This window comes from Hippocampus guttulatus, chromosome 17, assembly GCF_054856545.1.
Source record: "Hippocampus guttulatus isolate MCC_2025c chromosome 17, RoL_Hgut_1.0, whole genome shotgun sequence".
Classification (NCBI taxonomy): domain Eukaryota; kingdom Metazoa; phylum Chordata; class Actinopteri; order Syngnathiformes; family Syngnathidae; genus Hippocampus; species Hippocampus guttulatus.
This window is the reverse complement of record NC_141277.1, coordinates 11,985,509-12,093,807: the sequence shown is the minus strand read 5'-3', so window position 1 is coordinate 12,093,807 and position 108,299 is coordinate 11,985,509. Positions and strand designations below refer to the sequence as shown.

Sequence of the window (108,299 nt, the reverse complement as noted above, 5' to 3'; positions counted from 1 at the left end):
TTGTATGCAGCGATGGCTGTTTGAAAGTGCTCTATAATTACAGTTGACTTGACTTGACAAACTCCCAACCAACCACAATGAAGTAGTCCCCCCCCCCCCCCCCAATGCTCTTTGCAGTTTAAAAATTGTATTCTATGACATTGCGATGCCGTTTTGAATGTAATTGTTCATCCCTGGTTGTGATAATTATTTCTTTTAATGCACTATAGTAACTGTTGTTGTGTCAGAATCTCTGCTATGATGAAGTTTGATCAACAAGTGAGTCATTTAAGAAGAATTTATTAAACATTCCATAGTTTGATGTACACAATGGTAAAGTAAGTGGAAAACAGCTTATAAAAATCATGCATCTGGCAGGGGGACAAAACATCAGGGTTAGCAATGTTCTATTAAAAAAAAAAATCAAACTAAAGAATATAAATTACAAATTGTGCAATGTGGTGTGAAAAACAATGTTAAAATCAGCCCAGTGAACAATAAGACATATGTGTGGAGGGGGGCAAAAAAAACAAAACCAAAAAATCTACGATTTCACGAGCCTGATTATCAATATTGGAAACTGTAAAATATAGCCTATCACAGAGTCAAAACACAATTTGTTCATTTGAAAAGAATACTCGTACACATCTTTTCATCATACATTCGTTGGCTCTATGGCTGTGGCCAATGTACAAGCACCACTGGACAATAACATCCATTAAAATATTAAATGATCTTCAAGAGGCGCAAAGGAATGCACAAGCAAATACTTCAAAGTCTTTCGCTATTAAACTGAGTTGCAGTTCTGTTATTTTTGAAACTGGCATATTCCCCTTTAGATTGAGTGAGGCTTTTAAAGATAGAAACAGCATCTTAGGTGGGAAGGTTATTTGTTTAGGATATGAACGCTGCCGGGACAGTCACCAAATAAGTATCCTGGCTCACAGAAGCCCATGTTTGTTCATCAAAAGACAGTGAGACTTGGTCAGTAAAACCTTCACAGAGTACATAAGGGTGAATAATTTGTTTGTCTATGTTGCACAGCAACATTGGAAAAAAACAAAACACGGACTAAAAGTGAGATTGGGAAACAAAAACGTGAGTCACTACTGAGAAAGTCTTTGTCAACATTCAGTCACTGTCACTGGAAATCGCTCCTTTTACTTCATGCTGCTTATGAAAGCAGGCAAACATAAGTTTTGGGAATATTTCACACAGAAGCCCACCTATGTGTCTGACAACTCGATCATCAGCTCATCAGTCTGTTGCTCGTTATCACCCAGTAATTCTGTTTCGGGCACTGCCAAGTGCTCATTTTGCTCGAGCTCCATCTGGGACGCCCTGTCAACCGAGTCCTCGTGGTTGGTCTTGGAGTCCTCATTGAGTAAGGCTGCTTGCTCCGCCATCGAGTTGTTAGAAGGAGCCGTGGTGACGTAGCCTGTTGATGTGGAGCCACTGCCGCTGTGGTGTGAACCAGCTTTTGGAACCATTTGTGCTGGGTGGTGGACCTGCTGATGGGGCATGGGCATGGGTATTTGCATGGGGTAAAAATTCTGCATGTATTGGTAGGCTGGCATAGGGTGATAGCCATTGACGGGGATGTACAGCTGCGGGGGAACCATCGGCCGATGCATTTGACTCTTCATTGGCAGAAACTGAGGCGGATGGAAGGGCACGGTCTTTTTTGGGCTCGTGTAACGCGACGCATTCGCCGTGCTCATGCTGATATTGCTTACGGGGCTGGTGCTGAGAGAGCTGGTCTGGGTAGTGTTGCTGGTACCCGACGTTTGAGCAGAGTTATTATAATTTGAAAGGCTTTCCCAGGAGCGCAGACGTGTGTGGATGTCTTTGAAGCGAGGCCGCCTTGCCTGGAATTCACTCCAGCACTCCAGCATAAGGGTGTATATCCAAACCGGGCAGTCATCGGGACATTGCAACACCTGGTGGCTACGCACCATCTCTATCACGTCGTGGTTGGAGTAGCCACAATAAGGCTGTAGACCATAACTGAAGGTCTCCCAAAGTAAAACGCCATAAGACCAGATATCCGAGTCTGTAGAGAACTTGCCATACATTAGCGCCTCCGGGGACATCCATCGAATAGGGAAAGGGCTTGTCCCCATCAGATTGTAGTAATCAGCTGAATAGACATCTCTGAAGAGGCCGAGATCCAGGATCTTGATGCTTAGCTTGTCAAAAACCAGAACGTTTCGGGCTGCGAGATCTTTATGAACAACCTGATGGCTAGAAAGGTACTCCATTCCGGCCGCGATCTGGGTAATGATATGAAGGAAATCAGCCTGTTCCAATGTGGATTTCACGGTCCGGTCATCATCTGAGCTGCCAACATCTGAGTTGGGAGAGCGCACCACAAGATACTCGTGCAAATCACCAATGCTTGAATACATGAATATGATACTTTGTGGCTGCTCTTTGGTGATGGTACCCAGAAGACAAACAATATTTTGATGCTGAAGGTGAGAGCGCAGCATGGCCTCGTGACGAAATTCCTCAATGAGAGCGGGATCAACCTTGTCCTTCAGTGTCTTGATGGCCACCACATGGGCCTGCTCACCAGGTGCGGTGCCGTATAGATGGCCTTTATAAACTTTGCCAAACCGATCCTCACCAAGCTCCTCCATAAATCTTACAGCTGACATGTTGAGTTCCCTCAGCTTCGCCTGCCATAAAACAAAAACAATCAAATTCAGGTCCTTGAATAATACGGCCAAAGATACAATTAGTCAGAAAAAGTTGAAGTGTTAGATATTTCTTCTGAATTTAACCCTTTCCTGCACCCTGTAACCGGATACTGTAACATGATAAGATGTCCACTGTTGTAACCGCTGTCCCTGAAAGGGTTGAAACAGTTCACGTGGGTCTAGATCAGTGGTTCTTAACCTTTTTAGAGGTACTGAACCCAACCAGTTAATATGCACATTCACCGAACCCTTCATGAGTGAAAAATAAATACATAAATATATATATACAGTATATATATATATTTTTTTATAAATTCAAGATATAAAAAAAACACATTTATTAAAAACAGAAAAAGCAACTAAAATTTCAAGAGATAAGTATACTTAAAAAAAAATTGTACGACGTACTATCTCGACAGTCACATGTTGACTACTAACTAAATTTCCTACGGCACTGATTGGACAAGCAATGTCATGTGATCATCTGCAGCCAGTGAAGGCCAAGCGGACGTGTCATAACTAATTAACATGTTGAGTCGCGTGTGTCTTACCCTCCATGGCAGAGGCTCTCTCGAACCCCTGAGACCGACTCACCGAACTCCTGGGGTTCGATCGAACCCAGGTTACGATCCACTGGTCTAGATAAACGGTCTCGGACATTACATCCATCCATCCATTTTCTCATCCGCTTACTGGAGCCTATCCCAGCTGTCCTTGGGCAGTAAAGCGGGGGACACCCTGAACTGGTTGCCAGCCAATGGCAGGGCACAGATCGACGAACAACCATTCATACACATACTCACACCTAGGGACAATTTAGAGCAGGGGTGGCCAAACTTTTTTGACCCAAGATCAACTTTTGAAGCGACCAACCTCCCATGTTCGACCTGATATACATACGCATGAATGCACGCACGCGGGCGCCCAACCATGCATACGCGCACGCCACGATGAGCAACAGCCAGAACGGCTCCTAACATGAATGTAATCAAAACACACAGACACACAAATCTTTTTTTTGCCCCTGGACAGGTAAGAGCCCAGACCTGAATTGAGAATCTATGCATACGTCACACATACTGAGACATGCACGTGGAAATTCAAACATTTCTCTGTGACAGTACACGCGACAACATGCTATGATTCATTCTGATTCTAATCCGAAAATCAAGATTCAACATTCATTTTTAACGGACACTTTGAGTCACCACCGATTCGTGCACAATGCCCCCACTGCACCTTTTAGCTTTTACATAATCTTCTTGTGACATCACAATCCGGCAAAATTCAGAAAGGCTTTCTTGGGATACATTTACAATAAATTTGCCTGAAACGCAGTGTGCTGTAGGAGTTTGGAAATATTTTGGTCCTTATTCAAGTTTTGCTCAAGCCTTTTCTCTCAAGCTTTTATAGTATCTTTGACAGGTTGTGGCGGGACGGGGCTACTGAGTCATGGAGGCTCAAAGGCACACTACGGTTCTGTCCACAGTTTACCACAGATGCCAGTACCTCCCCGCCCAGCATGTCACATTCTAGCATTATAAACACGTATGCCATGGCGAGCCATGAAAGTATATTAAACACACAACAAAGGTGACAGACCTTGATTGCCGTGAATGTCCAACTAGCTTCTTAAACCGACAAATGAAACAATGGCTGGTGGAGTTGCCAGGAGCATACTGTAATTGTAGCCTTACAAAATTGGAACAAATGAGAGGCTGAGCAGCTACTCTAACCAGAATTTGTACAACCTTCGAGTTTCCACTGTATTGGAAATGTTTTACTCTTCCGTACTATGAGTGTCCCACCTGGTGTTTGTGCTGGCTTAGGAGAGACATCTCCATGTCTTGGTTGGGTGAGCTGCTGAGCTGGCAGCGAGGAGGTGTGTCTGTTGGTGCTTTATGCTTGTTTCGACACATGCAAACCAAAAAGAAGAGGCAAGCGATGACCAAAGGGATGGCGATCGCAGGGATTAAAATGAACAGAATCTCCTTTCTGACGTTCTCTGGAGGCTCTGTAAATAGAAAGATGGTAGCAAGGTAAGTTATGCCGACATTAGATCTGGCCCTCTTCACCACCAATTATTAAATTAACATGAAAAAAAAAAAGCAATTCAACTATCGTTTAAGTTACTTTAATGAGGCGTTTGGTTACAAGAAAATGCTTACAATATGTCTCTTATTTCTTACATATGAGAATTTTAAATTATGCTAGAGATTTTAGCAAGCATCATGCAAGTTGACATGCTTGATCTGCTTCCGCGGGCCACATAAAATGACGTGGTGGGCCAGATCTGGCCCCCGGACCTTGAGTTTGACATCAGTATATTAGGTAATGTTACATGGCTAATACCACACAATTACTGGTACTCATTACAAAATATAATACACTGTATACTATACTTATCGTCATATACTTACGGACAATTAAAAAAAAAAGAAAACATGATGACCGATTGAGTCTTGTTTATGAATTAATTTTTATGCACAAAACATTTTGATTGAATCTTTGTCATGCTTTTTAAGAACACGACATTATTTCAACATTTTTGATCATGATGGTGGACAACCAGGTATGTATTTTTTTTTTTTGGTGGCTCTGCTTTGGATAAATGCTGACTGGACGGTACTTACTGCAGGCTTGAATATCACAAAGGTCCACTCTGACTCGAGGGTCCAAGGTGAAGCACCAGGGAGCTTGCATCTGGCCTCCCGGGTTCCGGCAGTAGTTGTGGCTCCCCCATAGTTCCGGGTAGTCTTGTGACAGATGGTGACTATGAGGGTACTGACTGCTCCATGGCTGGCAGGGGTGACCGGATTTTGTGATGCTAACAGTCCCCCTGTAGTCAGCCCCGCTTCCATTATAGCAGCTCTGGTCTGTCGGGGAATCTGGAAAACATATCGTAACTCACGATTGGTCTGACCCTATTTTGCGATCGTCTTTTATCTTCTTGTCTGTCGGTTAGCTGCTTACATGGTCCAAGTTTTTCCGGTGGCACTCCTATTCTCATACATGAAGCAGCATCGTGTGTTCCTGGACGTGGTAGGAGGTGACAGCTGGGAAGCTCTAACTGCATGAGGATCATGGGATTGGATCGGGCAATAGTGTACTCGGAACGGCACAGGTCGTTCTCCAGGGCCTCACACTCGTCTCGACAGAGCGGACGTCGCCGAGGACCCCGAGAGCTCTCGTCGCACAGAGGGAAGACGTAGTAGCAGAAGGAAGGGATGGCGAAATTGGAGCACTGATCTGACAGATGAGTAGAGGTGCCTATCATTGTGAAGGCAGCTGAGAAGAAAGAAACAGAGATGAGGTTAGATTGTTGTATGGACCATGGGATTGCCAAAATAGAACAATGCATGTTTAGAATTGTAATTCATTGCATTTAAAAAAAACAAACAAACATGATTTTCCTACCGGTGATGCGATTTTCACTCTCTCCCTGCATCTGGAGAGACTCCACATAAATGCTCTGGTTGCCAATGAAGCGAGCACAGGCAATGCCGCGATATGGTTGGCAAAACCCTTTTTCATGTGACCTTAAAAAAACAGCACAAACAATTTGTTACTTAGAGACCAATCAAATATTTTTTATTTTTTTGCTTCCTGCTCAAATCGTACAGCCTTAAATTGACTTTTGCGTACGGTGGCCACCATGCGGTGATGCGTGTTCCCAGGTGATCAAGTGGTTGCTATCTGTCTTGTTGTCACACTTCCATTAAAAAAAAAAAAAAAAGGATGACAGGTGTGTTCGAAGTCCATTATCGACAACCACCAAATACACAGAAAAAAAAAAACAACCTCTTTTAATGGAATCAGCATTTTTTTCATCCAGGAAAGAGTTGTCCAAACCAAATAGTATTGTTATTGTTGAATATATTTCTGAGTCCTTGGTTTCACTTTTAAACTCACTCATGTGGAAAAAGCGAAAACATTGACGGTCCCATCCTAATATGTTGGTTGAATGAATAAATGCAGTAGCAAATGTTTAAAAGAGGTTGAAGGAGTAATAGAACAATCAAACAAGAATATCGATTTTGATCATTACGTATCTGTAAAAAAAAGGAATATTAACGTGCACATTTTATGACAGTATTTGGATTGGATTGGATTGGATACAACTTTATTGTCAAATGTGCTGTATGTGTATTTCGTGTCATTTTGGAAATCTCAATTACATGAATCACCTTCATCACCACAAAAAAAAAAAGACCTATCACAAGGAAGCAATGGTTATCAATCTGATTCACAAATGAGAAGGGAGTGTTCACTTACGTATGATCTGGCCCATGTGTAGGCATTTGCCCTGTTGATTAAAACATGATAAAACATGAATTTCACATTTTACAAAACATGGATAAATTATTGACACAATCACGCAAGTTAACATATTTTCCACACAATAAGGTGCTTTGGAGTATAAGGCGCACTTTCAATGAATGACCTATTTCAAGGCTGTTTTCATATGTAGGGTGCATTATAAGGCACACAGAATAGAAGCTACAATAGTGTCTGCGGTTGCGTTATGCATCCACTAGATGGAGCTACGCTAAAGGGAATACAATACAATACAGCTTTATTGATATAGAGGCTTCACAACCGCTGCAGCTATAACAAAGCACTTTACAGAACATTTAAAATACTACATCCAAGAAATCCGAATATTGCTCCGTAAATAAAGTGCACCGGATTATAAGGTGCATTGCCGGCTTTTGTGAAAATGGAATGCTTTTGGGTGCGCCTTATAGTGCGGAAAATACAGTACTTAAACATCACAAAGATGAATGGAGAGACTGATTGACTGTGTAAACAAACCTTACCTAGCTTGACATAAAGGACACCTGTGGCATAGATCACTTTATATGCATTGGAGGCAACACACTGATAATAGCCTGTGTCCGTCGTGTCAAGGTCCGTGATCCGAAGCTTGGATCCAGCCTCAGTTTTACGGACAGTGATACGCCCTTGCTCCTGGACGACGGGGGCATCATTTTTAAGCCAGCGGATCGTCGGACGTGGGTTACCAGCCACCTTGCAGTGGAGCGTGGCTGTCTGGCCCTGGAAGTGTGTGATATTGTTGACTGGCTCCAGGAACTCAAGGAAGTAACCTTGGCAAAGTGAAATGCAAGAGATTATTTATTAAAGTCAACCCCCCCCCCCCCCCCAAGTGATTTTTTTCCTCTCACAGCCTCAATTAGCTCACAGGAAAATGACATACCCTGTATATAGAAAAGCACTCAAGGTAGAAGGGGAGACAGAATTGGGGGGAAAAAAGGGAAACTGTGACTCCTGCTAGCCCCAAACCCACACCACCCAAACCACCATTCCCACTCGCTCCCAACCTCATTGTGGTGAGTGGCTGTTTCTGCAATCAGCAAAAATGAGGCAATAGATGGAAATGAACAACCTTGAAGCTACACCAAAATGTAACAGGACCTACAGTATGTTCCGCTAACAGCGAGTTCAGCAAAAATGCAACATACAGGTTTGTCAACATAAACAAGCCTATAGCTAAGTAACACGAATTAGAATTTTACAAAATCAAAGGTTGACTGTGAATAAGGATCTTGACCATTCAATAGTTGGGGGATATATTTTAGCATAATTCAACTAGACTTCAGAGCGGCCCGGTGGACAGTGGTGAGCGCGTCGACCTCACAGTGCAGAGGTACCGGGTTCAATTCCAGCTCCGGCCTCCTGTGTGGAGTTTGCATGTTCTCCCCGGGCCTGCGTGGGTTTTCTCCGGGTACTCCGGTTTCCTCCCACATTCCAAAAACATGCATGGCAGGCTGATTGAACACTCCAAATTGTCCCTAGGTGTGAGTGTGAGCGCGGATGGTTGTTCGTCTCTGTGTGCCCTGCGGTTGGCTGGCAACCGGTTCAGGGTGTTCCCCGCCTACTGCCCGAAGACAGCTGGGATAGGCTCCAGCAGCCTCCGCAACCCTTGTGAGGATAAAGCGGATCGGAAAATGAATGAATGAATGAACGAGACTTCATGATAATAAAGGCGACTTTCTAAACCATTCATCAATGACATGCAAAGAGCACATCGACAACTATTAAGATCACGCCACCTCCATGCGAAGTGCATTCTTCCAACATATTTTCAGATGATTTTGTATAATCCTCGCCCAACCTGTGGATTACACAATGTGAAGTTGTAATGATATGGGTTTTAACAAATTTGATGCATGGTATTAATGTTCATCCATCCATCCATCCATTTTCCGAACCGCTTGATCCTCACGAGGGTCGCGGGGGGTGCTGGAGCCTATCCCAGCCGTCTTCGGGCAGTAGGCGGGGGACACCCTGAATCAGTTGCCAGCCAATCGCAGGGCACACAGAGACGAACAACCATCCACACCCACACTCACACCTAGGGACAATTTAGAGCGTCCAATCAGCCTGCCATGCATGTTTTTGGAATGTGGGAGGAAACCGGAGCACCCGGAGAAAACCCACGCAGGCCCGCGGAGAACATGCAAACTCCATACAGGGAGGCCGGAGCTGGAATCGAACCCGGTACCTCTGCACTGTGAAGCCGACGTGCTAACCACTGGACTACCGGGCCGCCCGTATTGATGTTTAACTTGCAAATATTACATTTGAGTGGATTCATAGTAGACTGTTAGACAAGTTAGATGCCAAATAACTCTAGCTAGCATAAATTAATTTAGAATGGATCGCAAGTGTCAGACTACAGAGCGAGATTAAATGTGGTGGCTGCCTGCAACAACAACAAAAAGGACAATGAATTGAAGTTGTCAAAACAACCAAATGGATTTGATCATTACATAAACCGCTAGTCTACAACCACCTGCCATAGAAAAACCCAACAGTCGAGATGATCGAAATGAATTTGGATGCCTTCATCAGCAACAACTGGAAACATGTGTCGTTACATTAAAAACAAACAAACAAAAACAAAAAAAAACCCTACCAAAAATAAAAAAACAGACACATCATAAACTGATCAGTACTAACGGATCGTCACTGACGAACTCCAGTTTCGCTGACAACTGATGGAAACACCTGAAAAAAAAATGACAGGCTGTCGATGACGAATGGGTACCGAGGACGCTGATGGATGACGAATGACAGACCTGTAAAATTTACTGACACGCCTGCCTACGATGATTTGTCTCAGTAGGTTGGTTGTTTTGCTTCGAACGCCATGACATCATCACATGGACAGACTTCATCCACCCAATCAGTTTATTGCCACTGGGAGACATTCTTCTCTTGGCAAGTTAAATTTGTGATTTTGTACACACAACATACAGTATATAATTCAAATCGTCTGTGTTTCGTTACCTATTTAAATAGTATCTTATATAGTGGAGGTTTATTGATCAATTTGACGAAAATTGTAGCTTGTCGTTTAGCCGTTATCATATACATACACACAGATACAGCTTTTGTTTTGTAGTGGTATTTTTGAGTCCCGGTATATTTTACCAACTTGATTTATGATGTGTTTTGTCTGCACAGTGGGTGAGGTTAGTTTTCCGTTCAGGGAGTGTTCATTCTCATCGTGTTTTGGAAATAGAAATTATGGTTGTAATATCTGGGTTAAAATGTAAGCATCATTAGATTACATGAACATCAATTCATTTAAAATATTAGGTTCTGACTCAATGTCAGGCCTAAGATTGACTCTGCAGCATTAACTGGAAAGGGAGTCAGAGTTTATTTCTAGAGCAGAGAATGGCTCCACAAGGGGGTGCAAAGTCCTCATATAATCGCCGATGATTTACACAATCCAAAAGCAATTCAAATGGCTTTTTTTTTTTTGGTTCAGAAAGGCGGTCGGCTGTTCTCGACCAATTCTACTGAGGCGGCATGGAGTTATGTCCGAGGGGCACATTCAAAACGTTTCTAATTTTGTTAACTTTACCACAAAACCAAACAATCCCACCAAAGTAGCCAATTATAAAAGATGTTAGTTGATGAAATGCTGCGTATTCCTCTCCATTAGTTTTTATCTTGAGTGCAAAATGAAGAAGAAAATAGGATATGATGTCCTATTTCTGCACCATAACAACGAGGCAGAAAGAGAGACAAAGACAGACGATGGTGTTGAGAGTGCTGAAGCGAGCCAAGTTGAGAGCGCCGAGAGAGATTGCACCACATTGTTTTTTTAGAAAGTGAGCACAGAGCAGGAAAGTAAGAAAGATAAAGATCATGAGAGGTAGGTTTTTCAGAGTGAGACCCGGAAAAATACGAGTTTGGGATGTTGGGGGGGGGGGGGGGGGGGTTGCTTGCTTCATGTGTGCATGTGTGTATACCCTTTTATATACATGACATTAACATAAACATCAAGGGCCCTATTTTCAAAAACAGGTGCCCATGGTGCATGTGGCAATTTCGCAACCGAAAGTAGACTGAGCTCGGCATTAAAATTCATTCGTCTTGATCTTCCTACCGGGACAAGTGCAGTGTAGCTTGCCTCTGATTTTGGTAGACGTGCTACGTGGTGCTGGCTGACGCGGTTACCACACATCAGGCATATCTCACATTTTGGTGGCAAAAAAGTAAGACTGGATTTCAGACTTGGAAAAAGCAGGTCTAAACGGTGGCGCGTTTGATGTTATTGAATTTGGTGGATTTGATTGAGGCATAGGCAGACAGATTCGACTCTCTGTGGAAATGTGTAGTGGATGTGATTGTATTTCATTCATCAATATGACAGCAGCGTGGGACACGTCCTCTGAATTATTGTAGAAATCAATTCAATGAACAAATTATTGTCATTTTCATCTTAAAAATATATGAATAGAATCCCCCTGACCATGCGGCACTGGTGTGTGTGTGTGTGTGTGAGATTTTAATGGGAATCAGGGGAGCTGCTTCAATTGTTTGGCAGTTGCCTGCCTCCATCCGGCAATGTGGATGCACCACAGCACAAACCCCTCCTTGCGCCCAATTCTACCTGAGTAAAGTCTACACAAATACCAAAAGAAAGAAAACTCCACCCATGCGCATAGTTAGACTGCGCTTTGCATTTGACTTGTCCTGGGCTGGAAAATATTGCCCTAAATGTTTATTTGACAAGGGATGATAAATACAACCTTGCTATCATATTTCATAAAGTTAACTCACACCATTTTTTGAGATCTGACCGGCTACCGGATTGTCTGTGTGTGAGCAAACTGGAAGGTCATTGTTGCCTTGGGCTGTCAATTAAAAACTTGCATTGTGAAATAGACTTTGCCATCCTTTGAACCAAAGTACAAAATACGACCATTTCCAATTTGAATGTTGAGCTGCGCATAGCAGTTCGCCCATTTGCAGGAGGAGCACTGGCCCCTGTTGCTCCCACTCCCTAACACTTGGAAACATTGTAGTGAAAATACAGTCAGCAGATGCATGAATGAAAAGAATGAGTAAAAGAACCCGAACTTACTAGTCAAAAAATTACTTGGAGTGTAAAGCATCATCTGTCTTACTCACTGTTTTGTGACTTGCCAAGGGCTTTTGTTGAGTCTCAAGTATCAAGGCTTAAGTGCTTGCTTGATTATTCTTATTCTCAAGAGACAGAAGTAATGAAAAGCAGCTTGGGGAGCTTTGGCAAGCTTCCTCAACTGCTTGGACGACCACTCCTTTGGTAGCGTTTATCTACAATGCTTCTACAACATGCAATATTCATTTACAATTTATTCATTTAGTGTCAAGAACATTTTTGCCTTGACTCCCCCTTTAATGCTGGTGTTTATGTTTCCTCGTAGTTGTTCATTGTGAGGTCGCCATTAGCTCTTGCTAGCTTCATCTAATAGCTTCTTTTACTAATCAAGTTGGAATGCACAGAATTGGCTTTTTATTTGTGCACTGTGCATAACAGGTGTAAGTAAATCTATGCAGGGGCAGGCTAGACTGTGTATTGGTATTTTCGCAGACTCGTTTAGGATGGTCCAGCGTAATGTATTTGAAAACGAATGTTTTGCTTTGATGTCGGTGTGAATGTGGCAGTGTTGGTTTGCCGCCAGTTGGAGCATCTCCTTTCATTCCCTTTAAATCCTGTGTACGAAAGACGAATCTGATAGTCCTTGGCAGAAGAAAACACAGGTTTACTTTAATCCCGTGGCAGGCCGGGGTGCGCACAGTACGTTTGTCAGGAACTGCAAGCGCACATCAATGACACATTTCAATCTCCCTGCACCTCAACCACATTCTCCCAAATCGTGTTACACTACCTGAGCCCACACATAGCCATGATTACAGCAGATGTAAAGTTTAGTCTACTTTTCAAATAGTAAAAGGAAATGCTCCTGGTAGCCCAGAAGGCCCAGACTCACGCAGCGAGATGAACCAAATTCCCAAACAAACACATAAAGGCTTGCGTTGGCACAAAAATTAGGTTAGCATGAGTAGTCTATGACAGAGCTCAATGTTTGTTTGTTTTTTAAGTGGAGTGTGACAAAATGTTGATCGTGTGCAGGATTTTTCAGGCTCTTGCTGGGTGAGCGTTTAAGGCAGGGGTGTCAAACTCATTTTTATCGAGGGCCATTTTGGAATTACCTTTTACTTTACAATACTTCCCTCGGAGGGCCGTTACGACAGTGAAACCGAATAAATGTTTAATCATCACATCGTATTATTACTTGTACACAACAACAAAATTGATGGATTACTAGTTTTGAAATCAGTCAACTCTTTGTTTGTTGTTTGTTCAATTATTGACCAAGTGAGTGTAAACAGGTTAAAAAAAAAATTCTTGCAAAATCTCAACGTCATTTATTACACACAACAATTACACATTCCGGTCCAGATGTGAGCAAGGCTCATGGAAGTTCACACACATGATTTGCTTTCGCGGCCACATAAAATGACATGGTGGGCCGGATATGGCCCCCGGCCCTTGAGTTTGACACCTGTGGTTTAAGGTGTTGGTTGCTAACAGCCAAAATAGTGGACTTGTGGAGTGCTTAAATCCGACTGGATTTACAATTTTGACTGGGGGAAAGGTGACAACAAACATCAACATCTGACCTCAGCTACCCAGTTCATCTTGCGTCATATGTTACTTATTGATTACAATTATCAAGTCATCTCTCCTTGTAATGCTAAAGGAGGTCGGCTCACAATTAGGCCTCACAATTAGGTCAGCTCACAATTAGGCTCACAGAGAGATGACAGGTAATCTTTGACCTAACTGCAACTTGCGCCACTTGGGTCAGATGAACTCACAAAGATCGTTGCTATCCTTGAGTAATTTGACCATTGTCCTCAGATGGTATGAACGAAAGGCAAAAAAGAGTAGAATGCACATTTTACCTTCAAGCGTCGGTGCAGCTCCACTCTGAGCTTCAGCCATAACCTCTGCATCCATTGAGAGCCGGGGGTCACCTGCACAACCAGTCAGAGACACACACTAGTTTGAGCTGGTGATTAAAAAAAAAAAAAAGAAAATCCATTCTATGAGAGCGCTTTGACTGATTCTTTTGTCATGGACATGTGACTTTGGTCATTTTTGTGAATATAGAGATCGTGAACATCGTGGCTATACTCACAGACACAGCACTGACATAATAGAATTTGAACCTTTATTTTAGATCTCGGATTTAATTGACAGAAAATACGGTCGTGTCCAGTCCACTCAAAAGGCGTGATTAACAGAAAGGGTCTGGTACACATATTTGCGGGTCGTGCCGCTGTTGTCACAGATAAACTGTACAATTTGAGGAGGCTAACAGATAGGGCGGCCATGTTGGCAGGGGCAATGTTCTCATCAAAGGCAAATCATGGACACACGTGGCGGCCATGTTAGCATGAGAAACAGGCCCAAGCTGCGGACATATATAATAACCCGGATTAGCCGTAACGAAAAGTGAATCTACTGGCAGCCATCTTGCGTTGCCACTCGCTCAGCATTCCTCACTCGAATACATAGATTTCACCACAGTGTTTTCACATTATTTTTGTCTCTATGGCGAAATGCCACAGCGTGTGGCATACGGTTGTACCAATAAGTATGGGAGAAGGTCTACATGCACATTTCATCGGTAAAAATGTGATTATGAATTTTCTCTCATAAGGTACAGTATATTTCTGAGTGCTACTCAAGGAGTCGTCTGCATCATGATGAATAATAAAATGAAAGCAAAGCCCATCAAGATAAAAAAAAAATCACGGTGAAATGTAAACCCAACCTCTGTAAGTCACGATACTGAGATAATATACTCTGAACGGTTGATGCAAACGGAGACCTTCATTGTTTGCAAGGCGAACAACCACACACATACACACATTCACATCATCACTGAGTAGGAAACGATCCCATGCTGCCCACACATAAGTGAGGCGAGTGTTCCACTACACCACTTGATCAACACCAGGGAATCGATACACCCACTGCTGGTGATTAATCCAGAGTGTAACATGCCTCTTGCCCAAGTCATCCGAGATGGGCTCCAGCTCACCTGGGACCATCAACAAAATAAGAAATAGAAAATGGATGGATGGAGGGTGGTATGTTTCCTATGACAGACAGGTTTAGCATACGGAATCTCAACCACCAGGCCATGGACTGGTACCAGATCGCAAGCCATTTGGTACCAGTTTTACAGACATGCTAAACAAACTTTTTTTTTTTTTTTAAATGAGACAGGGCTCAAGAAAGTCCATGCTTGCCAAACTGCCCACCACAGGCTCCATGGAAGGACGGCTTGGTCAGCTGAGACGTCTCGGTCTCTTCCCCACGCTCTCCTTGGCAGCAGAGGCGAAGCCACAGGCAAACCCGCAGGCTGAAACACTTGCGCTCAGCTGGTCGGTGGGGGCTGTCCGATTGATTGAGTTTGAAAGAAGTTTTGTTACATAAATCCGCATGTGCCTCTGTCAAAACGTTCATCTCTGTCACGTGACGCAAGGAAAAAGTCAGACCACAAGCTTGCAAAAATCAGTGAATAGCAAAAGTGTTTGGAGAGCTTCTTACAAAAAGGAAACAGGGCAAATAATAACGTGACAAATAAGCCTACAACTTTCAAGAAGAAAGCTTTATTTAAGACAATATTACTACTTGACTTGCACACACTAAACCCAATCTGTGTAATATGTTGCAAACAGCCTCCAAATGACGCATTAAATCCCAAACCACCCGCATGATGACAAGCCTTTTTTTTAATTACTTCATGATGGGACCAGTACGTTAAATAGAAACAAGTGTAGGAATCCCACTAATTATAGCATCTGAGCCATTGTCGACCAACTTTTTGGTGCTCGCAAAATGGCGACAATACTCCTCAGATTGCAGAAATCTGTTCAACTCGGATGACTCGTCAATTTGTGCCAGCTGAACTCATATTGACAATGTCATGAATTATTCTTTCTGTGTTCTGCTGGCATAACACTTTATCTTAGAGTTACGGTGGAGTGTAAAGACACAGAATAAGTATTTCTGGATGTTCAAAGTATTTTTGATGAACGCCAGTCCATCTAAATGTTGTTGACAAAGTGATTGATTGTTGATTCTTTTGTGACAGTGAAGTGTGAAGACACAGTGTCAATACTAGGGATCTAACAATAACGGCAATACTGTGATATTAAAATGTTCATGATACTGTATCATGACATGTTAGATCAGGATATGGAATACATGACAATAAAACGCCTGGCCAAGTCTATTTCTTTGTTACCACTGTTATGTACACAATCACAATAGTGTGCTTAAAAAAAAAAAAAAGAAAAATCTATATTTTAAGTTTTTTTTTTTTTTTTTAAATCGCCAACCTCCCCAAATATCGTGATAATATCGCATTGTGATATTTGGATATCGTCACATCCCGAGTAAGTACAGTGAATATATTTCTGAGAAAAGCTGATGTGGAAAGTGATTAATTGTTGTTTGTAATATGTAATATTTATATTGTTTCTGTTATGTCACTGTTTGTATTGTTTTCTATTGTATTGTCAGCTATGATTTTCTGTAATACTTTTGTATTACTGTCAATATTTTTGCCGTTCATAATATTGTATATTTTTGTCTGACTTAGTATTTGTTGAGCATATAGATATACAGTATATTTTTGTCTAATACTTTATATTCTTTTCCCCTAGTTCTTTAATTGTAATAATGAATACGTTTTTGCTTTGGCATCCATTAGATTGTGAAAGTGCACCAGAAAGTTTTTCGCATTACATCCAGTTTCACATTGCTTTGAATGTGTCCAGTTACAAAGACAAAAAAAATAGATATGTTGTTCGATATTGTGTGTTCAAATCCAGCCAAACGGTCGGAAATGCTGCAATAATGGGTGGATGGATGGAAGGTGTTGATTGTTGAATTTTTCCCTAAATTCAGCCTCAATCAAAATAGTATAGGTGTAAGAAATTATTATTTATGTCAACTTGCTACAAGTAGCAGTAAGCTAGCAAATTGCATTTCATATTTACACCAATTAATGCAAACTAAATAGGTTGACCTCACCGATTTATCGTGCATACTAACAACAACAATAATGTTCGTAGAATATACATTCAAGATAAAATAAACACAGCGGTCTCTTTGCGATACGAATGCTTGAGTTAAAGTGTCTTCAAGATGTCCTCCAGCTCAGCCGCACCGTTTCCAATGAAGCTCACAGGATCTGATTGTTTTGGATAGACGTCACTTTCTATGAACCTGATTGCAGGTGTCAAAACAGTCAACAACTGTGATTGATTACTTGTGTCCAAAGTTTTGGAAAACAGTGATTAGATCTCTCGGATCTTTTTTTCAAGGCTACATATGAGCTCGGCTGTCGCATTCCAACAACCTGCTGCCTCTGCCATGAAAGGGCCCTTTGAGAACTAAGAGGCCAAGACACGAGTCCATCTATTGGGGTTTTTACGGAGGGCCTTCTGGCACACTTCAACACTTTCCTTCTCTAGTTTAAACAGTTTGTGTGTGTGTGTATATATCTCCTGCTGCCACGAAAACCTCAAATGATTTGTTTCTGCCGGACATTCTTAACCCAGCTACAGCGTGTAAACTCTTTCTTTCTTTTTTTTTAACCAGGAATTGAATTGATGATAGAAAAGACTATTTCCACTTGACAAAGTCAAGATGGCGCCCGAGGAGGCAGCCGTCAGCAAGTGCTCTCATGAGCCTTGCTTTTTTTGTCATTTTTGTGTTTTTTTTGTCACTTTGTGTTTGTTGTTATGTCGTTTTCAGCATTTTTTGGCCACGACATTCATCAAGGAGGAGACTCTGTGCTCGGTGGTTGCGCCTTCTCGGCAGCATGGGTATACCAGCACTGTTTTTGACTGGGAGGAATGTCGGCGCCATTTGACTGTCGTTGCTGGACAGTACCGGGGCGCTTGTGTCTTGCGCCTGTAAGGGGCAGCATTTTTCACAGCCCCGCTTTGTTCAGCGGAGAGATCGGTGCTGTTGAACGGTCTGCGGCTGGATGGATGTAAGTCTTGAGGAGCCGACGATGAGAAGAAAGGAGCGTTAGCGCGTAGCGCCGATGCGGATTTGGAGCTGGGAGTCGCGGCTTGGAGTTTGAAGCGGATTACGTGGGACAGGAGAAGTGAACTCATCTCTTTTCGTCAATGGACGCTACAGCCTTGTGTTTGCTTTCAAAACTTAGCTTGTAGCAGACGTGTGCACATTTTCAGCATGATGTCTCTAAAGGACACTTTGATCCTCTCCTCTTTCATCTAGAACTGCTTCAGACAACAAAGTGTATGCAGAAAAGTGGTGAAGATTGCATGACTGTCTGTGTCCTATGTGTTGTGTTGTGTTATTTTTGTTTTTGACTTCAAAATGGCGCCGCGAGAGTGGCTGCCTTTCCAGCAGCTCCTACATTTTGTTGTTCTACTTCTTCCTTTCATAACTTTGCTGCTGTGAATTGGGAATTTCTCCATTGCGAGACTAATAAAGTTTTTCTTATCTTATCTTATTCTCCTCTGCTTTTTTTCTCTTTTTCTTCAGGACAAAACTATTCATTTCTTTGCATACGAGAATACACAGCATAGACTCAGAATTAAGATGAAGATTGTTGAGGATCTCGTCAAATAACATGAGTATAAATTTCATAAACAATGCTCAGGCGCGCCAGTCCCATCATTCTAAGTTGTTTCTGTTCCTATGAAAAAACAGACTGACATAACTTCTTTTGACGAGTTTGCTTGATCAAAAACTGCACAGATTTAATGTTACCTAATTAACACTGAATATGGCAAATCTCTAGAAGAGGGGTCTCAATTTTACCTGGTGTTTTGTTTGTCATACACTAGAGAAAAAAAAAATATAGATATCCACAGACACGCACGCACGCACGCACACACACACACATATATATATATATATGAATATATTTACATACATATACTGTACATATATATATAGTTTGAGATTTTATTTTGTTTAGGTTTTTATTAATTCAGTTGGGGAAAATGCTCCATTTTCAATTTTTATTAGTCTTAGTATTAGTTTTTATTTTTTAAATATAGAGAGGATTTGTTAAATTTAAAGGCCACTAAAGGCGCTTTTCCATGAGCCTTGCTCCACACCAAAACTTGGCACCCGATGTTCGCTTCTTAATTAGACATTTTGGGGCGGAGTGATTCATTTACATCCGATTTTCTGAACCATCTTCGAGCTGATTCTAAAGCGCCAACCATCTGGGACCGAACTGGGCCATGTTATGACTGTCATCTGATTGGACAACAGCGATGCAACAAGGAACGCTGCTAAAGTCACAAAAAATTGTATATACATTAAAAATACAGTAATAGTGTTTGAAAGACAACCATATTTACAATTCTATATGCTAATGGATGCATTTCTGATGACTAATGGTAAAATTTATGCTTCTCATTCACTTGAATGGGAGGTCTCCAGCAGCCAAGCAGAAGCTCACTGCTCCCACGGCCCGACCGATCAAGGCGCCGGTCTCGGGGATGGAGGCCTGCAGGCTTCAGGCGCCACTATGTGAGGACGACGAGCGGTTGACTGGGAGATGCTGACAAATGAATGAGAGTGAATTCTCCATTCTGAACGATTGAGCGCTGGCATTGAGATTTGCATCCTGCTCACGAAATCTGTGTCACTATCGCACTATTTCATACATGGTACATACTGTATGAAATTGTAAATATGGTTCAATATTGTTGTGAAACACAAAATATTTGTGCTTATGTACGGTATACACTGTATTTGTCTTGACAGCGGGTGGCTGTCTTCAACTCTGAAATAGTTTTTTTTATTATATGTGGAAGCTTCTGTGCATTGTGTGGGCTACACTTTGCGATGTTGACACATCATGCAATGGGAATTCATATTTCGAATCGCTCCAAAAACAATGGCCGCTACTCGCCAGTTGCGAATGTAAATATTGCAGCGCAAACACAGTGCATTTAATCCCTCCCCCACCCTGCCGCGCGCCCGTTGTAATGGAAAAGCAAAGGAGTGTGCTGTGGTGCCGGGCATAGCTGTGGGGCTGTTTGGGGGCGAATGGAAAAGCGCCTGCCGTAAGTATTGTGTGATAAACTAAAGCAAGGTACAATCCCCAAATGACGGTTTGACCTTCCTTCTTCTATACAGATGTACATCAATACGAATGCATTTTAAAGAACCCCGTAAGCTAAAACCGTATATGATTTTAATTGACAAAGAAAAACATGATTTTTTTCCCATAATTTAGGTTTGTTTTAGTTCGTTTTATAAATTTAAAATGTAGTTTCGGTCAGGCATTAGAATCGCTGCCCTAAAAAGCCTATCTTGATGAAAATCATAACATGTATTAACTTCATTTGACCAACTGCCTGAACTGCATTTTAATGATAATAGCTTTTGATTTGTTGGCCCTCAAGCAATTGGTGTGATCAACCTGTACACATAACAGTTGTCTTATTGTCAACAAAAGCTGACATTATCTCCCATGTCTTCATCAAATTCCGGTAAAGAAGGTCCTTTTGAGTTCTCCGGTTGAGACCAAATTGACCCTCTCTTTGTCTTTCACTGAGCTTAGAGTCTCAAGTTTTCCATCATGGGGTTTATGCAGTGCCTCTCAGTAACCCCTTTAAAGGCCGGTCTTAGGATCTCCAACAAGCTTTTGGGTGCAACTGAACAAGGAACAAATGCTTTTATTTAAAAACTGGTGATTGCATCCACCACTCAATTATTCCTCCTTTGTGTATGATACTCCTGTATTGCATACAATGGAGTCGGTTTAATTAACACCAGTCAAGGGGGAAAAAAATGTTTGCTTTGCTGCCAAAAACACTAAAACAACCGAGCAGTCTTATTTCTGGTTGTTCAGTGTGTGACAGATATAACATGCAAAGAAAATTTGTGGGCTTTAGAATATGCAACCTCCACACAGAGGAAGGGCCCGGAATCGAACCCACGACCTCTGCTCTGTGAGGCAGACATGCTAACCACTACCCACAGTCATAATGTGTCAAGCATATTTCTATACATTTCAATTTGTGGCCAAAAATTCAGGACTGGTGAAGGAAGAAGGCACTAGTAACAGAGTGGCATGTACAATTTCCCCCCGTCCCACTGAAGGGCAAAAGGTTTACAAAGGTGACGAATGTTCACGCCAGGGTTCATTCAAGGTCACAAACGTTCGCCAACCGTTCTCCAGACGGAAGCCATTAAAACTGTTGATGAATGTCTGGCGAATGTTTGGCAAACATTTGCGACTTTGAACGAAGCCCGACGATCCTTGACGTGAATGCGCATTTGCTACCTACACAAACACTCGCATACGGTCGCCCCACAGCGGGATAGGGGGTTGTCCTATGTTCACGTTGTTTTTTAACTCCCTTTTTTTTGTGCTATGCAGTTCTGTCATTTCCTTTCTGTATCACAATGAATTGTTTTTTTTTTTCAACAAATTACAGAGCAAATAGTAATAGTGAAATGGAAATCTTGCACAGTCTCTGGAAACCAATCTTAGACGTACACAAAAGTGGAGCTTTCATTTTAGAATAAATGTCATCAAAAGTGAAGTGGCCGTTTACCCCAGAACATGGCTCCGCAGTTGTATCGACAACGCAATGTGACTCTCTCATTCGTACACGATGACACAAAGACTTGCCGTTCTGATGAACCCTCATGACCTGCCTGCCAGTTTGATCCCCCGCACCTTTGGACCACTTGCCACCCCACCCCAAGACCAGTCATATAGAGACATTCAAATAAACCATTTGAACGCTAAACTGCCTATTCCTATTTTTTGCACTTCTTTTCGCCTGTAAGAAAGTTATGATTCTTTAAAAGCAGCGAACTGCACCCGTTGCCGGTCTTAATGCACGTAACATGATGAAAACAGATTGAAAAGAAAATTTGCTCAAATGGAACCAAGATAAAACCGTGTTCATTGAATCAATTATTTTAGGCTGAAAAGACTTGGAGCAGTAATGCTAGCCAGAGGGCATCAAGGCAAATTCTGTGGGGAGGACATGTGCTTTTTGGTTGATTATTTCTGCGGCTTTTTTTGGGTTATTTTGGGGGGGGGGGGGGGCTTGCACTGCCAGCTCATTGAACTTTTGTTGTCGTTTATTTCCAGTTAGTCCAGCGAAAAAATAAGCTTAAAAGGCTTTGATGGGAGAAAAAAAAACTATATAAAAAAACAGATGAATATGAGACATAAAATATTATGACAGATGGAAAAAGGAGTTGAGCTGCAATACATTTCCCTTTGATTTAGCTTCACGATATGTTACGCACTCGTCTTCAAGACAAACTTTCACAGAGAGTCAAACATATTACCAAAGTATTTGTACAATTGCAGCTGTGCTTTTTGGGAACGACGCTGGGTTTCAGTGGGGTTGTTTTAATTCTAAAATTCATGATTACCTTCTTGGTCTTTAGAATGTTGCGATTCAGAAAGTTATCATCACATCGATGGACAAAAGCAGCTCTTTGTCTTACGGCGCCTGTAAATTACTTCAGTCATGGCTTCTTTTTTTTTTTTTTTTTTTTAACAGTAAGTAGTAACTGACATTTGTAAATTAGTGAGACAAAGAAGTATCACCATAACGCTGACTAGGACTCCACTGTATTCCCATTTTAAAAAAGCGAGCAGCAGCAACATAACATTATTTTGCAATTTCTTTTTTATATTTATTTATTTCTTTTTGCAATAATTTTAGTTTTTGTCTCGACTGCTTGTACTACTATCAGTTAGGAATCAAAAGTGTTTTAGTGAAGGTCGTCATACAACAGTGCCCAAAGTGATGCAGAAATATTACGAAGGTCAATATTCACTTATTGGTTGAAAAAAAGAGTGGTGAGGTATTTGAATGATCGTGGGGCCAGGTCATGTAATTCGGACTGAAGGCCAGCAGATGAAAAGTGTGTGGAAACAACACCGCCAACATCCACAGAATGCCAGGCTAATTTTGTGGAGAACTCATTTATTCCATTATAATGAGCGAACTATCAGGAAAAGGGCCTGACATGATAATTTTGAGGAAATACAAAATACAAATTCAAGATTGCAATGGAAAAAGACGGTATTTAGTACTTGTATGGGTTCTTTGTGTTTGAAGAAATCACTTCTACTTTCCAAGTCCACCTCCTGTGTGAAAGACATCTCTGTGTCTGTGTGCAATTATGACCCCCACCATAAAACTTAAGTGCCAGTGTATCTGATGACCTCAAGGTGAAAAGAATCTTAACTGCCTTGAGGCCACATACCATGGGTACACTTTAAACCGGGCCTTCAAAATCTTTCTGTTCAGTTTAGTTACAACGACTGGAATGAACGGCCCAATTTACGGCTATTTAGCTGAACGCCCGATGCCATTTTGAGGTCGATGTTTTTCCAAATTTTTGGCAGAAACGTTCGAGGCAGATGTATGCTGCTCCTTCGGAACAGTGTCCAAAGGTAATGAAATGATGGTAATGAAATTTAGAAAATACCTCAAAGATATGTCTATATATCAGCTGATGCAAATTCGATCAAATTTAAAATTTGGAATTCAAATACAAGAAAAATCACCAGGGTTTACAGGCATTTTTGAAAATAGATTAAACTGGAATGGTTCGGAATTGGTTGCACACTATACAATGACAAAAAGAGGACACGCTCACTCGTTCCGCCTCAGTCCCTGACAAAGGTTAGTTAACACAAACCAACAAATTAACACAAACTAAAATTTAAAAAATCTTTTTCCTGAACAAAATAAAAGAAGAGTGTTTTTTAAAAAAAAAGTATAGTAGTCTACATTTTATGTTGATAATACTAACTATAATTACAGTACAGTGAAATTGTAGTTTGCTTTCGTCTTTGTCAATTAATATCATACATGAACTTTCAGCATTCATTTCAAATGCATTTATATTTTTATGGCCGTTTGGAAAAAGCAAGGTCGAACAGTCGTTATCAAATTGTTCATTTTACTGTATGACACAATATTTTGGGACCTTTTTTTTATTTATCTTACACTCGACAAATACTCCATATCTATTAAAAACAATACTAAAGCTAATAAAAACTCAACAAAAACGAAGCATTTTAAGATACAAACTTGTATGCGGCCCCGTTGTCATCTGGTTAGCATGTCGGCCTCACAGTACAGAGGTGCAGGGTTCAATTCCAGCTCCGGCCTCCCTGTGTGGAGTTTTTATGTTCTCCCGTGCCAGTGTGGGTTTTCTACGGGTACTCCGGTTTCCTCCCACATTCTAAAAAGATGCATGGTAGGCTAATGGAACGCTCTAAATTGTCCCAAGATGCGAGTGTGAGCACGGATGGCTGTTCGTCTATATGTGCCCTGCGATTGGCTGGCTACCTGTTCAGGGTGTACTCCGCCTACTGCCTGCAGACATCTGGGATAGGCTCCCCGCGACCCTTGTGAGGATGAGCGAGTCAGAAAATGGATGGATGGATAAAAACTAGTCAAATCTATCAACCCCTTTATAAACATTTATCAAAAGTGACTGGAAATAAACGACAACAAAAGTCAAACCTAAATATAAAGTTGAATGAAAAATCCCAAATTATAATAGCTGCCCCTGACTCGCCTCATCCCATCACAAATCTCGCAGCGGCCATGTTAAATTTGCAACTGACAGTCAGCTGAAATGGATGAATAAGACGGTGGCACTCATGTTTGCCGAGGCTGCTTTGGCTCAGGATAGAACTATACACACAAGCACATCAAAATGAGTGGGATCTATAAAAACAGCTTAGCGGAACATTGCTAAACCTACGAGCCCCAGCTCGTGTTTTCACTGTGTAGAAACAGCGGTTTGGGGTCAATAAACACCGAAGCCCAAACCGTTCTACGTAACCACGGCCTACGAAGCAGCCCCGCCATATATCATCAACCTGATGCTGTGCTCATCTGATGCCGACATGCTCTCCATTCCAAATAACGAACTCTGGATGTTTAGTGACAGAGACTTCAACGTTGCAGCCCTACACATCTGGAACACTTACTCTCTCTCTCTGTCTGTCTCTCTCTCTTTATATACAGGGTGTTCCAAAAATCTTGGGCACATTTTGACATTGAATATCTCGGAAACTATTAAGGATATAAAAACGCATCTGGTAAATTCAGAAAGCTTGTAATATCAATTTTTACATGGAATGTTCAAAGATGTTCAATGTGAGCACCATTGGTCACACGACAACATCAAGCGGATAGTCAAATTCTTGCCAAACACATCCCAGCATTGCATTGTCAATGGTTGCAACAGTTTCTGTTATTCGTGCCTTCAGCTCATCCACGTCTCTTGGAATAGGGGGCACATAGAACAATCCTTTCACAAATCCCCACAAAAGGAAATCGCATGGTTGTGAGATCTGGAGATCCCAACTGGCTCTTCTGATCGATTGACGAGGGCTCCGCTGGAAAGCAGTTCGAACTTGTTCAATCACATCTTCTGAAGTTGAGGTGCGTCCCGTTCTTTTATCTGGGCATAAGCGACCGTCCGTTATGAATTTCCCCAGTGTGGGACTAATAAAGGATATCTTATCTTATCTTATCTTAATTTACCGTGCCATCTCACTATGGACTTCCTCTCTGGTGGCTCCTTTCCGAATTTTTTGCGAAATGCACGTTGAACAACAGTCCATGATTCAGTTTTTCAAATTCAAGCACACAAAACGCCTTTTCTGGTTGCGTGAACGCCATTAATGGGTCTGAAAAGAAATTTAAAAAATCAACAGGCTTGTAAAAAACTTAATGTAATTAGCTTTAAAATGGCACAACTTTTATCTTACTACCGTTCATAGTAAAGGCGATATGGGGACTTCAAATCTGCCCAAGACTTTTGGAACACCCTGTACATTGGGTGGCCCCGTGGTCCAGTAGTTAGTGCGTCGGTCTCACAGTGCGGTCTCGGTGTAGGGTTCGATCCCAGCTTCCTGTGTGGAGTTCTCATGTTCTCCCCGGGCCTGCGTGGGTTTTCTCCGTGTACTCCGGCCCCCCCCACACATTCCAAAAACATGCAAGGCAGACTGATTGAACCAGTTCAGGGTGTGCCCCACCTACTGCCCAAAGACAGCTGGGATAGGCCCCAGCACCCTTGTGAGGATAAAGCGCATCGGAAAATGGATGGATCAATATCTATATAGTTAGCTACATAGCATAATTGCCTAGGTCATTTTTTTGAGCAAATTGTGATATTTGCATAACTTTGCACTCTTTCTACTGTTGCATCATCTTTTTAGAATCAGAACACTTATTAAAATCCAAAATGAGTCTCCCCCACTGTTCTTGTTAACATTTCAAAATTTCAAACACTGTTGAACAAAATGGCGATGTTGCCAATTATTAAATTACTGTATCGACACGCACAGAGGCTTTCCCACACGGCGAAAAATTCACTTCCAGGGTTTTAAGTCGATGAGACACAGCCACCTGTTGAAAAGTCATAAATTGTAATAAATTAGTAAATTCTTCAATCACATGTTTATTCTCCTCTTTTATTGAGGCTGCTCATTCTCTTGGAATAAATGTTGAAATTGTAATCCTCTTGATAGTAATGTCATGCACGACAACGATTCGAAACCCTTCTCGATTCTTTGACTCGTCCAACTATCAATGTTAACAAAAAATATTCTGTAAAACTCCACATGGAAATTTTCCGGATGTTTACGGACACTTTGGAACAAATAAACCGCAGTTACTGCGTCACAAATGTTGAGCAAATAAACCCCAAAAAAGAACAAAAAGGTCAGCTGCAATTCTGTCCACACACTTTGAGGCTTCAAAGCCAAGGTCCATTAAGACATGATTCTTATGAAGTTCCTCTTGGAGACAAATGGTGGCCAGATGGGACACTTTTCTCTCACAGGCTCCATCGCTTCTTATCATCTAGACACAAACACTCATGTTAAAGCCATCTTTCTGACATACCGTCTGTATCATGGCACTTTCTTGCTCGTCAGATGGTTTCACTTGCAAAGACTGGAATTTCCCCTTTACTGCTCTGATGCTATCTTCCCACTCTGCGAGTTTTAATCTACAGGCAGCTTACACAAGAGTAACTCCATCTCCGTGACTGAGTTAAAACAACAATACCCATCCCGTAAAAAGCGGCCACTTCCCTTTAAATATTTGGCCATTTGGAGGCTCAAAGACAAGACAATAAATGAGATGGGGGGAGGGTTGGGATGAGCCGGGCCATTTGCATTTTATTGTCTTCCTGATAAGGCTCGACATACCAAAACTAAGCTTGAGCTGTGACGGATGCATAGTCTTGTGCTGCAGCGCTACTCATATATATCTTGGTCATTCTCTTCAGTTTCGCTCAAAGGTACTGTGCAACCTGTTCACATAAATGTAAGATGTGAATCAGCAAGAAAAAGCCCAGGTTTTCCCCCCAATATTTCTTTCTTTCCTCTCCTATTATAGAGCTATGATTAATTCCGCAACTGCAACTTTACAAGGGAGAGGGTATTAGTGTGACGAGCCGGCTGTTAACATATTTTCCTTTTCACAGACTCATCACGCGCACTTACAGACTATGACAGAATGATTCACCTTTATAAATCCAAGGGCCACACAACACTGAACTATGCTTTCAGTACGGTCCCCCACCCCCCTCGGACTCATGGTTAAGTAGGCCTGCACCTGGAGCTGATAGTCAAATGCTTTGGCCCGCTTTGCTAAACACAAGGTCACAAAACATTTGTTCAAACAAATATTGTTCACTCTCTGTGGTTCATTTTCCAACACCGTTAAAATGTGGTGAACTAGTTTTGTACTGGACTCAGACTCAAACCAATACGAGTAGGTTCAGATGTGTTTTGTTATTCTGTATCTGTATGTGTATGTATTTTTTTTAGGTTATTTACGTGTTATTTATTGATGTTACCTTGTGAACGCCGCTTCATGAATGGCCTATTTTAAAACAGATTTCATATATATAGGGCACACTGCATTATAAGGCACATAGAATAGAAGCTACAATCATGGCTGCAATTATGTCATGCATCCACTAGATGGTGCTACGCAAAAGGCATACAACACAATACAGCAGCTTTATTTATTCAGAGCCTTCACAACCGCCGTAACAATTAAGAACTGGTTACAAACACGGACTTGAAACATATAAATACAAATGGCATTACAAAACAATAAATGAAAGACAAAAGTTATGAAGATCATTGATTCAACAAAAAGGCACACAAACCTTGTGGGCTCACACCCACAAGGGGCTAAATGTCCTGAGAAGTCTTGCTTGTCTCCTTCTTCCTTCATTTAGTCAGCAGTTAACTCTGCTTTTGGTATTATCTTTGTTTCATTACGGCTGCGCTGAGCTCACAAAGTACTTGTCCGTTTGAGTGTGTGTTGGCGAATACACATGTGAATTAGTGTCGGGGCCGAACCCTTTTAGGTAACAATTGGTTCCTGCTAATAATCACCACTAGATGGCATTGGCACACGAACAGGGAAACAACTCAATGGGAAGACTTTGACACCATATATAAGGTGCATTGGATTAAAGGGCGCACTGTGGACTTTTGAGAAAATTGAATGGTTTTAGGTGCACCTTATAGTGCGGAAAATACGGTATATTTAACTGAATACACAACACAGATAAGATATTCAATGTACAAACTGATAAACCTTATTGTTTTACGTAACATTTTTTGGCATTCCAAAAAAAAGGCGGCAAAAAAGACTGAAAAAGTTGAGGAATGCTCATCAACCACCTCTTTGGAAGACCCTACAGGTGAACAGGCTAACTGGGAACAGGCGGGTGCCATGATTGGGTATAAAAGGAGATTCCCAGTCATTTGCAAGTAAATACGCGACGAAGTTCATCTCTTTATGAACGACTGTGTGATATAATAGTTGCACACTTTGAAGAGAACGTCACTCAACGTATTACAAGGAATTTAGAGATTTCATTATATTCGGTCCATAATATCATCAACATGTTCGGAGAATCTGGAGAAATCACTGCATGTAAGAGGCAAGGCTGAAAACCAACATTGAACGCCAGTGACCTTTGATCCCTTCAGCGGCACTGCATCAAAAACCGACATCGATGTGAAAACCATGAATGTCCCGCTCCAGTCCTCAAGGGCTGCTGTCCTGCCTGTTTTCCATCTCTCACCGCTACAACACACCTGATTCAAATGCCAGCTCTGAAGCAGCATGAGATCAATCCTAATTATGTGAATCAGTTGTGTTGCGGCCAGGAGAGATGAAAAGCTTGGCGCTTCACCCACAAGTGCAACTTGAAAGATGCAAAGCAAAAGCCATTTTTGAATAACAGCCAGAAAGGTCGCCACCTTCTCTGGGCTCCGGTTTATTTAAGATGGACTGATATAAAGTAGAAAAGTGTGCTCTAGTCTGACAAGTCCACGTTCCAAATTTTTGGGGGGGGGGGGGGGGGATTGTGGACGTCATGTCCTCTGAGCCATTTGGACTCTTATACATACATTAAAAAAAAAAGTATGATGTAAATAAAATGAAATATAAACTATACCATGATTCAGTGGTCTGTATTGTAATATTTGTTGCCTGAAGTTGGATCACTTTGTTCCGAACAATCATTTCATTTCGTAGATTGATTTCTCTTGGCTACACAGCTTCCAGTCCTGGATGTGGATGTTCGATTTTTTTTTTTTTTGGGGGGGGGGGGCACATTTACGGGTGGGCATTCCCAAATTTACCCATTTGAGTTTTTGGTGAGGAACCTATCCATGGAAACTTCCACTTATACACGTTTTTTTTTTTTTTTTTGGTCAGTAACAACATTTTCCCATGACAATACAGTACTCCTACCAACTAAGAATTCCTTTTCACTGGGCGGCAGGGCAGATTAGTCAAAATTGAGCAGAAGTCATACAGAGTTTGCTGCTCAACAACTTTCCACTGCGTGGTATTGATATTTCAGCATGAAGGACGTGAGGTCATTATTTTTCCACTGCTGTACAGAACTGATGGAGCCTGTTGGATGAGTGCTTTAGTTAACAATTCAAAGCATATGTGTTTGTTCTTAAGTTAGGAATATACTTTTAAACATGGTCCAAAATAAACAAAAGCAGAAAGTGTTTACAGATAGTCAAGTTTTAAGGACGGGGGGCTTGGTGTCTATTTCTTTGAATAGCAGTAACGTAAGAGGTTTCCTTTTATGGTAGGTTTCATGCCCTCACACCAATTGTGTACTCAGAAGCCCGGAAAACTGAAAAATGCATTTTCAAGAAGAAAAATCTGTTTTCATTTGTGGCTACAACATCTGAGAAATGCATGATCAAAGACAAACTGCACCAAGCTGCCCGTTTTTGGAAGTACCCCCCGCCCATCCCCCATCCCACCCCCTGTATATTAATGAAGCTAAAAAGGAATGTGCGAGGGGTCGATTATCAAATATACAAAATGCAAAGCACTTCAGAGCTGTGTTACACAGATAGGTAAGTATGCGCAGTAAAACATGAGCACACATCCTGGGACACTTAAACAGGATAATTATGAACAGACTCAACAACATTGCCTGTGGCTTCAATGATGCAAACAGACGATGGCCAGCCACATGTTGGAGCTCATCCAAATGAGAGACTCTCTTCTTCCTCAGAGAAACAAACACATTCAAGTGACCTTGATCAATAATTCCTGTCACATTTATACTCTCATGTGTGGTATTTTTACATGAGCTTTCATTGAACTTTGACCTTCAAAGTGTAGTTCACGGGGCTCAGAGGAATTGGCCCTCAACTTTCACCTCATAGGCTATACAATTTGCTGCATGTAAAACGTCTTGCAAGATAATCCAAGATGAAAAAAAAAAACAGAATTTAAACATTCGAAAAGAAGATCTCAAGCAAGCACGAGCATCTAAGTAATGAAACAGCTCCATGAAGACCTAGTGCGGGGGTCGGCAACAGGCGGCTCCAGAGGTGCATGCGGCTCTTTAGCGACATCTAGTGGCTCCCTGGAGCTTTGTAAAAATGTTTGAAAATGGAAAAAGATTTTGATAGTAGGCTAATATAGCTCAAATAGATATAGATACATGTTGCAGCTCCAAAAAAGGAGAGCTATGGTGTTAGTTTTTTAAAACGTACACTTTATTGATGCTTTTAACAGTCTCGACAAACACAGACACATCTGTGTCCAACTCCTGCCTTCTCTCTTCTCGTTCAACTCGAGAGGTGTTCAAAGACAGCCTCAGAAAAACGGAAATTAATGATCACTTCACTGACACTAAGAAAAGTGAAAATAATGCACCAAAACAAAAAAATCAAGTGAGGAAATCACAAAATAAATTGGGGCGTTTGTGAACACACAACAAAGGAATGAATAACAGAAACAATTCTGAGACAGGCCAGTCTCCTACATACATACAGCATGTGTCTCCTTCATTGTAAGTTTTATAGAAGGCTTCTATTTATTTATTTATTTATTTTTGCAGCTCCAGACATATTTTTATTTTTTATTTTTTTGCCTTATATGGCTCTTTCAATATTTTGGGTTGCCGAGCCCTGACCTAGTGGATAGCACGACTGCCTTGCAGTTCTTTGAATTTTGAATCTGCCCTCGTCCTCGCTTAGGTTTTCTCCAGAATCCCAAAAGACTCTTAAGCTGTCCATAAGTGTGACTGTGATTGTGAGTGGTTGCACGACTGCTGTAAATGCTGGTGACCAGTCCGCGGTGCCTCTCTTCCAAAGTCAGCTGGAATCGGCTTCAGCTCCAGTCAAATGAAGACATGGGCTGGAACAGTGGTTCTGATTCTTTCTCATCAATCTGTGTAGATAAATAACCAAAAATATTCCCTCTCTTTGTGTTGCTTCTGCAAGTACATATTATACGCTCAACATATTTAGGTACAGCTTATCATTTGGTATTTTTAAAGAACAAGGGGTCAGCATGTTCTCGTACGTTTTGTTTGTCATTATACAACTTAAAAGCACCTGAACCCTGCACTGCTCATGTCCTCATTCTCTCGTGAATAAGCCATGTGGAGGCTTATCGCAGTGATATTTTCAGAGGTTGAAGTGGGCATAAGTAAAGATGTTAATTTTGGTGTCGCCTTTTTTGTTGTTGACATTTTTAGGGATGTATGCACAATGTTGTTTGCAACGGCCTTCACCCTGGGCGGGTTGAACCGGCTTCTTCCTTCTTCCCAAGCGCGGCGATCCTGTGCCAGGTCAACCGACAGCTTCAGCCAGTCCTGGTTCCACCGTCTCAGACCCACCACCTGGGGGCCAGAAAGGTACGCGAGGTCTTCTTTCATCGTGGTGGCCCAGGTCTTGACTTGTCCACCACGCCGCTTGCGCCAAGCTGGCAAAGGAGCAGGAAGGAGAACGTCCCTGATCAACTCGCCCTCCTGGTGGCGTGCCACATGCCCGAACCAACGGAGTCGGCGTTGCAGGAGACACGCTGGTAAGGGGCGAAGGTGCAGGCAGCGACGAAGGTCAGCAGTGAGGACCCGGTCCGATCGGCGGCGGCGGAGAATACGGCGGACGCAATCGGTTATCAAAGACTTCCAGCTTGCGCTGGTCAGCCACTCTCATAGGCCAGGTCTCACAGCCATAAAGCAGGATGGTCCGCACGATTGCCTGGTAGACACGCCCCTTTGTCACCGCCGAGATCTCGCGCCGACCCCACAGATGGCGTTGTAGGCGCACAAAGGCGGATCTGGCGGCCCCGATGCGATGCACGACTTCTGCTTCTCCTTGCCCCGACGGAACCACAGAGCAGCCGAGATATGTGAAGGAATCAACGTTTTCCAGGGTCACGCCCTCCAGTGACAGCGACCGTTGGTCAGCTGGGTTGGTGAGGGGGGACATGATCTTGGTCTTCGAGGAATTGATGCGCATTCCAACGGTCAGGGCCGTCGATGGATTTCCATCAGCGCGTTTTCAACTTCCTCGAACGTGCTTCCAAGTAGAGCGATGTCATCTGCGTATGCCAGGTCCGACACTGCGACATCTTGGCCGACCCTCACACCCTCAAAGCCATGGGGAGCAGTGTTGAGGATGTGATCGATGGCATAGTTGAATAAGGTTGGCGAGAGCGCGCAGCCTTGTCGGACGCCCGACCGCACCTCGAAGGTTTCTGATTCGCTGCCGTAGGCCCGCACTCGGACTCGGGTTGACCGGTAGTATCCCTGGATGAGCCGAAGCAGTTTCACAGGGATCCCGTCAGCCTTCATGATCATCCACAACACACCCCGGTCAACTGAATCAAATGCCGCGGCAAAGTCGATGAAGCACACGACTGTTGGTTGTTGGTAGGCCCATCGTTGCTCCAGGGTGCGACGCAGGCTAAAGATCTGGTCTACACATCCCCTTCCGGGGCGAAAGCCACCCTGAGTTGGGCGAGTCCGGTGGTCACGGGCCATCTGGAAGCGTTTCAGCAGAAGGACGACGAATGCTTTTGCAGCCACATCGAGAAGGCTAATGCCTCTGTAGTTGGTGCACAGCTTCTTGTCTCCCTTCTTGAAAAGGGGTATTAACACTGCTTCGCTCCAGTCATCCGGGATGGTCTCGGACGTCCACACGGCGTTGTAGACGCGATGAAGCCACGCTGCGAAGAGGTCAATGTCGCTTTTGTAAACTTCCGCCGGGATGCCGTCTTCACCTGGGGCTTTATTATTCCTGAGCTGACGCAGGACGCCTCGAATTTCGTCTACCGTAGGCGGGTCTGAGCTGCAGTCGTACTCCTCATCAATTGCAGGAAGCACAGGCGCCAACACTGGTGGTGGGTGATTGAGTAGGACTTCGAAGTGTTCGCGCCAACGTTGCATGTATGCACAATGCTTTTGAATGAATGTCTTGTGTCTCTCCTGACTCCCACCGAGACACGGGAAAAAGGAGGAGGGTGCGGCTACACTGCTGACCTGGAGGGGGCGTTTTGAGAGCAGTTAGTTATTGACTGAATTCTCCAAAACAAACTGATGCAATTGAAAATGCAAGCTAATTTCATTTTGACCAGTGGAACGTTCCTTTAACTTTAGGCACGGTAATTTGTTTGGGTACCACGAAAGGGAAACCCCCCTACAACCAGTGGTGTTCATTCCACACTGAGAATCACTCGGATACAATCCGGATGGAGGGCTGAATAAGACTCAAAAATTAATTTGAATATACAGCAGCCATCTTATGCTATGGTTGAAGCGAAAGCGTACGCTACATTTCTGGTGGCCCGTTGCCATATGAAGTCTATGCAGTTTGGTGGCGCGTTTGAAGCATTCGGGAAAAAAAAAATTGCTCCTACGCCCATTTCGCCATGGTAAGCTGCAATGAACATTTGGGGACGTTGCGTCGACGACAGCCAATCGGCATCGAGAACATAATTACTATGTCTCACACACATGTGCAAAACAAGCAAACACAAATAAAGTAAAAAAAATAAAATAAAAACACACACTCACTCACTCACATGCAGAATGGTGTCATAGAAAAAAAAATGGGACAATATCATTGCGGTTTGTGGGACCAAGAGGTGACTACAACAAGGCCAGCATCTTTAGCGACCAGGACCAAGAGAAAAAAGGAGCAGGCTTGGCGAATTGGAAGCAAGGAAGTTGAAATATCTGATGAGTGAAATCAATTGTTTACAACTATAGAATTGTCAACTGAGATTGAATTTATTATCCAACGTTACGAGACGAGCAATGTTCAAACTCAATTTTTGTTCTGTTGGTGGAGATGAGCCCCTCTTGTCCGCTTGAAGTCACCCCGCGAATAAACACATGCGAGACAAGCGTAGCATCGTGATGTTTCACAATCAGTCTGAACATAGCTGTCGTCCATTTGTTGCCCATTTGCCGGTTAAAAAAAAGACAAAAAGAGCGTGAGTGGATGCCCCCTTCCCCATCAACTTCACCCTTTGCACACCCCTGCTGTGACCCTTGACAATGCCAAACTTTTTGCATAATTTTTTTTTGCGACGTATCCTTTGACGATTTGTTCACACCTGCGCTGTTTGGTCCACTTTAAACGGACTGCTTTGTTTCCCAAGCTTACGGAGGTGTGAATACACGTAAATGAACCCTGTTGCGGACCAAACAACCGCACCGAGACTCACTATTTGAGGTGGTCTACGTGCGCTTCCAAACTGACTTGGTGCAGTTCGCTTCAGGTCTGAATCCAAAACCAGTGTCGATCCGCAGCAACTACAGGATACATGTGACTTTTAGGGCTTAACAAGACACCGTAGCGCAGCATGTGGTGGGAAATATTAGCCCATAGTAAATGCTGATTATACCAACATACTCCATGTTTTGTTGAGCCAATCTGCTGCCAGCGTGTTGTGGGTCAGGGCGTGTGGAGAACACGAATCAACTCATCAGCAAGCCCTGCAGGAACCTGATAATGATCCTTATCATTTGAATCAGTCGTGTTGGCACAGGGAAACATCTAAAACATGCAGGATAGCAGTTGGAGTTTAATATATCTAGAATGTAGTTGCAAAAAAGTTCATTTTGAATACGAACGAACCACACCAAACGAAAACAATTAAGTCTGCTTTTGGTCCGGGACAAACAAGCACACCAAAGGATTTGTCTGGTGTGAATACAAACTAAGACTCCTATTCAGCAGGGGAATGCATTTGTGGTTAAAGTCTGAATTAGTAAATCGAAAATCTTTCACTCATTTCCTTTTATGGACTTATTTGTTGACTTGACAATATGTTTCGTTGCTCCGTAACGAAGGAGGGTTGGTTGCATCTTCCTTTAAACTGGCAGAAAATATATTTTGTAGTCGGCTGAATTTGTTTTTCTGCTTCCATCATGTGTTACATCAATGAAGATGAATGAGCCAAGCAAGCCGAAGCCATGACATTACCTCCGCTGTGTTTCACAGATTAGTTTGTCCATTTGCGATCATGCCAAGATACTTTCCTTCAGCTGGTTTTAGACTTTCCAGCAGTTTGGCAAAGATTAATCTTTGTCATCATCCTGAAAGGTTTCCCTGGAGTTTTGAAGCTTGTCTGTGCACTCGTTGGGATATTATAGCCTGGCCTTCCTGTGCTTCTTGCTGACGAGTGGTTTGCATTCTATGTACTTTTATTCATGACGTCTTCTTCGAACAATAGATTGTGATCATTTCACTGCTACTGGCTGGATGGTTTTTTTGTCTTTTTTTTTTTTGAACATGCAACTTGGAGAGGTCCTGCTAACACTGCGTCTTGAGGTCAAAGCTGACTGATGACTAACATGACGGATTCAGTATGCTATGCTATTGGTACTGAAACAAAACACCTATAAGGAGACTTCGCATTAAAGCCCAAACTAAATCCGCAACACAGGTCATGTTGTGTTTGTGTGCTCACACAGGCTATTCTGCCCCCCAGTTAATTCACACAAGACTCCTGTCCATGGGAACACCACGCTTTACGCTAATTAGTCCCAGAATCGGGGCTATAATGAGTACCAGACCCAAGACAGCAGTATGTCATGTAGCCTATATTGGCTACTCGTATCACCAGGAAAACCCTAACCTAAACTTTGCTATGATTTTTGTTTGTAGCTAACTTGTACATGTACTTCTACACTTTATGTTCATTGAATAAGATATTTAGAAATGTTACCACTAGAAGCACAATGACCAGACCGTCTTGCATTGCTATGTGTGTCTGAGTCAATTTTAGGTTTGGGCCAAGCTAGCGATTAATTAAAGACATTAAAACAAAGCAAAGGTTGTTGTATGAAAGCATCTACGGGTACCTTTCAAGGAATTAAAATATCACTCTTGCTGTTGAACGACTCTCTTCCTCGATCCCATGAAGGGTGTATCAATCGTGTCTGAAAATGACTGAAATGGAGGATCTCGCCAAAGGTACGTTGGATGATGTACAGTATAAAGGGGAGGTTGGAACTCTACTCAACTCGACATTTGTCAAAGGAGAAGACTGTGCTTGGTGGTTACGCCTTCTCTGCAGCACGCAAAGCACTGATTTTGATTGGGATGAATTTCAGTGCCATTTGACTGTCGTTGCTGGACAGCCCGGGGCGCTTGTGTTTTTTTTTGCGCCTGAAATGGGCAGCATTTTTCACAGCTCCGCTTTGTTCAGAGGCAAGGTCAGTGCTGTTGGACAGTCTGTGGCTGGATGGATGGATGGCTTGGGGAGTCGACGATGAGAAAAAAGGAGCTTCAGCACAGAGCGCCGATGCGTATGTGGAACTGGGAGTCGCGGCTTGGAATTGAAACGGATTTACATGGGACAGGAGATGTGAGACAATATCTTTTTTCGTCAATGGGCGCTACAGCTTCTTGTTTGCTTTCGAAACTTGGCTTGGAGCAGACGTGTGCACATTTTCAGCATGACGTCCCTGATCCACTGGTGAAAGGACACTTTGATCATCTCCTTTTTCATCTATAGGGGTGTTCACACGGCAAGATTTGGTCCGGTGCTACGCCGGGGCTGCCCCAGTAGAGCGTTCACACGTGCAAATTAGCTCCGGCGTAGCCCCGGAAAACAGCTTACACAGGACCAAATTTGATCCGCCTCAGGGAGGTGGTTTAAAAATTAGCTCCAGAGCAAATGCTCGTTTGCGAAGCAGCACCGATGTAAATTTGCACGTGTGAACGCAACTGGGTTAAATTTGCTCCAGAGCAAATGCTCGTGAAGAGTTGATTACGTACGGCGAGAATGCGTTGCTTTCGTGCTCTGTCGGACTTCCGTCATGTGTTTGTTTAATAACGACACAAGACTTGGCTGGTAACATCTTTCCTTTTGTAGGAGACTGGACTGTCTCGGAGTTGTTTGTGTAGTTTGTTCCTTTGTTGTGTGTTCACAACCCCCGCCCCCCATATAATTTATTTTGTGATTTCCTCTCTTGATTTTCTGTTTGGCGCATTACGTGTTTGCTTTTCTGAGTGTCATTGAAGTCATCGTTGATTTACGTTTTCGGGGGCGGTCACTCTCGAGCAGAAGGCACGGAGACCGAGAAGGAGAAGGACGTGTCTGTCCAGTAGTCGCTTGAGTTGTGTATACGTTTTAAAAAGAACCAACACGACAGCTCATTTGTTTTCTGCCGTTTTGCTCCGCTGCAGAAACTGCCGTGTGAACGCAAGTGGGGCTGCGCCGACGCTGTGCCGGTACTGACACGCTCAGCGGCTTTGTTCGTGTGAACGCTCCACACAATTTGCTGCGGTGTAAAATACCGTATTTTCACGACCATTCGACGCACCGTATGGTTGGGCGCAGTCTCATTAATGGGTGCTATTTCTGTATTTTACACATAGACAAAACGCACTGTATTATTGGGCGCAATTTTAAAGTGGTAAAACATACGCCAGCTTAAACATACGGCATGCATGCGCGCACGCTAAAAACACGTTAGCTTGTAGCATACGGTAGCATGCCAAGACATACAGATACAAGCTAAAAACACGTTTTTAAAAAGGCAACGAAGCAAAACGGAGCTCCGTTGTATTTTATTTAGCCATCGTACAATGTACTCACGTTTTTCGATCAATCATCACGCAGAAATACATCAAAGTCCTCATCCTCTGTATCAGAATTGAACAATTGTGCAAGTACCGGTAATCCATCAAAAACGCCGTGTTCCCTCTCGTTGTCAGTCACTCTCATTGCCATGTGGCTCCACAGAAATGATGCCGGCTTTGCCAAAAACTCGAACAACAGTGCAAGCAGACACGTTCGTCCAAGCAGCCACAATCCATTCGCAAATTGTGGCGTAACTCGCCCGGCGCTGCCTCTCACTCTTTGTAAAGTTGTGTTTGCCATCGATCATTCATTGTTCCCATGCCGTTCGCAACTTTACTTTGAACGCCCGGTTGATGCCGATGTCCAGCGGTTGGAGTTCTTTAGTCAAGCCTCCGGATTAACGGCAATTTGCTTGACTTGGTTTTTCACCGCTGCTGTGAGATGGGCACGCATGCCAAAAGCATAACCGATGGCTTGAAGTTTGAACTGAGCTTCGTAGGCGTGTCCCTTTGTAGAATTTATTTTCGGGGGTTCTTAGAAACCAAAACCGAAGTTGTTTTGCAACAATGCACATAGCCACACTCTATACAGGTGTTGGTACCTGCTTGGGGCGTACCTTTAGCGTCCACTTACACGCCCACCCTTCACTCATTGGCGGACTGCTTCCCCGCATGCCTGTCACTCACGTCTGCCTTTTCTCTCTCTTTCTCTCCATATATGTATATATACACGGCCACCCTTCACTGATTGGCCGACTTCTTTGCCGCATGCCTGTCCACAGTCACTTCCGCCTTTTCTCTATATAAACAGCGTGTCGGCTGTCAGTCAGGTTTTGGAACTCAGCGCATAGACAAGACGCTCCGCATCATAAGGCGTCCTGTCCATTTTGGAGAAAATTTTAGACTTTTAATGGCGCCTTATAGTCGTGAAAATACGGTATATCGCAACAAAATACATCGGTGCAGCGCCGGAGCAAATGTGTGCCGTGTGAACACCCCTTATATCTGCTTCAAACAACAAAGAGTATGCAGAAAAGTGGTTAAAATTGAATGACCGTCTGTGTCTTATGTGTTGTGTCGTATTATTTTGTTATTATGTTATTAGGACTTCAAGAGACTTCAAGTGCCGCGAGAGTGACTGCCTTTACAGCAGCTCCTATACTTTTGTTCTTCTACTTTCTTTCTTTCATAACTTTGCTGCTGTAAATTGGGAATTTCTCCATTGGGAGACGAGTAAAGGTTTTATTATTCTTACTCTTAACTCAACTGTATTTATAGAGCACTTTAAAACAACCACCGCTTTATACAAAGTGCTGTACATGGAGCAGAAATAATTCATACAACAACAAAACAATAAATTAATAACAAAGACAGTCAAAAGCCAAAGAATGAAAAAAAGAGTTTTGACATGAGTTTTAAAGACGGGCAGGAGGGGGCTTGCCGAATGTTCAGCAAGAGGTCATTCCAAAGAGAGGGAACAGCAACGGAAAAGGCTCAATGCCCTCAAAGCCTGCGCTTAATTCTTGATACCTCTAATAGTGTCTGGTCCGCAGAGCTGAGGCACCAGGCAGGTGCGCAGGCGAGCAGGAGCTCAGAGAGGTAAGGTGGGGCGAGGCCATTTAAAGATTGGAAAACAAATGATAGAATCTTAAAAAGAACTCTAAAATGTATAGGGAGCCAGCGAAGGGAGGCCAGAGTAGGACTTATGTGCTGCCTCTTATGAGTACCAGGCAAGAGGTGAGCAGCAGCCTTCTGGACCAACTGGAGACGCTTAATGGAGGATTGGCTGACTACAGTAATCCAGTTGAGGTGTGACGAAGGCATGCATTAGTGTTTCAAAGTGCAATGGTACGACGGTGCGATACAGGTGAAAAAGCTGAAGGTGATTAATGCCAATGCACTCTTCAAAAAACAAAACAAAACCCTGTGCTCAGGCGTTGGTGCGAGTTGGCTGCAACTAGCAAGTTGCTAAACACTGTGAATGTCAAAAGATTAGCACAGATGCTTCCAAAGCAATGATATTTTCATCTTCCTTCGAATAATGCACCGTCAGCGTTTTGATGGAAATAGTTTGGCAAAAGACATTGTTTGCTTGGAGGCATGAATCACTGTATTTTGCGGCAGTTGTGGCTTAATAAATGTTCTTGTAATCAATGTGCCAGACAGAAAGTTTTTACAATCACCCTCCATGTTTATTTTGGAACGTGCTCACCCTCTTCCTAGTTATATCATCTCTTTCCCACAGAAATTTGTCATGCAATGCTCTGGTGTCACATAGTTGTATCAAAGGAAGGACCATTTTACATTGAAGTTTTCCCCCAAATTTGATGCCGTTGAAAATTGTTTGAAAGTCTGAGACCATACAGACTCACACTAAATACTTCTGATCCATAATCTTGAATGATGGCTAACACGCTGCTATGAATAACTACCGGTGTACACAAGGTAAATTAACCTTTATAGATATGTACTGTTCTCAAGTATGTATTTTTCTGGCAACTTTTTACTTTTACTCCCTATAACACGTATCTGTACTTTTGACTCTTAACTTTTAGTGACATTTTTACAAAGCTGTTGCTTCATTCAACATCCAAGCAACGACCTATTACCAGTAAATTGACTGAACTTCATAAAGCGACACCCTACAAAGTGCCCAGAATGAATGCCTTTCATTCACCCAGTCACACACACACGCGCACACAGGCACATATTTGCACACACACTAATATATTGAGGAAAAAGGTTTGTGGACACAATTATATAGAGTGTTTGGTTGTTTTGTCTAATTCAGCAAAATGTAACGGATAGCCTGCACTCAGTTTCACCATAAAAACCTGCATTAATCTGGGCAACAGAAAAGCTAATTATTTTTAGCGAGTTCCTCGATGATGATGTTAACTATATCTGAATATCATGCTTGTTTGTTTGTTTGTTTGTTTGTTTATTGAACATAAAACATATATACAGTAATAATTTGACAGAAAATAAGGTAGATAAAAAAAGTAAAAAGAAAGAAATCAATCTTCATTCAACACAGTTATTATGTTCAAGGGAGTAGGAAGAAGTAAAAAACTTATCTAGTCCTACCCCGTTATGTGATTGTATCTAATAAATCATTTTTATATCAATCAGAAAAGAAAAAAGTAAGAAGAAAGAAGTCTCCATTAAGGCTCATACTTTACCCTTAACCGTGATATTTTTACAACTTTTGGTTTGTATCGGGATTATATACTTCCACACCCTGACACTCTTGTGTCAATTTTCTCTTAAATTCATAATGGATATTTATATACCTTTCTCTATTTATCAACTTAGTTCTGATTTATCATTATATCTAATGTTTTGAATTTATCATTTTAACTCTGATTGATGTAGGTTGTTTGTAGTATTTTTTTGAATTTGTTTTTTAACTCAGCAAGCGATTTACTCATTTTCAGGTCCGTTTCGAGATTATTCCACAGATTAACACCTTTGATAGATACACTTCTTTGCTTGATGTTTGTTCTTGTTTTGAGTTTTTTGAATAAGTTGGTACCTCTTAAATCATAGCTGCTTTCTCGAATTTCGAAAAACTTCTGAATGTTTTGGCAGAGCAGGTTATTGTGTGCTTTGTACATTAATTGGGCGATTTTAAAGTCAACCAGGTCATAAAATTTCATCGTATTTAATTTGATAAATAGTGGATTTGTGGGTTCCGTATATTTTGATCTATTAATAATTTGAATTGCTTTTTTTTGTAGGTTGAGAATAGGGAGTGTGTTTGTTTTGCAGGCATTTCCCCATATTTCCACACAGTAGGTCATATATGGTAATAATAATGAAGTGTACAATGTGTACAAAGATCTCTTATTTAGCACTTCCTTGGTTTTGTAGAGGATCCCTACGGTTTTGGCTATTTTTCTTTTTACGTTATCGATATGTGGCTTCCAACATAGTTTTGAGTCTATTACTAATCCGAGAAACTTGGTTTCATACGCTCTTTCTATCTCAATTGAGTTTACCATAATTTTAGCTTGGTGTTTGATTGGTCTTGTGCCAAAAACAATTAACTTCGATTTTTTCAGGTTAAGTGACAATTTATTTCTGTCGAACCAGTTTTTTAATTTGTTTAATTCGTTTTCTACGGTTGTCAGGAGCTGTTTCAGATTTATTCCAGAACAGTAGAAAGTTGTATCATCAGCAAATAGGACACATTTAAATTGTTTTGAGACCTTGCAGATATCATTTATATATAAGATGAATAGTTTTGGACCAAGCACTGACCCCTGAGGAACTCCGTGAGTGATTTTTAGTTGATTCGTTTTTTTATTGTTGAGTTGCACGTACTGATATCTGTTTTCTAAATAACTTTTTATCCATTTATAAGCTACACCTCTAATGCCATATCTTTCTAGTTTTTTCAATAATATACTGTGATCTATTGTGTCAAAAGCTTTTTTTAGATCTAGGAAAACCCCAACAGTAAATTCTTTGTTGTCTATATTAGTGGCTATTGCTTCCACAAACTCCATAACTGCCATTGAGGTGGTCCGCTTTTCCCTGAAGCCATATTGATTCTCACTTAACAGCGCATGCTTTTGTATAAAGCTATCAAGTCTGCGAGAAAATAGTTTTTCTAATATTTTTGAAAATTGTGGTAGTAGTGATATTGGTCTATAATTTGTAAACCGATGTCTTTCTCCACTTTTACAGATTGGAATAACTTTAGCAATTTTCATTTTTGATGGAAAGATACCAGCTTTGAATGACAGGTTGCATATGTGCGTGAAAGGTCGCACTACATATTCTATAATCTGCTTTATTATTGTCATGTCAATATTAAAGCAATCAGTTGACTTTTTATTTTTAAAAGTTTTTATAATATTTGATACTTCTTCTTGTTTTACAGCAGTAAGGAACATCGTGGAGGAGTTTTTTTCTACATATCTATCTATTTCAAACAAGTTTGTTGGATCAGGAATTTGTTTTGCTAGGTTACTGCCGATGTTGACAAAATACTCATTAAATTCAGTTGCTATTTCTGCAGTTTTTTCCAAAATAGTATTTTTGCCTTTGATAAAATACTCTGGATAATCCATTTTTTTAGGACTATTTCTGATTACTTGGTTAAGTATCTTCCATATTTCTTGTGTGTTACTTTTATTCTGCTCTAATAGTGCATGATGATGATCTCTTTTACTGGTTCTTATAATATTTACTAGTTTATTTTTATAGGTCTTATATTTTTTTTCTGCTTCTTCAGTTCTCAATTTTAAAAACAATTTATATAAATTGTTTTTCTTTTTACATGCGTTTTCTATGCCTTTCGTTATCCATGGCTTACTTGGGTCTTTATACTTTTTGGAGACTTTAGTTAATGGAAAATGTTTATCATATAAGGAGATTATGGTAGACTGAAATACTTCAAACGCTGTATTTGGGTCTTCGTTTGAATAGACCTCGGTCCAGTTTTGTTTTTCTAGGTCTTGCTTAAAGGCGTCGGTGGAGCGTTGGGTTCTTAGTCTTATTTCTGTTATGCGAGTTGTTGACTTAGCTTTTCTATCAAAATAATTATGAAAAACTGCAAAAACAGGTAGGTGGTCACTTATGTCATTAATGAGAAGTCCACTTTCCATTTTATGGTCAATCTTATTTATAAATATGTTATCTATTAATGTGGCCGTGTCAACTGTTATTCTGCTAGGTTTCAGGATTACTGGGAAAAAGCTGTTGCTGTACATAGTATTTATGAAGTCGGTTGTTTTTTTGTGTCCATTTGGGTTTAATAAGTCAATGTTAAAGTCACCACATATTATTCGTGTTTTCTTATCGTTGTTGTAACTGAGCATATCTGTTAGTTTTTTATTGAATGTGTCAATACATGATCCTGGTGTCCTATAGATGCAACTTATGATGATATTTGATGCCTTTTTATTATGTATTTCAATGGTTAGACATTCCATTAGGTTTTCTATTGTGTTTGTCAATCTCTCGATTTTACTGCATTTAAGTGCTTTGTCTACATATATTGCAACCCCCCCTCCTTTTTTGTTTTCCCTATTAGTTGCAAACATTTCATAACCTTCTATTTCCATTTCAGTTGTTTTATCTTCATCAAGCCAAGTTGCTGATATGGCAATTATTTTGAATTTATTGAATTTAGTCAGGTATTCTTTGATTTTTGTGAAGTTTTTATAGAGACTTCTACTGTTTAAGTGTATTACTGAAAGTGCATTTTCCAATTTTATATTAGTGTTGAATTGTTCATCCAGGTAATAGTCAGAGTTTGTTACCCTTTGTTTGTTCTGGAAGAAGTTGTTGTCTGGGTCCAAATTGTTCTCGGGATCGAATGGCTTATAGTCAATATCTTCAAAGGGTTGGAAGTCCATGTTTTTGGGATGTGAATTTCCCGCTCCCACGCGGTCGTCGCTGGCTCCCTCGCGGTCGTCGTTGGTTCTCTCGCTGTCGTCGCTCGCTCTCTCGCCGTCATCACTGGCTCCCTCGCGGTTGCTGGCTGGACGTCTCCTGGGTCCCTCGTGGTCGCTGGCTCCCTTGCGGTCGTCGCCGACTCCCTCACGCTCGCTGGCTGGCTGCCTCCTGGCTCTCTCACGCGCGCTGGCTGGTTGTCTCCCGGCTCCCTCAGGCTCGCTGTCTCCCGGCTCCCTCGCGGTCACTGGCTCCCCTGCTGTCGTCGCTGGTTTCCTCTCGGTCGTCTCTGGCTCCCTCGCGGTGGTCGCTGGCTGGTTGTCTCCCGGCTTCCTCGCGGTCGCTGGCTTCCCTGCAGTCGTCGCTGGCTTCCTCGCGGTCATCACTGGCTCCCTCACGGTCGGTCGTCGCTGGCTCCCTCGCGGTCGGTCGGTCTTGAAAAAGTTATTGTCCGGGTCCAAGTTGTTCTCAGGGTCAAATGTCTTGTGGTCAGTAGGGTTGGAAGTCATCAAAGGGTTGGAAGGGTCATCAAAGGGTTCGAAGTCCATGTTTTTGGTATGTGAATTTCCTGCTTCAGTAGGGTCAGAGTTTTTATCTTCGGGTGGTGAATAATTCTCAGTATGCTGCTTGATGGTGTTGAACTCGAGCCTGTTGTGTTGGAGTACTGGTGCGGGGGTGGACGATAAGTTTGTCATGTCTTAAGTCTTGTCTATTTCTGAATCAACTTACCTGTTGAAATGAAAATTACAACTTGGCTCACAAAACATCTTCTTTTGACTGACACTTCACAAATTCCAACTGTAGCAATGGAGAAAAAAAATAAGCTAAATTCATCATTCAAGCTGTTTACTCTTTTTTTTTCCTTCTTCTTTTTCTCAATCATGCTACCTTGGTCAGACGATGCATGTGTTCGTTGTTTTTTTTTTTGACACCATGCGAAATTTACTACTCTAGTATATTAGTACCTCACCATAATATGTCGATACTCCAGTACTTGTCATGTCATGTCATTACATCACTTATCATTGCACATGGTCGCAGGGGGTTGCTGGAGCCTATACCAGCAGACTTTGGGGCGAAAGGTGGACTAAACCTGAACAGCCACTTGCAGACTGCAGAACCATTTAGGAAATGGGTATTTAAATAAATGGTGCAGCATCACATGTAGAGAGACAATATAACAATACTCATATGCATAGAATCCTTATCCTCTGCCAGCACCTTACTGAGTCATTTCGATGAGCGTTTTGATGGAAACGTTTCACATTTCGATGTGATGTATTCGTGGGTCATGTATGTCAGTATCATTCTTGCCTATAGTGAGCAAAGCGTGCACGCCAGTCGGAGCACAATGTCACTCATCGTAATGCACAAACTGGATATTTATACATTTAATTTGTGCTATTACTATATGTTCTTGTCAAGTACAGCGGAGCCTCGATTTTAGGGACCTGGAATCAATGGCCTCCGTAATTTCAAGGTCAAGTGTGAAGCAAACATGGCCAATCATCTCTTAAATAATACTTAGGGTTTATAGTTCATAGTTCGACCCAAGAAACATGCTTAACAACGACAATGTTTTTGTTCGGCAATCTCTGGCGAGTGACATCAGCCATTGCAATGCATTGTTGATTGTCCCATTAATTACTCTTTGCCATTGTTATCGAGTTATTCGGCGAGATGTCTCGGCACTGTGTGCTGATGCACTGTTCACATTCAGGCAAACAGTTGTTTGAGTGGCCAAAAGAAAAGAATAGGGCACGTTCATAGCTCAGAAAATTGGAACGCAACAGTTTTGTTCTCACAAAGCGAATGAATTTCACGCTGATGTCTAAAAGCATTTTTTGTTACAAGCACTTCAAAAACCCGTTTTCTGAACCGGATTTGTAACAAGGTAGGTTTGATAATCAATGAATAACTGGCTGTTGTTTATGAAAACCTTCGAATCAAAATATGATATATGTGCTTGGATGTAATCCTCTGCAATGGTATACAACTAAAAATGCTGCCGATATAGTGTGTGGTGTGGCCTACAACGCAACAGAACGACATTAGCAATGACAATGTAGGACACCAACCCACTATGATGTGTGCTCTCACTGCTTGTGGGAATACATGGGCCAAGTAGATGAGCCCATCATGCGCAATTTACAGCATCAAACTGCAAACAATAACGCGAGGCTAATAATCACAGCCTATATGACTTACAATTCTTGCAAACCCTGTTTGGGCACAGCATTTTCCGCAATCTGAGCATCTGGTTCGTACATGTATCGTCCAACATAAATCTTGCCACCAACCTCTTCTTCCTCCAACTCATTAAACACCTGCATCTCCTCAGAGAAGTATGAAACATCTCTTTCCGAATCTATTTCTGAATGGCTTTGTATACTTCCATCGTGAGCTGAATTATTGTTGCCCTTGAAGTGTCGTCACACTTCCAGGTTTGTCGCTCGTTAGGATGTCACTTTGGGACAATGACTGTCAAATTTATGAAATAGAAATGATTTTTTTCACGTTTTATTTGATGTATTTTGTTTAATTACTAGTGACGTAAAAGTATTTCAGTTCAGATTTTCTAAAATGACTTTCCAGTTGAACTTTAACGGACAGAAAACACTCAAAATGCCATTTTGTACAGTAGCGGCCATGTTGGCAGGGGCGACTGTTTCAGAAAAGCTAACGAAGAGCATGGGCATTAGCTTACCCATTTGTCATTTGTATTCTATGGTTTTTGACACAGTATGACTCAGACTTGATCTTACTCTTACTCTTACTGTTTGGTGCTACTCTACTTTACACTCATTAACACATTTCAAATCCAGCCTCAAAACACATCTGTTTAGACAAGCTTATTCAGTAACCATAAATCCATTGTCGCTATTTTCTTTTATTTTATTTGATGTTGTTTTTAACATTGTATTTGTGTTTTTTAACTGCTTGTTGTAAGGTGTCCTTGAGTTTTTAGAAAGGCGCCCACAAATAAAATGTATTATTATTATTATTATTATTATTATTTGCTCCATGTACAGGACTTTGTATACAGCAATGGTTGTTTTAAAGTGCTCTATAATACAGTTGAGTTGAGTTGAGCTCAAAATGAGCGAGTCGTTAACTACCTACTTACGCTGTATCTATGGAGATTGTTTGAAGGTCTGTGCAGGTTTGTTTCTCATTTTTGGGATAGTGTTTTGTGGTGGAATCGGACGATCAACCCCTTAAGAGAAGACCTGCGTTGACGGCATGCGAAAGGGAACCCCAGTCTCTCTCTCCTTCTGACTGGCCACATTACTTGTTTGTAAACATTTGGTGAATTGGCCATTTTGTGTGATTGTTGATTATATTAACCTGTGCCAAGCTCTGCCTGTTCCTTTCAGACACAACTTGTTGAAGTGAGAACAATTCCATGCTTGGCAGTACAACAGTGACAACTTCTGTCAACGCAAAGGGGTGTGGACAGTTGGCTGTCTTCCATTTCTGCTACAGCCCTGCCATGATTAAATTCCCAGGTTGAGAGCAAGAAGTCTGTATTGAAAAAAAACACTTTTTTGATCCCAACTTTCTCCTATAGTTACTAGAAAAAAAGAATGTTGTAGTAGTAGTAGTAGTGCCGCTTCAAAATGTATGCGAGAGATAACTATGTCCCTCATTGTATGACTAGTCTCACAAATTTGAATATTTGACTCATGCCTGACAAGAGTTTGTGTAATTTATTGTTAATTGCAACCCAATATTGTTTGCCCTGTAGTTTTAATGACATTTTTAGTTCTGGATAGTTTTTTTTTTTCAACCACCACCTACATTGTAAATAACGTGCAGTTGCTGGTAATTTGGGTAAAAACGGCCCATGCACGGCAGTCATTCATGTAGACCGCTCGGACCGGATCACTTTCACAGTTACCTCCCCCTTACTTAAACCGGGCCACACGTATTACTTTTCTGAGAAGATGTCTGTGTTTGGAGCGTCAAAAAGCCCACGTTCAACCTGTCTTTGACTCAATTCAGTGCACACTGCTGCAAGAATCCATTTCTTAGTTCACGAGAAAATTGGTGTTTATATTGCGGTTTGGTCGTAGGACTACTCCGGTACAGACATTGGTCCTTCTAGTCAGTGAAGACTGTGTAAGAAAAGTGCTACAGTGCTCGATCTCGTTCCATTGCACTTAGATGACCGGGAGCTTTAGTTACCTCTTTATTGCTTTAGTTACAACAAGGGGATTATGCTGCTCGGACATGTGTCCATCAAAATATTGGGGCATAAATACTGGCACCGGGTGTCCTGTTTTTCCTGGAAATGTTCGCGTTTCAGATTTCATGAACATATTTCTTTTCATCATTTCAAACTGAGAACGTTTGCTGCTTATTGGAGTTACTGCCCATGAATTAAATGTGAAATTATACAACCAAGTAAATATTTTGCAAGCTCCTTGTCTCCGAAGTGTTCTTCATTTTAAGTATTTGTATGCAAGCCGTTTAGATTTTGGCCTGATTGAAAAACCAACTGATGTTTATTCCTATACATACATATACAAGTACATATTCATGAATGGAAATACAATTCATGCTTTTAGATTTATTTTCTTCCAAAGTAAAAATCAGACAGAGGGGGCTGTGGTTACAAAAGGGGGCATCCAGCCTAAAAGATGGCCACTAGATAATGAAAATAAGTTTTAAAATCTTCCTGCTCTTCCTCCTCCTGCCGACCAAAAATAACACTTATCTTAATTCGGGAAGGGAAAAAAAAAATCTGACTGATGCCCACAACTTTAGGGAGGATAATTTATGGCCTGATGAGAAAGAAGATGAACTTTTTGGAAGGTGTGTGTCGCATTACATGTGGCGTAACATAGCAATTCAGAAAAAGAACATCATGCCAACAATCAAACATGATGGTGGTCGTGCGATGGTCTGGGGCAGTTTTGCAACTTCAGGACCTTGACGACTGATGGAAGCATGAATTTTGCTCTTTACCACAAAATCTTGAGGGAGAATGTTTGGCCATCAGTTTGTGACCTCAAGCTGCAACACACTTGGATTCTCCAGCAGGACAATGATCCCTAACCCACCAGTGAGTCAACTTTTGAATGGCTTTTAACAAAAAAAAAAAAAGAAGTTCTAGGTTTTGGAGCGGCCTTTTCAAAGTCCGATTGAAATGCTGTGGCATGACCTTAAAAAGGTTGTTCATGCTTGAAAACCCCCCAGCGTTGCTTAATTGATCCACGGGGATTTAAAAGACTCATTGCCAGTTTTAGAAAACGCTTGGGGTTTTTTTTTGGGGGGGGGGGGTTTGTTGGTTTTTTTTTTTAGCTTTAGGTGCCCGTTAGCCTTGAAAACGTTTTTCTTAATAATTAAAATATATATTTTTATATGGAATAGTATGTTCGACTTTGTCTAATATTTACTTTTGCTTGATGATAAAGTAAATATTTAGGTGGGGAGAAATAATGCAAAAAATTCAGAATTTGAGAAGAGGGCAAATTCGTTTTCATAGCAATGTATGAAGTGGAGCATAAATAATCTGCCGCAGAAGACATAACCACACCGTGCTACTACATTTTTGCAGAACACACAAGCGCTCTTATTTCATGAGTATCCGGTCAGTTGTGACAATATTGTCGACATCTCATAACAAACGCTCATAAACATGTCACGCATGAATGAGGGGAGGTTGGAAAGAGAATATGCGGTGTACCAGATCCTCTCATAAGCAGAGCGGCAGTGCGGGGGGGCACTTGAAGAAGACTCGTCAGCATGATTTATCATTTGTTTACATTTACAGGGAACGTTGTATACAGGAATGGCCTTGGATGATATGCTGCATGGCACCTCACCAAATCTCAAGACAAACACATTACAATCTAAACACACAACAGCCTGCCCCAGTAAATTTCCACTACTTGGTTACGAGAATATTATACATATATGGTAAGAATGTGTAACCTGTATGAAGCAATTTCTTCTGAATAATAGACAAACATTGACTAGAATCTAGAACCGATATCACCAAACTATGGCCCGCGGACCATTTGCGGCCCTCTTTTCATTTTCAGAAGCTCGCGACGTGACAAGAATAAAAAAACAACAAAGAATGACATTTAACTTTTCTCGATATCCGTGGATACAAATTAACCATTTATGATTTAAAGAATAATACAATCTGTCTTCAAAACTGTCGTGAATAAAGTTAATTCAATTTTAGAGGCAAATATAGGTTCTTCCACTCTGTGCTCGATGGCTGATTTATGAAGACATCACATTAAGGATCCTCAAGTCACTGAAAAATGGTCACCTTAGTACTGTGCAGTTTTTTCTTTCATTTTTTGGTTCTGAATGTGGAGATGAGATTCGGCTGCGGTTAAGTGCAAAGCCGGATCTATTCTGTGAGACAGAGGGCTGTTGGCCACCCCAAAAACTGGGAAAAATCCTCAAGTATTTGCCTTAACACCTTTAACAGAAAGCTGAACAATACAAACAACATACTATAATTGCTTTCCTGAACGGATTTAGCATGTTGACAAATTTTAAAGTGGCCCTTTCATCCTTCCATTTTCCTGTATGAGGCCCTCTAATGAAAAAGTTTGGACACCCCGAATTCTTTCGCCTAGCATGTTTTTGAATCACCAAAATAAGGTCGCCCGATGCCAAAACTGTGTGGAAACTAGATGGTGTATAAATTGATGGTATTCTGCCCTCTAACACATTTTATAGAATAGCATAAATATGGATTTTTGACGGTGTGGGGAGAAGGGGGGAGTGTCTCAATCACAAGCTCTAACCACCATGAGTATGTCAACACCGAAGCACCCCGAGGCCTTCCTCAACTATTTTCACACTCCTTCGCAGGCTTGTCATCAGCAAGCAATCAGAGCAACAAAGAACAAAGCCTTTGCTGTTGCAGCCAAAATGACGAGTCTCTGGCACTAATGATAATGAAACCTTGTGAGCAAGACAGCTTGCAGTTGAAAAGGAGCTGCCAGGGTCATAGCAGAAAGTACCCCCCAAAATGACAAAAAAAAGAAAGAAAATGATGAGGGTTGAGTTTACAAAATCAGCTCATGGAGTTATGTGGAACCATGCTGGAGCTGATGTCATAAAAAAAGAGGCCCCGGTACCAGATTCCATCCATCATTTGATCCAGCTAAAAAACTGTGAAAAGGCAAGTAGAGTCACGTTGAGCCAGTGTCACACTGCGGGAAATGCCGGCAATATTTTCGCTGCACGGATTCTTTGTTATATTGAGTTCAGAATGAATCGATTTTATTGCCTTGTCCAAGGAGGTTACGTTTCCGCCCATGACTTGTTTCTTTGTCTGGTTGGCCAACCCACATTGAAAAATGTTGAACATTAAGTGGAAATACCCGAGACATATTTGGTGTTCCAACTTGCAGTGTGAAAGAAGAGCACACAGTCATCATCGTGTGCTTAAAAAACCCCCAAAATAAAACATGAAAAAAGAGAAATACCTGAAGGATTGAATATTTGAACTGCGGAATCAATTGCATTTATTTCATAAGGCTGAACACTTACTCCCATTTGGCCAAATGATGACAAAACATCATCATCATCATCTTCAGTCATTATCGCTAATTATCTTGTTCTGTCTCTGAACAATGCGGTCAGCTCATACCATGGATTGAAGTGTAGAAAATTGCACCACTGCGGATTTATTTATGAAAAGAAGTCTCGCCTGCATCAAACGGGCTGGTGATTATAACAGTGTGACTCACTTCCCCATTTGTTGTTATTCAAAACGCCTTTATCCCGTAAGCGTAGCCCAAATGTTTTTTTTCCTCCTCTCAGTTTGCTGCTAAAATAGCGTCGAAATGAACTCTTAACACATGTTCAGTGACATGCTCAATATGAATAAATGAGAGTCAAAATGACCCGAGTTAACAACATGCAAATTCATGCACATAAGTAAAAATAAATAAATAAATAAACAAAAGGGTGTGTGTGAGTTTTTCTTGTTTGCTGCTTCAAATGTGAAACTTCAGCTGTTCTGTTGTAACCCTTAAAACTGATGGGCTAAATATAACCCAATATGGGATTAAAAAAAAAAGACTTAGGATATTAGATGCTAATAATGGTGGACAAACTCAATGATGCACTTGGAGCACAGTAAGCTACGGCTTGTGACTTTTTTACCTCAATTCCCAACCTAAAGCATAACACTGAAAAAAAAAAGGCTCTTTCAGTGAATTTCTAAAAAATGGTGAAAATAATTTACATATAATAAAATTACTTTCTTTAAGCATGAAGCAATTCCATTGGTCTATCTTAATGTAGTTGGGTTGTCAACGTAATTTATCATGCTTAATTTAAATAAATTATGAGAATTGGTTCTAACTTGATTTCTTGGAGTGATTAAACTTTTTTTCAGGGTGACATGGTTTATTTATGTCCGTTTAGTGTATTAAAGGCGGCCTGGTGGTTGACCGCCTACAGTGATAATTTTACAGTTTACAGGCAGCGAGTCCCAGGGACTCGCTGATCAGAAAAGTATGAGTCCCATTATGCATTTAGAGCGTCCCAAATTTCGAATTCTGAAAGGGTCTACTTATTCAATTGCATATGATTATAACACAAACAACAACATATACATACAATTATAAACAAATGCTGCAAAAATTTAAATAATTCAGGAGCAGGCCTGAGGATTTCGGAAATTCATGGTAACCGTTTTTCGGTTCCGTCGGATTACCCAATGGGAAACCACGGTAACTCATGTTGGGTTCCGTAAACGTTCATCATGGAAACCCATTTTTCTATTTTGACTGATATTCATAATCAAGAATTCCGAAACTCAAAAGTATAATGTTTCAAGGGTCAATGTTTGAAAACTATGCATTAACAATGAACATTACATCAGCAGCTGTGTACCCCAGGTTTATTCCAAAAAATAAATGGATCAAAAACTGGTGTACTCATGTGGCATCATCAGAGTATTTTTTCCAATCTCACACTGCAAAGATTAATTGACTGGTAATCATTAATACAGGTAAGTATTGATGTGGCTTGACATCCTCTTCACAAGACGATGCATGTGTAATCTGCGATCAATTTGACGAAAGAATTTAACACACGTCATCATTAGTTCTACCAACAGTTAACATTAGCATTACTACACCTTGTGATGAATGTTTTATTCATAAAGTTACCATGCTACAAACAGTAAATTAAAGAATAACCAATACTGTTTCATAATATTTTTCACAGCGATTAGCCTACAAATCTAATGACCAACTTGCCTCGCGTCGTATCTCGCTCTCGTGTTCTGTGCATACGTCACAGGTGAGTTTAGTGATACGCCCTTTGGACGATTCATCCGAAAAATCAGACTGGCATTCCCATTTCTTAAAAGTCGTAATTAGTAGACCTTTGTGAGTTTTTTTCGCCGCCATCTCAAACTTTCATCCGCGCGATTCCTCAGATTGCGGACTAAAATAGCAACCCGCATGCACACATAACGTTATCTGTTGCGTCCCCCCAACACTGAAAACAAAACAAAAGTAAATTAGAAGAAAGACACTCACACACCACACCACAAACACACATACAGGCACAGTGAAATCGCGTTGATCACACAGTCAACTCGTGTGCGGTGACTTTTATTAAACTATTTTTCGGTACCGTTAAAATGACGCCACGGAAATGACACGCTATCGGGAACGATTGTTACTGTGAAATCCTCAGGCTTGCCGTAGTTTTTTTTTTTTTTTTTTTGACAGAAATTTCCTTGCGTCCCCAAAACGCACATTATTTGGAACTGTGCGTCCTGTGGGAAAATTAAGCGTCTAGGACGCAGGGCGCAGGGGTAACGAGATGGCTGCTCCTAGCGTGTCGACCTCACAGTGCAGAGGTACCGGGTTCAATTCCAGCTCCGGCCTTCCTGTGTGGAGTTTGCAAGTCCTCCCCGGGCCTGCGTGGGTTTTCTCCAGGTACTCCGGTTTCCTCCCACATTCCAAAACCATGCATGGCAGGCTGATTGAACATTCTAAATCAGGGGTGGGCAAACTTTTTGGCTCGGGGGCCGCATTGACTTTTAAAATTTGACAGAAGGGCCAGGTCAGCACGAGCTATGGTACATTGAAAAAAAAAATGCATTTGTTGACAGTCCATATCAAACATCAACAGAACAAAAGCATGAAAGTACAGTATTAATATACTTTTTTTAAATGACAAAAGTGTTGTTGATGACCTATTTTAGCCTGTGCATCGCTGCAGATGGGTTGTGATCAGACCAGTAGAAGTAGAGCGATACAGAGGTACTAGGTGGTCGAAAAGATTGCCCCGCCCCCCCGTGTTCTGCAACTTCAAGTCAATGTGCCACCTGGCGGTGAAATGCCTGTCATTACAAGTCCAATTGAAATGAATGCAATCATTCACATCGAACCTTAATTGTGGACCAACCTTCGGCGGGCCGGGTTAAAAAGACCAACGGGCCAGATTCGGCCCGCGGGCCGTAGTTTGCCCACCACTGTATTAAATTGTCCCTAGGTGTGAGTGTGGGCGTGGATGGTTGTTCGTCTCTGTGTGCCCTGCGATTGGCTGGCAACCAGTTCAGGGTGTCCCCCGCCTACTGCCCAAAGACAGCTGGCATAGGCTCCGGTATACCCGCAACCCTTGTGAGGAAAACTGGATCAGAAAATGGATCGATGAGTGGATGGTGCATTAAAACTATCCCAGGAAAAACTGCCACCTCCACTGAAAAAAAAAAAGTCTGTTGTATTTACAAATAAGAAAGTATTGACGTCGGTTGCATCCATTAAAATCATATTGTGCAAAATAAACACATGTATGTTGGTGGAACATAATGCATGCCAACTGTCATGATCCTGACTCACGAGTCATACCTGTCCCGAATCTGGCCTCCTTTAAAAGCCATGCCATGCCACCAACTGGCTGTCGGATTATTAAACCTTGCTCATGATGCCGTCCCCAAGTGCTTCAATTATCTGGACCTTCTTGGTATTCTCAAGCCTTTGCCTTGTAATTCATAGTATTTTTGTTCTGTAAGTATTCTTGTTGTGTATTCTCGGTTTATGTTCTTTGTGTATTGGATTCTCTTTTGAGTTGACAAGCAATTTACGCTTTTCTTGGCCCTTGCCTTTGGTTTGTTCGAGCCTTTTCACGTTTTCTTGTTACCAGCGTCCTTCATTTTACTTTTTCGGTCTTGCGTTTTTATAAATAAATATATTTTTGTTCAAAGACTGCCATCTCTGTCGATGCTGGTGGAATCCTTCCTGACACAACCAATGTCTTTTTTTTTTTTTTGTAAATCCATCAGACCCTTCTTTTTCGAGGTACAGACAATTTATAGTCTTCAATTAAACAACCACAATTTGTTTTTCTGCGTATAAAGCTGTGGGTTTTTTCTAGTTATTTCATAGAAAGTATTTTAATTTAAATATCAAGTGGGCAAACAAATTTAATGTGAATAATACAAGAGTTGTTTCAAAGTTCTGCCTTTGTAAAGATAATGGTATGGTCTATCCACAGTATAAATGAATCCAGTCCTGCAGTTTAGTGCCTCTTTTGATTCCAAGACAAAGACTGTAACTACAACGGAAGGACTTTGACAAGTATGACGCCAAATTGATTTTTTTCCCCCCCAGATATCCTCAAAACCATGCAAGAGAATCCAGATATCCAGGCTCTTAATTTATTCTTGATTACATTTCGTATTGTTTTTAGTCCCATGAGGACAGGTGTTTTTTTTTTTTACAACCTTGTTCAAAATTTCAGGAATTAGTCCCCTTTGGGGACAGGAAGGTTCCTACAAGGTTGGCTGTATACAAACCCCTCCAAAAGTAACCATGAGGCAAATGCCTTTACCTTTGCTGGAGACTAAAGACATTGAGGTGAACATGATCTTCTATTCCCAGATTCAGCATTTACATCTGTATCTGATAGACAACTTAGCACCTATTGTTTGGACCCGCCCACTTTTCATGCCAGCAAGGCATTGTAACGTGCGACTAGCTGGTATGTTTGCCAGATGTCCAACTACATCTATTTGAATAGGGCCGAATGTCGACACTCGTTACTCAATGCTACGTTTTAAGGTTGTTTACCCGATTCTGATGTAAGTAACTAAAAAAGTGACATGTTGATGCCTTGTCTCATATTCATCTTTCGATGTCAAACCTAATTTTTAGTCACCAAAAATCAATTGGCCTCACTTTATACGTTTAGATGTACTGTGCGGTTCAAAAACTCCACAGGCCTTCAGTGTTGCTGTGTTCTGCAAGTTTTCATTGGTGTGCAACATTCTTCCAGAATAAGTTTTTAGAGTGTAACTTTTTTTTGGAGTGCATTCAGCAAAAAGGTGAGTGGTCTTTTCATATGTACTCAAGCAGCAGTTTTGTGCGCCTTTCAAACCCTTTCCGAAAACTATTAGCCCTCCCAGTCTTGAGGACACATTTAATATCAGAGATGTGCTATCTAGTTTTAGCAAGTAACGTCCAAGTGTTTATAGACATGATGATTATTAAAAGAGAGGCAACCCTCCTTGAAAGAATGCATGTTGCGTCACCCTGTTTTACAAGAGACAGGACATTTAAACAAGTTGACTGTGACGTGTTTTTTTTTAACCCAACAGAATTCCTCAATGGCCAACATATTGAATATTTTCCTTTTGTTAAATTAGCAATGATACCCAGCTTTTTCTTTATGTATAAACTGTTACTACTATGCCTGGGGGTTGGTTTAAAGCATTCCCCGAAGACTTTGGTTCCAGATGATTACAGGGACAACAGTAGTGCTCTCCTTGTACGCCCCCCACAGTAAAGGAAGAGAATCCGGTCTCATTTCAACCACCACCAGCAGCTCGACTCAGAAACCCAAATGGGTGAGTCATACTGTAGTGACTGCTTATTAATTAACTTATACTTTTTTTTTTGTCTACAGCTGATGGTTTGACTTTTAACTCGTTCCATCTGCTCGGATTTCACTTTATGAACTTAACATTCGAATCTTTCTCACAGATTTACGTGACGATTTGGGGGACAACAAATTGTAAATATACTTAAAATGTAGATTTCAGAATGTGAAACATTTCAGCGAATTTCACAGAGCCTCAATTTAGCCGGAGAGGTTAATTCTGTCTACATAAGGATAAGTCTGCATGTGGTTTGCTTTTTGCTTCGTGTTAGGAGATGAGCAAGTGAGAAATACAACCGCAAATTACATTGAAATGAGCAACAGCGATGATGCAATGTTAAAACAGATGCCATGTGGATTACTGAACATTGTGAAATAGGGAAGAATGTTGGATCTGGAGATGACAACTAACTTTATGGCTAATAGTGCAAACCTTACTAGCCATCAAATGACAAGCGCTAAACACAAGCACTTCATGACTACATTTTTCAGACTATAAATCACCCTTTTTTCATCTTTGGTCCTGCGACGTCTATTCGGGTATGACTTGTATATCGCTGGCCTGGGGCGGAATCCTCGTACCCCCAGAGACACCCAAAACAGCATGTTTGTTCAACAATTGACATTGCATCGTCAAAGAGGGCAAGCCATTTTCAAGACTTGAGATTCGTCAATAATTTCTTTAAAAATAAACACTTCCAAATTCCAACTCACCAACACAGTTGATTTGTGTGTGTGTGTGTGTGTGTGGGGGGGGGGGGGGGGGGGTATACTTTTACCAAACTGGGGAATAGGACATTTCAGCCTGATGCAACCCCATTTTACAATTGGAGCTTTGATTGGCACCCCAAATGTATCTTCTTGAATCGTGTTGACTTACTGCCACCTTCTTTCTACCAGCACACCACCACCAAAAGTATTTGCGAACTGACAGACTTTAGAAGAAGAAATGGAGGAAGAAAATGAGGTATCCTTCTTGACAGCATGCTGAAGAAGGTGGTAGGAATGCAACAAAGGTATATGCCAACTGCCAAAAGAAAGTCAAAGAAGAAATAGAAGATGAAGTAGTCGTTTTGGCAATTAATGTGCGACATAAGTTAGTCGCCGACATGCGGCCGCGACATGGATGTACAATTTACATCAGCAAAAGCCACAATAACCAACCAGGATTCTACCTTAGCCCATAATGTGACACAGGATTCTAGTCAAGGTAAGTCATTTTAAACTAAAAAGAAGAATGCCAAAACCCAGATGGTCCACTGTTGGATTCCCGCTTTGTCTGATGCTGTATCCTTGTTCATCACTTGATCAACCTTTCCTTCAGTTTCACTTACACTGGTGTACGGCTGGTTGTGAATATTTGGTGGTGGTCGAAGGGGCCATAGGTGCGCGCTGGCAGCCACCCTTCCGTCAGCCTACCGCAGGGCAGCTATGGCTACAGTGTGAATGTGTGAGTGACTGAGTGAATAATGTATACACTGTGTAATGTCTTTGAGTGGCTAGAAAAGTGCAATATAAATCTGAGGGACTATTGTTAGTATTAAAACGCTTCCGTAGTTACAAGCGGAAGTTTCGATTGCAACCGGAACTCCTTGAAATTTTTACTCTGATGCTCTAATAGCACTGCACCAAGAATACTTGTGTTCGGAGAGCCAGAGCGCACTTCCCTCTCACTAATGTCCAAATGCACGCTATGTTATAAACCAAGCAGCATCTTGTGCTTTAACTGCTTCCATCTGTAGTGCCTGACACACCGGGCACTTCTTTTTTGGAGCACTCTCCATAACCGAATTGCACATTTGAACAACACATTTCTGAACAGAAGGAGTGAGGCAGTGAAGCAGCATTTCTGTACAGACCCATGATAAGGGAACTGGGATTTTGTAGGCAAGTCTGACTTCTGCTGTTCTTTGTCTTGGTTTTGTAAAATTAATTTCCATGTGAAGATTTGATCTATTTAGGTAAAATATACATCACATTGGCCTTAAAAAGGGGAAGTCAAGCCCAAAATATGTTCTCTGCTCCTCCACTCGTCTACATGTGGCATTCTGATAAATATTGCAATTGTGGAATATAAATTAAGCAGAAAAATCCACCTGTTTTTAGTCATCTGAGGAGGCAGCCATTTTGCCACTTTCTGTGAACTGAAAATGACATCACAGTTGCTCAGGGCTCAGGTAATGACCAATCCCATCTCATCTGTTTTCTGAAGCTGTGCTATGATTGGTTGTTACCTAAGCCCTAAGCAACTGTGATCTCATTTTCAGTCGACAGCAAGTGGCAAAATGGCCGCCCCCTGAGGTGGACAAAATCGGGTGCATTTTACACCTTAACTCATGTTCCACACACGCAATATCAACCAGAATGCTGTGTTTAGGCTAGTTGGTCTGAATAGAACTTATTGTAAAGACATTTTTGGGGTTGACTCGCACTTCAACAGACCTCCCGCTGTTAGTTTGTTAAATCAAGGTTGCTCTGAATAGCATTCAACTTTCTGTCACCATTTCAGTCGTCATGATTTTTTTGTATCACTTGTGCTTTCTGGCATTAGTCGGTCCACTGCTTTATAGGTACTGAGCACCGTCATTCCAGAGGACCTAGCCAATGGTCTGCCTGCTAGCCCGCAAGCCCACTAGCTCACCACCGTGTTAGCCCGCTAGTTGGCTTTATCATGTGGGCTCACACACAACACAATACCGTGTGAGCCGGCGACTAAATGGACAACACTGGTGCGTGGGCTAGCAAGTGGGCAGGCAAGAGATTTTGCTAGCCCGCGAGCGGCAGGCTCTATTAATAAATTCTAAATTCAAACAAATCAGAGGTCAACCAATATCAGAGAATAAAATGTTTTCCAGTCTAATTTGAAATAAAGACAGTTGACTGCTGTGATACTATAATGGTGTGATTTGGACATTGTAGAAAAAGCGATGAGTGTGTGGTCGACTGTGTGAACACCAAGTCAACCATAAGTGGTCTTGATCTTCTAACCTTGTACATCATAACACACCACCTTGTAGTAAGTAAACCTCAGCTCATTGAGGTACTGTATACACTAAAGTAATTGAAAAAACGTCTACTTGCACAACTAAAAGAGGATAAAGGGGGAGGGGTGCTCTTGGTTTAGACCCCCAAGCCCTGCTCCCATGCTCCTTTCATTTCATACCAAATGGGGAGTCCTCAAAGCCTGAGCTGAAAACAGGAAATCTCTGCAGGACCCCCCACCCCACCCCCAGAGGATAAATTAATTAACATGGGAGGACAAAGAGTCGAAATCACCTGGAGCTATGTGTGCAATTAACATGACAACTACACAGTCGCCCTTTCAGGCCGACACAAGCACCTCCGGAAAAAGAGCTCGAAACACATGTCAACAATAAGCGTTTACTTGTTAAAGAAACCCTGTGGGGACCAAACCCCACCCGGATTTGTATTTAAAACTTCACGTCACGTCCCGAGAAACATATGGAACTGTTCTTAATCTTTACCAAGTAAACAGGAATAAAACTTTCGAAACTTTTGTGGAATCATTGTCTTGACCATCTCGCAGGAGCAACTTAATATTCTTCTGTTACACGACGCAGAGGGCATCAGTTTTCCTTCAAATTAAATGTGATTGTAGGCTTACCGTAGCATCTCAGGTTTGACCCCCAGAAAAACACCCAAAGCAAATTCCTCAAGAAGTTCGCCATAGCGCCAGACGTTCCTCGGAAAAATATATTTGAAAATAATAATAACCGAGTGGAGAATCATCCAGTTTTAGAAACCTTGTGTTCCTCTTCTACGATCCTCGCTTTTGCCGTTCCGATTCAGCGACTGGGCCGGGACAGAGCGCACAATCTCCGCATATGGTGGTGGTGAGGCATGGAGCTCCACATGAGATGCGGGTCTTTACGGTGAACACAGTAGCGTTTCGGGCTGCGGGGCTATCCCACGGCTGCTCGAGTGGGCTCCACGAGCTGAAAGTCTGCAACAGAGATGCGTGCGTTCTTGAACGCGGCGTGCGTGCGCTTGTGTGCGTGCGCGGGTGCGGGTATTGGGGGCTGGTCGGTCAGTGAATGTTGCAGCTTATTCACAGCAGGAGGGCTGCAACAGAAACGGAGTTGCGTAAAGCAAACTAATGTCTGTTTAAATGTGTTAAAAGGGCCGCGCGAAGTTGTAGTCGGTGCCAATGAAACATTTTAAAACACCAGCGGAAAACTGATTTCAAAATTACAAGCGGTCACGCTGAAAATAAAAAAAAACTTCACAACGCGATTGAGGTCGTTATCTTTAGACTCCTAAAAGGATGAAAACGTAATTTTTAAGAAAATGGCGTAATGTTGATTTAGTGCTTGGTTATGTAGCGCATAATTCATCCACGCATGCCAAACTGTTTTTAAAGATGACCAACTTCTGCCAATGCGTTTAATGTCTGTCGATGTTCTTTTTCACAAATCTGTTTAAATAAATTGCTGCCATCTTCTGGGTAAAAATGCGATGACAACTGTACAAATAGTGGTAAATGCAATACATTTCCACAAGATATCCTACCTTTATTGTACTTGAAGATTCAATCTACCTTAGAACACAAATGTTATTGTAAACCTCCTACTTTTCTTCTTTACACGTTCAGTTTTTCCATATAAATAGAGAATATTTCCAGTAAATAGTCTTCCTGAATCAGTCCGATTACAAATGAATGTTTTGTGTCTTTTGAATGAGAGACTGATTTTTATAGTCGCTGCCAGAACTGGCACAGGGAGCGAGAGCTGGAGTAGCTTTTTTTTTTGTCTACTGATGCAATCTTGATCAAAACCTTTCTGGCAAACAGGCAGTTGTCAATAGCCTCCTGTTGTAGTACAGTAATTTTACCAATAGATGATGCATTTTCACTGTGCTATTTTCTGTTCGCTCTTGAGTCGTACTTCCTGTGTCTATTTGAAGAGGAAAAAGGACAATTAACAAACGTGAACAATGAAATATTGGACATTGCATCCAAAAAGCAAAACAAAATAAGAAGCACACTAGGGAACTAAAAAGGGAACAACGTTTATGCAATTGTCGTTTTGTACTTGTCACATAAAAAATGAGGGCTCTGCTCCCAAGTGTGTGGATTTAACACAAGGACTAAGGATAATTTCGGACTCTCCCTAAATATGTGGTGTAATACGGTACAGTTAAAGCTCAACGAAAAAAAATCCCAATAAAGGCAAATGTACATTTTGTTTGACAAATTGAAAAATTTGTCAATCAACAGAGAACAGCTCAAGAAAGAAACATTTCACATTTCTGGCAGAAATAACACCTTTATTTTATATATTAATGTTTCGTTTTTCGATAATTGGCTTAGTAGAAAAACTTTGTTGAATATACAATAACTAAAAAGTAAGATGAAAGACACAAAAGACAAAAACATGGTCAGGTGCTCAAGAAGCCAAGCCGTGAATGTTTGTGCTGAATGAACAAACAACTGTCAGTGTGTCAATTCCAGATGTTGGAGCATTTTAATCTGCAACAAAATATGTACAAACTGCTGTCAATTTCTTCAAAGAGTAACATTGGCATTGCAGCTTCACGAGTCATTTTCCTTTATTGGTCTCAGCTCTCAGTCGACATTCATGGAAAGGATATGCAAAACTCTGAGAGGGGAGGAGAAAAATTAAAAAGAGATAGGATTTAAGTGTGCACACAATGTGGGTGAGTTACTCCATGTCATCCACACTATTCAGTCCAAATAATGGATAATAAGAGGTCCAGTGACATCAGTAGGTAAAAAAATAAAAATACACATTTATTTAAGTAATGTTAAAGCGGCTTCCTGGATACACGACTTGGCCTTCAGGATGTCCTCCTCCGTCTGTTCGATGGTCACCACCACTCTGATGCTGAGGACACGAGGAATAACAGATATTTGTTGTTTAACCCTGTCGTGCACCCTGTAACCTGATAAGCGGTCCACTGTAGTTACCGCTGTCCCTAAAAGAGTTAAACTCTGCCACCCCATCGACTGGAATTGTGGTATCAAGAGTGATCTTACCTGGGCGGAGGGGGATATCGCTCCTCTTTTTCGAGGTATCGGGCAAGGGTCAGTGCCACTTGCCTCTCCATACACTAACAACCAAAATATGGAAATTTGGATGAGTTACACAAAACAAATGTCTGTCTCAACTTGCACAACTTGAAGACCAACATTTTCGGTCCGACTAAAATATTTGGTACAAATATGACTCAAATTAAATGGAACTGGACATGGAATTGTCATGATTATCAACAGGGTATGGCGCAAAAACCACATGAGACTCCCCAGCATCGAGGATGAACTCAGTGACATCATCTTGACCGTACAACTGTCTTTACGCACGCTTTACTTAAAAAGAAAGAGGTCTAGGAAAGAAGGGATGAAAAGAGGAAATGGTCTTTCAGTATCATCGAGGAGAGGCGTTATGATACATTTCATGAGAAAACAAAAAGGAACTCACATAATCTACAATTGAGCGCAGCATCTGCATGTCAGACTCTCGAGAGCCCGAACTGTTCTCCAGCTGCAGGTGAAGAGCGGGGGCAAACTGCATTCCGACCAACTTCAACCCTGGAATTCTGCAATACAATAGACAAATGCTAGATTGTGTCTGAGACATTTTGATTTTATTTCCCGCTGTTCTTTCTGTTTGCATCCACGGCCGATAAATTCAAGGTCGTGCTTCGTCTGGTCCATGTTTAGGCCTTATTTGGGTGGGCGGTAAAGAAAAAATGATGGTGTCACAGGAACATCAAGTTGCTTGGAGCAAGACGGTTTTGTCGACGTTGCCTTTAGAATGCGTATGTATAATTTTCTTTCTAACCTGCTAAAACAACTCTCTCTCCTTTGCTTCGTCTGGTCCATGTGTGTTCACATAGGATGTCACCAAACAACACTGTGACTCATTGTCAACCATTAAATAAGTTGACTGAGTGCTTCTAAGTTTGAGAAAATCAGGACCCAAAGGTTGTGAGAGAATTCGGGGAAAACTGAATCAGTAGGCAGAAAATATGTAGTCAGTGTAAGCAATTTTGGAAAAACGTCCATCAGGCAGACTTCTATCATTCCAGTGTAGTTTCATAAAAGAGAGTGGACTGAATCGGTGTGATGACTTGAAATTGAAGAAATAATAATGGTAGAATACTTACCCTTTTAATTCTTTGTAAACATATGCGCATTTCTTCCTCAGAATGGTGAATATGTCTGCAAATCAGAGCACAAACGCTCAGTCTTTTTAAACTTGTCACATTTTCGATGTATCAAGATGACCTAATGGGACTTGCAAAAACTCTCTAAAGGGTATTGTAACAGTGAACCGGTATCGCGGTACCTTGACTTGAAAGCCAACGTTTCACTTAATGAGCTTGCTTCTGGTACACTGCCAAAATGCGGACATCCCATGAACGTAAAAATTTTTAAATGACAAAAATAGTCATTTGTGTTTTTCACAGGACAGCGACGATATGTTAATTTATTAGCTGCAGTCTGCTAGCAAGAGGTGTTAACCAGCTTATTAGGCATTGGAATGATCGACTTGTTTGTACTACTGACAAAAAGCAAGTAAGGTTAGAGTGGTGAAATATTTATTTGATTCTCAGTCAGTCAACTCAAGTTTATTTATAGAGCATTTTAAAACAACCATTGCTGCGCCCTGAAAGTACAAGGAGCCAGTGAAGGGAGGCCAGAATTGGAGTTACTCTATGTGCTCCCTCCTACGAGCACCAGTTAGGAGGTGAGCAGCAGCATTTTGGACCAACTGGAGACAGCTGAGGGAGGACTGGCTGACTGCAAAATAAACTGCATTTCCACAATCCAGCCGAAATGTTACAAGGGCATGTCATCTTTTAAAATGACTCTTACATTATTCCAACTAACACTGTAGTTGTATTTCACCGGGTGGACCTCATTATGGTGCTATCAGGGCAGTCAAAGGGTGTCGGTGGAATATGCTTCCGTTTCAATGAAAAATGGCGCACTGATTTCAGAGAGCTCAACAGACACTGCAACCCGGATTTGGAGTGAACGTCACTTGTGTTTTTCCATGCTTTTCACTCATCACTCACGGGCATTTAGGCCCCTTTTAAGTCAATATGGTTGGCACTGCATTTGATTTTAACCGTGGCGTTTATAGCCAGACACACGATGAGAACACAGCTGGGGGGGTCTTTGGGCAGCGTGACTCTTCCAACCGCATCCCTTCCAACATTTTCTTTTCTTCCTTCCATCCTTTCCTTACGTTTTGATGACTGTATTTCCCTTTGATTGAAAATGACATCCAAAAGTTGCGCACAGTGGCATTTTGACTACTTTTTACAACGAGAGTAGCAGTTTATTTTGCCATGCTGGGCAGAGAACAGCAATATGGGCAGACAGCATTCTAGGTCACTACCCAGAATGCATTGTAACAATGGTGGCATACATGCAAATAAACTGATCTACTACTGCTGCAGCGCATGCCTGATTTGCATACACGACATAAATGTTCCTCTACTGCAGTGTGGATCCAAAATAAGAATGGGCCAGAGGAACTTTTTTGCCTCAAGAACTCATGTAATTTTGGCACAAGAGTGCCTGCTGTGAACAGAAAGAAAAGTGTACCTGGATTCTCTTGCATGATGCTGAGGGCCTCTATGGCTGCAGCAGCTAGCATGGGAGGCAGGGATGCAGAGAAACAGTAGCCTTGGCCTGACAGGCGCTGCAAAATAACGAGACACGCATTCTTATTACCGAATCACCTCATGTCACTGGAGAACATGAATAACTGCAATGCGTCGTAGAGAAGGGATGCACCACAATGAAAATTTGTGGCTGAAAGTGAAAGCCAAAAATAAGTTCACAGATGTCGAGAACTGAAAAAATTATCATACATTTAAAAGCTAAGAAAACAAATAAATACATACAGTACATAAATTGGCGGATTCTGTCATGAAGTGGGATCTTTTTTCCACCCCCATCCTTTTGTTCTAAATCTAATCTTATCCAGAGCTCCGTCTCTGCCGCGCCAGATTGAGCAGAGTTTCGCACGCAAGATGATTTGCTTTAAATTATTTTTGCTTGCGTCATCACAACATCCTGTTTCAGACGCATTGAACAAATTCCTGACACTGCAGTACTCCTATTATTTGAGTGTTGCCAGGTAAAGTAGGCAGATTAAGTTGATTAATTAAACAAGAAATATCCAATTGATAAATAAGAAATACATCAATAAATACTACAGAGACTTGTGCCACATCCTAAAATGACGGCTGTAAGTAACTTGCAGTTTCTTGGCGTCCTTAATTAACGAGGGAATATGATTTTGGGATAGTGTTGTGTTGCTCTTGGTAAGAATGTAACAGCGATCAAAACTGTGACAGGGCAAGCCGGAATGTCAAAAGGATGAGTCAAGCTTGTCGTCACGCCACCGCCCAGGCCAATTTACAAACAAAAGCTGACTCAGGCTATTGCACTGCCATATTTATTATTAGCTCAGCTTTTATTTCGCCTTTGCATTGGCGGCATATTATGTTATGAGTATGTTTGCAGCTTCCTTGACATCTAAATGACATCAAAAAGATGATGCACACACCGAATAAGTTGTTACAAGAGGCAGAAAAAAAATGCTCAATTATTTTTTTATTTGAGGTATCCCAATTACTGAAAGAGTCATATGAGCATCACAAAGACGAAAAGAGAAATAGAACAAGAGATGGTACCGTGGGATCATGGCAAGTCCAGGCTAGAGGCTAAAAGTGAGAGGTGTTGGTACTGCGTACTGTTGCCTTCTGGCCCACTTCAAGCATTGCTCTTAAGAACTGTCATTAACGCACTTTCCATGGAAATTGTAGACGTTTCATTTCGAGAGCTAAAATTTCACTCTTTCATCCAGTGCCATGAGTTAAACAAAAAATTTCAATTATTTATTCAATGGCCATCAGTGGGCGTGGTGGGGGTGGGGTTTAACACATTTCACAGAAATACCCATTTGAAGGCATTTACCTGGTGGTCTATAACAAAAGAGCGTCCACAGCAAAAGCCTCCAATGGAGGCCACAGAATTCTCCATGTTAGCACTGATCAAGTCAATGTCTTCTATCTGCACAAACATGAGACACAAGTATGTTGTCAGTCCCCACAGGAAAAATCAAACACAGCCTAAAAGAAAATGGGAGCATTTCAGAGAACAGTTCTGGACTGAAGTCCAATACTAGAACAGAGTCCTTCCTCAGACCTGTGACAAACCGTCTGAACATTAGTTGCATGAAACTTCAAATTGAAAGTACCTACTTTGACTCCAAAGTGCTCCGTGACCCCTCGGCCATGCTCTCCCAACACACCGAAAGACATGCTCTCCTCCAGGAAAATCCGCACCTTATACTTGTATTTTAGTTTCACCTGAATGACAATATTGTAAAAAAAAGAAAAAAAAAAGATAAAAATTAGCCCAGAATGAATTATGTAAAAATTACTACCGTACATTATGTGTTAACAGTAACTACAATATGACACTTACTAAGCGACACACTAATCTTAGAATGTTATCGTAGGCGTAGTCGCGCAGACAGATGCATTTTTGTCCAAGGTTATTTTGATAAAAAACAGCAACACCGGGAGCCAATTAGTCTGTGAATCTGTCTCCAAAAATGCAGTTTAAATATTCACGCACCCACACACACGCAGAAAAACAGGTTGACATGAGCGAGTTTGCAGGATGAGGCCTCCCAAAGCATCGAGATTCAGGGGGCAAACGCTGGGCCCAATCTCGAGGAAATCTGAGTGAAGACAAGAGGGCACAGCGAGCACTCTCCGGCGGCCCCAGGGGAAGCGGCGAGCTCCGGGCAGGGAGCAACGCATCGTCGTCCCAAGTCTTTACAGGCTGACCCATTGCCGTTTGTGGTGCACCACGGCGGGGGGAAGTGCATCCTGCTGTTGACCGCCGTGCCCCGGGGCGGAGTCCCCGTGGAGGTTGATCCCGCAGCACCCGGGCGGCCTATGCACTCGCCTTGCGTGGATTGAGCAGGTCCCACCCGTTTACCTCTCAAAAATGTCACGCCACGGATGTATAAATCCATCAGGAGCAACTGGGGGTTCAGTGTCTTGTTCGTGGACACTTCGACATGGTCACAAGGGCCGGATCAAACCTACAACCTCTCTGATTTGGGAGAAGACCACTCTAGCACTGAGCCATTCTACCCTACCAGAGGCAATTAAGATATCAAGTATACAACACAGTATGTTAGGGTTCCTTATTTTCACAGGACCAATTGTCATTAGGGGCAGCTAAATGGAAAAGAAAAAGATTTTAAAGAGGTTTCTGTAAGCTTAAACTTGTATAGAAAGTACTGTCTTTCCATGCAGTGTCATAAAACAATCTATGACATCATTTTAACAGCAATAACTCATTTCCCAAAAGAATATCATTAAACATTTGTATTTAGCGTACTTTTGACGAGAGCAAGGAAGGACATTGGCACTTTACACACGAAAGGATTCCATACCAATAAGATTCAAATATTTGTTCCTGCGTTCACTCTACATTGTTTGCTGACAAGGATAGCATTATCTGGTCGAGGTTGCTGTCAAGGACAACAGTCTCTTGTTTAAGTCAGTTAAGGCAATGGAAAGAAGCGTAATTGAGCAGTTTCTGAGATACTTTGGCGTCAATTGCAAAAAAGTAGTCAATGATTTATAAAATACAAATATACAGTAGGCGCATGACTTCATCACGTCATTTAGTAAGAGAGAGTGCAGCATAGCCGCCGTGCGATGTTCCAATTACCAGTTCAGGAAGAGGACAGATGTCAGCGGTGTTGATGTACAGTCCCTCCACAACAATGAACTTGCGAGTTACTCGAGCCTTACGAGGGTTCTGCAACAAAAACAGCCAATCATGTTCATCAAATCTACATTTAGGCGCACCTAAAAGCATTCAATTTTCTCAAAAGCCGACAGTGCGCCTTATAATCCGGTGCGCCTTATATAGGGATCAATACTCTGATATCTTGGATGTGGTATTTTAAATGTTCTGTAAAGCGCTTCGCTAAAGCAGTTGCAAAAGCTCCATATAAATTTGTATTGTATGGTATTCTCTTTAGCATAGCTCCATCTAGTGGACGCATAACGCATCCGCAGCTACTATTGTAGCTTCTATTCTCTGCGCATGATAATCTATTTATTGATTTTAACTTGAAAATTGATCATCAGAATCAATCACCATGTGACAACTTGGCTGGTCTTGGCTTATTCATTCAAGTATGCGCTAACAATGCCAAAGTGATGAGACATCAGGGTGTTTCTACCCAAAACCCGTGGCTAAAATACAATTTGGAGTCCACCAATCTACAATAGAAAGAAGTATTCACTGGCAAAAGCAACCAGATGGTGCAATGCTCAGAATAAGAAAACCAAAGCGCTAGCAACAGTATCTCTGACTCTGTAGGCTTCGTTTAACATGGGTCTTCGAACAAGTCAATCATCCAAAACACACAGCTAAAAATGCCCAAGAACGGCATGGAGAAAAATCTTGGACTATTCTGAAGTGGCTTTCTATAAGGCCTGATCTAAATCCTCTGGAACTGTGGAACGGGGCCATCTGGAAAGAAGCACCCTTCAAACTTGAGACAACTAGAGACGTTTGCTCACAAGGAGTGGGCCAAATGAATGACTAGCCTTAACAGAGTTCTGACCTCAACTGGATAGAACATCTTTGGGATGAATTCAAGCGCGGATTGAGAGCCAGGCCTTCTCATCTATCATCAATGTGTGATCTCACATTAACACACCCCTGAACTTGTGGAACGCCTTCCCAGAACAGCTGAAGTTGTTATCGCTGCTAAGCGTGAATTGGCATCCTTTTCAACTAAGAATTAATTTTTCTTTTACCTCAAACTCACCAAGAATGTCATATACAAATATTGCCGTAGCCTCGCTCACCAACCTGCTGGTCTTCCAACTCTTGCTCCTGGAGAAGCCTCTCCAAGTCATGCATGTCATTGTGCTTGAAGTATTTTATGAAGCTGCGGGAAGCTTGGAGGCCTTTTTGGATGGAGAAGCAGGCTGCCTCATCCCTGAATACAAAATACAATGAAATTAAAGCAAGGCTTTATGTCTTAGTTTTAGGGCTTTGTCCCTCTGTGAAACAAATTCAAGCAATGCAAAAGTGCAAACAGGAGTTACAATGTAAAAAATCAGACATTATATTGCCGACATCGCCAAAAACACTGTAGGATATTTTTTTGCACAAATAGATCATTTAAGAGTTACCCTTAATATATTTCATATTGAGTGTGATGCGATGTAAATGCCGCCTAACCCACATGGGCTTATATGACACAAAAATAGACAATAGGCAATCACAAATATCAAACAAAAAGGGTCTCCCCCAAGTCGCACCCAAGAACATAAAAGCAACTGAGCCAAATAAAATGGCTTATACTTAAACAGATAATTGAGTCTTTCTTTCCCTGGCATTGCAAACAAATAAACAGGCACATCACAGACTTTACAAAATGATTGCCGCCTAAAGTCATGATACAGAGGAGAATGTTTTTTTTTCTCCTAATGCCGTTCATTTTCAATACCATTTAAGTGACACAAACATGTTCGCTCCTCCTCTGGGATGAAGTGGAAATTACTAGTTTTCAGAGCCAGAGGCCGAGTACCAGACTTGAACTGAGCACACACTGATCTTTGGACTCAGGTCAGGTTCAATGTGACATATGGTTCAAGACCAAAATGATGAACCAGATTCTTAGCTCAGGTTTACACAAAACTTCACTGGACCAAGTGTGCTTCTGCTTTTCAAAATAAAATTCCATAATCTCTTCAACGTTGCAACAACAACTCATTTGGCATCATTTACAGTCAGAATTTCAATAGATTTTCCGGTATATTCTGCAGAGGTGGTGCTTACACAAAGATGATATCTCCCCTCTTGGCGTAAGCGGGAATCGCACTAGCGACAGTAGCAAAGCCATATGAGTAGATGATAGCTTCCTCTGTTTTCATGAATTTGGCCAGCCGACTCTCTAGCTCCAGGTGAACATCTGGGAAAATAAAAGTGTTGACGCCATTTTATAAAATTATGCATATAGAATTTTAAGGTTCTAGAGTTTGAGTTTTGATGTTGAATTTTGTCATTTCTCCCATCTCTTCCCAAAACTGACATCAATCTCAAATAGGTTTGATAATTATTTTCCGAGTTAACCGCAAGTGAGGGAAAACTACTGAAGCAGATTGTTCCATATTATTAAGAGTCACAGGTTTCATGTATAACAGAGAAAAAATAGGAAAAGAAGGCTCTTTCTGCTGTTGAAAAGCATTAAATCAGCATCCAAACTCAGTCCTCAAGGGCCTCAGTTCTGCTTGCGTGTCTACGCATGCACGTGTGCCGCTGAACACAAATGCACAATTGTTTCAGATTGATATTTGCCTAAAGTTTAGAAAACAAGATGTCATTTTCATTTCACTTTACAATTCTGTGCTACTTTGTGATCGTCTGTTGCATAAAATCTCAAAATACTGTAAATTCTAGTTTGTGATTCAAAGGTCAATTACTTTATCAAGGCACTGTGGATTTGCTTCTTGACAACAAACAAGAAAATAGCTGTGCAGCTCAGTACCGAACTCATAGAATATAATCTTAACAATAAAACGGAATCAGATTATTGTATGTAGTCCTCTAGAGTGGAGTTACGATATTTGAAACATATAGACAGAAAAACCATGCACAAATGACGACGAACTAATTTGACGAACTACCAAATCCATTTCCAGAAGGACATTTGCATCGATAGGGAGAAATCGTCCCTGGAAGTTAATAAACCGGAGCGATTTCAGTCAACTAGATTGATAACACTGTTATTGTAACCTCTGAAAGTTGAAACCGGGTTGTTTGAAAACACTGGCTGGGAGCTCACTTCAGCTTCACAAGGACAACCATAGGACACAAATGGGCATCTTACACTTTGCTGGGCTTTAGAACACAATAACAAAAGAATGAGCAAGAAAAGAAATATAAATATATAATGTACCAAATGTTCCATAGAAACCTCTAGGACCACATGTTCCGACTCCATATTTCTTCAAGGATGACAGTGCCTTTTGCTGCAATAATAAAATGTAATGTAATTCGACATGATTAAGTGAACATTACTTTACCCAACAGAAAACTTGTGCTCCAATCTTGAGTATGACAAGAATGTAGTTTGACAAGGATGAACGTAGTTGAAACACTGACCTTGACTCGTTCATTGTCAAGGAGACCCAGGAAGTTAAATGATGCAAAGTTAATGCACTCTTTCCCATTGATGATGATTTTGTGGCTGGGAGGTCTGTCATTCAAGATGTGGAATAAAATATGACAAGATAATATCAAAAAAGAGATAACTGCTATGTGGTTAAAAACCAAACAAAAAAACCCCAAGATGAAAGCATATTGCAATTGCAGTATAATGTTATCACAGTATTCTCAACAATCAAAATCAATCATCCACTAAATCAAAACACAAATGGAATGAAACAGACATACAATTTGAAAATCTACCAAAGTCGGAGGGAGAAACATGGCTCTAAAGTTTGGACTTCAAATGAACCTTGGTTCAGAGCATCAAAGGATTGCCTCAGGCAAATTTATTTATTAGTTATTTATGTGAGGCTATGATCATTTCACCCAACTAAAAAGGAGAAATCTTTTATCCTGATATGAACTGATATGAAATCGCAGCATTGGGTGCAAAGAGCCCAATTACAAAGACTAGAATCGCTTATAGCATCAAGTCTCAGCTGGCTAAATTTTTACCCTGTGACAACATCGTAGGTAATGTAGGGTGAATCTTTGGAAATAGTAGGAGCAAGAGGTTCAGGCTGCCACTCCTCAATAAGATCTTCCTTTTCCTGTTAAGAGCAACAAAGAATGAACCCAAAGTTCAAATAAGAGTAGTTGAGTGACATGTGATTGCACGCATACCCATGTACACGCATTTGTTACCTTTTCAGTCAGTTTATTCGTCTCATGGAGCCTGTACGTTTTAGAGAAGAGAAGCCTGATTATCCATAAAATGAGGATGCCCTCCAAAATGAGGTGATAAGATGGAGCCTGAGGAAGACAGTTCAAGATTATTTTGCAGAACTTGTCGCATGCCGATTTACTGATTTCAGAGTGGCTATTAAATACAATCCGGAGAATGGGGCAGTTACTGCCAATTAGCTATCACAACAGTTTCCTCCAACTGGCTGAGGTGCCACTGAACGAGGCACATCTGTATCAATTGCTCCCTGGTTGTAAAGGCAGAATTTAATAGAGCTTAGCAATAGCTTGTTTGATGTATTTTTAAAATATGTTTCACATTAAAAAAAAAACCCTGCAAGTTTATTCAGATTGGGACTTATTTATTAGATGCTAGCATACTGTATTTGTGCAGTCCTTGAGTATTTTTGACAACACATACATATTGGGTGTGGCAAAGTGAAGCGATTTTGTGAATGTCTCATTTGGTTGCTCCTTGGAGATATATCATGCCACAACTCATTGGATTAATATACTGCTTTTGATTGTGTTGTCATTCTAAATTGATTTTATGAATATTATTTGTCAATTTATGGCTAATACAATGGCCACATCCAATATGGCAGACGTGCTGATGTATCACATTGAAGGGCCACCTGGCTCTAGGCAGTGTCTGTAGCAGAAATGAAAAGAAAAAAAGGGGGGGGGAAATGATATCTCTGTTTGATATAACTGTTTGATTTCAAAAGGGCTTGTGGCTCCCATGGTTTCTTTCATGAAACAGGTACAAATGGCTCTTTAGTTTCCGACGCCAATGTAATGTGTCCCTCTTCACTTGCCATAGTGTGATGTGCCAGCAACAGTCTAAACACATAATGAAGGAATCTAAACGTCACCTGATGCCAAAAACTCAAAAATAGTCATCAACATATGTTGACATTTATATCTGAAATCAATTAATTAATATCTGAAAATATTACAACATCACCGCAATATTTCTGATTATATGGACAAAAAGTGTTTTTCTTTCCATAGAGGAGTTCACGAAATAAGCTTATGTTGCCTCTTGTGGAAAACGCTTTGTCCAAAAAATAGTTGACATTGAGGCGATCATTGTGATATTTTCAGAGATGGATGTGGGCATAAGTACAGTTGTCAACAAACACTTGGGTATGTATTGCAGTTTTGTGATATTAAGTGGTGTAAGATTGTTGACGATTATGTTTTGTCCCATGTTCATTCGCAGTGTCTTGTGCTCTTAGCTACAAATATGTACATGTCTTGCTCATAGACACCGACATGACAGCAACGGCCGGGGATCAAAACATCAAACTCCAGGTTGAGAAACGACCAATCTACTGGTTGAGAAACGACCAATCTACCACTGAGCCATGCCGTCCTGACAAAATCACATTATTTCTTTATACTTTTAATGTCTTAGTGGTAAACTTTGACAAAAAAAAAATAGCAACTATTATTCATTATAAAATTGGGGGGGGGGGGGGGGGACGTTCATTTTTAGAGATATGCGCCTCAAGTCGGTGGCACAAACGTCTTGGTGGGCAGGCAAAGCCACCTATGGCCGGCCCGTGGGGACGGGTATGATACAATCTACCTTTGCACCTCTGTCGGTGCACATCCCTGGTTTTGGGCCTCGGGATGTAATTTGACTCGGACCAATGATAAGTGAGGAACAACAGTCACGCGTCTTACAATTTAAAAACAAATGAAAAAAATAAGCTAAAATCTCGTATACAATACTCCATTTTAGGATACATAATACGTGTGTGTACCCTTCGTTTCTGCAGTATATTGTTACAATAAATGAATTATATCCACACTAACTGTAAAGCGGAACAATTTCCGCATCGTGTTAAATTACGTTTTGACCGACAATAATTTCACGCATTTAACTACATTCCCACTGTTTCCAGCCACGTCCTTAGAAACATTTCTAAGCATTCGGCAATCTCCTTAGATTCACGTTCGGCGTTGACAGGTTCGTACACGACATAAAATCGCAAGAACCAACACGCGATTGGTTGAGACTGAGAGTACATTAAGACTTCAGGTACCTCTTGACTCCGGAAGTTAGCAACTATCATACGGCGCAACATTTTCTAAAAATTAATATAATTAGGTTGGAAAGCACACGAATTACATACATTCCGTTCGGCAAAATGTATAGCAGAGACAACAATACCTCGTACAACGCCTGTACCATTTCCACCAACACCCACTGCTGTCCAGACGCCATGTTTACCTCCCTCCCCTTCCTGCAACGTAATCCGTCAGCGAGAGAGAGAGAGAGAGAGAGAGAGAGAGAGAGAGAGAGAGAGAGAGAGAGAGAGAGAAAGAGAGAGAGAGAGAGAGAGAGATAGAGAGTGTGTGTTTGGGGATCGTTGAAATAACTAAATGTTGAAATTATTAAAAAATGAAATCTCAATTTACTAATTAAATATTGAAATCATTAAACAATTCGAGGCATTTATTGAATTAAACATTCATTCTTTTTTGCCACTCCCCACATACAGCAACGCTTCAGCCACACACCTTTTCTGGAACACAAAAATATCTCTCACAATGACTCACACAATATTTACTCATTTTTTATGGCAGCTGAAGCGAGTTTTAAGGGCTCTTCTGAAAGTCAAATCTCCTCACCTTTAGCCACTTTCCTTAACCTGCGTTGGATGACCGCATCCATTGTTCAAAAATAATAATCTTTATTGAACAAGTCAAATTACAAATCACATAAAACAAACCAAACACGCTATGAATACATATGCAGTATAAAGACCCAGGGGATATCAAAAATTCTAAATATCAAAAATTCTAAATAAACACAAAGCACAATCTTAACTGCTATTTGTTTTTGGAGTCCAAAGTAGAATTTAAGTACTTTTTGGTTTCTGCCTCAAAAATGAAGAAAATAGCTTTTGAATGACTAAATTTAGATTTGTAGATATGGAAGTTAGCTAGAATATCATAAAATGTTTAATGACCACTTGTTTAGTTTTTTTTAACCGTCATTTTTGAAGAAGCCAAACAGTATATTTTTCCAGTGAAGTAAAGTCAGAGTCAACATAATCAATCATAAATCCGGATATATCTTTGCAAAATTTGTTGGTATACGGACATTGCCAGAACAAGTGAATCATCGTTTCAGGGGACATTCCACGAAACAAACAATCGACACAGATGTCTTTCTTGAACTTAAGATAATGCTTGGTAGGATAGTACCTGTGTATAATTAAGAAGAAAAAACAAACAAACCTTACTTTATTTGTCAGAAGATATTTGAATGGAAGAGACCAGATTTTTTTTTTCTTAGTGTAAATTATCAACAACACCAAATCTCCAATCAAACCGCAATTTACCGCACACACTTTCCGAAATATAATTAAAGAACTAGGGCACCTTCAATCTACGGTGGTGCATGATCTGTAGCTCAGCAATTGCAGCAAGTGATCAGAGGTGTTGGGATTTATCAATTTTTTGGTTATTCTCATTCAAACGTTGTTTGCTCTGCAATGCACCAATAGTATTGTTAAAGAATGGGAATCCAGAGCTGTCCTGCCTGTTTTCCATCCCTTCTGGCTGCAACACACCTGATTTAAATGATCAGCTCCTCAGCCAGCTCTGAAGCAGCATTTAGATGATCCTGATTAGTTTGGAGACCCCTGACGTAGACGAGTCTAAATATCTTTACGAACCTATATTCGCAATGGAAAGGCGAAGTTGCCTACTAGTATGATCAACCGCATGGCATTATGGGATGTTACTATTTTGAGCGCTCCTCTATTGTTGTTTATTTCAGATGCACATTTTCTCAGTTTTATGGTCATAAGTAGCCACACAGTCACACATGCCTCTTTTGGAGTGCATACTGTCGGCTCTCCCCTGCCCAGACACATCCACACACACGCACAACTGCACACACACTACAGTTGAAGTGCAATTTAAGTCCCATAAAACATCAAGAGGATCTGGCTGCAGACCTCCACTGTGAGGTCGCTTCCAGTGCAGGCTCCACTGTCAGGACGCTTTCACTGTGCGGATGAGAAATGTGTGGGGTTCATTACAAAATAAAATTGTGTCGGCATTTCCTGTGGAATTGGTTTTTGTGCTAATGGATTAATTAAATCACATTATATTAGCTTTATTTATGTAATAAACTTTTATTTTGTTGTGAAGCACACATTTACATGGTTAGCGTATCTTGCACGCTAATTCTTTTTATCCAGACAACCGAAGCATTTGCCTATCTTTCCACACTCAGTCATAAACATAATAATACTAAAAAGCCTACACTTTATCAACAAACTTGGTTTCATTCGGTTATTTTGGTGAATAGAGAATATTTCTTTCTTTTACACTCTGCCGGTATTGTAGCTTTAAATACAGAAGACACAGAATATTCTCCCAGTTTTTTTGTGGTGGTGATTGGCCTTTTTTTCCCCTGTCAACAGATGATTCACCCCAGCAAGCTGAAGGAGTACGCTGACTTAATACAAGTTCACAGAAAGTCGTTCTCCTTTTCTGATGAACCTCCTTTGAAGAATGCCAAAAATAACAAAATTCCATTGTTGTTTGTCATTATTGCTCACATTATAAAGGTCTTGGGGGACACACTGAACGACTCGCTTACACATTTGCCTAACAGTACAGAGGTCCTGGGTTCGAATCCGAGCTCCGGCCTTCCTGTGTGGAATTTGCTTGTTCTCCCCGTGCCTGGGTGGATTTTTTTCCAGGTACTCCGGTTTCCTCCCTTTTGTCAAAAACATGCAACGTAGATTAAATCAACACTCGAGAATAGATTGCTCCGAAGTGTGATTGTGACTGTGAATGGTTGTTTGTCTATGTGTGCTTTGCGATAGGCTGGCAACCAGTTCAAAGTGTACCCCGCCTACCACACAAAGACAGCTGGGATAGGCTCGAGCCTGCCTGTGACCCTTGTGAGGCTAAGCAGTTTGGATAATGGATGGATGGATAAAGGAAGATCTTGTTTTAGTAACAATCACAATGTTGGACAATGGCTGAATTTGCACATATTTTTATTGATTTTTTTTGCTCTGATTAAAAAACAAACAAACCCAAACAAACAAAAAACAAAGGTACAGAACATAAAATGAAGGGTGGATGGAATTTTGAAACACTTGAATGAAAAATTCCATTTAGTTGACAATGAACAGTGGGTTGAAATTGGTTTCATGTTTCTGTTCTACTTTGCATGCTTTCAATATTCATTTTGAACACTTTGTCCTGGAGATAATTTAAATATTATACAACTCCAATGAAAAGAATACATACAGTGACCACCGTTCAAATCAATTTTATTCTTGAATTAATGTAAGCTATAAATGAAGTGTTGGTCACAGTCAGAAGAAGTGATTCATACATTTCAAGAGAAAGAAATGGCTGCTAGCGGTCTCTATTTAAACATTCCATTCCCCTGACACGGAATGTGTGGTAAATCCTAAGGAGATTTTATAGTATACTTTCTATGCACGGTCAAATGCAAACATTTTCAACTGGATCTATTTGAAGCCTCCTGGATTTATTCACCACAAAGCTCAAACACCTGTGGCGAGGTTGTGTAAGCCAATAAAAGCCTGCAACAATGACTAGAACATGAAATGGAAATAGACACTGCCTCAATAGCTAGAAAAGTCATTTTTCTCTCGAGAGTCGCTTCCGCTTGATTACAAAACCCAGTTTAGCCATGTGTACCAGCACTATGGGCTGGGGTATATCGCTTGACCTGAGCTTGGCAGCAAGAACCCGTCAACGAGCTACATGGCCAGGCAGACACTAGTACTAGTATGTTCCCTGAGCTGCTCTGTGAAACGTACTGTGTGTATATATATTGCATTTGATACATATATACACATATGCACATACACATAATTTATACACATGTATATGCCCACACGTATATATTGCACCTGAATATACTGTACATACATACACATACTATACATACATATATACAGTACATACATTCATTGCAATGTATATACTATGAAAGAAAAAGGAGCTTGAAATTTGAACTCTTATACTTGTACAACTACAATATGGAAAAAGATCAAATCTGAATAAGTCTAGGCCGATCGTTGCTAATTACAGTATATCATTGGACTCACTGACACAACAATACCACTTTCATAACATCATACCATTAAAAAAAAAAAATCGATATTGACAAACACTTTTTGAATTGTTTTAAAATAGCTACTTTTAACTCATTCAGTACCAGCCAATTATGGACCAAGTCTGAAAAGACGTTTAAAAACGTCTTTGAGAGTGAATGAGTTAAAGATGCTAAAATAACATTGGGGGTAGAGGTAGACCCACAAAAGCATGAATCATCATTGAAATTGATTTTGAACAATGGGCCATCAACACTGTCTGTCCACAGTTAATAAAAACACAAGTCGAACCCAACTGTACAAAGTGAACCCACAAAATAATATGAACCCAAAAGGGGTCTCATATTAAATTGGATTTAGCCATGCTCAAGTCCCACTTCCTTCTACAAATTGGATGACGGGCTGTTCACATGGGCAACTGGTCGGCTTCTTTCTAATGTAGCTTTGAAGAAAAAAAAATACTGTCGAGGTTCGTTGGAATCATTGTCCAAGAGAATACCCAAACCATTAGATGCTATTGCTGACTAGAAATGAGGTAAACTTGTATGGTGGCATGCACACAGGCAGGAATGTCAGGATAAAGTTCTATTATACACTCCTTCGATGTGTTTCTCCATCCACAGCTCTGCCAACTGCATTGTTGAAGCATACGTGCTTGCTTTCGACCCAAGGCACATTTTGAGTTGCTTCTGATCAAGACTCGAGTTGCAATGGACAGGATGATAAATATGTACAATTCCCGGCTCCTGACTTCGCAACACTTTTAAGCCGGAGTTAATAACTTTGGTGTAAAGGTCTACATCTTCCAAACCCCAGCCAAGAATTGAAGTGTCAAATCCACCGGCTTTCAACAGATCACTCTTGACGATACAGGCTATTCCAAAGCCGTAGGTACGCCAAAAGCCACTTTTCTTGGTGAGAACAAAACTGTTTTCTCTTGGGGCCTTTTCAGCGTACACTATTTTAGGGTTGTATTGGCTAAATATGATGGGAAAATACACCTGGCTCCCTTGAACCGTGTTATCTCTACAGCGCTGCAGGGCATCTGCATTAAAGATAAGATCAACATCACAAAAGAAGAGTAGAGTGTCATTATCAGACAGGGAGGAGCCCAGTTCGAGAGCAAACCCTCGAGAAAAGTTTCCCGTCATGGGAATCACTGACAGATCGGCTTTGGGATATTTCCTGTTGTAATCTTTGATTAAGTGCATATGTTTTCCTTTGTCCTCGTTGCTCTCGTTGTCCACCAGAATCACAGAGAGTTTTACATTTTGCTTAGGTATCAGACACACTTTTTCAAAGTTCTCCATGAAACGGACAAAGGTGTCATAGCGACCGGACAGCGGGACGAGGATGTTAACTTTCCTTTGGCTTTTCTCCCATATTTCCCTAGTTGACTCATAGAACTGGAAACGAGACAGGAACTTCAGAGAGTTGGGTAGAAAAGACAGGGACTGGGATTCAGAGTTGATCGCAGTCACAAGGTCGGCCACATTCAAATCTTCAATTTCATGAAAGAAAGGTCGACTGAAGGACTGCTGAAGGTACGCGTGACGCCTCACGGGAACAGTTATTTTACGTCCCTTGTGTTTTTTGTACAGAAGCAGTAAGTCCAAGATGTATTCAGCCCCGTGCATTGGATCCACTCTGTAGTAGCCATATTGAATCTCTTTGAAATCTATGACACGTCCGCGAGTTTTTGAATTTTCATTAATCATTTCCATGACTTGGAGTATGATATCTTCTAATGCAGTTCGAAGAGAGCTTACAAGGTTTTGGCGGGGCATCTTGTTTTCAACAGCGGAATAAATATGGCGGCCAGTCAAGAAATTCCACTCAATAACGTTATTTCGGTCACTGGGCTGATACCGCATATAAGATGGCGGTCCTCCCAGCTGTTGGTCCTCCCACAACATTTCTGTGTCACTGAGGTGAGTCATAGTCAGGCCTTCCCGATGGAGCAGAATGGTGTGGTAGCGAAGTCTTGAGATCTCGCGGGTCAACATGTAGTTATGGAGTCTGTACTGGTAAGCTGGCCATTTGTTGGGATGTAGTGTGATGGCATTGTGGATCTTGCTATTGTGGAGCTCCTCAATGAAACCTTTCTTGTGCTCGTAATTCTCATAGAATAACTGCTGCATCTGTGGAAAGAATTCCCAAATTAGATGGGGTTTTTTTCTGTCTGGGGGAGGGGAGCATTTGTAAAGGACCCAGGAAACATAATGTCGTCTGCTTCATTAGTATCTCAATCACAGTCATGCAATTTTCTTCTGAACTTTCTTGTTATCAAAGGGAACAATTATGTTGCAGATGTGGCAAAAAAAAAAGGTAAATTAATATCAATTGTGCATTCAAAATAATTCCAAGTGTAAATAGTCTTCTCAGTTCCACATCTCACGAACGTCCAAAACCAGTTCTCAGTTTACCATGATCTTTCGTTCTTAATCTTTACCCTAACACAAAAATGACACTAGTGTATTTCGCAACCCAACTTTAAATATTCAAAATGAATCTGAGAAACAATTGATTAACTCAATCAGTACCTCATAGGACCACACACATTGTGTCCCTCCAAAGCGTCGCACACACCGGCCCACTTCCACATCCTCATGGGTTGTGTACAGCTCCCTGAGACAAGTACCAATGTGCGGTATCATCCTGCGTAGTACCTCCCTGCTGAAGATCATCCCAGGCCCGCCCATGCAGAAGTTCTCCCCAGGCTCAAGCGCTAGTCTGCCCAATTCCTCTGCCATGCCGAGGCCAGTCTGGCCAAGGTAAAGAGGCTTACTGCTATTCAGAGAACGCAGAAACAACTCTAGCTTCTCACCTAAACAGGGTGAAGGGAAATAGAAGGGTAACTTAATGAAAAAAAAAATGAAAACATTCTTGGAGTTAATTAGTTTATGATCAAAATGTGTGAACAATTAGTTTGACGCAAATACAAATACCTCACGCAATAATGACAGTGGTTTGCTTTATTGTGTATCACGGTTCAACATTTCTTAACACAGCTACATCAGTGAGGTCATCATATATTTATATTGGGGGAGGGGCAACGAAGTTGTTTTCCATATGACCACAAATGACAGTTTTGCTAATTTTGTCTTTTCCCCAGAAAAAAATAAAAAATCCATAAAAAAAGCATAATTACCTCTTATATAGACATCATCATCTGCTCGCATGAACCACTGGTATTTGTCCAGGTAGTGATCATGGATGTATTTCAGCATCATAAATGACTTCTTCTGTGGCGGATAAGAATCGTCCACGCCTGCAAGTGAAATCACCGGGATAGGAACAGGAACGTCCACGTTGTTGGAGCCAGCACTCGAGAAGAACTCCACCTTCCCGGGAATTGAGCGCGCCCAGGTATTGAACGCGGCCACGGCTCGGGTAGCCAGATACTTTTTCGCCGTCATCACGCCCACGAAGAGGAACTGCTTCGGTCGGCTCGAGAGCCTCCCGTTGTCCGCACTGTTGTTCCCCCGAATATATGGTCTGTTCTCATTTTTGAAAACGTGATTGCCCCGGTCGTCGACGGCCGCAGAGTCCTCGAGGTTTCCCGATATTTTCCCGACTGCGGACTGACTTTTCAACGAACACAGGGGGGATTCGTTACGTTTTCTCTCCAGAACTTGGGGTACAATCAACCAAGAACACGCAGTGAATCCGAGAATGACACCAAATAGGACGGTTGTCCACTGTCTCCTTGACTTCAAATGCATGGCTGTTTTAAGAAGAGAAACCTGTGGCGGATGGAGTGTTGCTGTATGAATGCTGTCGTTGTCTGGAGCGGTGCTGACGTGTATGGACATCCAACATCTCCAGTGGGCAATAGTGGTGTCCTACCAAATGTGGAAAGACACACTTTCCACTTCTGCCAGCATTGTTCAAGGGGATTAAATGTCACTTTCCTCTTGTCGTCAACTCCATCCTCAGTTCTCCTGTCTAACTAAAGCGACATGCTAATTTGCCACAATAGCCAAATACAGTCCTCTCAAGCAAAAAATTCTAAAGACGTTGGTCTCTCCGTTCCACCGCGAAAAGCTACAACGCAGTCGTTTGAAGATGATTCAAGTCTATGGAACAAATAACCTGATCGCCGAAGCAATTTCCAGATCAAACTCAATGTAGTCGATTACACCACGTCCTTTCCATCGAGATTTGATTCCATGATTGGAGGTGGTGACTTGCCAGTGCCATCATTTTCTTCCGTGGTCAAAAGGCAGAGCAAAACTTCCAGGAAGAGGATTGTCTTTTCAGAATAAAATAGAAATATTTTTTGTAATGTTGCGTAAGACTTAACGGTCCGCTTTAAGACTGCGGTTATTCAGTAAATCTATGAATTATTTCATTAAGTGAACACTAAAATAATGTCCCCGTCAAAATACAATATTTGTTCGACGTTGATGTTGTTATTTTGAAGCCCATCTAGCAATCTCTCCACGGATGATTTTGTTTACGTTTTCAAGAATAAATATGTTTTAAAAAAACATCAGATTAATTATTTTTACTCTCTGAACAACCTTATCATCTCCATAAATAGCATAGTATTTGCATTTGGTCCGGTAGGATCTCGAACGAAATTGGCAAATTGGTTTCCAGTTGAATTCCCGACTTCATCCACAGTCCAGTACAATGAACTTCATCTGGGAGGCAGGCAGACTAATTTAAATCCGAGTTTAGAGTTAATTTCGTTATATTCGTGCAGGGCCCAAACAAAAGATATCAATGCAGCCCCGATATATTGATTTACCACAGAAATCGATATAAACAGATCACAATGTAATGTGTCTAAGAAATGTAACGGTCACATATTACTTCCCCATTAGAATTGGAGTCGCAAATGCGGATACTGATATGAAAATACATTACACACACAAAAAAGTGCCACCGCTAAAGAGGAGCAATTTAGTGGATGAAGAGGTTCACTTTCAGATGGGGATACATTTTTCGCAAAAGTATTCACATAAATGCATACGCAATAGGGCGGCACCACCGGTGGTTGACTGGTGAGCATGTCAGCTTCACAGTGCAGAGGTGTAGGGTTCGATTCCGGCTCCGACCTTGTGTGGAGTTTGCATGTTCTCCCCATGCCTGTGTGGGGTTTCTCTGGGTACTACGGTTTCCTCCCATATTCCAAAAACATGCATGACATGTTGACTGGGTACTCCTAATTGTCTCTAGGTGTGATTCTGAGGGCAAATGGTTGTTTGTCAATGTGTGCCCTGCGATTGGCTGGCAACCGGTTCAAGGTTTGGAGCTAACTGTGGGGGCCATGGTGCTACGGTATCCCTGTGTCTAGGTGGGATTCTGAGATAGAGGCGTTCAGTCATAATCACGCAGATGGTGGCTTCGCACCATTGGCTCCTCAGCAAAGCACATACATACACCAAATTGCTGAACCTGCGGTTCCTCTCGTACTGACCAGGATTGCTATCGCGACCACACCATCAGTAGGGTGAGACTAACCTGTCTCACGACTGTCCAAACCCAGCTCACCTTCTCTTAAAGTGGGTGAACAATCCAACGCTTGGTGGATTCTGCTTCACAATGATAGGAAGAGTCGACATCGTCCGCGACCGCTTGGCGGGGGCCCAGCGCCTTACAAATGAATCCTTTAGCTTTATTCAGAGCAACATCTCAAATGAACGATGTTTTCCCCAAATGAACATGCAGGCTTTACAGGTATGTCTAAAAATATAATAAAAAAAAGAACATTTGACATTCAAATTGCCAAATAAAAAGTTCATTTTTCAAAACATTTGCTATCTACAGGTATAGCAAAAACATAACTGAAATTAAACAGTAATGAGGCACTAATGGGGGTGCATCAAAAACTGAACAAAAACACATGCATAAATATGCTTTGACTTTGGTCCCTCTATGACACATACAACCATTAGAAAAACTGCAATACATATGCATACTGCTTGGGGTAGCCAATAATGACTAAAACAGTAAGGACTCCAGTTTTCTACAGCAGGCCGGTCCCACGTAATAGCAGGATTGTGAGTCTGAAGCCAGGTTAATCCTAAAATTATAGGTGTGGATCTAGAAGGTATAATTAAAAAAAAATCTCTCGAAATGATGATGGTGAGGAGGAGGAGGAGGAGGAGGAGAAGCAGAAGAAGAAGAAAAAGACGAAGAAGAAGACGAAGACACGTACATTTGACGTCGGCGACTTCCCACAATGCCCCTCGCGGGCGATGAAATATTGCGTCGTAAACAACATGGCGGGTTAATATCTTGCCACAGTCCTGCAGGGCTTCTTCTTCTCGTCGATTCATGTACTTTTACTCCTCACTGAAGAAACGCTGGTGAGCAGGTGAGTGTTCAGAACAAACATCAGGAATCACCGATAAAACCTTTTTGGTTTCGTAAACAGAACCACGGAAGACAGAAAAAGGCTCACACCACACACTAGGGTCGTAATCTTGCTACGAAAGACAATATATTGACGTTTTGTCCACTGTTATTTCCCCAGACGTATTGCCAGCTGGTATATTTCGATTTTGTTTAAATTCACTGCGTTTTCCTTCAAAAAACACGCGTGGTCTTATTAGTAAACGCACGTTTTGAAGCGCTGACGGGTCAGCTGTTTTTGCTCTGCTGGCAACGTCACAGGTCAACTTTTAATATTCTGGAAACAACAAACTTCAGTGTTCATGCTGCTAGACTATCAGCAGTTGTGCTCTCAGAAAGTGTCAAAACTGCACCACCTACTCTTAAAAAACAGCAGTGAATTCTTACTCTAATAATGTATATACTGTGTTGCATATACCATGTGGGGGGACTGGCCAGTTTAGAGTTCAACGGATTAATGAAATAATTCAGTGACAAATACGTTAAAGCAAATCTCTGGCTCCAAGCTTTTAAGGCATCATTTTCCATACAAACTAATGCTAATAGAGACACACGGTTCACTCCAAATGGGAATAAATTGGCCCTATTTGCTGACTTCCAACCAGTTTGGGACGCGGTATACACACCTGTGCAAAGGATCACAATGGTACCACTTCTGCTTCAATTTGACCAAGGAAACCCCCTGGTATGAGGTGCCTTTAGTTCTGCAAATGCATTTTCCCCCTGAATATCCATCCATCCATCCATTTTCCGAACCGCTCGATCCTCACCAGGGTCGCGGGGGTTGCTGGAGCCTATCCCAGCCATCTCCGGGCAGTAGGCGGGGGACACCCTGAATCAGTTGCCAGCCAATCGCAGGGCACACAGAGACGAACAACCATCCACGCCCACACTCACACCTAGGGACAATTTAGAGCATCCAATCAGCCTGCCATGCATGTTTTTGGAATGTGGGAGGAAACCGGAGCACCCGGAGAAAACCCACGCAGGCCCGGGGAGAACATGCAAACTCCACACAGGGAGGCCGGAGCTGGAATCGAACCCGGTACCTCTGCACTGTGAAGCCGACGTGCTAACCACTGGACTACCGGGCCGCCCCCCCTGAATATTAAAATCTCATATTTGTAAACATTTATTTCATTTACTCAAATAAATACTAAACGTCAGCTTCACAGATGTCACATCTGTGAGTGTGAGTAAGTGGTAAACCACACATGAAGGTAAAAATGTGTTTTTTTTTTAGGTTCAGCAATTATTGAGTCAAGAATTGTAGCTTATCAAACACATAATATCTCACAAAACTGATTACATCCCTCACATTTGTGTACATGTTTTATTATATCTTTTCATGGAACTGAGCAATTTATACTTGCAGTGACCATTGTGACAACACAAAATTCAAACCCTCCTAAATCCCCTTTCACATCAAATACCTTGGCACCCCAGTTTGGACATCTACATTTAGTGGTGTACTCACTTTTGTTTCCACCGGTTTGGCTATATAAATGGCTGTGTGTGAGTTATTTTGAGGGGACAGTAAATTTAGACCATTATACAAGTTATACATTGACGACATTGTAGAAAAGTGTTGTACCATGAAAAGATATTTACAAAAATATGAGGGGTGGACACACATTTGTGAGACACTGTTCAAATATGAATATATTAAGCAGCTTAAAGTGTTTACGTTTTTCTAGTCTTGAGAAATAATCACTTTCAATGTGTATGATATTGCAGTATAGCTAATGGACACTTCTTATGACACGTTCAGGTCCTGATGTTTCGCCGCTCAAGGTTCAACGTTCGCCCGAACGTGGGTGGTGCTGGGAGGACGGCAGCTTCATCACAGGATGCTGTACCGGCAAGTCAGGAGACAAAAGAGACGACGAAAGACGTCGACGAGAGCGTGGCAGCCTCCGTGGTGACTGACAGCAAGCCCGTTGATGCGCCTGTGGCGAAAACTCCCACCGTTAGGTGAGTAGTTTGTTTATCTAATAAGGAGGAAATGTGTGACTCAACCCTTTAGAAGTCAATAATTAGTCATGGTTTCAGGCAACGTTGAGCGAAATTGTAAAAGGTGAGGTGTCTTGCTAGCTTGTTAGCTAATTTAACATAGCCTTCCATGGCGACCGAGACAGTATTGTAATACCCTCGCATCCATTGGTGTACTTTTGATCACCTCATTGAATAAACACTCAGAAATTGAACATGAAATGAGTACACAACCTGCCAATGGCCGTAACTCATGCGAAACCTCTCAACATGCAGCTTAGCTTAACCAGTTAACAGCCAGCCAACTCTCACACTCTCATTCGCTAGCACCCATGTCACTCACCAGATAATGCACCGCTTTTTAAAGCCATACAGCCTCATGTAGACAAGGATCTCTTCTTGGTTAATGTAGACATTTTTCTTTCCTGCTTAGTGATGGAAATGATCCAAGTGGGGATGGCAGCATCTCCTCAGCTGCTGTTCAGAGGAGGAAACGCTTCTCTATCAAGCCCAGGGTGGCCCCGGGTCGCCTCGCTGCTCTTCCTCGAACGCCAAAGTCCCCCGCCAAGGTGGGCTCTGAAAGTCCCCCCACAAATTCAAACCTCGAGCCACAAATTGAAACTCAAGCAGTACCGTCTGGAGCCCAGTCGCCGACGTCACCCGAGCCGGAGCCGAAGCCGGAGCCCATCCTCGTCTCTTATGATGGTTCAGGACAAGCAGCTGCTGTCTCCGCTGACCACTCTCCAAAAGGAACCAAAAAAACAGAGAAGACATTGGCACCGTTGGACGACGGTCTCATCAAAGTTCCTTACAGGGCGCCGGACAAAGTGGCCCTGCCAGACAAAGAAGCGGCGGCACTGTCAGAGAAAGCCAAGACTCTCCTGTCATCGAAGAGCAGGAAGTCGTCGATTCCCCGATTTTCCCTGAGTCGACTTTTGAACGACCCGTCTGACATTCAGAGGATGGAAAAGGCTCAGAAGCTCCGTGACATGCTCAGACAGGAGATGCGGAAAGAAAAGGTTAGTCGTTGGAATTCTTGTGTCTTGTTGTTGCACACGTCAGTATCAGACTGGAGTCGATCCTCTCCCACTATATAAGAACTGCACCTATGTGAGTTATTGGGTACAATTGCGACATGTAGTTATCTAGCGAGCTATCTCGTCACCCGAAAAATGAATCGTCTCTTGGTATAATTCGCTGGAATGGCTGTTTTAGAGCACATTGTACAATGTAAAAAATCAAAGCAACGAATAGTTGGACCAATTACTGTATGTGAAATTCGATCAATTCCCAGGGCACACCTCTGTCATCTGTCAAGGCACAGTGGTTGTGAATCACTGCTCAAAAGTTCAAGAGGGACTTTAATTATGTCGTGTTGCAGAATGCCAAGAGAGCAAAGAGGAAGCATGACATGGAGTTCAATTTGGATCCCTCCAAAATGACCATGAGGGACCTCATCCGCTACCTGCCGTTGTCCAACCCTATGTCGTGAGTGGACAACGCCCAATGAAGCGATCCTACCGCATCACCCCTTTTATTCCTTTCTCTGACCCGCAACTGCTTTATCACAGGTCCAGTGCAGAAGATGGCGGCACTCCGGAGAACGAGACTGTCGTTCCATTTTCCCCAAGGAGAGAAAAGTGAGGTCACAGTTGAGTCCGTCAGAGTTTAAACTCAAGGCTGTGCAAGTTTTAAACTGCTCTTCTACGTTGCCGCTGTCCAAGATTGCCCAAGATAGTGCAGAAACTGGAGTCAGAAGTTGTCCCGGCAGCGGGGAGCCAGGCGGAGGACGAACAGGAGGAAGAGGCGGCGGCGGCAGAGGAGGACGACGATGAAGATGAGGCGCTGATGGTGCCCCGGGTCAAAGTGGCCGAAGATGGCACGCTGATCCTGGACGAGGAGAGGTAGGGGCACTAACAAAAGTACTCAACTGGCAGGTCGCATTTGACCTACTGCTACATTTTGGATTGTTCAAAGGATTTTTATTTATTAATGTTTTTGTGCAAGGCCACATTTAGAGTTGCATCCCTTCAGTGTGCAGTGCTAATTTAGTTTTTGGCACTTGCCGTTTAGTTATCCCTCAGCTCGCTGACTCTTGTGACATGGAGTTACAGGATTTGGTTGGACAGTTTGGTGTTTAATATACAATGTTTATTTCTCTTTTGTGTTGCATCAGCTTTATAGTGAACTACTCTTGGGAGTTTTTTTTTTTTTAAACATGGTCTATTGTGGATTTTCATCTTTTGCTGATGGATCTGGCTCATCTCCACCACGATAAATGGGATTGGCTGTAGAGTAAATTGTGAGTGCTTGTGTGTCTCAGCTTGACCGTGGAGGTCCAGCGAGCCAAAGGACCGAATCCGGCCGAGGACCGAGACCCCATCTTTGAGCGCGGCTCCACCACCACTTACTCCAGTTTTAGGGCGTCCACCTACTGCAAGCCCTGGACCAGGGAAGGTTCGGACAACACCACTGTCTTGCCAAGCCAAAAAATTGATGCATCTCATATCTTGCTTTTCCATGTCTCCTTATTCCTGCAGAGACAGACATGTTCTTCCTGGCGATCAGCATGGTGGGAACAGACTTCTCCATGATTGGCCAGCTTTTTCACAACAGAACTCGAGCCGAGATAAGGGTCTGTCAAGGAGAGCAATGCTGTGATTATTTCTGGGGTTACTTAATGATTAATGTGGCTGTATATTGGGTGTGTGTGCGTGTGCGCGTATGCACTCGTGCACGCGCCTTTGTGTTCATTTGCGTACGCTTAAACTTACAGAACAAATTTAAAAAAGAGGAGCGGCAGAACTCCTGGAGAATCGACAAAGCTTTCCGTTAGTATTCCACCTGTGGCTTTTTTTAATACGTTTTTATATGAACATCCCTCGTTGACTCACTGTCGCCGTTTGCCTTGCAGGAGAGAGACGCAAGCTGGACATTGAGTATTTCTCGAAGCTGCTGGAGAAGATTCTAGAAGTCCAAGCCAACAGGAAGAAGCTCAAGTCGCTCGTGGTGAAGAACGCCTACAAGAAGCGCCAGAGGAGCTCAAAGCGTGCAAAGAGTGAGTGCATCCGAAGATGATCTCTATGAATACCCATTTACTGTGGGGATACTTTCCAGACCCAATATATCAGTTTTAGCATTTTATCCCCTTTTTATATGCTTTAAACACCTTGAAACTATTTAAAACACCCGATTTGTGAGATGAATAAAGGTTTTCTTATTCTTATTTAAATTCTTTTGCTCCTGTTTTCACTCACAAGGAACTGGTGATTATCGTATAACATTGCTTTAATGAAACAAAAAGATGACTCATTGGCTCACGCAGTCCTCTGAATAAGGCCAAAGTGACTGAAACAGTTCAACATAAAATGGATGGACACAAACCATTAAAATCTCGTCTTGATGAAGTTTCGCTAACTTAATGCTAAAAGATAATGTGAAATGCCACAGATGGGTGAAATGAAATGAGCATATTTGTTATTGTGGTTGTAAAAGTTTAAACGACTATTTTAACATGTACAGAGCAGAGACACATACAAGACATGAAAGACATCTTGTATATTCACTCTGCTAAGTGGAAACTGTGGCTATACCTCGAGCCAAGTTGGGGGCCTTCTCTGCCAATTTTCTTGCTCTTGGTTGAGCTTCATTTCTTCCACCATACCCCAGCCCTGTTGCCACACAATGTGGTACTACACTGAAGGCGAGCTTCTCTAAATTCAGACTTGCCTTTATTCTGTAAAATCCCATCATAAAAGCTTGCTTAAAAATCTGCAATACAGCAGGCGTAAAATGACTGATTGCCTCGCAGTTAATTATATGATGCGTCTTGTTCTACTTCTTCCTTTCATAACTTTGCTGCTGTGAATTGGAAATTTCTCCATTGCGAGACTAATAAAGGTTTTCTTATCTTATCTTATTGCATCGTGAATGATCCATGTTGGCTTTCATCTCTTGGACCTTTGGTTCTCCCCGACAGGTAAAGAATTTGTGGATGAGCTCTTCGACAGCGAGGAGGGGCAAGAAGAAGAAGAGGACGAGATTGATGTCTTCTCAAGCTCGGACACGGAGGACGGCGAGAAAGAGAATGACAATATCTGCAAGGATGGAAAAAGCCCTGTCTCGAAGGCCAGGAAGAAACGCAAAGGCCAGAGCGCGGAGAACGACTCGGCTGCGACACTAAAGAAGACCAAAAGCAAAGCGGGTGAAAAGAGCGGTGAAGAAGGTACTAAGTCTGTCAGCGCAAGAGCATTTCCGTTGAGCCACACATTTTGTTTGATTGCTTGCTTTTGTCTCCTCAGATGATACCTGCACACCTGAAGCCACAGGGGCACCCATTCCTCAGGATCAACCCAATTCAGAAGTGTAAGGAAACTTAAGACATTTGACATCACATGTACCACAACTTCCGGGTGACAAAAGGCTAACTGAGTAGTCGTAGAGTAGTTGAGAAAACGTGAAGTAAACAGAATCAAAGGGAACCTTGACATTTTCGATTCAATCTAACATCTCCAATGGAATATCTTCTCCAAAACGACCAGGTGCGAATGTACGGAGACGGACAAATCATCCGAGCGCACATCAATTAACCCCGCCAAACTCTCACGGGGCAGAGCGGCCAAACCAGTCCTGCCCCTGGGCCGAAAGTGGAGTAAGAAGCTTCCACCTGGTTCAACTACCGCAAAGGCTGAAGACAATGCGTCTGCTACAGAGGATGCCAGTGTGGCGAGTGAAGCCTCGAAAAAGCAGGTGACACTACCAGAGCTGTGCTGAGTAGCCTTTCCACCAGCTTCCTCCAGATTTAGCTTTTCTGAAGTTGCTAACTTTTTTGCAGATGAACAAAGCGACAACGCCACCTAGAGGAGTCAGTGAGGAGGAGAATGGTGACGGTGATGATGGTAGTGAAGGTGGTCTTTCTTCTGGTGATGACGATTTCTCTGCCAAACCGCCAAAGCCCACGAGGTACACTTCTCAAGCCGTGCCCCAATTCAGAGGCCGGCCGCACACTAGGAAGTTGCATGTTGGCATTTTTATGGCTTGTTCTTATGCCAAGGTACACCTTTTTCGCAGGTATGGGAGAATCCCCAAGCCTCGCAGCGTCTTAAATTACCCTTCCAAGGAAGAGGGGCCCACCAGTAAATCTGAGCGAAAGTGCACCTCCAAGAGGAACAGATCAACCACGGCACCTTCGGCTGCCCCAGCGTCCAAAAAGCCCAAACTTATTACCCTGCGAGCATCGCAGTCTGAATCCAGCGAGGATGAGGAGGAGCAGGTCCAGCAGAGGGATGACGGAGTTTTTGTGCCCGCCTGCCTGCGCTCTCCCTCGATTGTCATCCCGCAGGTGGATGAGACAATGGAGGAGGTGCCAAACTCTTTTGGTCACAAATCAGTTTTTACATCATTACATAATTTGCATTTGTCTTTGCATGCTTTCCATAATTCACCCCCCCACCCTTTCTTTCTCCTGTCCCATGTAGCTTGATATCTTGGGAAATATGTCTACTGTGTTGGACATTTCCCAAGATACACTTTGCCCCGATTCCCTCTGTGTGGGGGACAAAAGTGAGACGGGGGTACCCGAAGCGTGTGTGCATCAGTTGGACCTTCTAGTCGTAAGTGTCTCCAGCTTAGTGTATCACCAAAAATAAAAAAGGAACACCATTTTCTTATTTGATTTATTTCACTCTCAACATTGCCATCATCCATCTGTCTTTATTTTTTATTTTTTCTCCAGTTTTCACTGTGGTCATCTTAAGTGTGACACAGAGAAGTGGATGTGAAGTTTGACAAACCCTGATAAATGTCCCTTGTCTTTCAGGATGTTATTGACTTACTGTCTACTGAGCACACCGAAGGTATGTTGAGTTGTTTTTTTTCCACAGTGTTCCAAAGCAAACCTTGGAATTAAACGTGAAGTTGTTTCTCAGTGTCCGAGGTGGAGAGCTACAACGAGGCTGCTCAGACATTGCTGGCCATTGGCAACATGTCTCAACTCTCTCAGTCGGAGACCATGCCTGATCAGAGAACAGGTAGACATACTTGACTGTGCTAGTACTGCTGCAAGCGGTCTGGCGTCACAATCAAGTTGTGTCTAATTGCAGAGACAGACTCGGAAAGTGTGACTGAGACCAACACATTCTTGGAGGAAGAGATAGCCGAATTCATCAAGGAAAATGATTCCAGCCAAATCCCGTTTACGTCAACAGACCACAGAGTCACAGAGACGATTGACGCTCCCACTTCAGCACCTTCACTTCAGAGAACTGTTTCAGGTCCTGACTCAAGTCCTCCTGTGCATTCAAGCCCACAGACGAGCAGAGGTTCCTCATCCAAGGTGAAACCAAAACCTAACCGTACCGCTGCCTCAGGGACTACCCATTCCAAATGTCAACCAGACGTTTCACCGGTGGAGTCTCCCGTGGAGTGCTGCAATCCTGCGCCCATCCTTTCTCAAGAAACAATCCCTATGGAAGGAGAGTTTGATCAGGCATCAAAAAGGCAGACTTGTGACTTTGAATCGGCCGCCACCGAAGCCAAGTTTACAGATGCTGAAAGCGGTCATGATTACGTGGCTACATCACATGTTGCAGTCACAGAACCACAAACTGAGTCAAATGCACTTTTGCCACAAGGAAGTGGAGATCATGACGCTGCCAGACAAGATATACTTAAATGTCAGAAACTGAGTGACTCTCAAGAGACCAGGTGTCGATTGCCAAAGGTCAAACCAAAACCAAACCTTTCACAAATATCAAGACGTGCACGGTGTATACCTCAGACTGCAGAAGAGACAAGCCTGTTGTCAACTCTGGAATCAACCTTGAAAACAACAGCAGGAGCAGAACCGCAGCCAGCTTCTTTAGAGACACCAGGTCACAGCACAAGTTCTGCTTCAACTGTGACACCAATTATGAATTTAAGCGACTGTATGATACAGTCCAATGAACTGACTTCTAACGAGGAGAAAGTGGTAAGTGTTGGACATGCAGCAGGTGACACAACGTCCACAGATGCTGATGCGGTTGAAAGAGGTCATAATACCAAGGCAGCTCCTCAACCCGGAGCCGAAGTGTCAAAGACACATTTGGTGCAGGAAGGCGGAGAATTTCACACTGCCATGCGGGAAGAATCAAAAGAACCACAGCCAGCTTGTCCCCTCTCTCCTGGCATAAGCACTCAGAGCGCCAGCACGGCTTCGAATGCGGCTTCAGGCATGAATGTAAGCTCAGTCATGATACTTTTAGAAGAACTGACCTCTGGAGAGGATAAGACGTTAGGTGATGGACTTGCTATGGGAGAAACAAAGTCCACAGATGCTGGTCATACTAATGAGACCGTAGAATTCACCGAACTAGAGACTGAAGAGTCAGAGAACGCTTTGGAGCAAGAATCTGGAGATTACGACAAGGATCTACTTGCACGTCAAAAAGAGAGTGAGGTTGTTTTTGCTAAGCAGACCAGAAGGAGTCGATTCCCAAAGGTCAAACCAAACCTTCTCCAGACTTCAAGGAATGCACAGGGTACACGTCAAAACGCAAAGGAAATGAGCCAGTCTCTAAATCTTGAATCGCCTCGCAAAAAAGCAACTGAGGTACGTCCACAGCCAAGTGGTCAAATCAGCACTTCTGCTTCGACTGTGACTGTAGTCATGAGTGATACCGATGAGATACTTTCAGAGGAACTGACTCCTCATGAGCAGAAAAAGACAGGTTTTACTCCTGGAAACACAAATCCCACAGATTCTGAAACAGTTGAAAGTGGTCGTAATAAAGAGGCAACATCTGATGCAGCAGTCACAGAACCACAGACCAAAAAGTTAAATAAACCCTTGGACCAAAAAGATGGAGATCATGGCAGTGCCTTGCAGGAGTTACCCAAAGGTCAGAAGTTGACTCAAATTGTTTCCAGGAGGAGTCGATTCCCAAAAGTCAAACCTAACCTTTTGCAGATATCAAGAAGCTCACTGTCTAAATATCAAACCACAAAAGAAAGTAGCACATTCTCAGATCTTGAATCCACCTGCGAAACAACAGCTGAAGTGAAATCGCAGCCGACTTGCTCCTTCTCCATCCAAAATCCAAGTCAAAGTGTCAGTTCTCCCTCAACTGTGATGCCAGTCAACGACTTAAGACCCACTCTTAGACCTTCAGAGCAAATCGGTTCTAGTGAGGAGATGGGGACAGGTCTTGGACCTGCTGCCAGAGACACAAAGTCCACAGATGGCAACGTAGTTGAAAGCGGTCATGATCATGAGGCAGCATCACAATCAACTTCTGAGACTTGTCAAAATGTTACTTCAGGTGCGAGAACATCTTCACCTGACGGTACAAATCGGAAATACTCCGACGCATCGAACCACACTCGAGAAGCAATTCAAAGACACCGACGCCTCCCTAAGGTCAAACCTAACTTGAGGTCACCCGCTAGAGCAACACAGTCAACGTCGCAGTCAAGGGATGGACTGGACAAACCCTCCAATGTAACATCGGACTGTCAGTCAGTGTCAGCGAGCCCACAGTGTGCAAGCAGTGAGGTTGGCTCCACGGAAACGTCCGACTTGTCCATTATTGAAGGTCAGAGCAGTGAAACTCCAGCAGTGGGTGAGGAAACAGCCAGCAATGTTGCTCTCCATCTGGAAAGGGTGATGGCGACTGGTATTTCTTTAAATCCCACAACTGACGGCCCCTCCTTAAACACCACACCGCCAGATTCATTCCGGGGAAGTTCTAGAACCACTGAAGCCAAGGCTGAAACCCCCAAATGGTGAGCGTAATATTTTCTAATACTGTATATCAGTGGTCCCCACTTATGAAGCATAAAATACAATAACAATGACCCCGGACTGTTAAACAGCTAAAACTCTATATCAAGCAAGATGGGAAAGAATTCCAACTAACAATGCTGAAACAATTAAGTGTCCTCAGGTCCCAAATGTTTATTGAATGTTAGAAGGAAAGGTGATGAAACACAGTGGTTAACATGGCCCTGTCCCAGCTTTTATCAAACGTGTTGCAGCTATAACATTCTGAGTTAATGATTATTTGCTAAAAACATTGACCAGTTTAAACGTTAAATATCTGGGTTTTGTAGTGTTTTGAATTCAATATAGGCTGAATATGATTAGCAAATAATTGCATTTTTTAAAAAGTGAAGTTAAACACGTCTCAATTTCATTAGAATTGGGTTTGTATGGCCAAATGATTGCCATGCACACAGCCCGCTTTGCACAATATGCGGCGAGCGGCTCTTGAGTTGGCATTATGGTCAGTTACTCATGGACGGTGCCTTGCTAGCTTGGCTCATTTCAGAAGAATGCTGCCAGTATATTTGCAACAACAAAAAAATGTGGCTTCACATTTATTGTTATAGCGTCAAAATATCCCAGTTTTTGTCTTGCTCATATCATCCATGCACTTTATATTTGTTCTGAGGTTTCTGTTGCATATTCAAGCATTGTTCCCTTTGTGTTCCTCTTGTTTTGGTGTTGGTGCCTCTAGTAATGGTTCATAAAAATACAGTGAATTTGCATTAGTTGTAGCATTTTATTAATCAGTAGTGATGGGACGATGATACCTCAAGGAGTGTATTGACCCACTTCACAAACTGTGTCAGCACTGTATTGACACTGTGTTGGTCACCCAATAGTGACCCCTGCAGTAGTTATAAAATCATTGGAGGTAAAGAAATTCCTTGTTTGTGTAAATGCTCAACTGAGTTGGTATGTAAAATATAGCAAATTTGAATTACAATTCAGATTTTTAACTTCTGTAGAAAACCTTTGTTAAATCATGTGAAATAAAAGACAAAAATGTGATTAGTTTATGTATTTGTATTGAGAAACAAACGTTTTTGGAGAGTCTTTGCTCCAAGGCGATTTCTCCTCTTAGACACCAGCTCCCCAGCCTCAGAAAATACTCTTTCACATGGTTCAGATGACGATAGTGAGCAGAGAGTTTTAAAAAGTTGAAGAAAGTTGATGCAGATGTGGATATGTTTTCTGGTTCCATTTCCAATATTGTAAAGGGTCTTGGTTTCTGGGTGTGTTTGCTTCTGACAGGCAGCGTTGGACTTCAATTATGGAGGATCTCGCAGTTATAAGATAAAATGAATAGAGCAACTGTAAGGCTCTTTAACTGACTATCATATGTATAACAATTCATTCACTTGATAAACTGATAAAGTGAGTCCAATGTGCCACCGTAAATTTTCTTTGTATATAACAGTAAACAATGCTCAAAGGAGAAAAAGATTTACCAAGATCAAAATTATTCCACACTGGGGAAAACTTCTCCATCGATAATTTTGCAAAACTCCAGCCAACAAACCCACGACATGTTGATACAGTTTGTGTCCTTAGAAACACTTTGGCGCAGCACATTCAAACGATTCAGTTCCTGGATTGGTCACGTGATTCTTTCTTAAAGCAATACACGCACCGATACGGGGTTTCATTCTTGAGCTCTCGGCACTGTGCTGACGCACCAGTGTCGCTCGTCCCATCACTATTAATCAGCCAATTCCTCAAATCAAAATTGTATCATTTCATTTGCTGCAGTGAAGCTCGGTAAACCTCTTGAAAAATGTAGTACATGAAATTGCTCTCTTGTCCGAAAATGTATAAATACTGTAATCTGGCCGAAAACACAACACATTTTTCAAGTGTTGACTCTAGAACAGGGGTCCCCAACCTTTTTTGCCCCACGGACCGGTTCATGTCAGACAATATTTTCACGGACCGGCATTTAAGGTGTGGCGGATAAATACTACAAAATAATATGGTAAGAGCTGCATGAACACTGCGGTGTTTTCGAGAGATAATAATAAACACGAGGAGCGACTAATCTGGCCGCAACACTCTGATCGCTATGGTAATATTTAATGCCTTCAAAATACGATACAACGCAAATTCAAAGTGCATGAAAATGTCAACTCACCACAATGCTGAATCAGTGCGAGCCCCGAGCTTGATTTTCTGCAACCGGGCGGTCCCATCTCGGGGTAATAGGAGACAATGACACCTGAAGTGTGTGCTTTATGTCGAGTCTACTTCATAATTTTGTTTTGGTCGCCGTTGCTGCACAAAACCCCCGCCTCACACAGGTAGCATGTCGGAAATGGCAACAGTGCTTTTGTGGCGATCTCAGAGTATTCAGCCATAACTTGAATCCAGAACACCGGCAGAGTTGTTGTCTCGAACATACTTTTAAGGCCGCCATCATTTGCGATCTCCAGCAGTTTATTTTACTCATTTAGCAAGCTCCGGCATTTTGCTTTTAGCGTAATCAGTCATGTGACGGAGAAGCGTGGTTTGACGTGCGTCAAGAGTGACACAGACGGATGTAACAGAGAATCGGGTAATTTTCCAAACTAAAATATCTTTCGTATTCCAAAATAAATACAATGGAATTAATGTAAGTTCTTATTGTGCGGCCCGGTACCAAATGCATCGGTCCACGGACCGGCGGTTGGGGACCTCTGCTCTAGAATGAAACTCATTTTACTCAAATTGTGTGAGGGATAAAATTTTTTTTTAATTTGCATGCTAATGGAAAGTCTTTCTTTATACTGAAAGCACCGAGGATACTTTGCTGACCTCAACCTCCACAATGAAACGAAGCAGACCTGTCAAACCCCAGCCCAATGTTGGACGCGGAGCTCGACAGTCCCGACAAGTGGCGGTCACAACGCGATCCGGTTTGACAGTCTCCGTCGGGCAAACTTAACATCACAGAGTACAGCATTGTTCATCGATACCACAAATTCTGGTTCTTGCCCTGAAGCCACCTCTGGTCCTCGAGGGCAAACGACTGTCCTGCTGACGCCAGTAGAGGGAGCCAAAGAGCAAGTTAAATCTGTCTCCTCGGCATCCACAAGTGAGGCGCCAGAACCTGAGTGCCCCATCCAGGTAGCAGGTTCATTTCAGTCTGTTTGACCTCTTTTCCCACCTACTACGACTTTCTATTAAGTGTTTTCTGAGGCTAAATGTGCATTTGAATCTGAATCTGAAATGGAGCACTGTGTAGACGTAGGGGCAGTGATTCTTCATCCGGTGTTTTCTTCTTTCTCACCTAACGTCCATAGGATGACTCGGCGTCAGTCAGCGGAGAAAACCAAACTTCTGCAAATCTCTCAGTATTTCCAGACAGTAAGTCAGTGACTTTGTGCTAAACTGGACATTGCAACAATGGAGAATTAAAAAAAAAAAAAGTGGATGCATGTTACACATAAGTGCATTGGCGGACCCTTAAAATGTGATTTTTACAAAATGAAATGTCATAATTAGGCTTAGAGGGGAAGTCAAGTCAAACATTTACCACTTGCTGTTGACTGAAAATGAGATCACGGCTCACCTGTTGTCTGGGATTGGTCATGTGACCTTCGCAAGCTGAGCCCTTCGGCGCTATGATGTCATTCTCAGTCGACAGCAAGTGGCTTTCCAAGGCTAAACGGTTGGCCCTTCAAATGGAGAAAAACGGCTGCATTTTTCTTCTTAATTCATATTCCACAAACGTAATATTTGTCAGAATATCGTATTAAGCCTAGTGGGGGGCCCCACATAATATTATTGTAAAGAACACATTTGACTTGACTTTCCCTTTTAAATAAGATGCTCTCTCTCCAAACACAATGTTGAAAAGTCTACAAATATTTTCCAACATTGTCCTGCGAGCCCATGTCGCAAGCTCCTCTTTTAAGTAGAGGTGTTAAATTTTGGCTTAGAAAAGTCTGAAAAAGTCTTCAATTTTCCGTTTTTATTGACATGAAGTCATAAGGTTTAGCCATTTTAAATCTGTCGTGTAATGCAAAAGCCAGCCGGATTTTCCCACAGTATTCATGATGACACGATCACTGAATAAAGGACAGACTGGGCGCCACCCCGTTTTGTTGTGTGGCTCTCGCCTTTGTTCTTTTGTGTTCAACAGTAATTGAGGCTGAGAAATAATTATGTGCTGAATGAATGTCAATGTGATGCGGTGTTCCAAGTCTGAAACTCGTTCTCTCACCTCAGCGCTGTCAGTGCCATCGGATCCAGATGAGCCCTTCTTCATCCTGTCCTTGATGGAAGTCCCGCTGGACGAGTCTTCCCATCAGCCCCCTCAGGCAGATCTAACAGTGCAACACAGGTTAGAATAGTCCTAATGCGCTGAGGTGATAACCCTGTTTGTCTAACGGTACCTCTGCGTCTCCGCAGCCTTCCTGTGGACAGTGCAGTTGCAGGGACGGACCGCGCCGCACCCGGCGTTCTATCAGGGGAGATGGGTGTCACTAAGGTGACACTGAAGCACTGACATTGAAATATTTAGTAGATTGTGTGTGACCAGGATTCTTATGTTAGGTGCTGGGCAGGCATTCCCGAGACCCAGCTCTTTGTATACAGGCCATTAAGAAGACGGTTTTCCATTTGTGTCTTTATTTTTATTTTTTTTTACCCCCAGAGTGCAGTCACGGAGCATCCAGTCCTACCAGCGCCACCTGCAGGAAGTGAAGACACAACCGCTTCAGCTGTTTTAAGTTCTCCCCAAAGGTGATGAAATGCACCAACGACCTCATGTAGGCTTACGTTTAAAGTTACTACTTGAGTGTTTCAAGATTTTTCGATTTTTATCATTTGCGGGGTTTGATAACAGCTAAAAATGTTGAACTATCACAAGTAGTAGGGCCAAACGATTTACAGTGATCCCTCGCTATTTCGCGGTTCGTTTATCGCGGATTTGGTGCATCGCGGATTTTTTCAAACATATTCATTAAAAAAATTAAATAAAAATTCATATACATGGAGTGCAGTACTGTATATGTTGCTCTATGTGACTCGCTGTTGTTTTGCAGCTTTTCACAGACTGTTTGCGGACTTAAAAAAAAATTTTTTTACCTGTATATGTTAATTGTTTGCTACTTCGCAGATTTTCGTTTATTGCGGGTGGTTTTGGTCCCCATTAACCGCGATAAACGAGGGATTACTGTAGAACAATAATTGTCATTACTCACTTAGAGTTGTTAAAGCTGTTTTCCCTAATAAAAACAAGACATGCTAATTTTTTTCCCCCCCGATAGGAGACCCAAAGGCTTCCTCTCCTTCCTGACTAGAACGAGCAGCGCTGCCCAGTCCGAGTCGTCTCGTGGCAAAGCTGCTTCCCGCCGACCCAACGTTAGCAACCCTGTGCCCAGGAAGCGACCGACGGCACCAACCGCGGCCCCCCAACCTGAGACTAAAGAAAAAAAAGTGGAATCCAACCCATTAACATCCTGTATAATGGCATCACAACCATCACCTCGTCCCTCTGGCTCTTCAACCCAAGTAAGCAGTGCTCAAGAATTCCAGCTGCAAGTTGTTGAAAAGGCATGTCAGCATTTATTGCAAATCCTTGCTATGCAGCTCAAGATCCATCAGCCTTCATCTGGATAGCAAGGATATGGAATGAATGCTCGAATAGCTTTTTTTTTTTTTTTTTAAACCTTTATTTAACCCGGTAAGGCAATTAAGAATAGCAGAGTAAAACTCCATCCATCCATTTTCCAATCCGTTTATCCTCACAAAGGTCGCGGGGGGTGCTGGAGCCTATCCCAGCTGTCTTAAGGCAGTAGGCGGGGGACAACTTGGTTGCTAGCCAATCGCACGGCACACATAAACAAACAACCATCCACTCTCACACTCACACCGTGGGACAATTTAGAGTGTTCCATTCACTGTGGATGTTAACTCCACACAGGAAGGCCGTAGTCGGAATCCAACCCTGCACCTCTGCACTGTGAGACGGATACGCTTAAACTAAATTAACTAAATGTAATGAAAACTCTTGTGTGTGTGTTATAGGTTTCTGCGTGTCAACACGGCAGCAGCGTTTCGGTCCAAGAGCAGCCCACCAACGTTTCCCAGTACTTCCTAAGTGATATTTTTACTGAAGTTAATGAAACATAAAAAGCACTCATTTCCCCTCCTTTACAGCTGAATTTCTAACGTGCACTTCTCACATGAAATGATTGAGCTTTGGGTCAAATCAAAGGATCCTAAAATGCCTTTCCAGCTGACCTTTTCTGAACTTGATAAGATAAGAAAACCTTTATTAGTCTCGCAATGGAGAAATTCCCAATTCACAGCAGCAAAGTTACGAAAGGAAGAAGTAGAACAACAAAATATAGGAGCTGCTGGAAAGGCAGCCACTCTCGCGGTGCCATTTTGAAGTCAAAATAACACAACACAACACATAGGACACAGACAGTCATGCAATCTTCACCACTTTTCTGCATACATTTTGTTGTCTGAAGCAGTTCTAGATGAAAGAGGAGAGGATCAAAGTGTCCTTTCACCAGTGGATCAGAGACGTCATGCTGAAAATGTGCACACGTCTGCTACAAGCTCAGTTTTGAAAGCAAACACGAAGCTGTAGCGTCCATTGACGAAAAGAGATGAGTTCACTTCTCCTGTCCCACGTAATCCGCTTCGAACTCCAAGCCGCGACTCCCAGCTCCAAATCCGCATCGGCGCTACGCGCTAACGCTCCTTTCTTCTCATCGTCGGCTCCTCAAGACTTACATCCATCCAGCCGTAGACCGTTCAACAGCACCGATCTCTCCGCTGAACAAAGCGGGGCTGTGAAAAATGCTGCCCATTACAGGCGCAAGACACAAGCGCCCCGGGACTGTACAATATAAATCCATCTTGATATTTCACCTCAAAGATGCCCCACTCACTTTTTGTGAGTAAGGCGCCTTTGTTGTTCAGCACTTTGTGTATATACATGTACATTTTTTTTTCAAGTTGCCCAGATTCCTATTTTTTCAACTTTGCCCTGAAAAACAAAATCCAGACTGACGTTGGGACATCACGCTGTGGAATAATGTGAAGCATCAGCAACCTCTTCTTGCGTGTTGTTTTGTACAGGCCTCGTGACCACGCTATACACAAAACCTACAATGACTTTTCAATGAGCTCAATGAGACTCAAGCTACTTATGCAACTGGATGGACATGAAGTTGTTTTGTTTCTCCTGTAACGACTTCAAACGTGTGACAAAATAGTTTTCTTTACGATCCAAATAAACACGTTCCTCCACCTAAACAGTGGTATACAGTGCAGGCGTTTTAACCTGAATTCAACTTTTCATAATGAGCCAATTACTGCCACTGCCCGTGTCCGCTCCAAACATGACCACTTAATTCACAAAACTGTTTTTAATATTAAGATGGCCCTGCAGAGCTTTGGGAAAATTGTTGTCCAGCGTCACCGAAACTTCCAGTGTGATCCCTAATCATTTTTATTTGTCTAGAATGACCATTTCTGTTCCTTAAAATACAGTAGTGGCTTGTGAGTTTTTCGAGATTCAAGCTCATATTCAGCTGATGACTTGCGAGCTTAAATTTGCGATGCGAACCCGGCATGGTGGCAGTGAACTCGAATCGAATACTGCACCTCTGCACTGTTAAGCCGATGTGCTAACCAGCCTACCACTGTGCCGCCTTTTATGGTAATCACAACCCCTTAACTCAATGGCAGCCGTTTTCTCAAACTGGGAGAGCCGTGGCCAGCCATTTTTGACCATTTTGACACCTTATTGAAGACCAACAGAAAATTGTGTTCTCTAGCTACAGAAGCATACCAAAAGAAAGCTTTAAGCTTCTTCTTTCATCAGGGAAAAAAAATACATTTTTACCTTTTACCATTCTTTAGCAGTTGAACATTGGTGAGTTTATTGAAAATACTCATTTCCCCCAAAAATTTCAGAAAAAGCAAAACTTTCACTCTGATGCTATTTTCTTTGCATTTGTGATACCTCAATACCTAAACAATGCTTTCAATAAAAATACAAAACAAAACAATAACATAAACCATACAAAAAAGGCGTTTATTGCAATATAAACACTGCAATAAGCACCGATGAATGAAGTTTGCAAGAAGTTTTCATGAATGTTGAATTGTGTGTGTGTGTGCGCGCGCGCTCATGTGTTCATCGAGGATGATGATGGGACTTTTTAAAAAAATTTTTAGCTGCCGGTATTTATCCACGTTCTCACCACCACACTGCTTCCGCACGCCACTTCGCGATATAGCATAGCCGTACCAAACCGACACCTACTCACGCGATATGTGTGGACCCATACAGTTCTGATACGTATCCAGCATAATCAGAAATACAAAAACACATGAGGCTAAATTTAGTACCAGTAAATGTGAGAATGTTTACATATTTTTACAACAAAAAAATGGCTGGCGTGTTTGCAATTGCTCCCAAGTATGCATTACAGATTTTCATGACAAGATTGTGTGTTGCAGCGATGATGATAAAGTCTGACACTTGAATTTGTTGATGAGGGTGGACAATTGCTATGGTGGATCAAGAATTACTAAAAATGTATTTTGACTGACCCACAGATTATTGTGCTTCGTGACACAATAAGTACCAAAACTATCAAAAGAAAGACTACTCAAATCAGTGTTGTTTTTTTAAAATTGGCCTTCTTGGTAGCGGCGTTTGATGTTGTGATTATATAATGAACCCCTTGTTTAGTCTGGGGGATATGTTTTAGACCAGGGGTGTCAAACTCATTTCACATTGTGGGCCACATACGGCCACAATTCGATTTCCTTAGACAAATGTGCAATTTACTTTTATCATTCACATATATGCATTGCAACTGATCCCAGTGATTGTACAAAGGCGCAAAACTTTAACAAGTAATTGATATTGAAAAACATAGTCATGCACTTTAAGATTAAACGAGATTTATGAAGAAATGGGGTTTTAAACCATTTACTCATGTGCATATAAAATCAAAATTTAATCCCTGCCTTCACCTTACAAACTAAAGAGAGAGCTATTAAATGTGTAAAGAATAAAGTTTTCAAATGTCCTTGATGGCATCTGCTGTGTTGCATCTGTCTCAGTGACAGTGTGTCCCCTAGCGGATACTCCACGAATTGCACCTTATTAAAAATATTCATTCCGTGTCTTTTATGCATTTTTTCACTTAAATTATCCTGCGGGCCTGATCGAACGTCCTTGGGAGCCGGTTCCGGTCTGCGGGCCGTATGTTTGACACCCCTGTTTTAGACTATAGGTGAAAATCCGCGATATAGAGAGACCAAGTAAAAACTTTAAAGAAAAACAATTTTTTAAACCTCCCACACACTTTAAACACACATACGTTTATTATAATATAAATCACCCTCTTTCGCTCTTTAGCTGTCAAGAACTAGGTGGTGATCATAACACATCGCTGATTCACTTGTGTACAGTTCTCCAAATAATGTGACACGTGTGCTTCAAGCGGTTTATAACTCCCACTGTACTGTGAAACTGACAAATAAATTCAAAGAGTTAAACATTGTACTGTATATTTAAACAGCAAAATGCTAATATATAATGTGAAATACCAGAGACTGGCTAATGGGAATTAGCATCTAGGCTAATTTAACACATGGAGCAGCAACAAATACAGGCCTCTTCTTCTGGCTCTTAATTTTGCAGCATATTCAGTAGAGCTCAGTGCTGCCTGAAATGTTATGGTACAATGAGGTACCACAGTGAAGGTGCACAACTCTAAATTTCAGTTTGTCTGTAAACCGAAAACCCCATAAAATAACAAAATGGCCAAATCTGTGATATTAGGGTGACACAAATGATGAACCGTGACATAGTGGGGGTTAACTGTAATATCGCAAACTATAGTTTGTGTGGTGCCGACTCAAGTTTTTCTAAGTAGATTAACATCCTGTGAAAATGTTACCCACGCTTGTTTTTGGAGGGTCCCAAAATAGAGTGTTAAAAGCATTTCATTGTTGAGCTGTATGCCATTTGACACATTGCCCTTACTATGGAAGAGACTTATTTAACACGAGGTAATTACATATTGGCATCAAAGACCTGTTGGTTCAGTTTCCCAAGATTGGTTTCTGTGAAGCAACACACAATTAAGGCAATTAAATAAGGTACAAGCTGTTCTTTCAAACAATCCTCGATGCCAAAAAGCCGCCTAATTGTAACTTTTATTAAATTCCACACATTGTCACAGTGTCATTGTGACGCTCCCCGCCTGGGGTGCAGTTAATTATGCCATCCAATGCAGTATTTGTTTCCCAACATCTATTGAGCAAGGCAGCCTACAAACTTGGCTCATTTGCATGAGTTTTGTTTTGAGGAATGGCCAAAATTCCTGCCAAGTGTTGTGTATCCAGAACGGTTGGAGCAAAGATATATGGTGTAATGACTGTGGAACCAAATACGACTAAAATGTATTAAAAATATACTGTATATTTCTCTCATTATTCTGCCGTCTAGAAAATCGAAACGATTTTGGTAATTCTAATTGATGTAGCACAAGAAACGTTAAATCTTTAAGGACGGTCAGGCAGTGACAAAAGAATATCGTGCCACAGAAAGCGGGATTTTCTCTTTGAATGCCACAGAACACAACTTCAATCAGCTGCACTTTAAAAGATACCAAATTTCCCATGACACGGATGTTAAGCAAAGGTGAACATGCCAAAACCATCCCAATCGCAGTCATCTCGTCGAAGCTCTTTTTTGCGCCTTCATATCCTCATACCAACGTAATTCTCTCTCTGACTCTGTGCGTGCGTGTGTGAAAGACAGAAACGACACTATTTTTATTCCGATACAGAGAGAGGCGCTGGAAGTGAGCCTGCACAAAGGCGGATCTCTCTGCAGCTTCCTGCTTGCTTGTTTACGTGTTTCACATTGCAGTTTATAAAAGAGAAGGAGCGTATTGTGACTACACTTGGCAGTCAGTCAGCTATTATAGTTAATTGCTAAACCTTTATGAGTCCCGCATTCTCTTATATGCAAATTAATTGCTGGCATCGTGAGGGCGTGGTGCACAATCGCTAGGATGCTGCTGAGTAACTCCGATGAACTCCATAAGGACAAATCTCCACTGCCTGCGAATATTCATCAGACAGCCGGCTCATTTAATTCTCACGGCACTGAATTGATTGCTGATGGACTGTTCTCATTGGTCTAAAAGGCATTTTAGCTGAGCATCATAAAGAGTATATCGGCGATGTGTGAAATTGTTTCATTTGTTTCTG

At 41.8% G+C, this 108,299-nt stretch overlaps 4 protein-coding genes across 5 annotated transcripts; 1 reads left to right on the top strand and 3 right to left on the bottom strand.

Annotated features, from left to right (window-relative positions):
- Positions 1-263: 263 nt before the first annotated feature.
- ror2 (receptor tyrosine kinase-like orphan receptor 2) lies at positions 264-61,713 on the bottom strand. Its single transcript, XM_086135570.1, has 9 exons — positions 61,389-61,713; positions 13,956-14,027; positions 7,502-7,789; positions 6,957-6,987; positions 6,099-6,220; positions 5,655-5,969; positions 5,315-5,569; positions 4,490-4,695; positions 264-2,660 (listed from the first exon to the last, which is right to left on the bottom strand). The coding sequence occupies exons 1-9, from the start codon at positions 61,450-61,452 to the stop codon at positions 1,206-1,208; spliced, it is 2,808 nt and encodes a 935-aa protein (XP_085991696.1). The 5' UTR covers positions 61,453-61,713; the 3' UTR covers positions 264-1,205.
- A 1,502-nt stretch (positions 61,714-63,215) lies between these two features.
- Positions 63,216-76,016, bottom strand: sptlc1 (serine palmitoyltransferase, long chain base subunit 1). The gene is made up of 15 exons (XM_086135458.1): positions 75,949-76,016; positions 73,728-73,835; positions 73,539-73,633; positions 72,978-73,071; positions 72,772-72,844; positions 71,652-71,784; positions 70,677-70,806; positions 69,519-69,608; positions 68,027-68,134; positions 67,740-67,835; positions 66,360-66,456; positions 64,910-64,964; positions 64,222-64,339; positions 63,780-63,853; positions 63,216-63,627 (listed from the first exon to the last, which is right to left on the bottom strand). The coding sequence occupies exons 1-15, from the start codon at positions 76,000-76,002 to the stop codon at positions 63,534-63,536; spliced, it is 1,419 nt and encodes a 472-aa protein (XP_085991584.1). The 5' UTR covers positions 76,003-76,016; the 3' UTR covers positions 63,216-63,533.
- A 2,769-nt stretch (positions 76,017-78,785) lies between these two features.
- Positions 78,786-84,108, bottom strand: LOC147192137 (chondroitin sulfate synthase 3-like). The gene is made up of 3 exons (XM_086135577.1): positions 83,049-84,108; positions 82,441-82,724; positions 78,786-82,038 (listed from the first exon to the last, which is right to left on the bottom strand). Exons 1-3 carry the CDS (start codon positions 83,710-83,712, stop codon positions 80,470-80,472), a joined length of 2,517 nt encoding a protein of 838 aa, XP_085991703.1. The 5' UTR covers positions 83,713-84,108; the 3' UTR covers positions 78,786-80,469.
- Positions 84,109-86,098: 1,990 nt separating this feature from the next.
- Positions 86,099-107,502, top strand: LOC147192136 (uncharacterized). 2 transcript variants are annotated; one of them, XM_086134992.1, is made up of 27 exons: positions 86,099-86,225; positions 88,035-88,237; positions 88,689-89,274; positions 89,637-89,743; positions 89,827-89,895; positions 89,980-90,159; positions 90,579-90,712; positions 90,796-90,890; positions 91,032-91,086; positions 91,170-91,313; positions 92,235-92,480; positions 92,557-92,620; positions 92,797-93,004; positions 93,090-93,217; positions 93,326-93,617; positions 93,733-93,867; positions 94,074-94,110; positions 94,183-94,284; positions 94,357-97,018; positions 99,828-99,949; positions 100,036-100,160; positions 100,337-100,400; positions 101,265-101,379; positions 101,448-101,526; positions 101,692-101,780; positions 102,308-102,551; positions 103,068-107,502. In XM_086134992.1, exons 2-27 carry the CDS (start codon positions 88,041-88,043, stop codon positions 103,170-103,172), a joined length of 6,384 nt encoding a protein of 2,127 aa, XP_085991118.1. In that variant the 5' UTR covers positions 86,099-86,225; positions 88,035-88,040; the 3' UTR covers positions 103,173-107,502. The 2 variants fall into 2 exon arrangements, with proteins under 2 accessions (XP_085991118.1, XP_085991117.1); XM_086134991.1 differs by having other exon boundaries at positions 90,796-91,086.
- The last annotated feature ends 797 nt before the right edge of the window (positions 107,503-108,299 follow it).

Excerpts from the sequence above, each read along its gene's own strand:
- ror2 (XM_086135570.1), bottom strand. The coding sequence starts at position 61,452 with ATGGCGAACTTCTTGAGGAATTTGCTTTGGGTGTTTTTCTGGGGGTCA. Across the intron at positions 5,970-6,098 it reads GAGTGAAAATCGCATCACCG|CTGCCTTCACAATGATAGGC; the intron begins GTAGGAAAATCA and ends CTTTCTTCTCAG. Across the intron at positions 2,661-4,489 it reads TAAGCCAGCACAAACACCAG|GCGAAGCTGAGGGAACTCAA; the intron begins GTGGGACACTCA and ends GTTTTATGGCAG.
- sptlc1 (XM_086135458.1), bottom strand. The coding sequence starts at position 76,002 with ATGGCGTCTGGACAGCAGTGGGTGTTGGTGGAAATGGTACAGGCGTTG. Across the intron at positions 69,609-70,676 it reads AAGAGTTGGAAGACCAGCAG|AACCCTCGTAAGGCTCGAGT; the intron begins GTTGGTGAGCGA and ends TTTTTGTTGCAG. Across the intron at positions 68,135-69,518 it reads TCTGTCCTCTTCCTGAACTG|GTGAAACTAAAATACAAGTA; the intron begins GTAATTGGAACA and ends ATTGTCATTCAG.
- LOC147192137 (XM_086135577.1), bottom strand. The coding sequence starts at position 83,712 with ATGTCCATACACGTCAGCACCGCTCCAGACAACGACAGCATTCATACA. Across the intron at positions 82,725-83,048 it reads TGATGATGTCTATATAAGAG|GTGAGAAGCTAGAGTTGTTT; the intron begins GTAATTATGCTT and ends CACCCTGTTTAG. Across the intron at positions 82,039-82,440 it reads AATGTGTGTGGTCCTATGAG|ATGCAGCAGTTATTCTATGA; the intron begins GTACTGATTGAG and ends TTCTTTCCACAG.
- LOC147192136 (XM_086134991.1), top strand. The coding sequence starts at position 88,041 with ATGTTTCGCCGCTCAAGGTTCAACGTTCGCCCGAACGTGGGTGGTGCT. Across the intron at positions 93,868-94,073 it reads ATCAGTTGGACCTTCTAGTC|GATGTTATTGACTTACTGTC; the intron begins GTAAGTGTCTCC and ends CTTGTCTTTCAG. Across the intron at positions 99,950-100,035 it reads GGCGGTCACAACGCGATCCG|CCACCTCTGGTCCTCGAGGG; the intron begins GTTTGACAGTCT and ends CTTGCCCTGAAG.